The 144,179-nt window shown below is 41.7% G+C and overlaps 6 protein-coding genes across 8 annotated transcripts in view; 2 read left to right on the forward strand and 4 right to left on the reverse strand.

Annotated features, from left to right (window-relative positions):
* Nucleotides 1-2,577: 2,577 nt before the first annotated feature.
* On the reverse strand, nucleotides 2,578-13,403 carry LOC311500470 (phosphatidylinositol 3,4,5-trisphosphate 3-phosphatase and dual-specificity protein phosphatase PTEN-like). 2 transcript variants are annotated; one of them, XM_084561890.1, is made up of 10 exons: nucleotides 12,269-13,402; nucleotides 8,419-8,503; nucleotides 8,285-8,329; nucleotides 8,148-8,191; nucleotides 7,714-7,952; nucleotides 7,342-7,483; nucleotides 5,764-5,832; nucleotides 5,052-5,218; nucleotides 4,104-4,541; nucleotides 2,578-3,988 (listed from the first exon to the last, which is right to left on the reverse strand). In XM_084561890.1, exons 1-10 carry the CDS (start codon nucleotides 12,345-12,347, stop codon nucleotides 3,806-3,808), a joined length of 1,491 nt encoding a protein of 496 aa, XP_084418016.1. In that variant the 5' UTR covers nucleotides 12,348-13,402; the 3' UTR covers nucleotides 2,578-3,805. The 2 variants fall into 2 exon arrangements, with proteins under 2 accessions (XP_084418016.1, XP_084418017.1); XM_084561891.1 differs by lacking the exon at nucleotides 5,764-5,832 and having other exon boundaries at nucleotides 12,269-13,403.
* A 1,580-nt stretch (nucleotides 13,404-14,983) lies between these two features.
* Nucleotides 14,984-26,057, reverse strand: LOC311500104 (bifunctional 3'-phosphoadenosine 5'-phosphosulfate synthase 2-like). The gene is made up of 12 exons (XM_084561290.1): nucleotides 25,523-26,057; nucleotides 23,054-23,168; nucleotides 22,716-22,951; nucleotides 22,473-22,611; nucleotides 22,132-22,250; nucleotides 20,106-20,219; nucleotides 19,464-19,575; nucleotides 18,680-18,885; nucleotides 18,332-18,467; nucleotides 16,479-16,747; nucleotides 16,144-16,373; nucleotides 14,984-15,883 (listed from the first exon to the last, which is right to left on the reverse strand). Exons 1-12 carry the CDS (start codon nucleotides 25,547-25,549, stop codon nucleotides 15,742-15,744), a joined length of 1,845 nt encoding a protein of 614 aa, XP_084417416.1. The 5' UTR covers nucleotides 25,550-26,057; the 3' UTR covers nucleotides 14,984-15,741.
* A 690-nt stretch (nucleotides 26,058-26,747) lies between these two features.
* Nucleotides 26,748-32,659, reverse strand: minpp1a (multiple inositol-polyphosphate phosphatase 1a). The gene is made up of 5 exons (XM_084562471.1): nucleotides 31,963-32,659; nucleotides 31,677-31,871; nucleotides 30,245-30,342; nucleotides 29,389-29,519; nucleotides 26,748-27,707 (listed from the first exon to the last, which is right to left on the reverse strand). The coding sequence occupies exons 1-5, from the start codon at nucleotides 32,543-32,545 to the stop codon at nucleotides 27,323-27,325; spliced, it is 1,392 nt and encodes a 463-aa protein (XP_084418597.1). The 5' UTR covers nucleotides 32,546-32,659; the 3' UTR covers nucleotides 26,748-27,322.
* Nucleotides 32,660-36,298: 3,639 nt separating this feature from the next.
* On the reverse strand, nucleotides 36,299-40,476 carry LOC311500130 (multiple inositol polyphosphate phosphatase 1-like; the record flags this gene model as incomplete). The annotated part of the gene is made up of 5 exons (XM_084561346.1): nucleotides 39,610-40,476; nucleotides 39,322-39,516; nucleotides 38,742-38,839; nucleotides 37,012-37,142; nucleotides 36,299-36,683 (listed from the first exon to the last, which is right to left on the reverse strand). Exons 1-5 carry the CDS (start codon nucleotides 40,160-40,162, stop codon nucleotides 36,299-36,301), a joined length of 1,362 nt encoding a protein of 453 aa, XP_084417472.1. The 5' UTR covers nucleotides 40,163-40,476.
* A 1,617-nt stretch (nucleotides 40,477-42,093) lies between these two features.
* On the forward strand, nucleotides 42,094-63,622 carry sgms1a (sphingomyelin synthase 1a). Its single transcript, XM_084562161.1, has 6 exons — nucleotides 42,094-42,590; nucleotides 56,527-57,397; nucleotides 57,489-57,606; nucleotides 58,895-59,048; nucleotides 60,100-60,266; nucleotides 61,009-63,622. Exons 2-6 carry the CDS (start codon nucleotides 56,784-56,786, stop codon nucleotides 61,183-61,185), a joined length of 1,230 nt encoding a protein of 409 aa, XP_084418287.1. The 5' UTR covers nucleotides 42,094-42,590; nucleotides 56,527-56,783; the 3' UTR covers nucleotides 61,186-63,622.
* Nucleotides 63,623-82,391: 18,769 nt separating this feature from the next.
* Nucleotides 82,392-144,179, forward strand: part of LOC311500817 (cGMP-dependent protein kinase 1) — a gene marked incomplete at its 5' end in the record, with an annotated part of 81,110 nt that continues 19,322 nt past the window's right edge. The window contains 6 exons of one of the 2 annotated variants that reach the window (XM_084562420.1): nucleotides 82,392-82,651; nucleotides 90,693-90,859; nucleotides 112,850-112,963; nucleotides 135,755-135,860; nucleotides 140,364-140,427; nucleotides 143,132-143,209. In XM_084562420.1, coding sequence (XP_084418546.1) covers nucleotides 82,392-82,651; nucleotides 90,693-90,859; nucleotides 112,850-112,963; nucleotides 135,755-135,860; nucleotides 140,364-140,427; nucleotides 143,132-143,209 — 789 coding nt within the window. Of the gene's footprint in view, nucleotides 82,652-85,789; nucleotides 86,227-90,692; nucleotides 90,860-112,849; nucleotides 112,964-135,754; nucleotides 135,861-140,363; nucleotides 140,428-143,131; nucleotides 143,210-144,179 lie in introns of those variants that run through there. The other variant, XM_084562419.1, reaches the window with a different exon arrangement.

A 144,179-nucleotide genomic window follows, 5' to 3' on the forward strand; every position in this document is an offset into this window, starting at 1 on the left:
ATAAAGAGTTTGCTAATAGTATCCATCACATCCGTCATAGAACAAAAAGGATCATGAAAATAAAACAGCCTTTAATGTCATTGTACAGTCACTTGTACAACAAAACTGTGATAGCTACAACTGAAGTTGCATTTTGCTAATGAGCACATATAGTTTGGATTGTTATATCGTTATTATTATTATCGTCTAATTATTTGAGATACTGAGGTTTTTAAAATACGTATTTAAGAGTCTTAATAGAAAAATATAAAACTACTCACCCTTGTTTACATTTAGAGGTGTCCTGTGAAAGGAAAATTATGTTTGGGGTTAAAAATATTTTTTATTGCAATACCAAGATTGACCACTAGTTCAAGTGCTAACATCTGAGGTAGGTTGTGAGAACAAGTTTGCACAGTTGGTATCTAGACAGTTATCTATTACAGTCATCAATCAGGTAACTCAATGTAGGACATTTAAAGGCAACGATTTGGCGGTTGGATAAGACCGCCGGAAATATCATAATTTTCCTCAAACATATTTTAAAATTACATGGAAAACTCTAAACAACCAAATATATTACCATTCACTTCCACCACTTCAGAAAACGTTAGCGACTCAGAACTCAGGAGGATACCACAAGATGGCGCCGTTCATATGGACTTTGCTCATGAACACGGTAAACCTTTCGAAGCAGCATCAAACGCACCATCCAAGCTATTTTCTTTCTTTTTACGTCAATTAGAATTAATTCAAATATAGTGAATTAATTCAACATCCGACCCCGCCATTTCTGAAAAAGACACCAAAGACGTCACAACCTGAGAACTTTACGAGATAGTGAATACCAAAAGATGTTTCATAGAAAACACGTGCCCGCCTGAAGGCATCATAAGAGAACCAGAATTAATAGCTCGTTAGCTTAGCTTGGCCGCTAATAGGACAATATAGTCACAAAGGTGATTCAAACATGTGTTGGGTGGAAGACAACTAAATTTTGAGGTCTTTCCCCATTCAGAGATTCAAATAACAACAAACATGACATTCATACACTTTAACCCTGGGAGGAAATCCATTAAACGTCAGAGTATGACAAGGCCTAAGCTAATTGATAACTTTGAAGTTATCTTATAACTGTCTCACAACATTAATTTAAGTGTTTAAATTTTCTTTCTTAATGGACTAACATGAGGTAGAAAGAGAAGTAGAAGTAGCTTCTCTTTCTGTCATATCCTGAAACGGTGCATTGCATTGCATCACTGTTTGATGTATAATATATCACCCTCATATTGGAGGTAAATCTATATTCAAACACACAAAGCAAACGTTCCTCCAAATCGCCCGCTTCTCTGTCTTCGGCTCATCCCTCAAGAGGTGGCGATGCAGACAAACCAAACATCTCTGAGAGGAGGCAGAGCTCAGAACATACAAATGAAGCTATACATTGATTTAGATTAATATTTCAGGTGCAGCTTTCAGATGTGGAGTTAGTGCGGGCGGAGAGGGGCTGCAATCAAAAGCAGAGACGTGGACTCTAGTGAAGTCGGGGCCCTTCCTTCTCTTCAGTCTGCCTGTGGAGAGCTGAAGCATCTCTCTCTGGTCTCTCTCAACCCAGCGCACCACATCCATTATTAATCTGCCCGAGTCTCTCCCTCCTTCTCGGCTCAGCCAATTACAGCCGGGCCCCTGCGAATGCTGCCTGTCTCATTTGACGCTGCACTGGTTGGCTTTGATGTCTCTATCAACACCAAAGAGTCTTAATAGAGCAGAGGGGGATTATGTGACAGCCAGCCTCTGGGGGTGGAACATTTTCTTTTTTTTTTTAAATATATATGTTTAATTCATACTTTATTTTTATTATCGGGAGACTCTGGGCTACGCTTTAGCCAGGGTCCTGCCACTTTTTGCTCCGCTATCACAGCGACATGGTTGTTAATCCTGTTACTCTTTCATTTGGGGAGTCACACAAGCCTGCGAGCGGGGCAGGCTTGTCTGCTCGAGGCCTCGCACTCCTCCCTCCTGGGCTGGTAGCCTTTCCTTCCTCTGCTCATTTCATGTGGAGAACGCCTTGATTAAGCAGCAGCAGCCACTCTGCATGCAACACTGCTGGTTTGGTATGTGAGGCAGCTCTTGGCTCACGAAAGGCTTATGTCTTTAATCAAGGTTCAGAGGTCAGTCTGCTTTGAAATCAGAATCACAATGGAAATGTACTATTACTTGGCACAAATATCATAAAAGACTGGTTACATGAAGTTCAATTACCAGTCAAGTGTGAACAAAAGCAAATTGTCGCCTCTCCAAATGATAACATTTTTCTACTCTTTTCCCTCCCTCAGACTGCCATTAGCTTGTTTTTTGCTTGAAGTGGGCACTCAGCCCTCAGGTGAACTTTTTATAACAATCTTTCCATCACTTCCCTACCTCAGGTTCCATCCGCTATTTGCAGCGCTGACCTTTAAAGCAGGAAGTTACTGTTAACGCGGCGCCAACAGCTGCAACGACAACCTGCTTTACAGCATTTTTCTCACAAAGCGTGGCCGCCGTGCACATTTCGCTCCGCGACTCGCCGCGCACACGCTCCACTTCACACATGCCAAAATTCAGACTGCAGGGTCTGGGCGCTGTCACTTAAAATCGTGGAGTTCGGCTAGAAAGCGGCGGCGTCAGGTTAAAGACTGCCGCCGACCTAGCTGCCCGGTGACAAGTGCATATTACAGAATTCATTTTCACTCTGCATGATTTTCATTAGCTGGGGGAGGAGAAAAAAAAAAAACGGAAGGGAGAGCATTACATAAACCTCTGATGTAATTTTATGGGCATGACTCAAAGCACTGGGGAACCCCACGCAGAAGACACATCTCAGAGCTGGTTTCTTTAAGAAAAGACAACATTGCATACATTTATTAGGGATGGACGCCAATTCCAATACATGCAAATCACCATTGTCCTTTAAATGTAGTGTCGACATTATTGCAAACACTTGTCTCCCTGCTGTTTTGTGTATTATATTTTTATTATCTTAGGATAAAAAAAACATTAACAATTACATGGGATGCCTTGTTCTGCATAATTTAAAACATGTACACAGTGGGAACAGGAATGGCAATGCTTTAGACATCATCACAGCCTCTTCATAACCCCGCCCACCCCCTAACCCACTGCCCGCATGCAGTTTGCACTGCACAAAGGCCAAAAGTCACGTGAGACAGCCTGCAAAGAGCACAAGAAGCATTCACAGTAAAGGAATATAGGAAGGAGGATAGGATGGAGAGTGGGGGGGAGAGTAAAAGATGAGAGGAGAAGGGGGGAGGAGTAGGAGGAGGAGAAGAGAGAGAGTGAAACAAAGTGACTGCAGCACTGGCCTTGGTTTAGACAGGAGAAGGAGCAGCATAGTCCTAGTATATCATTCTAACTTCTCCCACACTTCAACTCCCGTCTCCTGATTGTGGTACTCTTTCCATTGTCTTTGACACAAAAAAGTTTGTTTATATATGCATGTATATATGTATATACATACGCGCATGTATATATATATAAACACAATTTTATAGCTACAGCACCTTTTCCCATGGGGCAACAGTGTCAATACCTCGCACATGGTACATGGCCGTGCCAAAGAAAAAAAAGAAAAATAAAAAAAACAATATATTGGTCAGGATATTTATCTTTTTTTCCCTAAAATTGGCATTTGACATGATGATATTCTATTGCCGTTCTGGGGGAGGGAAGGGACAAAGGTTCTTCTTTTGAGTTTATATTCAAGTTTTCTCCTTTTTTTTTTTTTTCAGGTGTATAATTTCTTCTTTTTTCCTGTTTTAAAAAGAGTTCACACTTTTGTGATTTGCGTGTGCTGCTCTTCATCAAAAGGTTCATTTTCCGGATCAGAGTCAGTGGTGTCAGAGTATCGATAATGGTCTGGCTCATTGTCGCTAACGTCCGGGGTGACGGATGTCGAAGTGCTACCCTCAGAGTTCGGCTCCTCCACGGTTTTCGTAAAATACAACTTCACCTGGAAATTAGGACAATGGACTTTAGTATGTGCAATGAGATAATCATGAAACAAGTCTCATCATATTTATTTCCATAGTTCAACTCTAAAAACAACAGCGTGTGTCATTACTTACCTTGAAGTTTGGCGAGAAGTAGCGGTTAGCTTTGTCTTTGTTGGCCTTGTCCAAGTCATTCTTGGTGAGCGTCAGGATGAGGTAGTCCCTGTCGCTTTCCCTGTCGCTTTCTTTGACACTGTCCCTGCCAATGCCCCTGCCGATGGGCCTGCTCATGTCCCTGCAAATGTCCCTGCAGCTGTCCCTACCGACGGGCCTGCCAAACTCCCTGCTGGCATCCTTGGGCTCGTTCTGACTCGCGTTCTGCGACTTGCCCTGGCCTGGTCCCGGTTCCGACCTCGTCCCCGGTTCCAGTCCTGGTCCCGGTTCCGACCTCGGCGGCAGTCCCCCCTGCTGCTGGCTCTCTGAATTGTTCACCGCCCCGTTCTCGATCTTGTCCAGACTCTCCTCTGGTCCGGGAATAAAGAATGTGTTCACCCAAAAATGAAACATCTTGTCCTGGAGGGGAAAAGGAACAGAAAAATAAAGTGGGTGAAAAAAAAAAAAGGAATAAAAATCCTTCATATGCTCAAACTTTTGTCTGTTTGTCAAAAAATCCTGTTAAAAACCAAAACCAATCCGCCCAGTGCACATTTGTTTCTAATGAAGATGGTAATATTTACAAGCTACTCACAAAAATAGCTTCACTTTTTAAAAAAAGCTCAGTTACGCCCAGTTATTTTAGGAAAAACTGAGCCTTTTACCCACATAACTTTTACCAAACAGGACTAAATAGTCTATTTTAAGCCATGGATTAATACACATTCGTGTATTTACGGCAGCAGGACAATGAATGAGGGATGAACTCATGCTCTTTCAGTTCAGTTAAGATATATTCATAAGACATTTTTAGTTTTGGTTTATTCGAGGAAGTAAAAAAAATGCTTAGTCTAATTTTGAACTAGCAGTCACATAATGACATGCAACAAGTGAAGCTACGACGACACGCCACAAACGAACACGACGAACCTTCTTCATCATTTTATTCTGTTTATGGAAGAACTCCACTTTGATGTCTCCACAGACCGGCAGCGGCTGGGGGAACTCGAAGAACATGTGCTTGTCCTCGCGCCTCGTGTGACCTGGGTTCGACGTGTGGATCTTCACTTTCAGCTGGTAGACCACAAACTGGGGATCTGCAAAACGGCGTCGCAGAGGGATGAGGTGTGAGATTTTGTGAAGGGGGAGGGGTGGTGGGGGGCAAAAACCAGAAGATGAAGGAGGAGGAGGAGGAGGAGGAGGACAGTGAGTGACAGAGGAGCAGAGGGTGAAATCAGGACACAGGATACCGGTGTTATCACATTAGTTTGACAAAAGCACACCACAAACTCCCCCCGCTGAATAAGTGCAAGTGACAAAAATATTATAATAAAAATTAAGGAGGTGAAAGGAAGTAGACACCCATAGAGACCCAGAACCAGAGACACAGGACCCTATTCTGATAGACAGTCACGGTTTGGTCTTGGACCAGCGCAACACGTTGCATTTAGAGGTTTTTAACCCTTTCTTCTTCCTGCCAGGACGGGGAGGGTGGTGTTGGAGATAACTTCATATGCCTTTAAGCTTTTCCCACCCTGCTACGCAACATGTCTACCCCCAGTCTGCTCCCGCCTGCTGGATCTCTGGGGCCTTATAAAAGCAAATGAGTGAAATAATAATAATGGATGAAAGGCTCATTTACCCCAATGCCAATTCCCTTTCTTGAAGCCCTGAGGGGTCGGCTCGCTCCTGTTTTTAACGGTACTGTCCCCTTAGAGAGAAAGAAGGAGATTATCACAAACAGGGCCCGGCTGACCTGACAGCACAGCAGGCACAAACACAGATATTTACATCTACATAGCTCTTCTTAAAAAAAGAAAACCAAAAAAGAAAAAAGAAAACATACAGTACGAGGCCATAAAGCGAAGGCGCGCGTCTTTTGTCGTGGCACTTAGTGCATGTGTTGTGAGATACACAAAGGGGAAGGAACAAAGGGGGAACTTGAGATTGCTGAAAATCAAACGAGAACAGAGTTTGCTTTTTTTTTTTTTTTTAAGAAGAAGTGTGTGATGTGGATGTATTTGTATCAAACTCCAATTTGCAATCATGTGGCGAGCTAAAAACTAAGGGGGGGGGAAAAAAAGAAATAAAACAGTGCATGAAGACGTCAAACTCAGAATAGGGCCTTTTTCTTTCAAAAGGAAGAGTTAGCAGGAAGGAGAAGGATCGATACAGTTGAGGCTGCGCAGCACACAATGAGGTGTTAGGGCGAGAAAGCCACAGACACGGAGGAAGAAGAGGCGCTTTTTCTGAGCGACAGCTAAAAATGGACAAATTCAGACACAAGGAGACGTGCTCTCCTTGTGTCTGAATTTGTCCATTTTTAGCTGTCAGTGTGACTCAGACACATTTGAGCAGATAAGCAGAATTATTTCACTTTTTTTTTTCTCTTCTTTCTTTCTTTCTTTCCTCTCTTCCCTGAGGTTGTAACAGAGCAAAATAAACAGAATTAACCTAAAAATACACACAGTGAAAAAATGTGATTAGCTGAAATTCGGAGAGATAATTAAGAGTGTAACGTATGCCGAGCGGAGGAGCTGCTCTGCGCCTGTGTCACTGCAGCCACCGAAACGGGAGGGGACAACGTGTGCAAATGTTTGCGTGCACACCATTTGACAACAGTCAAACCACTCGAGCTCCGAGCAAACATGCAGTGATATGTAAATACTCATGATTGAGCGACTGAAACTGTGACTTATTAACACTTGAGTGTGTATGTGTAAAAAATAAATCACTGAGCAGTATATGTAATTTCTCTATTTCTTATTAGTTACTTCCTTGTTAAGTAAAGCGTATAAAACTCTTATTATGGCTTCTACTGTACTCTCTAAAGCACCGCCCCATTTAAAAAGGTGCACTTTGTAACTCATCTTAACGAAAAGGAATAATAAAAGGGTTTTCATGTGCCAAAGAAGCCAAAAACTACTTTACATCATCTTGATGTCATTTCCATTTCTATTAAAACACCTGATTCAGTACTTTCTCTTAAGTGGGGCAGAGAATATGTTAGCTTCTTGCACGAAGAAGTACACAAATTAAAACCCTGGCGCAGGTCAACCCCGCTCTACCGCGGATGACGACCTGCTCTGTTCTACGGGCGCTAAACCGTAGCGTGGGTGAGCCCTACAGTGCGCCGACGCATCCAGGGCCCTCGCTCCGTTCGGAAAAAAGCACCGAAGCCTACGCCCTAGTTTGGAGCTGGAACTTGAACATGACTCACTGCAGGTGCCCCCGCTGAACATGGGGAGAGTCTCGAACACCATTTTGTGGAAGAGGAGCGCCACCGGCTTGTACTCGAGCTGGTTCTTCAGTAGGTAGCTGTAGTAGTAGACGTAGCGGCGCTGGCTCGGGATCGTTACTCCCTGCGACACAGAGAGCGAAGATTACAGATCTGGGGGCGTTGTCCGATGAAATTAGCAGCGTAAGATCATCTTCTAAACATAGCAGTTACATGTGTTAAAACAAGACGCTGGCACCGTTTATAATCTGCTTGACACAGACGGTTTTGTGACATCACCCCCCAAAACACCCGTATAAACATCCTCTTTTCTGTGAAACGGCTGAAAAGGTTTAATTCAATTTCTGTCCTCACCTTCTTGTCCCTTGTCCTGACTTCTCCGTAAAAGTCGAGTGCTTCTTGGGCCTCCAAGAACTTGCCGCGGTGGAGGAGATAAGCGCAGATCATGACCCCGGTGCGGCCCTTCCCGGCCTTACAGTGGATGGCCGCCACGTGATTGTCGTTCTCGCTGAGCCACTGGTCCAGGTCTTCGCAAAAGGGCTTAATGAGCTCCAGCTGAGGAGGGTTGTGGTCTTCAAAGGGGTACTGTGCAACTGATGGCGTGACGGGACGGAGACCCACGCGAAGTTGTAATCAGAGGAGGAGGAGGAGGAGGAGGAGGAGGAGGAGGTTGGGGAAAAGAAAACGTGGACAGGAACAGAAACCGGTCAGCAAAGACAAAACGGGGAGGGGGACGGCGCATGGTGAGCATTTTGTGAAGCGTTTATAGAAGATGTAAAGCAGCCTACCTCTGCAGTTAAATTTGGCAGCGTCGTAGTGTCTTTCTGCGCAGCTGAAATGAGAAGAACAAACTCCAGTTAGCGATCGCGCAGAGGAAGTTGCTAAGTAAACAAAGACCAGTTCAGATACAAACAGTTACACTTACAGGTTGTAGATTTTGTAATGGTTTTTATGCTTTGAATCCAAAAACCTGTTTGCAGGAGATAGAGAATGTGATTAGGAATAAACAAATAATAAAAAGAACCCTCTGGTAGTGAAAATAAAAGAAGCATAACTCACCGTACTACATCGTCTATATTGTTTCTGTACACGCCTTCGAGTCTCTCTGCTGGAAAGCCCATAGCGATGATGTTTGGGTAGATATCTGTTCAAGCAAGGGGGTCAAGGAAATGTACAAGCGTTTGCAGAAACTAAAGCATGAAGGCACCACGTCTTAGAGACCCAGAAGAAGTAATGTGTTTCAAAGGGAGTAAATATGTCTATAAGAGCACAGTTGCACGGACGCGGAGACGGCATCAACCAACGCGAGTGTGTTGTTGTAGTTACAGATACGTCGGCGCACAGAGGAGGGGCGCTGGTCCGTGTGTTGTGACAGATGGCCTTGACAGTGAGAAGCAGGCAGAGAGAGGACAGGAGTAACAGCACTACCCGCTTCAGCCAGGCCCACATGTGGGTGGCACGGGGAGGAGAGTCGCCGCTCCCTGACCTGCCGTTTATTTTTAGATCCCAAAGTTATATTGGGACGATCGCAAATGTTCGGCTTATCTCTCTTTTGAGCTCCACCGGGCCCGATTTGAATATCTGGGACATTTAATGTAGGCACCATGAAGTCACACGGGTTTAAAAAAAAAAAAAAAAGAAAAAAAAAAAAAGTTTTATCAAACAAGAATGCATTGTGTTGCAGGTGAAAGGGGAGTTTTTACGAACCACACAGAGCAGATTCCACTACAAGTTTAAATTCTGGTTGCACTACTTCTTCTTCTTCTTCTTCTGCGCAGTGCCTTTGTGGTCTAAAGTTGTCGAACTAGGCTCCGCGATTCAGCACGGGACCGTGATGGAAAATTCCAATTACATGGTGACATACATACGGTCTTGAAGGCACACATCAGCGATACGTCGCTGCAGAAAGAATAATTCAGCTGGCATGCATGTCATCAAGGCTTCGGCTGCAACGCCTACCTGTAACTGAAGTCTGCTCGTCGCCATAAGCCGTGGGATTTCACACTTTAACCGCTGACTAAAGGGCAACCTTTTCTTGCACTTCCTGCGCTAAGGTGTCAGAAATAGAAAAAAACGAATATTTGTAATTGGATGCGTCTTGTTTTAGTCTGAGAAAACCCTTATTTATTTATTTAGTTGTTTCTTTTTTTTTTTTTTTACCCCACGAGTGTCAAATCACTTTTTCAACGGTCAGAAAAATTAGACACACACACACACAACTGACTCGTATCGGTGAGAAAGCGCGGCCGGCAGCCTTCCGCGCCACCATCGCCCGACTTTGCCTTTACCTGCATATGCAAAAAAGACGCACAAGGACATCTCTCTTTTCATGGCACACTTGACAAACGCACACTCATTGTACCATCGCTTCAGAAAAAATGTTGGAATCCCTAACGAGTGGCCGAGGCCAACTGTATGACGACGGAAGCTGCGTAGAAAAACTATGATGGGACACCAAACTGTGCGAAAAACAAGCTCTTTCAACAAATTCTTCTAAGAGCGATAGAATAACGCAACTTTTATGCCCAACACAGGCCTTGATGCATGAATTTAACAAGCCCGATAGCAAATCTATGCTATTATTTGCATACTGGCGAGCGGCTTCCATGACGCTTAACACAGTAGACACACTGTGCTATAATCCTGTCCATTAATGCCTCAAAGACCTAATAAGGAGACAAATACTGGTTTTCTATGTTATCTAATGGTGTGCTCCAACCCTAAGACCTACAGGCAAAGTGATCCCGCTATTTTAAGTGTTTTTAAAAAGCTCCACAGCTCCCAGGAGAGCCTCAGCCCAGGGCATGGGGGGGCTTGGTCTCTGCAGCTGGGAGGAAACGCATATGCAGGACCCCTGACGGAAGCTCCAAGTGGAAGGGGGGAAAAAAAAAAAAAAGAAGTAAAATCTGCCGTTTCAGGCACGCCTTTCTTTAAAGCCAGCCCTGCCTCGGCTCTTTGCATACGCCAAATCCACAACTAAGAGAGTGGGGAGAAAAAGGGAGAGTGGGAACCGGCAAAGAGCTAAGTGAGGAGGAGGAGGAGGAGGAGGAGGAGGAGGAGGAGGTGGGGAGGACAGGAAAGGAGGAGAGCAGAGGAAAGGGGGCAAGCAGAGGGAGGGAGAATTACAGTGGGAGTAGTGGAGAAAAAGAGCAAAGGAGAGGTGGTGGGTTGAGAGGGTAAGAGAGGGAGAGAGCACTCAGACAGCAACGCTGATACAAGATCACTGGCAACTCTATTTTAAGGGCAATTCCCAGAACTGTGATACTGCATTACATAACTGCAGAGAGCCCATATTGTTTTTAGACACCGTGCCAAAAATGATAAAAGAGAGAGTTCGAAAAAGGGCCCACATCTGAACGAGTAGAAGAGGCTTCAAGCTGAGGAGAGATGCCACTTTTTTTTTTTTTTTAGCGGTGTGCCCCCTTCAACACCTGCACAAAGCTGCAGAGGCACACCACACCGTCCTGCCACCGGCTGACACGACATTAAAAACTTCACCACATTATACAACCAGGTGAAAGACATCTGATCAAATACTGTGATGCTCACGTTTCAGCATCTGCAGTCGCACATACATCACAGCTGACAGCACTCCGTGAAATCACTTCAGCACGTTTCTATCTTTAGTGTCAATCAAGGTAGCTAGCACTCAGCCTTTGGATTTCCATTCTTTTAAGAAGGGAAACTCAGCAAGTTAATAACGGCGCTGATAATAACGAGAGCAAAGTATGTCTATAAATATTAAGGCCTTTTACATCCAACCAGAAACCAAAGCGGGATGTGTCTTACAATGACTTTCATTATAGATTTATGTGCAAAACATTTTTTCGGGGTTATCTTCAGATGAATAATTTCAGTTTCAGAATAATAATTAGTCCTATAATAATATCCCAAAGCTCAAGCTGACATCCGCAAAAAACAAAACCTATTTAATTTACTCTCAACACACGAACCAGGACAAAGGGATTTTTTTTTTACATGTATAAAAATCGAGCTGTCACTGAATATCAAACTCAGGACTCAAAGAGTCAGGTGCACAGCCATCCTCCTGACCCACTCTCCACCGTCACAGATTACATTTTGTATTTAGCCGGCCACAGTCAACCACATCAGCTGCTAATATAGTTTATCACTGAGCGCCAACCTCAGCACCAGTAAACCAGGTCAAACACTTTCCGTGGCATGAGATCAGCCCTGCACCGAGAGACCTAAAATGGCCATTTTTAAATATGGAAATGAACACATCGCCGTGAAACATGACAAAAAAAAAAAAAAAACGTTCACTCAACTTCTCAAAGCTGTGTTGAAATCCAGCAATTGATACTCACCCATGCAGGAAACAGGTGAGTGAGGTAAGGCTGAGGGGGTTAGCCAACAACAGGGATGTGAGTCTTTTCAGCTATTTTGCACATTTGTCATAATAGATCCACCTGATAAAACTACACACCACCCATGTAGATCTATGAGCATACGAGCATAAACCACAAAGGTGGTAGATTAAAAATTGACACCGTGACACTAGCACCAAATTATGATGAAATAAACTGACTACAATCTGACAACCTCAAGCCAGTCACACAGCTAGGCAACACAAGTTAAATGGCCTTTTTTTTTTAAGTCACACATAGCTGTGTCCAGCAGAGCGGGGCTTTCCAGCTCTAACATGACTGTGACATTTATGCGTGCCGCTTTGACAGATCCACCATCTTTCAAACATGCTGGGTGACAGCAGAGCTGCGCTGTCTGACCAACTAGCCAGCTAGCTAACTCAAGTAGCAGGGGAGCTAACTACCTCACGTTACTCCGCTGACATTTCTGGCTCCAGTGCGACTAATCAATACAATTATCACACAGTTACTGACAGACGCTGCGGAAGCTGTGAAAATAAAAGGCACACGGATAAGGATACATGTTAAGTCCAGGTCGAAACCATCCTCTTGGTATCTCCTTTTGTTCCGGCTGACCATTTCTTTTATAATCGCAGCCATTGTAGCAGGTGATAGGAGTCTATGTGGGGTAAATGTTGATATCAGGTTTATCTGGTATTGACTGTCTCCTCCTGTGTGTCGCAGTCAGTGGGGTCTGCTCTCGGACGCTGGCTCCTGAATTTTGCAGGTCCTCGTAGAGACGTGCTAGCCAGCACAGCTAGCCGTGGCCGTCGGTAGGATTAGAAAGGCTTCCTCTGGATCATAAAGACGGGCCTCGCTCTGCTCCTCCGTGCAGGCCCGACTTTCCCAATCCTGCGATTCGTCTTGCAAACACCCCCGATTAAAATACATGCAGTTGTCCTCGGAAAAGCCTGTAGATGTCAGACGCAGTCCAAGCTGATGGCTCAATGGCAGCTGCCGCGATTGACAGCAGAGAATAGAGAACTCACCGGTTCTCAAAACCCGTATCCAGTCACTAAGACGTAGCTAGCTCGCTAGCTAACTAGCTAGCTAGCACAGCTAGCTAGCAACAATAGCTAATGCTACCTCCTTCTCGATCCAAAAGCCTCCTTAACGATTCAACATTGTCATCGACTGATTGCCATGAACACATCCGAAAAAAGTGACAGGCTCCACCTTATATGTATATAGACTATACAAAGATCAGAAATGTGAACAGGCTGGTTTGACAGTTCCGTCCCGGGGAATCATCTTTTCTCTCTCCTCTCGCTCCAGCTGAACTCTCAGGCTCCCATCATGGCCTCCACCGAAGGAAAAAAAGAAGATAGCGCAGGCTGGGATTTTAGAACAGATATCCCGCCGCCTTCGCTGTATAGTTCCGCAGCTTTAATTAACGCCTGCAAACGCAGAGGCACCTAATGTTGCTTCGGAAAATTAATATCCGCCACCGATAACCGAACACACACGCGCGGAGTTGATTTAACCATACAACGCGCGATAGTGGAGTTATTTCGTGTAACGGGCGGAAGGATAAAGTGTGTCCGCGTGTGACGTTCCCTTCTGTCAAAGTGATCACGTGTGTCTGTAATTAGGGAAGTTTCCAACATAATGTCACTTTTCGCTGTTTAAACTGTCAGACTGTGGCAAGTGTGTCACTGTAACCTAACGATCATGGGACATGTCTCATGTGTACTTTAATTTTTTAGTTTAGCTGCTGCTTCCTTAATACAATCTCAGTCAAATCAGTCCTTTTTTTTAAAAACAGTGTCATTATTTACAATTATGAACACCATCAGTGGGAGAATCGTTCACAACATGTATAATAAAACTAAAAGATATATTTTTTTCGTTTATTTATAATAACTTGTAACGTGTGTTTTTGCTTTCAGTCCACACTAAAATAACCACAAAGGTATTTTGATAGTTAACTGTCAATGATTTTTCTTCTGTTGAATGTCAAACATTCATGTGAATTCATTCATTCATTCATTTCCCCCATTTTGTGACCGAGAATGAAATCAGATGATTAAGCAGGAACAAAAACATCCATCAGCTGCAGTTCTACTTTTGATGCATTTCACCACAGCAGCAGAAGGCTCTGCGGAATGAAACACCCATTTGTAATGCAAAATCACCTCCTAACGAATGTCTAGAAATCCAAAACGTAAACCCAAGTTCCATGCAAATCATTCCATATCAAGTCTGTGATTGCTGACATTCAAATGAGCGACCACCTTCATGCCAGAGCTGAACACCTGAGTAGAAATGTGCCTGTTGTGCTCCTGTGGGAGGTAGATCACGGTTTGAAGTGTTAAATCAGGTTTAACCCATATTCACAGACATGTAGGCCTCTAGGAGGCAGGAGATTTACATCAGCAGACGCCCTGGTCGTTTCGCGGTGACATGACATTTTGGATGTACATTAGTTGGAGATTTTGTAAAGTACTGAGGATGCAGTTCAGCAGATTTAAATGGGGTTACCTAGAACATTGCAGATTAAATGATCTGATCCCACGTAAGGTTAATAAGGAATCTGCTTCTTACAGGGGAGACTGGGGAGACTCTTATAGAGGAACACTCATAGAAATGTGAGTCCTTACAGCAAAATTAATCAGTCCTTCAAATTCCCCATTCGCTAAGTGTAATTTGAAAAAGTATCAGGATCTCTGTAATCTGTAATAAAAGATCTAGCTGGCAAAGCTAATTCAAAGCCAACCCAGTATTTTCCACTGCAAATGTGCAATAAGAATTTTTAAAGCTCATTACCACAGTTGGCTGTGTCTGCTGCCAGTCCAGATTCATTCTCCATTTAACAGAAAGCTTAACCGCTCCAACAAGCAGCTGTACACGGCCATCTCTGGCTGTGTTTCAGTCAGTAAAAGTTATCACGATGAGTGCAGTTATTGTGTTTACCTCCTCTGAGAAATCCCAAAGTGACTGTGCCATTTTATGTAAACAGACAGGTAGTAACTATTTTTTTTTTCTGTCCTGCACCAGTATCTGCCAGCAGATGGCAGCATCGTACTTCTTGCTTCGCCCATCACGCCACGGCATCTAGCCAACCTTTAACCTTTTATGGAATACTCACCCTGAGCAAACAAAATATAAAAGGAGATATAGTGTATAACATGCAGCACAGAAACTAAAAAAAGTGGTGCAAAGATCTCACAGAGAGCATTTAAATCCATTACACGCAATATCTTAGTATCACACAGTCTCCAGTGATTCATAATAGTAAATATTTTTCTTTATTACTGTATTGTACATACTCTGTTTCCCCAAAACTGCAGGTCTTCATTTCATGAATACACATGCCCACTTTATAACATCACACATATCTCAAGAGACATTGTAGGTGACAAGAATGCTGATAAGAAACAGGAAGTTCAGTTTTATAATGTTGGCATTTGAGAGAAAGGCACTTTCACATTTTATAAAAATCTTTGTAGTGTTTCACAATAACGTGAAAACATTAACATGATGAATTAATCAACATCCACACATCTAAACACATAGGAACTCCATGTGGTTATACGACAACAGTGTAATGTTCATTCAAGGACATTCAAATAAATTGTCAGACAATGATTTAATTACCGTGTTGTAAATCTTTAAAAGGTGAAACCTATAAGCTTTATTGCCCGGTGTCCTTCAGATGTCACACATACATATCAAGAATAATTTCCCCGTCTTGGAATGTGCTCCTAAACTCATAATGTAGAAATAGAAAATAATCTCAAGTTATCTTTAATTTATTAAAATACATTAAGTTAATATGCATATAAACACATAACATATTCATAAATCACATAGATTTATAGGAATGTGAAAATGTAATGCTTTTAATTTGGTAAGGACAAAACACCCACTCCTATCAGAAACATTATTTTTAACAAGTCTTCTTACCTAAAATAACCTGTATGTTTTCCCCCCTTATTAGAACCAACTGTACCCTCTTTTATAGTGTGCTTTTGACCGGTGAGCTAAGCGTTGATTACTTGTTCTTCTGAAGAGAGGTGTAGTACTCCACCAGCACCTTCCAGGCCTTGGGGGCCATGAAACCATCTGGAGGGTTGTCTCCGCTCCGAGCCAAGTTCCTCATCTTGGTTCCAGAGATGAACTCAAACTCAGCATGACTAAGGAAATGAAAGAATTGTGAATGACAGGAATATTCACACATTATATAACGATGAAATAATTAGAATTTGAGGAGTTGGTTCACATATTTATAGTCGGGCTTAAAGATTTGTGTCCAGTAAGACGTCATGCAACATATTCTGAAATAAAATTACAGCTAAACTACAGTAGAAGCATTTAGGTGGAGCTGTTTGATATAATTTATCTTATATTACCTAAATGTTGACTGTAGTTTGCAAGAAAAACCTTCTTCACTCACCGCTCTTTGTCATAAAAGTCCATTGCCTTCTTAGCCTTGTTGTAGGCAGCCACCCTGAAGGGGATGATCTCTACAGAGGTGAGGCCAGGGGCCATGGTGAGGACCTTGCTGCCATGGGTGGGCTCATACAGATCCTTCTTAGTCTGCGGGTGAGGCATGCCTGCAGGGTCCCGGCCGACAATGTAAAAGTTTGCTCCGGCGATCATTCTGGCTCTGCAGTGCCACTGAACCTAGAAGACATTCAGGTTGATGCTGAATCACCTACACATATGAATGACGAAGAACTAGACTGATCGTTAAGTCTGACTGAACCGTAAGCCACAACTGCTCCTCACCTCTGTGGGTCCAGCATACATCATGGGTGAAGGAAAGATGGCAACAATGGTGCTGGCTGGGTCCAGGATGCCCTCCTCCAGGACAGCAGCATGTTGCTTCATCCTCCACTCCAGAGGCACGTCGTCATCTTTGGTCCAGCCACCGAGTGGGTGAAGTAAGAGGACTGGATTTTTGTATCCTCGCTCCAGCAGGCGGCGCTTGGTGTCCTGCATAAGCAGGGCGTGACCATTATGTACCGGGTTACGCAGCTGGAATGCAAACACCGCATCTAAGGAGGAAAACATGGAGGAGTATAAAAAAAAAGTTCACATAAAAACTATATGAGTAATAATATCACAGTAGCAGAGGATTGTAAAAGCTTGTGCATTGTAAAAGCTGCCACAGCAAACATGCTCTCCATGCCTTTAACCCGGATGATAAATTTGGCATCAAAACTGAGTGTTGGTTTGTGTCAAAGGATAGATCTGCTGATACTGATATGTTTTTCTTATTGTCAACAAATCCTCTGAAAACGCAAAAATGAGCAGTGATTTGGTCCTACTGTGTCTGTCGCAATAACCTGACCTAATCAAAATCATTTTAGACATATTTTTCAAAAAGTTTAGCTCTTCAGTGGCAACAGAGAGATTGGCGTCTGACAGTTTGTGCAAATTGGAAAATTACCATATGGACTTGGTTTAGGTTTTATTTTCATTAGGGGGCACTTAACAGTAACAAAATATGAAACAAAAGATTACTGTCCAATTATTACAAACAATCACATGCTTGCACTGGAAATAAAACTCCACTTTGGAAAGCAAAAAAAAAACACACAATGTATAGAGAGCCGAAGTCCCGCCCCCTCTACTTCCGGGCCATGGGACCTATCTTTCGAAAAAATATGAACGGCAGTCTATGGCGAAAGATAAATTATTTTCTGGTCCCGATCGATTTGTGCCTTGGATTATACATGTGTTGTTTTTCAGAATAAAAAATGATTTTACATGTCAAAAATGTCACAGTTTGTCGCAAGATAGTTCAGTAAAACGCTATGGAAAATACGTAATTAAACGAACTACAAGTCCCGCATGCTGGCGCGTACAGAACCGACCAAAACTCCCTTCGTGTAACTACAGCTCTCGACATGAACCGATTTATAATGATTTTCACCTCGTTTGATGCTTCTGCCTTCGTCCTGGAAGAAGACGGTAAAGCTCAACAAGGAGACAGCCATAGTTCTCTAGTTACGTACATTGTTCGAGACGAGAGATGTAGTTCACTAAGCGATCTCATACAAAACCTAATGTTGTTCAGCTTATTTACGTCAAATAATTTATCTCTTGACGTGAAAAATTATCTTTTAAATTCACACACATCATATGTGAAATTCATGCCACAATTCGAACGGGACCAAAAAATAATTATGATCTCTCCATAGACTGCTGTTCATATTTTTTCGAAAGATAGGTCCCATGACCCGGAAGTAGAGGGGCGGGACTTCGGCTCTATTGTGGTGTAGATGAATGAATGAAGCATTCCTGAGTGCAACATTTGTGTCAAAGTGAGTGCAAGAAAGTCAAAACAGGTGGTAACATTTGATAAGTCGTTACTTTTCGTTACTTATACAGCATGTATCGATCACAGGACACATGACAAGGAATCCCATGCAGCTTTAAAGTTACCATTTTACTTTTTCATCTGGTCCTTTGTCAAGTTCTTCTGAAAGAAAAAGGGTGCATAGCTACAACACTTTGCTTATTTTTGCTCCAGCTCCAATTTCATACTCCATTATGGAACTGTAAATTAAGTGTCACACCAGCAGCTACTCATTCCCTGGGTTATTAGTACAGCTAAATATTTTAAATTTTCTAACCTGCTTTCATATCTTTAAACTTCTGCTTGAGCTCCTTCGGAGTGAGGCGGTACTGATCGAGTCCATCGTTCCATGTGATTCGCTCCAGAACCTCCAGGTCACCGCCCACCAGCCAATCACCTCCCTCCATCACCATCTGCTCAAGATGAAACATGACATGACATGACAATACTGCTGTTTGTACTCTGAACAAAATGAATCAGATATAACTGAAATTAAATAATAAATGAACATAATATTATTCTTGGGATGAAACAAAAACACTGACAGTTTGAATAAACACTGAAGTCATGCGTTGAACACTAAAATTAAATGTGCATTAAAGACATTTGATGAATGTGAGTTTACCTTAATGTAAGGGTGCTCTGGACAATTGGTGCCCCACTGTCTGGCACAACGTTCCTCCTTGCGGTGTTCGTAAAACTCAGGGTTCCTGAGTATAGCCACACGTGTACCCTGGTACTCCAGAGCTATAGCAGCACAGCCGTCCATCTCCTGCTTGTTTTCAGCGCTGACAGGCAGGACGATGGGGACAGACAAGTTGATGGTCCCATCTGAGACAGAAGAGGTTGCAGTGATCTTGAGCAGGAATCTTTTTACACAATGCCCCCTGCCCCTGAACTGTAACACACCCATTTACACAAGGACTTTGCCTCAGCTGTTTTAAAGGCTCAAACACTCGCCGTCTCTACTGTCCATGCACTTCAATAAGCTGAACCCTGTCCACTATTGACACCTACACTGCTTATTTTAAGTTGAGAGAGAAACGCTTTTCTGATACTTCTGTATGATCTGAAAATATAGAGAATTGATAATAAAAATCTTTGAATCTTTGTGGCTCCTCATTACACACCACCCACAGATTTAGTTTCCTGGCCGAGGCACAGAGAAGCAAACACTGAGGCAAACAAAATTGCAAACCCAGAAGTAGGCCTGGTCATTCAGCCCCTGCTCACCTTAACCACAGCCCTGCACCTGTTAACTGGTAGTTTATTCAGGTAATATCTAGATATGGGCCACGGCTGCAGTTACAGCACTTTGTGGCAGTTGGTTGTATGGTGGTGTTGTTATGTTTACAGCGCAACAACGTAACCTGTGTCATATATTCTTATATAACATGGTCGTCTCTTACCATCTAGCAGGCTGCCAAAGTGCAACACCTGGAGGAACTCTCTTTCTCTCATGAAGCCCTTCAGAGGACTAGCCCAGCCCTCAGCCAAAACCTGCACCCACTGTAGATCCAGCTGTGTGGAAAATACAATACAATACAGACTAAGTTTTGTCTCTACTTCAGGAAAGCCAGGGGTATAACGGCACACTTTGGTGTGTGTGTGTAAGAATGCTGATGGCAGACACAGCTAATCACCTGCTTTATTTTAAACTCGCATATTGGCTTTAGCCTCCTTTACTGAAACAAATTCATTGTTTTCATATAAAAGCTTCTTTGTGCTGCATGTGGAAAAGACAATGCTGCTGCCGTATTTGAGATCAGTACAGTATATTAACCTCCTCACTGCCACCACAAGCCATTATGAGAAAACATGTTGGGCTCACAGACTTGGAGGAATAATACTTATGAAATGAAGGTGATCACATTTTTACACTGTTAGTGGATATTTATACTTTTCATTCAACACAATTTACAGGGTAATAAGTATATACGCACACAAGCTTCAAGCATTAGGGAACGCCGTCACAAGCAGCTCTCCGCCATGTCTGATATTAACCCGTGTTTATATGTTGTGTGACAAAAAGTACTGGTCCAGCGGTTTACCTTGTTGATGGTGATGGTGGGCAAAGTGCTTGCATCGGCCACAGCAAGATTCAGCTTGTTCTCCTGAACAAAGAGTTCATTCACCTCCTCCATGATCCCACTCGGTACGATATTCTACATGCACCCAGAAAGAGATTAATCCTTTTCTAATCGGACAAGGCCTGCTAGTGTAGGTTTCATCTGTCATTCATCTCATTTAATTTCGTCCTTAAAGACAGCGTCAGTACAGCAGGTATACCAAAAACGTGGTTTGGAGAGCTAACTTCCAGTTTTGCAGCTTTCCCTTGTTAGTTCACTTTGAAGCAGAAATTAATATAACCTGTTCTGCAGGTTTTGATGCGTAATTGCATATTTCTTTGCATTGTACCATTGTGCTCAAAGCATAAAAACATCCTCAGTGATCATGACTGCGCCATCGCGTTGTTTCTCTCACAGTGAAACGCGCACAACAATTGCCCAGGTAATTAAGCAAATCAGCTCACGTTGCCTGAGGGACATGACAAAATGTTTGTCATGCGTGTTATCCAACTTCATGGAACTTCGTGCGAGGCAATCGGATTGAGCTGGCGTCTGGTCTTTATAAAGCAGTGTTAACACAATGCAAACGTTGTATGTATGTCGTATGTGATTTGCATATTTGTAATTCTATCTATTCCAAGTCAAAACATTGGTTGCGTGTCAACAATTTTAACACACTGTATTTTATTTAATTGCCAACTGATATTTTATCGTGTGTTTTCACGTGATTATTTTGGCTTTTGGCTGCAATCATAATTCCGAACTGTTTTTTGTCTGTGTAATCCTACAGGACAGTGAATCCCAAGTGAAATGTGTAATACTGCATCTTATATTCCAGGAGCAACCGTGTTGACACGTCATTTTTAATTGCAGGGCTACAGGGCTGTAAAAAGCTGACGTGTTTTATCCATTTACATTATCAGCAACACATTCTTCAGCAAAGATGGGCCCTTGGGCAGCTGAAGCAGTGTACATATTTGTATTGCATGTTGTGGGTCTAATAATGTTTAATGTTGAGGGTTACACTTAGTGCAAAAAAATTAAATTTTATTGTAACACACTTTGCTCGCCGAAAGATTAATATTATTAGGAAAGAAGAGCAAGACTGTGATATACAATATGATGCTCCTTGTCTACTACTTTTAGAAGTGACAATCGTTTATTTTTGAAATTGTGAACATCTTCATGTTAATGGCTCTTCCTTGACTATACTGAACTTCCTTTGTGGCATAAGCTGCTTGTTTACATGGGGACTTATTACTCTGTGAAAAGACAGATTAATGAGTATTAGCATTTGATGTTTACATCGCTAACATAGGACCTTGGTCACAACACAGATGAGAACTTACAAGTAAACGTCCTGTGTGAAGAGCAAAGTAGGTGGAATGAAGTCGTTGTGACCTTTTAAACTGATAACTGAATGTGACTGTCTGGTCTCTCCAACTCCAGTCTTTCTTCTCAAGTTATTAATCAGACTGTTATCAGTGACCAGCAAACAGAACAGGCAGTTCTGAGATATCTGCTGGAAGCCCCGACACATTGGCCATTGCCCAAATCATTGTGAAATATTTTTGTTTCCAACTTCTTAAAAGTGAATTTTTGCTACTTTCGTTGGTGTTGGGCTGTTGGTTGGACATAACAGCATATTTTAATCCGTACATTAGGCCCCCCAGGTTTCATTATTGCATGTACATTTGCCTCAAGTGGAGAAATTTCAGAGTACCTGATTATGATCTGTTGTGATTTCCCGAGAAAGAGGATGCAGGCTGAACTGAAGAGGAAGAATTACATAAGGTCTTTCCAGATTGTTAGTGAAAAGAGTTTCAAGCATATTAATTTGAGAAAAAAAAAAAAAAAAAGCAATTTAAAGTGCATTGGCTGCAGAAAGCAAAAGCAATAAAAGGAAAAAGCAAGATCAAGTGAACAAAGCATAGAAAATAATGATTCAAATAATTAATATAAAGTAAAGTTACCTTTTTTACAAAAGATTTGTGTTCGTAAGACCTACCTGCTCCTTGAGGAGCTCCAACACTTGGTTGAGACATTCGTCCACTGAGAGCTCTCCAGTTTTCAGAACAAGCTCTGGTGCTTCAGGACGCTCGTAGTCTGAATCGATACCAGTGAATCCTGGTGACAAATGCAAAACCATTAAAAGAAACGTCATTAGCGAATGAATTAATTAATTTACTGTCGTTAATTGATATTCCATATTAAGACACTGTACGATTACAATATGTGAACAAAAGTGAACTAACCCATAGTTGTAAAAAGGACCTGAAACTTGTGTAATTCAAGAGTGGTAACATGAAACACTCTGGGATAAAGTTTAATGACCACTGTCACACAGACCTTTGATTTCTCCAGCGCGAGCCTTTTTGTAAAGTCCTTTTACATCCCTGCTCTCGCACACTTCAAGAGACGCATGGATGAACACTTCAAAAAATGGTAGACCAGCACTCGCGTGGATCTTCCTCGCCTCATCACGATCCTGCGGAAGAAAACAGTAAATAATATTTAACAACGTTTTTCATCAAACCATTTAAATCCTCGAGATATCTTGCATCATTATATGTTAGACTAGAGTTTACTAACCTTGGCAAAAGGGGAGATAAAACTGGTGACGCAAACAAGGCCAGCATCAGCAAACAGCCTGGCCACCTCAGCAATACGCCGGATGTTCTCCTCGCGGTCTTTGGCAGAGAAGCCTAGGTTCTTGTTCAGGCCATGGCGAATGTTGTCTCCATCCAAAGAGTAGCAAGGGATAGCGTGGGACACAAGAAACTCCTCTAAGGCAAAACTGATGGTAGTCTTTCCAGCTCCAGACAACCCTAGTAAGAGAAAGCACAGTGGGAATAGTGAACAGCCTTATTAGATTAAACGTTGTCCAGTTTATGGTCACCAGAGAATTATGTCAGACTATAGAGATTTACCAGTGAGCCAGATGGTACAGCCCCTGAAACCCCCCCGAGTGCCCAGGACCTGCCCCCTCTTGTTTCGGCTAACATGGTGGGCCTGATATACCACATTGGTCGACCTGTTGAGATCCTGAAACAGAAGAACAGAGGCTCAGACAAGGCAATCTTACTCACGACCTCGATAGTTTGATACACAAGCAGGACAAAATGTTGTCTTACTATAGTACACCTCAGATCGTGTTAACTGTTAGCAGACACAGACATCCCATGTCTACCGTGTCGGTTCAGACTGGTCTCTTTCAAGTCTCTTAACACATATAGACAAATTTATTGTATGCACAAGGATGTAGCTTGGAACTGGATCCTGTTTGACTTTTGACTTAATAAGGCACAGTATTTGGTGGCTGTGTTGTGCAAACTGACACGTCACGGTACTTTACATAATGCTCTAAACTGAGTTCAGCACAGCAAGAAACGGTTACGCTAAAGTCACTCTGTCTGGCAGGCTGTGGATAAATAGGGCTGTATTAACTTCTGGAGGGGAGGGGTAAAGAAGGACGGCATCGAAGGGATGGAGGGAGGGAGAGGACTGACTGGACAATGTGTCCAGTGTGCTGCCAGCAGCCCAGCGATGATGTGGCACTGCTCATGCCCACACATTCGCCCTCTACACCCTCTATCCTTTCTTCCCTGCATCCTTATGCCTATAACCTGTCCACCCAGTTTAACATATTAGATCTGCGTTATGCCCTGACAAACCGTGGCCATAAACGCTTTTGACATACAAAGACAGCCTTGATCCTCAAAATGTAATATTCTGTCGAGGCGCACGTTAACATGTGTTTCAATCAAGAGTGTGGGAAGGCCGCGGCATTAAGTTATGACTAAATGCTCCATGTCACGGTGAGCGCTTGCCATCCAACTAGCCACGTCAGGTGCGAGGAGGGAGCACGAGCCGAGCGACGACATCTACAAGACGAGTGTTTAACAAGCAGCCAGTTCACATTCCGTTAACAGTTTTTCTTCAAGGTGTTTGCTTGACAAACGGGGTGTGTTTATTTCGCTTGCCCGGGGGTGTATGACAGAGGCGTTCAGCTCCTTTTGAGTACACACGTAACAAATGCGACAGATTCAATATTCAAATGCGGATCTTCTTTTCGTGGAGATTAGGCAAACAGCATTATTCAGCATTATTCTCTCAGACGTGACACGTCTACTTCCATCGCGCGGCTTCTCATCCTCCCTTCCTCCTCCTCAAAACCATTCATCATTGTGCAGTCATACTTAAAAAAAAATATTTTGTCTCAGAATCAGTAACTTGACTTACTGTATTCAGTTTGAATCATTTGCTTGCCCTTTGTTCAATTTCTTTTGCGCTTTCCTTTAAATGTCTTGTCGAGAAGCAAAGTGGAATGCTTTCCTGTCAAAAAATGTACTTTAAACTCTTCACATTATGTCACTCTTTCTCTTGGTTTTCTCAGGAAATCAATGGTTTATGGTAATCAAATGCTTTCACGGCAGCAAAGCTAGCATTCAAGATGAACCTCTGCCATTGGGGAAACTAAACCCGTAACCCTGTGGTTAGTGAACCTGCTCCACTACCTGAAATTACTCAATATAAGACGTGTCCCACCAATAATGGAAGAGGGCTGTCTTTTTCTTTCAAGGACAAACGAACCAGTTCATACGTGTAGTTTGTTATTCTAACCAATAACCCAACACTCAAAAAAAATAAAAAAAGCAGTCACACATTACACAATTTTACCCCGAAATGACTCGGTAATCAAAACAGTTGGCGAATAAGCTCTCTGCATGAGTTCTTGTGGTGGAGTCATATTGACAAAATACAGCTTAATGGAGGCAGCATGAGCTCACAGTTCCTGTTATTTCCACATTTCTCATTCTTAAAAAGACTCATACATATATATATATATATATATTTAGTTTTCTTTCCAAAGTCAGCAGCATTCCTGTGCGGCATCAGCCTGTCCTTTCACAGTGACTTATTTCTTCCCCTAACAAGACGCCCTGTGTTATGAATGGGGCGAACTGAGGTGGATACGTTACTACAACAACCGGCCTATTCAGAGTCAAGGCAAGTATATGACCATCACACCTGGCAGTACAGTAGGAGTGAACATGGCGTTGCAGAAAATTAACTTTAAAGCAACAGTCCAGGATCACTTAATAGGCAAAAATAGACATTACTAAAAGATTCCCCACCTTAATGCCTTTTTTTTTTTTTTTTTTTGTGACCTCAAAAGTAAGTGTACAAAGAGCACACTTGGCGTTTAAGTGTTATGCCTGTGTACTTAAGAGAAAGTCTCTTGCCACACACTTCAAAATGAGGTTTTCATATCGAGAACAGGCGTCTCTTACACAAACTCACTAAGCTGCACTGACAAAGTTTTTGAAGTTAATCTGATGACAGCTTGAGCTCCTTTTGTTTCCCCCTCCCTTGTTATTATTACCGCCTCTACTCACCGTACGAAGTTTTTTCACGCCGGACATTTCGCTGTAGCCGTGAGACCGCTGTGGGGCTGCAGAACACCGGGCTCGGACCGCTTCGCTCGCAGGGGCCTGGGTGGATGGATGGATGGTGGAGCCGACTGCCGCTCGTTGCTTCGAAGTCGTAGCCACCAAACTTTAGGCTTCGGCAAACCTAGAAGGCGAATGGGGGTTTAAAGGGAACTCTCAAGACACGTAGCATTCCGCTAGCCCGGCCCCCGGACATTTCATCCCTCCTCCTTCGACGTCCAGTAATCTACATAATTTGCCGTATACTACCCTCAAGCGTAACGACAAGAAGAGGGCCGGCACCGAAACCGGCGGAGCTGTTCCGGACCTTGAATGTGGTCTTCTTCTTGCAGTGTCGCCAAGCTGGAAACGCGTTCATTACAAATTCAAGTGTCGAGTAGAAGTCGCGTCTGCTGCTCATATCTTTCCCTTTAAATCACTTCCCGCACGGCTGCAATAAAATCACAGACGCGATAAAAGTTCAAGCTAACGAGTAAACGTTTAAAGCTAGCGAACGTCAAGCTAGTCGGTTAATTGTAGTATGCCCTAACTAAACGGTATAGAAGAAAGTCGCATACACGTTGGTGTTTGGCTGTAAAAGGTGGCAATAGATTAAAGTTAACCCGTCTTCCGTACAAAATGAAGCAACTGTCAAACTCAATGACGGTTAATAAACGTGCGAAATAAAGTACTGGATGTTCCACTAAAGCAGCCCGTCGTTGCCATGGTGCTTTTTATACAGACAACGGTTAAAATTCAAACCGTTCGCCTAATAATTAAACAGTATACAGTTTAATGTAATAATTTAATAATTTAGTTATAGCTATCATATATCATACTATATATTTGGAAATTAGGTCTCAAATGCGATTGCTCGCCGTCGCCTGCATTTTATTGACAGATTAAAAAACACCTGCAGTGTTGGTTTATGTCAAGTGTTATTTAGTTTGCGTAATCCCTTAGAATAGATCCACCTACCATTTCTTTGAGGGGATTATTAACAAGGGAGTGCCATTTTCTAATAAATAACTATAAATGGCTTTATAAGAAAGGTATTAAGTAGATGTTACCAGCCATTTATTGGAAACTTGGTATGTATAGATAATATGTCACACTTACCTACTTAAATCATACATTTTTAAATGGTTTCCCCACTTTTTAATGATCGATAACCAAGAGCTAATCATTAATGCAGTGTTTTAAACCCTCTAGTCTACCACGGTAAATGTTACTAAATGAACTTTGGACAACCAGAAAAACCTTTGCTTTTTAATAACTCTGATCACTGATCTCTCAAGAAAATTCACAAGAGATTCATGAATGATATGTTAAAAAAAAACTGGTGAACAGTCCCATTTAGGTTGAAGCAGTCACAAATAGCAGCACTCTTTACTCAAGAAATGTTCAGGAAGCAGCAAATATAAAATATGTACTGTACACCGCAAAAATAGATTTAATACTGTTGTGAAGAAATGCAAAAGCTTGTAAAAGAACACGTAGAATAAGCAACAGCATAGCAGGAATAATACTGTAATGGTATAGGAACTAGGCTGTAGGATCACAGGGCATTTCTGGGATTTAAAATTTAAAAAGTGTAAGGCAAAATGTTTAAAAATACCTCTCTGTTGCTCCATTCAGATAAAACGTCAGGTTAAACATTGGGAAGTTCATGGTTTGCATTGGAAAGCATTCAGACAAAACCATTACCATTATAAAAACTTCACTTTGCAAATAAAGCTGAATAAAACCAGAATCTACCCTGTCTGCCTAAACTCCAGCAGGCTTCTTGAACAGCTGACATTCAGTCTCAAAGTCACAACCGTCGAGCAGGTCCTTGTAATGCTCTCTAACGCTTTGATAGGACGCCATGGAGGCCCGCTGATCGGTCAAACCGGGGAAAGACACAGGCTTCTCGTTGAGCAGTGGCTGCAGTCTAAGGTCGCCTCCCCCACAGTCGTACAGCACCAAGAGTAAGTTAGCTGCATAGGGCAACATGCGGCTGCTGCGGAAGGCGCGCTCGGTCTGATTGGCGTAGTTGGTCGATTTCAGGGCAACGCTGTCCTTGAAGAAGCCCAGCAGGGTGAGCAGTGGCAGGAGGGTCTCTGCGTGGCCGATCTGGACTGTGACAGCTTCAGTCACCTGCTGGCCTGACCTGGTACATACAGCACAGTTAAGGTGTAACACAGAGTGGGCTTTGTTTAATACATTTAAATTACAAAGTCACTTCAGCAAATTTCTCCCAAACCTCATGGACATATGCCGACTTAAGTCTCATTTAGGGTACTGCAAGACATAGACGCCGTAATAAACGCACGTAGTCATTCATACTTGTGCGCTCGTCAGTCTGGCTCGCTCTGTAAAAACACCCACACGCTAATCTGCACTTTTCTCTTTTTTTTTCAATTCCTAACTGAAGACCTTTATTATGCAAGACATGTTTCAAGCACCAGGTTTTCAGACTTTTTGTCATCATTGGTAATTACACATTTGTGTCCAGCAAAGGGGCATTTGAAGATATCTGAAGATTTCTGGCTTTTAACTATTTTTGATTAAGGTAGATAATATCTGAAGGACTTTCAGAATAGGTTTTAAATTAATAAACAGATAAATAAAGGGACACATTACCATTAAAATTCTCACAAAAGTCTCTAAAGAGTATCTATAAGAGAGCCAAATGTTGCTGACTAAATTCTGGGATGGTTCTGCAGGTGGAAAACAGGCTGAAGGTCAAAAGTGTTTAAATACGTTTATGCAATCAGGCAACAGTCGATTGTTGTCACACTGTGTATTTGTGTAGACAAATTCTGAACCGGTTCTTGCTGATGATAAATCAACACTGTAATCAGGAATACAAAAATGTGGACTCGTCCGCACTGGTACACAACTTGTGCCAAGTAATGTCTGAGACGTTTAACTTTTTATAACAATATTTGTGGATACAATTAATTTCCCCGCACTAGTGTCTGAAGAATGTCTTGTCTATCCTGTCTAACCAGGATTAATAAAATCTGATTGTTTAAAGGCTACTGAGGATTTCGAACAGAAACAACAATGCTTCTGCCAAGCGCATCAGCAAATCATAGCAGAATAAATATTGACAAGTTTCGCTCCGCTCAAGGATTTGAAAACCTCAAAGAGTGTGCAAGTTAATATGAAACCAACATAAACCCAAAGGCTAGTCTAGTTTTTATGCTCAGTTTCTAAAGCCAAAGCTTTCAGTTACTTTTCTCACTCATTTTTCTCAATGCCCAGGGGACAACATGGGGCCTCGCCTTCATTTTACTTTCCCCAGTAGCCCAACAAGTATCCGTTTTTGCCAGAAGTGTTGGACGTAAATGTGCATGTGATGGTTTAAAAAAACACATGTGAGTGATTATTTTCTGTCAATAGCTTTCTTTATACATTGTTCAGCCTGTAAAATGTGAGGCAACAGTAAAGAAGTATCTGTCTGTATGAGTTCCCAGAGTTGGTTTTTATCCAAGTCAACGATTTTCACTGATTATGTGTATCGGTTAGCAGACTCATTGTTTCAGCTGTAACAGAGTGGACCCAAAGCCTGATCAAAACTAAACTAAACTATACATAGATCCGCAAGTAATGTATCTTTAAATAAATGTTAGACATCAGGGAGCCCTGGTTCCTTTATTACAGTTTATTTTGGGTCTCCATCTTCTCTTTGACCTTTCTCTCTGTTAGATAGCCTCTACCTTATGTCTAAAAAGAAAACAAACAAATCCCCAGAACGTTTGTGTGAAGAGTAGAAATGAATTCAGTTTCAGAGCTGAGATGGGGCGTTGTTTTTTTATAAGTCTAGGTCGGTCCAATGCACTCACTTGTTCTCATTGGCTGCTTTGTCAAGACGACTGAACACATCGTGGAAGAGAATGCAGCTCGACTTGCTGTTAATATCATAACCGTAGCCTCTTTTCCAGAAGTGCTTCAGGTCGTTTGCATACTCGATAACCTGTGAAACCAGATAGTAGATCACTGCAAGTCTGGGGGAGAAATGTGCTCTGTGACTAAAAAAAGAAGACTAAAGAAAGCAACGTGTACATCTTCCATTGTGTGAGGTAACATTTCAGACTACCTCGGGTGTTAGTTGTAACACAAGACACAGAACGCCCTTTGTGACACAAATAATGCCACCAGTTTTGGTGCAAAGTACTGACATAAGATTTAAGGTGGAAGAAACTACAGTAGCAAATGAGAGGAAACATTCAATGAGATCTTTCTCTAACTCATCCCTCGAAAGTTTCTACCCTTTTTATTTAATGTATTCATATATTAAACAGAGAAGTAAAAAAAGTTAGTTAAAGTAAGCGAAATGAACTGCCTTTTAAATTCTAGTTTAAAAGATATACAAACATATAAAACATTGCCAGACTTAAGGTCTTTGCAGACATTGCCCCTCACATGATTTGAATGATGAGGGTGTTTCTGGCCATTTTAAATAAATGAGTTTTAGGCTTTAGTAAGGTTTTAGCTGGCCGTGTGAACTTACTGTGTTTACTTAATGTGTAAAAGAGGCCTTTATATAAACTGACACACCCAAAAAGTAAAAGTAAAAGTAAAGATACTGATATAAAGATACTGTCCCACTGTGAAATGAAAAACGTTATGCAAACAGGCCGTTCAGGTTAAATGCTAATTCGATCTGCGTGAACAGACATTTAATGACAAGATGCATACCTGTGCATCGACCTCATCGAAGAACCTGCACCACGGGGAGTTCACAGTCTTGATGGCAAGCTCGTAAGCGCACAAGTAAAACGCAGCTTCGGCCATATCTGAAGGAGACAGATCGTAATAAGTAATGATTGATGAAAATCCCACTCAGCTAATACTAATCACAGTAATGTACTTAATGTAGCAAAGGTAAAAGTAGGTTTCTAAGCTGTTGGGAAGTTTACTAAAGTGATTCCAGGTCTGGAGATCTGGGGATTAAGCCCCTCTAAAAGTAGTATAAATAGTAATGCTAGAATGAAAAAAAAAAAAAAAAAAAAAAAAAAAAAAAAAAAAAATATATATATATATATATATATATATATATATATATATATATATGGATATATATATGGATATATAGATATATATATATATGGATATATATATGGATATATAGATATATATATATATGGATATATATATGGATATATAGATATATATACAAATTTAAGATGAAGAATTCAAAAGTAACATTATTAATGTATAAAAGCATGACTATTATGCAAATACTCAAAGTACAAGTTCCTAAATATTGCATGTGGGTAAAAGAATTGAGTTGCTTTCCACCACTACTGGACAGTTTGGGGGTCTCTGACACTAAGAAGTCAAGGCCACAAATATCTGAGTGAACATTAAATCTCAGAGTTATTGACAAGATGAAGGAGATTTGAAACAGCGCCACTTACTGTGCAAACTCTGCAATCTAGACAATGAAACAACCTGCATATTATTTATACTTTAGACATATTGCGTTTAAATGATCGTAGGATGCATTTAAATTGGTGTCTAATGAAGGAATTATGATTTTCTACTATTTACTGTATTTTACTTCACAACATTAAGTATATGTTGCAGCTTTGGTACTTTGAAGATCAAGATTTGATGCAACACTAACTGTAAAAGGAAGTGCTATTAACACAACAAAGCATTAGCAATAATAATCCGATAATACCCTGTATTGTGACAGCCAGGCTGGATTACCAACCAGGCAGAGCGAGCTACTCAATCATAGGTGTCGTTCTGAATTTAATTTAAAATGTATTACTGATCATTGTGGCATGATCGTGTAACCCTCGTGCTACCCTTGGGGTCTCTGGGACCCCAAGCGAATGGACAGACACAGAGAGATTATGCAGGAGGGTAGCACGAGGGGTAAATATGTGTCGACATCTTGGTCTTTTATTATTATGATTTATTTCAGTTTGCACTGATCTCATATTATGCACTTTCCTGCATAAAGTTGTGAAGCAATTTCAACGCATGGAGGAAGTAGTATGCCTGCGAACCATAACGTAATAAAGCAGCCATCTATATTGTACGGGGTTGGAGCTTGATGGTACCCCACTCTAACACTCCTCATTTGAAAAACAATTTAAATACTTCCTCCTCCACTGACCGGCCGTGATGAGACTGTATGAGACTCCGAGGCGGTCTGCGATCTTCTCCTGGACCCTGGTCATCTCCGGCCCCTGCTTGAACTTGTCCAGCTCTGTCAAAGCTGACGGGTTTTCGTCAACTTCCTCCAAAAACCTGGTGCACTTGTCAAAAAACCTCATGAGAGCGTCATTCACTGAATGCTCAAACTCCACGTCTGCACAGAGGAAAAAGCGACTAGTTACAGTTAAAATGAGTGTAAAACAGCATCAGTGTCTTCATCATCATCATCATCATCATTATTATACCTTCAATAGACCACAGCTCTGTCAGTCCTGCCTTGAAGGACAGTGTGCTGTTGACACATCTGTGCTTCGAGCTGGTTATGAATTTGATGAGTCCACCTCGAAGCTGCTCCTCAGAGATCAGTGAAGGGAACAGCTTTGACAGCCTGACGGCCAGATGCTTGAGATCGTTGACACCTTTCTGGACGAGCCGTCCGTCCATGTCCTCAGTGTACCACATGGTCCACTGGGTCTGGAGCTCACGCAGCCAGCTCTCTTTGGCAGGACGGCTGCTCTGCACCACGTTGTAAAGCGCCCGCATCTTCTTGACGTTTTTAGTCGTCGGGTATCTTGTGCCGTGTCTTATGATTGCAGTCAGATGGATTTCTCGACATTGCGGGGACGGGGGCTGCAAAATGGATCTGTTTACAGCTAGAATGTCATTTATCAGATACGGATTCACTTCCTCGTACCTCCCCTTCGTGCTGAAGTATTTGGCGATGACTGGTATGTCCGGGTTGTCCTCTGGAGCCACATCGTTAAGGAAACAAAAGGAAAAGCCAGTTATGGTGGTGAAATGAATGATTTTCCATAAGATAACCATCATATATCGTGGTGACGGCCGTGCGCGGACCCAACAAACAACAGAGTGACGTCGTCCATGTGGGACAGTCCAGCCAATCCAGCAGGACGCGGAAATATGATGCTTTTCATATTATTCATATTATTAGTAAAGTACTATCAATGCATGTCCGTCAAAAATATTAACGTTAAAAGCTATTTCTGATCTTAAGGATATTTTTTATATACCCTATAGTGACATTCAAAAAAGCCTGAAGCTTGTATTTTTGTTACTTTTATTTTTTTATTTCATTTTTATTGAAAATACTTGACACTTGACATTTACAGCCTGAAGCGTTTATTTAACTATTAAAATAATCACTTAAGTACTAGAGGTTATCTATTTTTAATGCAAGTTAAAGTTGGGAAAATAACAATAACTATAATTATAATGTAATATTATAATGTTTCTATGCTACACCATGGGAGACAGTGTAAATCCTACGTGTTTAGAGACTATTCTTATTTCATTCATGGTGACACTTTTCTATCCAAACCAGCGCTCTCTTGTTTTCCTGTCACAAACGAACACTGTCATTGCATAATTCAATTTTATTTATTTAAGGCACTGAACAAACAGCTTTTGCCCTCAAGAGAAGCTGTCTGTAGGCATTCTGCCTTACTCTGAATCAGTTGACCTTGTACAGTTTTCACTGCTGTCAACACAAATGACATGCAGTTTTTAAAGTTTAGCAATAACATTTTGATTAACAATAAACGGTGTTCTCTTTTTTTGTTCCTACATAAAACCATCTAACTTGTTATTTGTAATAGTTATTAACTGCTGAACTAATAGTTTACCTGGTTTACTTTTAAATTACTGGTCCTTTCAGTTAATGTTTGTTGACCTTCATTGATCAGCCACAATATCATGACCACTGACAGTAGAAGTGACTTTGTGTGGATGTTACTTAGACATGTAGCACCCACCAAGACCAGACCAGGCACCCCCACCCCATAGCAATGACACTCCTTGATGACAGCAGCCATCCCCAGCAGGATGCAGCCTGACACAGGACACACACAAAAACGGTTTAGGAACAACTGAAAAAACATGAAGAACAGCACAAGGTGTTGGCTTGACCTCCAAATTCACTAGATCCCAAACTGATCAAGTATCTGTGGGATGATCCACAGAGGCCCCTCCCCTCAACCCATAGGACCCAAAGGTCCCCCCTAACAACATTCTGTTGCCAGATACCACAGGACACCCTCAGAAGGTCCATGTCCATTGACAACTGTTTTGGAGGCACAAGGGAGACCTACACAATATTAGGCAGATGGTCATAATGTTATGCCTGATCAGTGTATTTTATAATACCTTTGAGGTTCGCTATAGTTATTAATTTCCATAGATAGAGTTTAAGCCAGATGATGAGCAGTCCCTGCTGTTGAACAAAAATACTGGAGTACTGCCATAAATATTTCCTTTTGAAATTAGGGAATCTTTTTCCTCATGCTCTCGTTGCCTCATATTCAGTTTGGCAAACTCCATGGCATGCTGTTATGTGCTGCTCTACAATAAAGGCCCGACTGATGAAGTGGTGCTGAGGCAGTTTTGCTTTTGGCAGGTTCTCTGATCTCTGCAGAGGATTTCTGAATTTCTGTAAGAGGCACCTTTGGGATCTCGGTCACCTCCCTAACCAAGATGCCTTTTGTTCTTATTCTAGTCTATAATCACTGAGGCTACTCTTCTTCTGGGAACACTCAAACTTTGGAAAAAGGGCCTTGAATAGCCAGACAAACTTTTTGCTCAAGTACAATAAAAGCAAAAGCAGGTATTATCAGCTAAGTGCTATCACCAGATACCATGTACTTGTTTCCAGCAGCGAACCAAGCCTGTCCTATACCCACTGAGATTGCGTGGACGTTGGCCACTGACTCCTTTTAATCACAATTTAAGTTGAAAAGTTATTGTTGTAGCCCTTCCTGTCGCCAAGTATGACTACACTAGATTATGGTGGTTTTATTGTAGCAGTGTTCAGTGATTAAAGATCCCAAAATAAGATCAAAGTAACAACCCACCCAGTCCATCAATGGCACTATTGTCATTGTTCCCCGGTAGCGGAAGAATTACTCTTGTTTGACTTAGTACCGGTACCAAATTTAAACTTATTAAATGACTACACAATAAGACCAACATTGGACCGACTCCAAGATGGTCTCAGGCAGATCTCACGCCACAGGCACTCCTTGAAGTGGAAGGCACAGAGTTGCTAGACGAGTCTGAAAAAAGTGGCACGTGGCTTAAAACAAAAAGATTCATATTATTATTAGACCAGGTAACATTCAAGTGTTATTTTAAATATGTATAATGTGAAAATTCAAAATTCACTTTGAAAATGTGTATTGGTTGGCTTATGCTGCCTGGTGCTGACGGGATATTTCCTGGTGAGGAAAGTCACTGTCAAGTGTAATGTCAGACTGCACACCTAACAGAGAAACCCAGAATGACGGCTCCGGTGCACTCAACCATGCCTATTGTTTTGACAGTTTTTTGGCTCAATCCAGTGACTGTAACTGTGTCCCTGGCAGATATGGCTGAGGCTGGCGAGTTTTTTTTTTGTTTTGTTTTTTTGGTCTTAGATTTTCAGATCAACTTTTTATTTTATTTTTTTTCCTAGAGTGTTTATTTGCTATCTGCTAAGTCCTTGGCACATGCATCCTATTCAGATCAAATTCATCAGTATACACAGGAGGGTGAGAATACATTTCATTGTCAGCACATGTTTCATGATGTCTCACATAGGATTTTTAAATTTTTGTCTCATGCAACAACTTAAGAAAAATAAGACATCATTCCGGCTCGAGTCCCAGTATTGCTACTATAAGGTGCTTAGATGGTGAATGAAACTCGAAAGTCCCACTTATATTTCTCTGACACATGAAGCAGTCATACAACCAGCAGCAACTTGTTCCTCAGCACAAACATGACCTCTGTCTCTTATTCCTTCAGCCTCCTTCTGGAAAAATTCAGTATTACATGTCTGCACATATCTGAAAATCTACTGACATGCCATGAAAGCAGTTGCGTTTACTGACTATGTTCATGACGAAAGGAGCACACATGGACTAAATACTCAAGGGGAGGTAATAGGAACCGGTGGGAACCGTCGGGGCACGGACACAGGAAACAAACACAGGAAACAAAGCAAACTAGTGAGGAAAGTGATACTTCCAGAAAAAAACAAGAAATAAACAGCAACAATGTCCAAAACACCAGCAATGTGTCGTATAACGCATACAATTAGAATATGACAGAAAACCAGAAGAAGTTCAGCAAAAGTCCAATCTGTACAAAAGCTCTGAATGTATATAAACAAATACACATCAGAGTTTGCCATTTGTTGTTGTGTAAATATAACAGGGTGTAATTTAGTACCATAACTAAATCATATTCTTCTTAACGTACAGTGATAAACTCATTTTATTTTAATCTCGTTGCTGTTGTTGTTATGAGGTGCTGCTTATTTCATGCAAAACAGAATGGCAATAAGGAATTTAATTAACCTGGCAATTTGATTCGTCTTTTGTTGTAAAGAAAAGAGGACAGCACATTTAGTCATCTCAATTTTAATAAGAAACTTAGGAAAACTGTGCAGTGCTTCCTTAAAGTGTTAATTATTATAGCAGCAGTATTTAAATTTAAGGGGGAAAATGCTTGAATCCAACCAACTACTGTTTCATTGCTTGTCTTGTTTTGCAAATATAAGAAAATATAGTCACTGTAACCATCTGCCTAAACTCCAGCAGGCTTCTTGAACAGCTGACATTCAGTCTCAAAGTCACAGCCATGGAGCAGGTCACTGTAATGCTCTCTAACGTTCTGATAGGACGCCATGGAGGCCCGCTGATCGGTCAAACCGGGGAAAGACACAGGTTTCTCGTTGAGCAGTGGCTGCAGTCTAAGGTCGCCTCCCCCACAGTCGTACAGCACCAAGAGCAAGTTAGCTGCATAGGGCAACATGCGGCTGGTGCGGAAGGAGCGCTCGGCCTGTGTGGCGTAGTTGTCGGATGTCAGGGTGTCGTTGTCCTTGAAGAAGCCCAGCAGGGTGAGCAGTGGCAGGAGGGTGTCTGCGTGGCCGACCTGGACTGTGACAGCTTCAGTCACCTGCTGGCCTGACCTGGTACACGGAGGACAAAGAGGGTTCAGAATTGAACATAGCCTCTGCTGTAACATGAAAAGTGTGTCTGAGGTAGACAAAACACAAAAAAAGGACAGAGCATTTCCTGCAAAGACAAATCTGTGGCAACATATTAAAGCATTTTAAACTCATCTATTAGTTCTACAAAAAGATAAGTTTGACAAAAGCAGATGCAAAACAACAAAGATGGAGGAAAACATAGATAAAAGCAGCAGTATCAGCAGTTATTTCATTTGCTTCCGGTTTCCATCCAGGGCTTCAGCAATCTACATTTGTGGGCACTACAGGAGATTAAAAGCTCACTTACTTGTTCTCGCTGGCTGCCTTTTCCAGCCGGTTAAACACATCATGAAAGAGAATGCAGCTCGACTTGCTGTTAATATCGTAACCATAGCCTCTTTTCCAGAATTCCCTTAGGTCACTTGCATACTCCATAACCTGTTGGGCGAGATTATTCAAATCTGGCTTCGTATATGTCCCACGTACACAACGTGTTAGTTTGGCATTATGGGAGGTAACTTATCAGGTCATCTGAGATTTAGGTCAGCTTGTTCTACACAACACAAAACACTCTTTCTTATAAGAATAATGGAGCTTCTCAGTGAATGAATAGCGTGATATATATATAGCAGAGGGGTTAGTGGTGGTTAGTGGTCACTGTATACATACTTTCCTCATACCTCCCTTAGGAACATGCATTGAGATATCAAGACTATTTTTCCAGGGTTTTTGAGGGTGTCGAGAACCCCAGAGCTAGATTTGACAGAGATGTTTGTTTAGGTCGGCATGCTTGTGGATTTAACAGCTGGTTTAGTATCTGACTTTCATTTGTGCCTGGTCGACAGCAGAGGAACCATGCATGCATGAATAGGGCTCCATTATCAGGATTTTATGGAAGATTGCCTCTGTGGAGAAATGGACAATGGACACCTTGTAGGTCATTAAACCGGTTAGGCCATGCTCACTTTCCGAAGAAAAAGAGATAGGACTATGAATTTATATTTTAACATGTGTTTTTAACATCTGTTTCACCAGTAATAGCTAAAGAGTTGACTAATACCTGGGAAAGTCATTAGATCCCATGGATTTCCAATGCACTGCAAACATCGTTAAGTACAAGGCCTTTTGGATAAGCTACGAGCCAAAGACTAATATCATGCGAGCACGATTCAAAACCAGTAGCAACAACAAACAAACTGTAAACAGAATATGACAATAGAACTATTGAGCAGATATATTGTCATTGTCCACAGATCAATCAAGATTTCCACAAACGACCGATGAGACGAACTCGCAAGAGACGAGTTCAAATGGATGGGGTGGCCTACATCTCGAGGCTCGTGTGCTACAGTTTCCATCCCCAGGTGTTCAGAAGTTGAGGAACCGAAGGACGACACTTGTAGAGTTGTAAATAAAACACTTATTTTTTTATTCCTGCTGGTGAGGCTGATACCAGTCCAGCAGAGGTTTGTAGTCCAAAATAGAAATGATGCTAAAGATGTCAGTTTGTCAGCGTGGTGCTTTAATATGTGAATGGATTTAACAGCTTCCAGTTGCAATGGTTACCCACTTGAGCTATAGGCAGAGCCGGTGACAAATTCACTGTCAATACTAAGCTATATTATATTTTTCTTCCTGTACCATTTTAAATTATTGGACACTCTGCAGCCAGTCAGAATCAAGTATTCATCAGGACAATGTTATACACCCTCACGCCAGTTAGAACATGTAATCTAATCTAATAATGGTGCTGATATAAACATTTTTACTTGTCTGCCTTGTCATAGCCAGAAATGCATAGGTATAATAATAAATAAGTGTTTTCCACTGTGATGATCCAGCTGCAGTTAATAGAACTGAGCAAAATGGAACTCACTGTCACTGTATCTTACCGAAACACTTAAAAAGACCAGTTCTGTCCATTTGTTGTCCAACTCGATAAATAAATGAAACTGAGATTTCTAAACCACAATTATCTCTTGATTCCTGTAACCAGCAATCATAGCTGAAATGACGTGAATGTGCAGACACTCTTACCTTTGCGTCGTCCTCATCTAAGAGCTGACACCAGGGGGAGTTCACTGCCTTGATTGCGAATTCATAAGCACACAAGTAAAACGCAGCCTCGGCCATGACTGCAGGTGAAATGTTTAGTCAAACAGATTGGTCAAACATTGATTTGTACAGGAAAAAAAAAAAGCAAATAAACAGATAAGTGCCATGTTCACAAAATAAACATGAAAGCACTTGGAGCACACACACTTCTTCTTAACCAAAAGCCATTCCACGATCTGGTAACATTACAGTTGCTCAGAAAGTATTTTTTATACTGTTAAAACTGAACCTACTAAGTGGATATAGCTTACTTATTTAACTTATAGTCTAATGCTGAGGCTTCAGTACTAGCAAAACAAAGAAACAGCTCCACCTAATGTGAAATATCATCAATGAGATGCTCAGCTCTCCCAAACACATTTTCAAGAGTTAAACCTGGCACTCATGTTTAACACTCATTTAAGAAAACCAGGGTTTGGGAGAGCATAGGTTCTTGGGAGTTTTGATAAAGGCTAAATGCACACAACACTCTCAACAAGTCTCTCGTCTCTGCAGATACGACCTTGTGTGATGAGATTGTTTGAGACTCCGAGGCGGCCTGCGATCTTCTCCTGGACCCTGGTCATCTCCGGCCCCTGCTTGAACTTGTCCAGCTCTGTCACAGCTGAAGAGTTTTTGTCAACTTCCTCCAAAAACCTGGTGCACTGGTCAAAAAACCTCATGAGAGCATCATTCACTGAATGCTCAAACTCCACGTCTGCACAGAGGAAAAAGCAACAGGTTACAGTTAAAATGCACTAAGTGTAAAACAACATCAGTGTCTTCATCATCATCATCATTATTATTATACCTTTAATAGACCACAGCTCTGTCAGTCCTGCCTTAAATGACAGCGTGCTGTTGACACATCTGTGCTTCGAGCTGGTTATGAATTTGATGAGTCCACCTCGAAGCTGCTCCTCAGAGATCAGCGAGGGGAACAGCTTTGACAGCCTGACGGCCAGATGCTTGAGATCGTTGACACCTTTCTGGACGAGCCGTCCGTCCATGTCCTCAGTGTACCACATGGTCCACTGGGTCTGGAGCTCACGCAGCCAGCTCTGCTCACCTGAGGCGTTGTGCCGGACGATGCTGTAGAGCTGCTGCATCTCCTTGATGTTTTTAGTCGTCGGGTATCTTGTGCCATGCCTTATAATTCCAGTCAGGTGGATTGCTTTACATTGTGCAGATGGCAAAGTAAATCTGTTCACAGCGAGTATATCCTCTCTGAGATACGGATTCACTTCTTCGTACCTCCCTTTTGTGTTGAAATATCTGGCGATGGCTGGCACGTCTGGAACATCTTCGAGCAACACGTAATTAAGCAAACAACATGAGATGATAAAGGCATACAATATGGTCATTTTAAAAAGAAAAGTCAGCACGGAGCAGCTGTGAGGAGACTCGAAACAGTATATTTGGTGCTATCAAAAGTGGGATGTGCAGAGTCCAGAGCATTTCTGTTTACCTAAATTGCCACACAGCATATCCCGAAACCTAGACATGTTTTGTGTAATGCAACCACTGGATGCCAAGTTAAAAAACAAAACAGTGTGAACGGAAAATGAAACGGCTTACAGATGTCAGATTATCATTCATCTTGTGCGACATGTTCAAACTCCTTCTGATTGTTTATATGCTTTGGTAAAAAACCCCAAAACAGCCTGCTCTCACACACAAACATGTGGTTGCGGATGTTGCCCTGTTTTGGTGTCGCCGTCACTATTTTTTCGTTGTATGGAGACGGTGTTGCCTGGGAAACCCTTTGTTTCTTGTTTTGATGAGAAAATGTTCTCCAGAAATTTCACTTCAAGTGAGAACATAGCAGCGCAATTCATGGCAGGCAAACTCAACTTTATTTTGATGGTTGCTTCTGTTCATTTCACACTTTCTCCTGGCTTAACGCTGAATGTGTTTCATACGGTTTTAGTGCAAGGACCTTATCAGAAGTCAACACGTGTATGAACAAGCATTTGGTTTTTAGATGTTGCTAAATGTTAAGATGACAAAGAACTTTTATGGGCGCTCAAACCATATGCATATTTCGACATCATGTATGACTAACTTCTTCTTCTCAGTTACTGAAACTTTTAACTAGGATTTCACATTGCATACTTACTAACCTACCATCCATTGTTCAGTTTATGTTGAAACCATATCAGAAAGGTGGTTATTCAGCTGTATGTCCATTTTGGAGGATGTAGTTCGTGTTGCTGTTAAACTGTACCAAAATTAAACAAATGAGTGATGCTGATATTTAGCCCACTGACCAAAACTGGGTTGTCAAAATAAATAGCCAAACAATTCGGCCGTAATACAAACCACAGCCTGCACAATAATAACACAGTTGAGTCAACAGCTCTCAGTTATTTTAAGCAAATGTTAGCTAGCATAACCTTCACGAAGTGGAGATTTGTTGCAGGACTTAGTGTGCATACAATATATTAACACATGTAGTGTGAGATGAATTGATATTTTCTTTAACTGACCGCCTTACCAGCGTCTTGTGCAGTTCTATTATTAATTAGTTGATTACAGCTTTATTATGCATCCAGCTTTCAGTTTTGGCTTGTTTTAATCTCTAGTTTTCTGCACAAGAAGTGATCAGTGTGAATTCAAAGATATTTGCTGTATGACAGTTATGAAAGGATTGGCAACTTGTTTTTCACAAGGCAACGTAAGACTTCCGGAGAAGGGTGTTACGATCAAAGTCGTAGCCTGGGATTTGTTTTAAAGATCTGTATGACTAGTCAGGGCCCAGAGTGAAAATCTGTCACATTAGTTGTAGAAAATTCTCAGCGATGCAGTCGTGCTTTACACTGAAAGAGGCTATTACACTTTAAACAGATTACGTGGTAAGAGACAAGTGAAACAGACCCATTGTTGAGTCACATATCAGTTAAAGCTGATAAGGATGTAAATACATGGGGACAATGAATGTTCTGAAAGGCAAATTAGAGGAAAATCTACTCAAATGGTATTTAAGATATGCCGGCCCAATTGTCCTGTCTCATCCAGAAGTGTTTAAGCTGATCAGCGATATCATAAACAGCGTGCCTGAAAAGCAGAATGAACTCAAGAATGCATCGAAATGTCAGTGACGCTTGTGAAGGTCAAAGCGTCATTTCAAGTCAAAAATGTCTTATTGCGTTAACTCTGGGATTCACGAACTAAATTAAGTAAGTTCCTATTTCACCAGTGTGTTTACCACATCTGTAAAGATGGTTTTATCATACATACATTTCGGAGCATGAATTACTTACAAATGTACTTAAAACATGTGGAGGGAGTTCAATTTTAAAATAATTGTCGTTTTCAAATGATCACCAGCAGAAGGTGAGTCAGTGGACTTGGCTTTTTCCTGTCCAACGCAACATTTCCATGTAGTCAGTGGTGACGGATTCACATGCTCCTCCCGTGCCTCCATATCTAGATATCAGAAATGTAAAAAACGTAATTTTGTCAAAAGAATTAATAATTGTGATATGCAGTTCGGTTTGCTGTTATATTTTACTGATGTGTGAATAGATTTTTTTTTTCTATCTCTACAAATCGCAGCCTTTTTTTTTCTCTCTCTCTCTCTACTCGTATGAATACTGGGGTATCGTCGATTTCTCCGACACTTTTTTATGGTACGTGAAGGCATCACGGTGACGGTATGAAGGGGGGACTCCTCGCTTCTCCAGTCACAAGCCGCCTGCCCATGAAAACACCGGACATACTGGGTAGGGGTCCGCTCCGTTCCACGGTGAATTATAAAGAAAACGAGGTTTTCAACGTTTCGACGGCAAGGTAAATACCCGTGCTACGTTTTTCTTTTTTTTTTTTTAACGTTAGTAACCGTTAGCAGCCTTGGCTATTGGCGGAGCCCGGTCAGTTCAGTGTGACTAGTTAACGTTGAGGCTTCAAGTCGTGCCTCGGTAGCTGTTAGTTAACGTTAACTGCGCTGTAGCACAAACTCTGAGGTAAACACCGCTGTATTGCGGGCTAACCTGCTAGTCTGTGCGCTGTAACCACTTCTAAACATTATATATTTATTAACCAAAACGTAGCGTTAGCTTACTGTTGCTGCTCACTGGCCTTGTGTTGGAACATTTTTATCAGCCCGTTATCCTTAATCCAACGTGATTGACTGGGAAGCTAACTTCCTAAAAAAAAATAATAAAATAAAATGGAAACCTGATGAATTTGTAGGGTTAAATTGTAAACATATGTGTGCGGTTTTAGCCACTGCAGTCCACAGTTATGGCGCTAACGTGAGGTCCAAATCCAGGGGTCTCTGTTTTAGCTAACGGGCTAGCTAGCATACAACTGAAGACGCCAGCTTGCTTATCTATTTTTAGCCAAACTATAAGCTTTTAAGCCACTCTGAACAACGAATGCCAAGGCCCTGATGTGGATGAAAGCAGTGTTTTTTAGCATGCTAAGCCACCTGTGTCTGACATGATACCGGTCTAACGCTGTCTCACAGGTGTGCCCACTAATGTTACAGTCAACCTGTGAATGTATATTGAGCCGATTTGTTCCTCTGTAAATGTTAAACCAGTGTATTAAAGGTTGACAGTAAATTTGTTTTGCCCTGCACGCCTCGGCTGGATAACACTTGCCTCCCTCTGAAGGAAAGGGTGGACCTGATGTGGCACTATTTTTCCACTTTTCGTCTATAAGATGTAACCATTGCTCTGTTACATCTGTACCCGGTTACAGATGTGCTTAAATAATTGTGCAATTGTGCGTGTCCCTGCCAAGATCCGCTAAAAGAAATCCCCCGAAAGCCTGTTGACGGTTAGATCAGCCACCAGAGAGTGATCAGAGTGAACAGGGAGATGTCTGTGTGGAGGGAACTGGTGAGAAGGCAACTCTTCACAGACGTTAACAGTGTGACTGCAGTCGGTGTCAAGAGGCTAAAACGTTAAATGAAGTTTATTGTTGCCACTGTATCCAGCGAGGAAAGCCTTGCTGCTTTGCCAAAGCAAAACATGTCAGACTCTTAACGACCAAACGGCTGCATTTGACAAGCAAAGCAGAGAGGGCAGTGTTGTTGTTTTTTTTTTTGGTCTCTTAGTGGAAACAATGAGTTTTCTGTGGGGACAGCTATGATTCAGCCTTGGAATACTGCCTCAGCTGACCGCCAGCGTACCGACCAGCAGCACCTCAGATCCACATCTTCCCCTGGCCTGGAAATAGCGTTGTCATGTTGTCCTTACAGGGTTCTCAAAGACGTACCTGTCTCTTAATATATTGATCGGTCCAAGTCCTGTTACAATCTTAAATAAACAACATTTCCTCCCCTTGGTATTCATAAAGGCTTATCTTATCTTACTTGTATTTTTCTAGAGCACATGTGCTCCCTGCGACTATTTTAACTATTTCAATATATAGGGCCGTTAAAGTAAATGTAGTCTCAAGAGGGTAGCTGGTACCTTTGCTCCAGAAAACCTCTTTCGCCTTGACGCAGTCTGGAGGAAGCTTTGCTCTTTTATTAAACGCTCAGTATTTGAATTTGTTGTTGTTGTTTTGGTGCAGCATTTGCCTGATGTACTCGATGTAGTGTTTTTTTTTTTGTAGGTGGTTGTATTGAATGGTCTCTTACTACCACCTTGTCAAACATCCTCATTGCACAGTTTACAAACTGCCGCCTCACTGACCTCTTAGACGTCTTTAGTCACATGACATTGGTTCCTCTTCTTCAGTTTTCTACCCTGACCGAACACCATTAAAACAAAAGACGTTTTGACGCTAGATAGGTGAGGTTGTAACAGTCTAAATATCTCGTGAAGGCAAATTCACTGATGGTGAAGAAGATATCTTGACGCCTGAGTCATTGACCACTTCACCTGTAGTAATGCATCGTAGACAACGTAAAAGTACACGTTTCTGTTCTGATACGCTATTGTTTGACTATCTAAACACTTGTGCTTAGGTGGCGGTCAAATTTATACACATCACTCCTCGGGCGAAATTTGCATCACCTACCAACATTTACTGGCTTGACCAGGAAGGTCGTTGTGCAACCATTGCTCTGTTAAATTTGTTGCTACGGTTTGCAGATCCCTTTAAAATCACCCCGTTGAGTTTGTTCTTAAACAGACTTTGACATCCTAAAACTAAAACGCATCTGATGAGCTTCCGCAGCGTATTTTAGGCCCAAGAAGTCAAACATGCAGCTTTGGTGTTACGGTGTTGCTTTAAATGACCGATTTGATCATCCTTCAATGGCGTTTGACTGTTTTGATCTGTGTTTTTCCTCTGGGGGAAACAATATGCAGTGGCTTCAGTGCTGTTGCTGCCATAATTAGAAACACATGAAGTTTTGCCGCCACTCACATGATGTCCCAGTTTCCTGTGGCCTGCAACAGCTTTTTGAGATCTAGGCTAGTAGCAATTTGATGTATTTAAGAAAAAAATAAATAAAAATGATGTCAAAATATGAACTTTATTGGCACCGAAACAGAAGAGCAGTGTATAAGTAGTGCAATGTCATACAGCTGGTATTTATTTTAGTTATTTTATTTTAATAACTTTAATAGCAACACATGGATTTGGCACAGATTGACTTGAACTGATGTGAATGTAAGTTTAGACCAGATGATGCAGGAACGTGACACGTGGTGATGAGTAACGGGTGGGACTATTAGAAAGGAATTTTAAGTAATACAAGCTGCTTCTTTGAAGGACAGATACTCACTCACTCACTCACTCACTCACTCACTCACTCACTGTTTTGTAGTATTGTGCCTACGTACACCTGAGCTCGGTATTTCCTTGTCCTGACTTGTTTTGGGTTTTTTTGCATTCCATTCAAGTGTCCGTTGCGTTTGGTTTACACGCCACTAAAACCATGTCGCAATCCTGTTAAACTTACTGCTGTAAGTCCACTTTTTTAGTATTTTATAGATTTTGCCCTATTTTTTTGAATTTTCAGAATTCCACATGATGCTGTATTGATGATTGATGGTTTTTGCCAAGGACAGACATTTTTTTGCAATAAATAAATAAAAATTGATGCAGGTGAACTGTGGAAGAGACACGATCTACTAAAGTAATGCCAGAAGGTCCACAGCAAATGTCTGTATTGAAAAGATTTTAAATTAATTGTCTGTAATAATAAATAGGTCTGTAAATTGTCTAGAAAACTGCAAAAAAATGACACTGTTCCCAGCCTGCATGGAAGTAGGCTTTATGTTTGTACATGATTGTACGACTTTGATAACTTTCTCTGTGGTTTTGGGTGTAGCCCTGGCTCTGCTTGGCTAACCCTAGATGAATTGAAGGTGAATGAGTGTGCACAGTCAAGAAAACATAACTAAGACAAAAGCAAATGGAAATTTTGACAGCACATCCAATTTCTCTTTGTAAGTTCACAGTTTTGAAGTGTTTCATTCATCTTATTATCCTTGTTAGAAATTATGATTGTTTTTATAAGTCCTTTGAGTTTTAAGGTCATTAAAACAATATGTTAATTGAATCATATGATGACTATGCAGGTCAGGGAAACTGAGACAGCGAGAAGCGAACCCTAACACAATGTACTGTGAGAGTTAATGCTTAAATGGTTCACTTTTTACCTCGCAAAACAGCTGGATTCTCACTAGATTCATCAGAGATCACACAGTAGTCCATCTTCCCTAACTTCGCGATATGTGCTTGTGGCAGCTCCACAGTGGTGCTATCCACTCACCAGCCTGTGAAGAACTACAGGCAGCGATGGGCTGAAGAGAATCTTTTATACCCAGACTGTCTTTATAAATACAGCAAGAATGATCTACCAACACGCAAACTACACAGCCAGCTACACTGACTGTATGCTAGCTTTCATGCTGCAGCAGGTTGTTAACCTTTTGGCATCTTGCTATTACATCATAAGGTTTATTATAAATTACATTATTTATTAATCTTCCTGCAACCGTTCACAAGACAAGCAGTTACAGAGGATGAATGAATATATTAATCTTAGCCCGTAATAGAAGGGTAGTTTATCCAATCAAGAGTCGTCTACCGGCATGCTAGCTACGTTGCTAGCTACACTGAGTGCTTGCTAGTGTTCAGGCTGCAGCTTGTTTCCCTTTTGGGGCCTTCCTGCTATGACATAAGGTTTATTATTAAATGGATTAATAAATAATCTATTGTATTTTATCCTGTGAGAGAGGAAAAGCCAATCCACTGGGGGAGTCGTCGTTTTTTTTTTTTTAATGTCTGTTAAGCAAAACATCTGGTGGGTTGGGTTAATTTCACAACCACACTTACTGGATTTCAGTTAACTGATATATGAAAGAGGAATTTATAGCTTTACCAATGTTATCAGTGTTACAACAGCTTTATATGTAAGCAATTTCTGTCCAAACATGCAAAGTCATTGCAGTTCTGTTAAGCTGTCGGGCTTGTTTCTGCAAACATTTGTAGTTCAGATTGTTGATGAAGGAAAAGCTGGGCTAAATACTGAGTTGTACACTAATTGCTCCCTGGTGACAAGTCCTCCTGTGTGCTATCCTAGATATAATTTCTGATGTGTCTACACTGCACGCAGCTGAACAGAGAGCCTGGGCAATTTGTGTGTTGGTCCTCTGGGGCTGTAAGGGTCTGACATCCTCATCAGTGACTCATAAAGCCACAGGTGGTTTTCTCATTAGCAGATAGCACCTACCAGTGAGGTGGTTGTCGTGTCATTTAGCTCCCCAGAGACATCCACGAGAGCCATGCATGTGTTATGGTCCGTCTCAGCTTTACTCTTGGACAAACACCGTTGCTCTGTTCATCACCAGACTGTTTAGACTCTGTGTTGTTCTGTGATGGCAGGAGTGCTGTGATAAAAGTACATTTGGTTCATTTGACGTTGCAGACCTCAGCTCATTTCCTCACAACAATGTGGAGACGGATCACTACAGAGGTTTTGCAAGATGCAAGGAAGATGCAAAGTCCTTTAACGTTTCATCATCCTGAAACTGCTTCTGTTGTCAGCCATTATGACTTGAAGATTGATTATTTCCTGACAACCTCGCTGTCAGTCAGTCAGTCAAGGCTGTCACCAGACTCCTGTGTTAAAAAGACAGTTCTCATTGCTTATCCATTGTGACACCTTTTATATGTCATGTCATTTCTGTCCATTTCTGTTTCTTGTGAATGGAATTAATTGAATGAAATAGGCGTTTAGGTATGAGGTGTGGCTATCACACACTTATTGAAGATCAACCAGCGTTCATCTCGTTATTTAATTGCCATTCTTTGAATGCTATCTCGGCATTGCTTCCTGGAACTGGAACCGTTTGTTGTGTTTTCGTCAACGTACAAGATGCATCAACCAGTTGCTTTGGGTTTTTTATTTCCTGAGGTAATGAGTGATATTTTTCTAAAGGAAGTGGCAGAGTAAGTACACAAGGCAGCTTATTAACCAGTATCTCTTGATAAAAGGAAATCAAAACCTTGAAACAAAACATCAAATGTGTTGGCTTCTTCAATCTGTACTTGCAGAATGATTGAATTCTGCAAGTACAGATTGAATTTTCGTAATGATCAACCAGGTCTGATCCGACTGACAGAGTTTGGGAACAGCCCTACAGCTTGGTGACTTTCAGTTTCTTAGAAATAGCTGGAGTGGCCACAGCTCCACACATCATAAAGTTCTTTGACAATATATTAACTTGTTCTAACATTGGCCGTCAACTAGAATGCTGTCCGCAGGAACACACGCGGTTAATCAATAACCATATTATCTTTCACTTCTACCAGTTATGCAAATATTGGCCTTCACATTGTCCACTCACGTGGGTGTTTGTATATCAGATGTAAAGGGATACAGGTGAGAGCGTGTCGTTCGGCCATTGTTAGTCTGTCTCGCGTGATTTAAAAGAAGAAAAAGAAAACGCTGTAAAGAGATACTATTTAAAAAAGGAAAAAGGTTCACAAAAGGAAAAGACAACACCCTTTATTACACAAGGCAGGAAGAAAGCAGACAATGCATTCTTTTTTAAAAACTGTTTATTGTGGGGGAATATCGTATTTGTATGTCGTGTCCGTTTTATCTGACACATATCCAGGTTAAATGTCAAATATGAGAATTATCAGTGAAGCAATGTACACTGTTGATATGCAGTGTACATTGCTTTTAAACCTTTTTAAAAGTTGACACAAACAAAAGATAATTGTCCATTTTACGTTGAGCTAGAACTGACATTAAATATTTTAGTCCATGAATTGTAACAAAAAAAAAAAAAAGTCTTACATTTGAAATATACACTTGCTTGCCAGTTCATTAGGTAAACTAGTGCAAACAAATGCAATCAAATATACAGTCTTGCACTAAATCTGACTGTTATAATGTTCGGTTTACACTGAACCAGTGTGAGAAATATGGTAATTTATCTGTACGATCATTTGAGGATGTAGTTTGTGGTGCTGTCAAACCATTTTATATTAAGTGTTTCTGTTATTACCCTAGCCCACTGACTAAAATAGGGTTGTCAAAATAAACGTGTCGGTACAACACAATACAGTTTAATAGTACGACAAATCACAGCCTCCAAAATGGAACCACAGTTAAATCAACAGCTCTATCAGTTATCTTAAACGAATGCTGAATACCATAACGTTCATGAAACTAAGATTTAATGCAGGACTGTTAAATCTAGGACATTAGTCATCAATCCATTTTTGCCTCTGCTGGAGATTTTTACCCATCAATGTCTGTCCCTCCCGGAAACTTATCACGTCACCTAGTGTTTACCCTACACGGGGCCAGTGTGCTCAGAAAGAATGTATTTATTCTACCCTGAGAAAAACCATTGGATCAAGTGATTACGTGGTTGTTAGGAGCTAATATTCAACGGATTATCGATGGGTTGCACCACCCCGCCTCAATCTGTTTAAAAATTCCTTGAGATTCGCCCGGATCAGGCCAGTCCGCTCAGATTTAGGTGTTTACATGAGGCATTTTAGTTCTGATTCTGATTATTAGGGGAATACTGTTGTCAGTATAAACATAGCCACACGAGGTCGGTTTGGAAGACGAGAGTCATCAGCATTGTTTTCATGCTGTTGCTGTTTTTTTTCACTTGAATTGATGCTCTTTTCTGGTTACAAGGTTCCCCTTTCTTGTTGCCACTCCTCTATTTTGGCAGGATTGCATAGATTAATTAGCTCGGAAACCAGTCCGAAGTTCTCCCACCCACACATTTTATGTTGGGGGGGAAGTTGGTCTGAAACGCCTCCGGTGGGAGACGATTATGCCCTGGATCTGCTGGGCCAGCCACGCACAATGAAGTCTTACACGTCATCCGGGTGCCGTGGAGTTGAATTTACTTTGACCAATAGGAGCCATTTTGTTCTATCTGGACTATCCAGTTGCGCGTTGAAGTTTTCTTTTCTCTGTGTCAGTCAGATCACACGCCATAATGAAATCCAAATGGCGTATTACTAGGGATGCACCAAATATTCGGGCACCGAAATCACGGAAACAACACAGCCGAAACAGGATGTCGTGATGACGCAAGCAAAAACCGCAGCCAGCTTGTCTGGAATGGCCAACATGTCTGCGGTGTGGACGTATTTCAATATATAAAGTATTGTATAAAGACCCACGGATAGCGATTTGCAAAATATGTAATGCTGAAATTTCAAGAGGGGTTTAATTTATCACCTGAAATCCAAACATCCAAGCAAAGAAGTTTCCCAGCGATGGTGCCAAGGCAAAAGGCGCAGGGGTGTACAATACGTCGACCGTGATCGACCCTTGGATTGCGAAGGCAGTGCGGGTAGATCGCGTGCCACTGGGAAGAAAAATGTTTTAGATGTTTGTCTAATCATTTATCTGCTGCACCTCCAAAACAAACAGCAAGAAACAGCAAGACAAACGTTCCTCTTTTTGTTTTGCTTTTTTTTTTCACTTTTTATTGCGACGTGGCCGTTCAGCCATGCACAACTTCAGTTAAGACTACGGTCTTTCTTAAAGGGACAGCGCTATTTTTCTAAAGGTGCAGTGCACCAATTTTTCTTAATAAAAATAAAAACAAATATGCTAAGTTTAACCGCGCAGTGGATCGATGCCGATTTCCAGCTGCAAAAGCTTCTGCTCCATTATTATTTAATGTACACATGAGTGGGGCCAAGTTAAACATTTTATATTGAATTTTATTTAATGTTGTGCATTGTTGGAATGTGCTAAATAAATATTTTCATAGTTTTGTAATTGATTTATTCTTTGAAATATTAATTTATGCAATTGCAATGCCTTGATTTTAGTGAGGTTAGTACACACAGTCATAGTCATAAATGCAATAAAGTCATAAATGTTTCGGTTTTAGCCAAGAATTTTTATTTCGGTGCATCCCTATGTTTTACCAGACTCATAGTCTGGTAAAAATTTATTGTGGATATAGATTTGTGTAATGAGACTTTCTAGTTTGCACCTGACTAACTTTCAATTTCCCTGAGTAATCATTTTGTCCATAAAATATCAGAAAATTGTGAAATTATCCTAGTAACAATCATTCATTCATTCATTCGTTTTCTGTAACCGCTTGTCCTCTGGAGGGTCGCGGGGTGCTGGAGCCTATCCCAGCTGTCATTGGGCTAGAGGCAGGCTACACACTGGATAGGCTAACGCAGAGAGACAGACTATTAACAATCATTGACTTGGTAATAGGTCAGTTTATTGACTAAACGTTGTGGCTCCAGTTGAATATTTTCCATCTTGTCATATCAGGCTCCTACTTGCCTATACAGAAACAAAAGAAGATTGTTCTTACGCTGATCGATATGACTCTTGATCGTAGCTGTGTAGGAGTCATACAGTGTTCCTCATGAATTGGCTACATATTTCATCTGACGTAATAAAACTAGTAAAGCCAGCTCAGGTGCACTTATGTGAATATTTGTACTCATCTTATTCAAATATGTACTACTCCCTTTGCCAAAGGCCTTTCCTTTGTCAGATTTCCTCATTTCCTCAAATTTCACAAGAGTTCTTTCAGTCTCACAGGATGCGGGGTCTTATTTTTCAAGAGTTAGACAGCAGGAAACAAATGTGCAGTGAATAAGATCAAGTGTAATCAATAGATGTTGGCTCCCGACTGTGCAAATGCGGCGGGGGGGGGGGGGGGGGGTCATGAAGGGGGAAGTGGAAACTGAAAGAAGGAAGGTCAGTAGACGGGTCAGAGAAACTACTTTCCTCTCCTCTGTGGCCGGTGTGGTGGAGCTGAAATGAGTGATGGAGATTCAGAAACACATAACTGTGAGTAAGTGATTGTATAACAGAGATGCCACTTGAAGCTCGTATTCAGGTCGAGTATTTTAAAAAGAATAAAAATGGCAGCTCATTGGAGGGGAGGTGTGTGTGTGGGGGGGGTTAATAATATCATAATATCATGAGTGCATTTAGTCTATTTACTCTGATAAATTAGTGCACATCTAGATGACACTTGTAGCAGAGCCACGTTATTGTACCCAGTCTGCATTGACTCCACGTCTCTGAAAGGCTGGTCATTGTAGATGAGTCACTTGGTCCCTTCTCTTGGCTGCCAGGAACGGTGTGTTTATATTTGTGTCAGTTTGACATATTGTTGCTCCTGTGTGGGATCTTTTTCTGGTGATGTCACATGTACTGCCTTGTGCTAAACCACTAAAGCTCCCCCCTTTGCCCCCGTGCCAGCCCCACCAAACTTGTTTGTGGGTTACCATATGAAGTAGAAGAGCAGCGTTTGATGCAGTCCCACTTCGCCCTTTTGCTTCTGCTTTAGCTTGTAAAAATAATTCTATTTTGTTTATTCATTTTTAAACCCGTAGTTTAATTTCCATGTAATTCCGCCGAGGCTAGAAGAAGAAAGCAGCGCGTAATCGGCTTCATCTAGCTCATGGTTTATGTTTTTTTTTTTTTTTAGTTTGGGCATGCCAGTGCTTTGTACATCAAGGTGAACTCCAAGCAGGAAAACAGACTTTCTTTGTAGCTGCGTCCCACGACGGCAAAAGGCCTGGTAGTTTTTTTGTGCTCTCGTTTGAGCAGTACACACCAGAAAGATTCTTATGATGTGTTGATACCTGGTCTGCAAGGCCACACACCTCTGATAAAGACTGGTTTAAATATAAAAACACTTTCAGACAGCGTGTCTCAGTGTTATTTGCAGTAGCCGTATCAAGAATGGAACAGAGAGCTAGTTCACACCCTGTCTTCTTTCTCACTTCAGTTGCTATGTGGAGGGGTTAAGAGTGTTGTTTTGCTGAGAAGCTACAAAACATGTAAGAAACTGTGCAGAAAAAGACACGTCGCTCCATAATCTGGTGACAGGAAGGTGCTGAGGTGGGGATTTCTGAAGCTATTAACCATCTAATTTGCAAAGCTGAAGACGCAGCTGTGCATAAAAGGACAATGCTTTTATCACAATTATCATTTTAAGAAAGAAAAGTTAAAATAATTGTAATCCAGTTAACGGTTGTCTTTTGATGGCTGTAAACTATTTGACTATCCACTCTATCAGAGACTAAATGCAGGCCTTGTAAAATAAAATCCTGGCACGTGCTGTTTCGATACAGGGGAACGTGATTTAAAGCGTTTATGAGCGCTATTAAGATTTTAAAGTTCAGCCTAGGTCACAAACCTTCAGACGTCTAGCGGTGTCATCTTGCACTGCCAAACGTGCTGCTTGTGTTGTTCTGTGGTCGGGTACAAAAAAAGGTCACTTCCTTAAATGCCTCCAACATCCGCAGCTAAACGACAAGAAGTTGTCTCAGTAAGGAGGAGCCAGCATCCATTAAGTAAATATATGACAATAGAGCTCAGTTCAGCTCAGTAAACACACACCTTGACATTGAAAATAAAAGCTCTTTGTGCTTCAGCTGTGCTGCAAATAACAATGCTTACCTTCCTGAGTTTCTTCCTCTCGTGTTTTCCTATTCACTCAAGTTCTGAGGGGAAAATAAAAGCTTTCAAGGTTTCTTTGTTTAGAGGGGAGCTCCGATGACTTATCTTTATCTCATTTCAAAGTTACCCACATCATAAGGCCAAAATATCCTGAGGCCTTCTTTCGTTTCGGTCGTTCTTTGCCCTAGAACGACATTATCACGGGGGCATGCTTAGTTTTTAATTTCTGTTTTGATACAGAAAATGTTGTTAAGGCCTGCGACTTGGTCATCAGGTGATGGAACAATTTGACAGTGTGAAATGTGAATTATTTCCATTTTTGGTGCAGTCTCAACAGAGTCAAGTTACAGCCAATAAGAAGTGATATACTGCGTCTGTACGCTCACTTGCCAGATCAAAATGTACACTAGTGAACACAAATGCTTTCTAATAGAACAGTCCTGCGCAAGATCCTAATTTCATGAGCGTTACAATGTTCAGTTAATGTTGAAACGTAAGACATCTATCTAATAATGCAAGGAGCGTCTGTCTGTGTGTCTGTTTGTCTGTGGCACGCATATCTCGCGAACCGTTGGCCCGATTGATTTGAAACTGGGCAGGTGTCTCGCTACGGGCACGAAGATGTGCACTGCTAAGTTTGACGTTGTTTGGATAAGAAATGTAAAATATATCGGTAAAATAGGTTTTCTCCGCTCTAATATTTCCACTAATCCTCATACACCTGTAGGCTCCCACTATAGGAATACATACTTCCGACGGGCACTGCACTAGTGTTTATTAATCCCACGTATGGGAAATGTCCTTGTCACAGTAGCACGGAAGTTGGCAAAAAAAATATATATACAGAAAAACAGTGACGACGAAAACACAAATACAACATTTTTTTGAAAAATATATACAAAAAATAACAATACTCTGAAAAAACTAGAAATATAAAGACATTCTGTATATACAGTGTGGTGGTGGAATAAACTTTACAAATAAATAGTTGCTTAAACTTAAAATAGTTTGAAAAAACTATGAGTTGAAACGGCGTCAGAAATGTGGTCAACTGTATGATCATTCTGGACGGGGTTTGTGGTGCATTTAAACACAAGTGTTTCTGTTATTTAATCTAGCCCGCTGACTAATATGGGGTAGCCAAAATAATAGAAACATGTGTACAACACTTTTGAAAGCAATACAGTTCAATCGTACAACAAGCCACAGCCCCCAAAATTAATACACAGTTGTGTTAACTAATGCTGAATGCCGTAACCTTCATGAATATTTAGTGCAAGGCTTTTATCAAAGAAAGAATTTTATTTTACTAGTGTACATGCACACACTAGCCAGTTGTTTACCATCATAATGTGTTTGCTTACTCTCATACAATTTTAGAAAACCAGTTACAAACTACAGCAACTTCCAAAATCGATTTTATCCAAATATTTTTACACATGTAAATAGAGGCTACAGTATTGGTTTCAGAATTTCACGTTTTACCCTTTCCCTGTTCAGTTGAGTGAGATTATTTCTGATAGAGCACTAAGCTGATTCCTTGACCAAAGGTCCTCAGCATACAGCTGACTTGGTGACAACTAATCTCTGATCACCCTCTGTTGTAAACTATTAACAGATTGATAAACGTGCCTCTGTTTCTCTTTATCTCCACGAAACGCTGTTCTCCTTTGCTCCCTGCACAATATGTTAAGGTACACAGCTGGGTTGTCACGTAGATGGTGCAATAAAGAGTCTCACGCTGTGAAGCTGGTACGCTAGTCATACGTTTTATTTTTTTACACTGAGGTAAAAGGTCAAATTATGCGGCGGAGCTCAGCAGGAATAAATCTGACGTGTTGTTGGAGTTGCAGACGTCCCAGCTCGCAGCTTATTTATCTGGCCCTGTTTGGCTGACCTAAATGAACAGGCCTGTGAGCAGAGCCGAGGTGAGATGAGGTACTGATGTGCAGTTTGTTGTCCTGCCAACCACCCAGCCTGCCAGTGTATTTAGCTGCCGACGGCCTGAGCTGAGCTAGCTGTGCTGAGGCTTTACTGCTGGCTGACTGCCCTCTTGACAGGGGAGGGACTGACTCGATGATCAGCTCTGACCTTCACTCTTGATTTATGAGTTCCTCCGTGCAGTCTGTTCCACTCCCATCCATCCTCTTTGTACGTTTGATCAGAGCGCGTCTCCAGCTGTACATCGCACTCCTCCAAACACAAGCAAGGCCACCCTGTGTCCACCACCGACATCGCTGTCTATAAACAAACGAATGATATGAAGCAGATGTGTGAGTTTTGGCGGCTGCTTGAAGCTTGGACGTGAAGTGAACTCTAACTTAACTTTGTTTTCCATAAAGTTCAAAAGAAAGATATACGAGAACTGGTAGGACGGTATTTTCTTACAGTGTACGAGCTGCTTTCTCAGATTTACTTTTTGTCTTGAGCAATAAATTAAGTAACCTGAATTACTTGGCCCGTTCATGCAATAAAGAGCTCATGTGAAAAAGGTTGTCCCTGCAGCAGGGCTCAAAGAGGAGAAAGCTACAGATTGATTGAGTCCTCGTGCTGTTGGTGTTATTATTGTAAAAGCTTTAGAAGGACTTGAATTATTCATTTGATGTGTCACGTCTGCAAAATTGAGTTTAAGTAGTTTCATCTGTAATTTTCAGCAGTTCAGAGTGGCCACCTGTGCCTCATGCTGCTTTGTTACTCAGTCAGTGTACAATGGGATTCCTGGTCTAGTCAGGCATCCGGTTTGGGACTACACCCGATCACAGAGCGGTGATTGTCCTCACTAGAATTATGAATCATACACTTTATTTGTTTTAATGTCAAAACGGATATGATTGTCATCAGTGCATTTGGATTCAAACTATTTTAATTTTCCTTTAACAGGGGTGCAGTGTGGGTGGAAAACAATAAGCTACTAAGGTGAAGAGAGACGCTGTGGTCCACCGATAACCTGTTGCCTCTGCCGCCATCTTTGTCTTCATCACTTCAAGGGGAGGCTGCGCTTGCCTCTAGGAGCAAGACACACCATGTGCCAAAACTGGAGAGGACCTGCCACTGCCCCGTAGACAACTACACGTTTTGTGAACCTTACCCTCTAGTCTGAGGACCCCCCTAATCCTCCACGTTGCCCACTGGCCAAGATGAAGAAGGTGGTGACATGGTCAGTGGAAGATGTCTCTAACTGGCTGAGCAAAGGGGGCATGCCAGAGTACATAGATCCCCTCCAACAGATGGACGGTCCTGCTCTGCTCAAGCTCACAAAGGCAGATTTCCTGAAGCCTCCTCTGTCGCTGGTGTCGTCTGATGGCGGACAGCAACTGTTAGAGCGACTGGAGACGCTGCGGATAGAAACCCACATCGAGGCTCACAAAAACGGCCATGCAAACGGGCACATTGGCAGGCTACCAAACGGAACTAGCAAACCCCTGAGGAACGGCACGCTGGGGATGACAGACTTCAGAACGGAGATGGTCCACATCCCCATCCCCACAGCGGAAGCTACGCGCTCCTCCTTCCCCGCTGAGTGGGGGAAGACGGGCATAGCGTTCATCTACGCGGTGGTGTGCTTTGTCACCACCACGGTTGTCATTTCAGTGGTCCACGAGAGAGTACCGCCAAAGGAGCACACTCCACCACTGCCCGACAAGTTCTTCGACCTGTTTGACAGGGTGGAGTGGGCCTTCTCCATCTGTGAGATTAACGGCATGCTGCTGGTGGGAGTCTGGCTGATACAGTGGATTCTACTCAAGTACAGGTACACGCGTCGTCTCGTGGAGTTTATTCAGCCAAGATGTACATTTCAGTTAAAGAAAGTTGTGTAATTTGTGTTCCTTTGTCCTCCCCAGGTCAATTATAGGCAGGCGATTCTTCTTCATTGTTGGCACACTCTATCTCTACCGCTGCATTACAATGTACATCACTACTCTACCTGTTCCTGGGATGCACTTTCAATGCTCTCCAAAGGTAAATTATATGCACACTGTCATTTTTGAAGTGCTGAATGGGCATATTAAGCAAGAAAGAACTTAATCTCTTATAAACTGAAGTGTTTCCACCGACCACTGGGTGTAAGATACATGTAAGAGGAGTTTCAAGTGGTTGCTTGAGCTTTTTTTATGGTTTCCGTTACGTCGTGTTGCACCTGCTTTGTTTAAAAGTAGTTTCACAGTCTTTTATTTTAAGCCTCCGCGTTCGGAAGCAGTATTGACAATACAATCTTCTTCCATTTATAGAGAAACTCTGGGGAAAAATTTGCATGACATCTCTCTCCATCTTTTAGCTCGCCTAACATTTCCATTGTAACTCTTGGGTTTACTTCCTGTGTGAGTTGCTGGAACAGTGAACATGAGTTATATGAAAACACTGCTCTGAATCCCCAACAGTTAGAAAAACCACTGAAGTGAATCAATAGGGAAATTCACTAGAAATGATGAACGTTCAGCTAAAGGTCCATCAGTCCCCACTCACTGGTATTTTCACACCTTCATGAATCTGTAAACACAGATAAACATTAGGTTTGGGGAAGTGTGATGGCATAGTTACCAAAACAAACAAAAGGAGTGTGGGTGACGGTTTTAACAACCTCCTTCACCCACACCTTTATTTTTTTGTGGTTCTGTAAGAATGCTTCACCTCTTCCTTCTTGGTAGACTTAAACAATAACAGGTTGTTAAAGTCTGGCAAGATCAATTTAAGAGCTTACACATATAAACTCTCACTAAAATAGATTTTTATAAATTTGACACGCTCAAAGCATCCATTCTGCATACGGTAAATTAGATTTTGCTTTTGACACCTCAGCTCCGTTTCAGTCTGAATACATGCTTGTTTCACTGAAGCATGACTTGTAATCGGGTATTTTAAACTGCCTAAATCATATGACTTCCGTTAAGTGCAGTGTAAACCATCAGGACACTTGTTATCACTGCAGATGGAATAACAAGGATAACAAATCTAGATTGCCCTGCAGCTTATATAGAACAAGTAAGACTGTTTGAAAATAGAAAACCAGCACATGCACCATATTTATGAAAAAGTAATTTTGAGGTGCAAAGTAGGACAGTAGGCGGATGAATCCAGATTCATCAAAAGATAACATGATGGCTGCTTTTATGGGGGAAGAATTGAAGAACTACCTTTTATATTTACTTAGCAGGCACCACTAATATTTTCAGTCATTATTATATTATATTATATTATATTATATCCATACTTTTAAACATGACGTAATGTGTAACTGTGTTTCTTTCAGCTTCTCGGGAACTGGGAGGCACAGATGAGGAGAGTCATGAAAATGATTGCCGGCGGCGGCCTGTCCATCACAGGTTCCCACACCATGTGTGGAGATTATCTGTACAGCGGCCACACCGTCATGTTGACGCTAACGTACCTCTTCATCAAAGAGTGTAAGTCCCGCCCCTGTCTATCTCTTGCTAAGAACGTGTAGGAAGGCGTTGCCACTAAGCCACGTGTCAACTCAGTTTCCCTTCTCCAATTCAAGATGTGAACATTTCATAATCTCGTTCACACCCAAAAGGACAAGTTCCTGTTGAAAGCAAGGAGTGTACTGGTTGTCACTGGTTTATGATGTTTGACAAGCCATTAAAGTGTTCTTCGCACAGTTCACGGTCGGCTTTATAACCATCTTTGGGTTCAGTATCGAAATTATATGGCTCGACTTGGCTTTTGCAGCACTTCTCTGAGCTCGCAGGAAATGCAGACACAAAGAAAATATAGAGGAAGTGTTGCTCCAGCCACACTTTAGTTTTTCACCGTAGCTCCCTTATGTAATCGTTCCTCGGCAGGCATTTCCGTTATCTAACGTATTTTGATGTGTCCGCCCACCTGGTTTACCACTCAGCTGGTAGTGTGTGTGTGTGTGTGTGTGGGTGAAATGTTGTTGCATTTTAACAACAGATCATTACCTCTCATGACAACGTGAAGTTGAGTAGTCAGTTCTTCTACCACATCACATGGCACAGTGGCTTTCCAACCACCATGTGTTTGCAATTTAATTGATACAGTAGTGACATCTAGTGGTGAAAGAGAGGAATTGTTTGAGTAACATTCCTGGTCATTCACTGCTTTTTGTATCAGTGCATTAGCTCTAATAGTTCATTCATCCATTCATTCATCCATTCATTCATTTTCTGTAACTGCTTGTCCTGTAAAGGGTTACGGGGCGGCTGGAGCCAATCCCAGCTGTCAGTGGGTCAGAGGCGGGGTACACTCGGGACAGGTCGCCAGTCGTAACACAGTGCTAACACAGAGAGACAGACAACCATTCACCCTCACACCTCTGGCCAATTTAGAATCAAGTTATGCACAATCAATAACAGCTGATAAACATACAAGCTGGGATTATCTTCTTCTCTAGAGTTAATATGTTTGAGGTGGGTTTGATCTGTGTCTCTGTTATATTGACTCGGTTTCTTTCTTTCTTTCGTTGATCGGCAGACTCTCCCAGGCGGTTCTGGTGGTATCACTGGGTTTGCTGGACCTTGAGTGCAGTGGGAATTTTCTGCATCCTTCTGGCCCATGATCACTACACTGTGGATGTGGTCGTGGCTTACTTTATCACTACACGTCTCTTCTGGTGGTACCACACTATGGCCAACCAGCAGGTGAGTGCACGTGTTGTTACTCTTCAGGATTTTTGAACTAAAGTAGAAGTGAGTACATAGACCAGGTGTTTAATGGTTGGTGGGTTGATGGGTGGAAATATACTGCCCTTAAAAGATTCTGGTAGGCAGATATTAGGTGCACCCTGGATAGGTTGCCAGGCTATCACAGGGATAACACAGAAAGACAAACAACCATTCATGCACACATGCACGGCCAATTTAGAAACACCACTTAACCTAACAAGCATGTCTTTGGACTGTGGAAGGAAAACTGACGCAGGTGCAGGGAGATCACGCAAACTCTGCACAGAAAGGCCCCAGCTGGCCGGCGGGTTCAAACCCCAGAGCAAATTGATGTGCTCTTGTTTAAACAACTTGTTGTTCTTCTACCGCCATGTTTCTGTCTCCCCCAAAAACCCACAAAACGACTGGGACGAGCGTTTGAGCCCATCTTTTCAGGACGAGGTGGTGGTTTTAGTTCTGACTGGGCGATTTTCTGATAAAAAACAAAATGCAAGTCACCATTTAAGGTTGGCTTTTGTGCTTTTCACTTAGTGATCATTTTGACATCATTGTGAAGAGATATGTTGAATTTTCAGATATTTATTGGATTATTTTAGCTGTAAGTTATTTCTCAGCCACAGGATTTGAAGTTGTATATTTTGTAGACTTCAGCAGCAGACAGCATGACCTACATAATGTGACCTAATGTGAGGGTATTTGTGTCTTTTTGTCGTTTCAGTCGCTGAAGGAGACGTCACAGAGTAACCCGTTTTCGCGGGTATGGTGGTATAAACTGTTCCAATACTTTGAAGAGAACGTGAACGGCACGGTCCCTCGGAATTATCAGCTGCCGTTGTCGTGGCGAGCGCTGCAGTGGTGCCGCGGCGTGAAGTACAGCAGGCTGGACATGCAGTGACCCCCCGGTCACGTTCAAAGCAGGCGAGGACTGTGACTTCCATAAGTGCTGTTTTTAATCCACGGAAGATGGCACTGTTCAATGTAGCGCTGTCCTTTCACCTCCAGTAACAGACACATCCCTGTCCAAATGGGTAACACTGTGACCCACTAAGTATTTTTTTTTTTTTTTTTTTTTTTTTTTTTAAATGTTTTTCTCTCTTCTCCTCTGTTATCAGAGCACTAATTTATTTCTGTTGGTTCTTCATGGGCCATATACGTTTCTGCTTTTGTAGCAGATCTATGAAGCATTTCAACAAACTTTTCAAACTTTTTCCCTCGCAGCACAAAAACCGTAAAGTCTCCATGTTCTTAGATTTTTAGTGCAAATAGATTAATCAGATGCTTTTTTTTGAGAACCAAAATGCCATAAGCATTTCGTTTTCTTTTCTTTTTTTTTTATAGCAACTTACGTTTTGTAAACAGTCCTTGCTAAAATGAGTCAAAGGTGCAAAAAAAAAAAAAAAATACTTTTTCTAAATATTTCAAACTTTATTTTTCAAACGCAAATGATGTCCAACAGAAGATCTTTAGATTTTTATCTTTTTCAAGATGGATAACTGAGAGCATAAGAATCTAATGTGGTATAAACATTATTCCAGTGCCTTTCTTAGCTTGATTGTAAAACGGTTAAGTACTACATGTCTTGTGTGTCTCCGCCGCGGTGCCAGCTCGTGCCGCGGCGGGGTCACATTCTCGTTCCCATGAATGTATACAACAACTAACGCCAGCCTTACCAGAAGATTGGTCTTCCCAAAATTAAGTGCAGTGAGTGAAATGTCCCGTTTGTTTATCGACGCTTTATGATGTCAGTTTGTGCTTAGCTGGTTAATGCTGTTCTGACAAAAGAAAATGACTGTTAATTGTATTTTTATGTCTGTAACATTTCATTTTTATTATTTTTACCAGTCAGTTTTTAACCAATACCAGCCGTGTTCAAAGCCCGATGCACCGCAGCGTCTGCTTGTTTTTACTTTCCACCACAACATCATCTGCAAACATCACTGCCTAATTGGACATTGGACGAGAGACATCTCCAGTTTGCGGAGTTAGTTATTCTGGACTTGGACATGTCTTGTGCATCATTGCAGCATCTCTAGCTCAGGAGATAATGAGCCCCTTTCTTGTTCCCCACATGGAGTACCAGTTAAAAAATCAGAATCAACCTCATTAGTTGTCTTGTAGCCTTGTTGGTGATGAGATGTAGATTGAAATAATCGTTGTGACCCTTGTGTCAAGCTTAGGAAATATTAAAAGTTGTGGTAACAGAACCTTTAAGCAAAGTTTCTGAACATGTCAGTAACAAACCTTTGAAATATTGTAATAATCAAGCTGCTACAGTTTGAAGACCGTGTATCTTCTGCATCATTAAGTGCAACGCCAAAACAATCATACTTGTAGTAGTAGCAAATGCACAGTGGGGAACTTAATTGAGGGGAACAGGCTGAAGTGTGATGCACGGAGCTGGTGATATATTTGGCCATAAGTGTGCAAACTTCCATGAATGTGAAAACGCGTCCGTACTCATCCTAATAATTTTCATTTTTGTTTTGTTTGTGTAACTATGACTGAACTATAAAGAGTATTACGCGAGATCATGTATAGGGAAAGATCTTTCTCATTGTATGAAACTTTCATTTCAAATTAAACGGTAGCACCTACAAAGTAAAACTGCACTAATCTTTCGCTCGCACAGAGTCCAAATAAATAATGAAGTGATTTTAAAAGTCAAAGGGCGAGTGAGTTTGCCAACAGGGGTCGGTAATGTTTGAGACACACGTCAGTTCTCGTTATCAAATCATTTCACTTCTATGAAGAACTGGTTCTCAGTTTTCAAGAGCACAGCGGGTTCTTCCTCTTCTTCTTCTTCACACATGGCCATATTTCTGATTTGAGATAAAACTCGGTCCAAACACGACTCTCTGATATATGAGGGCTTCGATAAGGGTGAAGAAATGAATGAAGGGATGAAGGTTGAACTTAATGTTTGTCCTCTAGTTTGCCAATCAGGTCTTTTTTTTGTTGTTGTTGTTCTCATTTTATTTTATTTTTTTGTTCGTTTTGTCTCTAAGACATTAAAGTCATCATATGTTTCTCTGCAAACTCACCCACTTCGTCCCTTTTTGTGCGTATATCAGATGTTTGTAAGATATGATAAAGGATTCTACTTGGGATGTTTTTGAATAAAACCTTTTACTATAACGTATTTGAGGCACGGCCTGTCTCCTTCTTCGTGATAACCTCATTGTTTTAGTCTCGCAGCAGATTAAACGCTCCTTGTGCTAAAAGATGACATCATGGCAGATCCGCTGAGAGCCAGCAGGTGGACACGTTGAGCTGCATAAATTAGAGCGGTGCAATGAATGCACAAAATATGTCCTCTAGTATACATTTGTGCACTTCATTTGCTTGTTCTTGGCCTCGCTAAGCTTTCAAACATGTCTGAAGCTTGAGTCTTCCTGTAAGCTCTTCTCTTTTCTCTTTTTTTTATTTTAGTCAGTATACTGAGCTCTTTGAATAAACACGCATCACCTACACACATTTAGTTAAACTTTTGGGCAGTAGCTACCACTGTTCAACAGATGAACTATAAATGCCGGGTATTGAGAGTGCATTTTGTGTTTTTTTTTTACGTTGAAATGTTTTCCTACGCCACTGAAAAGGAAGGAGTGTTCAGTTAATTGCAATCTGCAGCCTCACCACTAGATGCCACTAAATCCCACACAGCGGCCTTTTAAAGTAACGGAAAACATGGCTTGGTCAAACAAACATCTTTGGCTAAATATACTGCACCGGTATTACGTGGGTGTATTTTGATCACGTAAGATAAACAGTGGTTTGTCAACATAAGCCAGCGAGCACACATCGCATTTGAAAAGTTGCTTCATCTTATGAAGACCCCCTCCAAGTCACACACACACACACACACAGGAATCCACAGAAACTAAAGCCTTTAAAAGCCTAATTGGTGCTTACAAATACGTGACGTGGCCTTGTTCTGATTATTTCCCAACCAGCATAAACAACATTAAACAAATGAATCTGAACTTTGTCAGAAAAGTCAGTTCCGGCTGGACATCGTTTATCACAGTTTCAGGCTCACAGAGGAGGTCCTGTAGGTTTTCTGGGGCTTCAACAGAGCCAAGAGTAAAGTTAGCTTCACTTTCACCCACTTTCACTCAAGGAATGAAGAACGTTTTCCCCTAAAGCTGTAAATAAACACATCCAAAAATGTCACCTTACAGATAATCAAAGGAGTGATCTGGGGTCTGATCGCTGCAGATTCTGACCGTAACGGCATCTGGGGAAACGCGAGGGCCAAATAAAACAAACTGGACGACGACCTGGACTGCTGATAAACTGTCAGAGGGGTTTGAGGTCCACCTAATTCCTTGGTTGAAAAGGGGCACATATTTATTTTTGAGCTGGCTGGAGCCCACTGGAGGCTTTGCTGGCACCCTAGAGAGACTGGGGTTGACCAGCCAAGCCAAACTCCCACACACTACTACTGCACACGGTCAGACGACAGAGAGGGGGTTAGAAGGAGGAGGACGAGGAGGAGGAGGAGGAGGAGGCCTCCAAACATCTCCCAGTTTTTATCAAAACAGGCCAGGGTGATGTTCTCAAGATGGTTTGATGGTTTTAAAATGGTCGTCTGAACATAATTGTGCAGGTGTCCAGTCTTTCTCCGCGGCGTTTTTCTGTCACCTTGCGTTTGTTCGGAGTCTTAAAATGCCTCGTGTGTGGCTCTGCCTCTGCTTTTTTTGACTCACGCAGTTTAAGGAGTCATGCATTATACAGATCGTACCCGGTGCGTGATTTTAGAACATGAACGGCATGTTAGCTCTGGCATCCACACCGCAGCAGCCTGTTTACCAGCCTGGCCACTCTCTACGCTCCATCCATTACAGCCCTAAAGAAAAGGAAATTGTGCACAATTTTTTATTTTTACAGTCACAAGTCTGCGTCACAATATACTACTACTTTACAGTAACCTACCCTCCCTCGAGGCCACGTAGCCAAGAGAAACAAAGGTCTGATTCATGGGTTCACCGGCAAATTGGACTCTATTCTCAGCAGTGCTGCGGCCTTTCACCGTAATACCATACTTAGTCTGTTAAGATAACGTCGCTGCAGCGCAAATGGAGTTTTGTCTATTAATGGAAGGTTCGGGAAAAGTGGGTGGTATGAGAAAGAAGGATTTGGGTAATAAAACTGCCACGGTGTACACAACAATGTTCTGGTCTGTAGTCCTCAATCCGTCACGTTTAAACTAATGGAGAGGGAGATTATACACACATTTACATGCAAGGAATCCACTGATCATTAGACGCGAAGATTAATAGGGTTGAGCGTAAAATATTCCGCGCATCTCTCGGGGTGCAAACATTTCTCCAGTGCATTTTTTATGATGTACCACAGAAGAAATCTTCGAGGCACTCCAGGTCTAGAATAAACGCTGCGCCTGTAATGGCAGTAGTTATTTTCATCAGGAATATCAGTGCTAGGGAGATGTAACCGCCACCCCCTCCACCGTCAGGCCTCCACAGACAAGTCAAGAGGCCATGAAATGACCACAGCTTAAAGAGGTGACCATGTCAACCTCCCCCTCCTTGCTCCTCTAACCAGTGGAGTTTATCCTCGCTTCAGAGCTCGCTCATCTCGCCACCCCGTGTCAGTTGTGCCACCAGTCCCTGAAGCCTCTGACCATGTGAAATTGCATTGCAGCTTAAGTCAATCTATCACCGCAGAGGTGACTCAGTAACTGGCAGTCATTACATTTAATATGACATAGAAGTGGTTTCCAGCGGTGGAGGGCACCGCGAGGCCCCGTCACGCTCAGAAAAAGGGTCTGAGGCTGGAAGTAGGAATCCAGCTAGTCTCTGCCTTAAGATGAGATCTGCTGTGTGTCTTTGCTTCTCCTACCTTCTGTAAGTTTGTACTGGATCTCCAGGCTGAGCTGGAATTGTCTCAGAGAACGACATGCTGCGTGATGTAACGAGTCAAAAGTCAGCTCACGCCAACGGAGGGGACAGTCTTGCGAGCGATGGAAATGGTTTCTGTGCCATCTGTCGACAGTCCCCGCCACCAGCGCCGGCGCGGCAGATTGAACAAATACATGCATCCTCAGTCTACCTGGAAGGACGATTTCTGAGCACCGTTCCTTGAACAGACGCTTTGATCTCTGAGGCTGCTGGGTAGTTTATTTTTATTGAGGGATTTATTTTGGAAGCAGGACACGTTCGGATGAGCAGATGGCAGACTGACTTCTGTCAGGTCCTAGTCAAGGTGTCATTTAGACCACACCGATGCTAAACAGTGATTCCACAGGCATCTATTAATTACGGCGTGGTAGATTTAGTTGTCTTCATCTTTCACTGGATGGTACTAATCTGTGTCTAACTTTAAACCTGTTTTTTGTTTGGCCTCTTATTACCCCATACAGTTAAATGGAAAGTTAGCAATTTAACCTATTTTAACCCCAAAGCATTATCATTTATTTGAAGTTGTGTGTCTACAGCGTCCAATATTTATTCTCCTTTAGATCCCATTTTAGTCTCTAAACCCCCCAGGAATATGTCTGCAGGGAACAACAACAGGGCTGAAAATGGAGTAAACACAAAAGTACCAAAAAAAGAAAAGTAATATCCTTAAATGACCACTTGAAGCTGGCTCCAAAAAGATCTCGATGTTAAAATGACCGACTTTACAGCGGAAATAAAACCTGGTACCAAAGCCAGCAAAGCTTGTAACAGTTGCATGTGGATGAAATGTTCACTGATCTGGCACAACATTATGACCACCTTCCTAATATTGTGTAGGTCTCCCTTGTGCCTATAAAACAGTTGTGACTCATCGGAGAATGGACATGGGCCTTCTGAGGGTGTCCTGTGGTGTCTGGCAACAGAATGTTGTTAGTGGGGGACTTTGGGTCCTATGGGTCGAGGGGAGGGGCCTCTGTGGATCACCCTATAGATAGTTGATCAGCTTGGGATCTAGTGAATTTGGAGGCCAGGTCAACACCTTGTGCTGTTCTTCATGTTTTTTGAGTTGTTCCTAAATCGTTTTCTGTGTGTGTGTCTGTGTCAGGCTGCATCCTGCTGGGGATAGCTGCTGCCATCAAGGAGTGTCATTGCTATGGGATGGGGGTGTCTGGTCTGGTTAAAGTGGGTGCCACATGTCTAAGTAACATCCACATGAATGCCAGGTCCAAAAGTTTCCCAGCAGAACACTGTATTGTCACAAGATGGTCAGTGTTATTGTCAGTGGTTTTAATGATGTGGCTGATCGGTGTAACTCACACTTTCAAATTGTATTAAATCTTAAAGTTGAGAATAATTAAAGGTGTGGGCTCTCTTGAGTGACAAGCGGGTGCTTTCATAGGTTACCTAGGTGCCACCCACCTGGCCCGCAGAAGTCACAGCGGATGTATCCATCTTCATGCAGAGTCATTTTCAGTCGCACTATGCTTACTAGCAGGTCACTAGTGGGCAGTGTACATGTTATTAATCTGCTGTGTCCACAGCAAAATGCCTCAGTAGGAACCCTCTCACATTACACAGTTATGTTACACAGTAATGATCCGATGGTTAATGTAAAAAAAAAGTGATTAGAGCTGATTGAGTAGCTCTACATTTAAAAAAAAAAGAAAATACACTTGTGTCTTTGCCTACAGACTAGTGAACATCCTTTACTACCCCTATGGGACATTGGTGTTATGTGTAACTACTCTCAGCCTGTTTACTTTCTATTTACTGGACAAATTCACAACATCTTCTAAAGGCTTACGACAAAAAGTCCCTGTATGTGTGTACAATCATCAAATGTATACGTTGACCAGGCCCTGAACGGTCCATCAGCAGGGAATCAATCAATACAGAAAGATTTTGAGATGTAGCAGCCAACTGCAACGTCAACTGAACGCAGGCCTCCGTTGATGACTCCCAGTGGCCTAGGGAGTAGCTTTTGAGATGGTTCTTGGCAACCGCCGCGTTGCGATGCTTTGTATCAAGCCCAGCTGTCCGACTGACTGACTGCTACACGTGGATCGTTTTCAAACACCGAAAGCACACAAAAAAGCCACAGACGCAGGCAGAGAGGCAGAGAGCGCCGCCTTTGATGTGAGATGACGTTGTGACTTTTCGGCTTCGGGTTTGGCCTTTTGGACATTTTAACTGAGGGAACAAAGCTCCGGTCGGCGGACGTGGAAATGCCAACGATAACTAAAGACGAGCTCTTATGTAACACCGTATGTGACTGTCGTGTTAGTTCAGGGGAGTTGCGACAGCACCAGAGACAAACAGTGACCATATATAGAGATGGCTGGGGCTGTTAATGCGAGAGCGCGTCCAGCCTGAATGTAGGGTCCTCGAGCAAGACGATTGGATCACTTCCAGCTCCACGGGATGTGCCTCTGTCTGTTCAGAAGAGCAACAAAGCACATGAAGAGGTCTCAACCCATCGAACAATCTTCAAGTTGTTGTCTTGGGTTGAATTAATAATCTCTGATGTTCAAAGGAGACTCTAGGTTTTGATGTTCAGATTGGCTCGATTTATTTATTTTTTTTTAAACAAAAAGCCTTTAAAATCCTGTTCAGGCACATCTTTATTGTATTTCTTAAAAGCAGATTTATGTACCCTATCCTCCCAAGTCCATTGTGTTGAGCTTTTTTTGGGCCGTGGGACTTTTACCTCTTGCGCAGCTATAAAAAATAAAGTAGAGGTTCAGGAAACAATGGTCGAAATCAGAGGAAGGCAGCAGACATCTGCGTCCTCTATCCTGGACGATTGGTGGGTTCACTGAGTGATGAGATGTTTGCCGTGATGAGCGTGATGGGGGTCAAAGGGTTGTCATAATGGAGACCTGCACGGCTGATTTACTGCAGCACGCGCAAATTAAGAGCGATCACGCCTGGAACATGAAGACTCGGGCTGTTTCCCAGCAGCCGTGCTGGACTTTCAAGCACACATCTCAGAGCGTTCCTTCAACCTGAGTCATCCACCGGTTTGTTTTTGTTTTGTTTTTTTCTCTCGTCACACTGGTTAACAGTGAAACGTTCACAAGAGAAAAACACGGTTAGTTTGCGCAGAATTCGTGAAGTCATGGGGGTTCCTCAGCTCGGCGGTTACGTAATTTCCAGTCGGCACCGATTCATCCAAGCATCTATAAAAATGCCCTTCTGTTTCTGTTAATATCTCTCACACTCGCACACATCCAAGGGAGATGGCCACTCAGCAAGTACATATTACATTAGTGAGCCTCGGGAAGCCTGTCCAGTTATTCTTGGTGAGCTCCTCTGGCGCCATGTGATGTCGATTGGAACTGAAGAGGGCATCGCTGGCTACTAGGCAACTGCGCCGCGCCGCGCATCGGCCACAAACTCAAGAGGAGCCGCAGATAAGATCTATCAGTCACGTCTTTCTCATGCAAATACAGAAATTACATTTGCACGTAATGAGCAGTGAGGCAGCTCCTTCGCGCTGAAGGATGGTTTCTTAAACGAGACATCAAAGCGGATCTGTGCATTCAGCCGCCAAGGTAAATTAATGACGCTTTTCTTTAATCAGTCACTCAGCCTTTTCAACGAGGGCAACTTGGGAAAACACTCGAGGCCCTAACGGCCGCGCGCCGACTCACAGCGATCTGAACGAGGCGACGACGGGGTCGAGACAAAGCGGCCGGGAGAGAGAGAGAGACAAAAGATGTTCCTTTGTTGTTTTATAAATTTGGAGGAGCGATCGCAGCATGTGGATGCGACTGAGAGGCAGAGTGTGGGCAGTTTTCTCACATTTTCCCCACCACAGGCTCAGAAGTGACAGCTGAGACAAGACACCACGTCCGTCCTCCCCCCACTGTTAGCACATACAGCCATGGGCAAATGTCAGTCAAACACATCTGCCTGTTGTTTGGAGCTTTAACTTAGCATCTCTGAATCCTTGGTCTCCTTATCATGGTTTTATAATCTCATTCATTTGCGTTTTCTGTAGCTGTATGAAATACACACACTAATTTTTCTTGTTCATTTTTTTCTGTATCGCTGTTTCTATTTTTTTTTTAGTGCAGCATTCACTGACAGGTCCTGTAAGTATTTTCTGACGCTATTTTTACTGCATCTTCCAGTAGGAGTGACGGTAAATGGTTTCACGGTGAGGGAGGGTTGGGAGGGGGGGTTGTTAAACCTGTGCCGTCTGTTGACATGCTGCAGGTGGTGGCCTGTTGAATGTCCAGCTGAGCCAGGAATGTGGAGGCCCTTTGGCCGCAAAGCTGCCGGGGTCGCCCGTGAAGCCAGGACGGGGTTCTCCTAAAAAGCTAACTCTAACGCTGCTCCTTTCTTAGAACGTCAAAGCAACTGTGAGCGGCCTCAGAGGACGGCAAACCATCACACGGCCAGGCCTTTGGGTCGCGGCAAACAACACGAGAGGGGGTTTAGCTCAGTGGCAGGAGGATCAACGTAATGGCAGCAGGCTAAGTCGCAACCATCTGAGGACCCTTTCTTGTCCGGCCCCGGGGATCTCCTACTGTTTTACTGCTTGTCCATCCGACCGCCCGCGTCTATCTTTAGCCGCGTGGACTTTTATGAGCATGCAGGAGCGAGCTGAGGCACTGTTGTCAGAGCTGGCTCCAGACACTGCAACCAGCCTCCACCATGACTTCACGTTATCTCCATCTGTAGTTTGTCTAACGCTCGCTTGGTTCGCTGGGAACCCTGTAGAGACAGGAATGTGCCCGAGGAATTCAGGGGACCAGTAGATGAGGTTTCAGGACACTGTGCTACCCAGTTGTGGATTTACTTAAGTGCTGTACCTGCTTATAAATTTGAATAATTTAGCTCCAAACCAAAGGGAACTATTGCATGTCTACATTTCATTGAAAGTTATAGTTAATTTGGCTCACACATAAAGACACTTATCAAATATGATGCATGATTATATACTAAACGACCTGACAGAGTTTGAAATGGATAAAATTTAGAGCTAGAATGAATACTTAATAAACAGATAATAATAAATTTTTTTTATTTTAAGTACTCCAACTACTTATTTATTTGATTTCTGATTTAATGTGTAGTTGTTAAAACGTCACGGCTACAGCTCATCACATTCAGAATTTGTTGTTTTTGGCTGTCTTTAACATCGGGAAATGGACGAATTTTATGGTTCGGAATTTTGTTTTTTATGGCGATCTAAATTGTCTCAAGACACTTCGCTGAACCCGGAGTCTGAACCCCTCAGAGAAAGCCTTAAGGTGAAGGTGGGGAGGAAAGACTCTGAGCGAGTCCCGGCTCATAATGGTGGGACGCATCTGCTTAAAGCTGCCCGAGTAAAGTGACAGTAATTAGGCGGGCAGAAGCAGCAGAAGTGAGCGCATAAAGTCATACATTTGTGCATGATACATTACTGTAGAGCGTCTTGCATATACAACCGATCAGCCGCAACATTAAAACCACTGACAGGAGAAGCAAATAACGTTGACAGTCCAATGTTCTGCTGAGAAACGTTTGGATCTGCCATTCATGTGGATGTTACTTAGACATGTAGCACCCACCTAGACCAGACCAGGTACCCCCACCCCACAGCAATGACACTCCTTGATGGTAGCACCCATCCCCAGCAGGATGCAGCCTGACACAGACACACACACAAAAACAGTTTAGGAACAACTAAAAAAAACCTGGAAAAAAAACAAGGTGTTGACCTGGCCTCCAAATTCAGTAGGTCCCAAATTGATCAAGTGTCTGTGGGATGATCCACAAAGGCCCCTCCCGTTAACCCAAAGGACCCAAAGGCCCCCACTAACAACATTCTGGTGCCAGACACCACAGGACACCCTCAGAAGACCCATGTCCATTCTCTGATGAATCACAACTGTTTTGGAGGCACAAGGGAGACCTACACAATATTAGGTCATAATGTTATGCCTGATCGGTGTATGAGAACATATAGCGTGTTCATAAAGATACTGTTATAAGAATGAAAAAGAGTGCAGAGGCAGAAAAAGAAAAATGACGATGAGACGATAGTAGGCTGAAAGAATGTATGAATACATGAGGTATCATATCACTTGTCACAATTTAATGACATATAAAACAATTAATTGGTAGATTCCCCAAAATGAATCAATCAAAATTTAGTTTCAGGGACTTTTTCTTATAATTGATCACTGCTAGTCTTACTTTACTCCACCGCAGCTTCCTATAACTCCTCCACATCCTAAACTGAACATAATACAAGTTATTAACCAGATGACGCAATGCTCCTGTAACCAGAGCAGAGGTTTGCTCTTAAACTCCAGGTCAGGTCAAGCTGCATGAATAAATATTCTAAGAGAGCGCTCACACTGTTCAGAGAGCTTTGAAGTAAACCAGGCGCATTTTCAGCTCAGCGTGGATCTATATGAGCAGACAAAACCTTTTAGCTCGCTGACGACATGTCATGCTTTCTCTCCGACGTCACCGTCCGCCAGAATCTCTGCTCGCCTCCGGTTCATTCATAATGCACGCAGAGCAATGGAGGATAGTTTAACCTGTGTGTATGTAAAAATGAATTTTCTTTTAATATTTCTACCCTGCAGTTCTCTCCAGCCTCACACACGAGAAGGTTTGAGAGAGATCAATCAATTTCTGCAGGGTAAATTTAGAACAACATAATAAAATCAGACAGCTCATTCAAACAATGAACTCATTCATTTAAAACTGCATTTCCCAAAAGTCAGTTGCTTTAAGACTGGTACTTTGTAAATTTGTTAGATATATTTTAATAAAGTTTATTATGTCCTGTCTCAGCTTCTAGCAACTTTTTTTTTTCTCCAAATCAAACTTCATCAAAGCTACGTAAAACATACAATTTCTATAATTTTATCAACTGACCACACACTTTTAATGTCTGAGTTTGCAAACAGAGCTATCAGTTTATAGTAAAAGTAGAATTTAATTAATTAACTCTTTATTAGGAGCAATATGTTAACATGAAAGGAAAAAAAAGCGTTTAACATAAATATCACATATTAACAAAGTAGAAACCTCAGTAATAATCATATAAAATGATAAAACAAAGCCAGATAATGTGAAGTTCTAACTTCATTTATGTGATTTTCTGCTGTTAGTGTTAGCTTTTATGAATCATCACTATTGTGTTAGGGACCAAACTAATGTAATAATATAAAAATGAATTTAATAAATGAATTACAAATTTACTACACTGGCAGCAGTAAGTCAGTGAGAACTGCATCAGAGTTTATAGGCGTTACAGTTCACAGTGATCCTATCTCATCTAACTGTTACGTATAATTCTCCAATCTGCTCATGGCACCTTATATATATACTCATGGATTGTCTCAGCATACTTACCTGTAATATAACTGCTATCATCACTGATTTCTGCCTCGTTGCTCTTATTCATTCTTATCACAGTGACTTTATGAGCAGACTGCATACCCACTAAGACGTTCCATAATTAATAGTTTGCCGTGTGTCCATCATTTTTATTCCGTGCTTCATACACCACCTACTATCATGTGCTCCTGTTTGTATCATGTACGTAAGTTATGTGTATGCTGGAGCCTGATGCATGTTAATTTATTTGCTCACCTCCTACCTCCCTCTTAACCAGCCTCAGGTCAGATGGGACCCCCCACCGGTGAGCTGGGTTCTGCTCAAGGTTTCTTTCTGTTAGAACGAAGCTGTTCTTTGCCTTGTTCACCTCTCAGGCTCTAGGTTCTATAAAGAGAAAGAGTCTTCACATAATTTTGATCGTTATTCAAGCTATAGAAATTAATTGATTTAATTCAAATCCGTTCATTATCCCTGTGTCTGCGTGGGTTCTTTCCAGATACTCCGGCTGCCTCCCACCATCCAAAGGCAGGTGTGCATATAAGTGTGAATGGTTGTCTGTCTCTCTGTGTTAGCCCTGTGACAGACTGGTGACATGTCCAGGATGTCTTGTCCAGTGACAGCTGGGATAGGCTCCAGCCCCACCATGGCCCTTCACAGGACAAGTTACAGAAGATGAATGAATAAATGTTTATTAAAAAGTTTATTATCTATAGCCGCTTATCCTCTAGAGCAGTGTCAAACTCATTTTAGTTTGGGGGCCAAATACTGCCCAATTTGATCTCAAGTAGCATAATAGCATAACAATCTGTAAATAAACTCCAAATGCTTCCCTTTGCTTTAATGCAAAGAAGTGCAATTTTAGTGCATTGCTGTCATCTGCTGTTTAGTTGTGTGTCATGGCCGCAGCTCAACCCGACCCTTAGTGGAAAAATTAAGAATAGGTGCCAATTTTGATAAAACATTGCAGTTAATGTCTTCTATGTAATTTACGCACTTTGCACATTCCTCCGGCGGGCCAGATTGGACCCTCTGGCGGGCAGCTTTCGGCCCGTGCGCCGTATGTTTGCTCTAGAAGGTCGCAGGAGGGTGGAACTTATCAACACTGTCAGTTTTGATAAGTCTATCACATAGCTGACATGAGAAGACAGTCAACCTAACAAACATGTCTTTGGACTATGGGAGTAAGCCAGAGCACCCTTAGAAAACCAAGGCAACAGGAGAAAATGCAGGACCGTCCTAGTGCGAGGCATCACTACTAACCACTACACCAAGGTGGCGCCTAATTTAAATATATTTTAAATATAAAATGCCATAATTTCTCTTCTGTTAACGCTCTTAAGCCGAATACAAAGAGTTCTGTTACAAACTTCCTGTTATAGGGGATTAGTCACCTTAGGTAAAGTGCACCTCATTTTTCCTTATGCTATCACCGCTCCAGTGTCCTACTCCAGTGAGTAGAATCAGCTCATTGTTAGCATTGTTAACATTGTGCACACTCCCCCATATTTCTCCCCAGACCCTCACAGAAGAAGACTGAGATGCTTTGGCCTCAAGCCTGACATATATCTTACATATGGTATGGTTTACACACTGGGAAAAACGTGCTCTCGCTCTCTGTCTGTCTCTCTCCCTCAAACCACTTTCCATTAAACACATTCCTTGGAAACAGCCTGATAACAGCACGCTAGAGGGTCCTGGCTCTCCAGCGATGTGACTAATCACTCAGGTGTGTTTGGTGCACATCACACAAGAAAGAAGAGGCTGCTCCGGAGGCAAGCCGCCACGTTTTGTTGCACGTGTTCTGTTGTTTCTCCAAGAAAAAGTCACAGCAACTCATCCTCCTCGTTACTCACCTCCCATGTGTCGCAGGTGACGACCTTTTCGAGCACACGCTTCCACCAACACCCCGGAAGACAGGCAGGGATGGAGAGAGCGAGACGTTGTTCATGAACGCGAGCTAAGCTAGGGATGTCGGCAGGGTTGCTTCATTTCGCACAGAACCATCAGTTACATCTCACCTCTATTGTTATATTGGTTTGTTGCTGTAGTGCAGCGGCTGCACAGCCAACTGGAGAGGAAAGAGGGACATTTGTTGTCTTACAGCCTGAGATATGAGAGGGACTCTCCACAGCTTACGTAACATGTCTCTTTTCAGTTACCACTGGCGAAGCTGCGTCTTTTACTCTGGATATGTGTTGATAATGTGATGAGTTTTGGGATTCAGACCTTTTTTTTGTTGACAGATGTGACGCCAGATACCAGAGGACAATGATGTAAACAACTTGATGGCCCAAATGAAGTGACGAAAATGAGTAAATAGCTTTATTTGCGACACAAGTTAGACCTCTGTGTCTGCTCTCTGAAACCAACACATGCCTCGGTGAGGCTAAAAGAAACACATGCAGGAAACTCAAACATAAACAGTCAATTTTTCTGTAATGACAACATCACTGTTAGTGATGGGGCCGTCGGACAGCTCGGGACAGGCGTGAAGCGACGCCTCAGTTGCACCCGAGAATTCTTGGAGGAGAAGAAAATAATCCTGTTTCGAGCGAGTGAGCAGAGTGACACCGCCTCCATTTCCTCCAGAAAAAAAGGAGCTGACAGCGGAGTGATCTCGAGTGGGTTTGGTGGGATGACGGGCACAGGAGTAAGGACTCGTGACGGCAGCTGTCTGTCTTCTTCTGTTAGCATGTGTCCACTCTGTTCGCCCATGAAGCTGTGAGAAACGTACATCCAGGAGGCTGAAAGGTTTCAGCGCAATGTTTGCTAATGCCACTTCATTTTACATCTCCAAAACAAAGGGCCTCTGATGAGTCACTTGATCATAGACATCGATATGAAATATCAATTGTGTCTGGGAAAAATTAATATTTCATTCATACGTAAATTGTTATTTTCAGTTGACATTTTACTGACAATGGAGGGACTCGAAGACAAAGCTCCTCTTTCAATAGATTAAAGATCCCATCAGAGTATGCTGGCCCCGGGCACTCGACAGAGTAAATAAAGCAAATTTTTAAGAATGCGTCTCCAATCTGACAACACATGAGAGGGAAAGAGAAGCATAGAGGCATATCGACAGGACAATGAAACTGAAACAGTGTTGAAAATGTCTCAGGGGAGGTTAAAAACAAGTTCAGATTTGGAAAAGATCCTGCTTTGTGGGACCTTAATGATGGTTACAATAGTAAATCAATAGTAACTTTAAAAAAGCTTTAAAAACAAGTTTGTTTGGAAAAAAAAAGCCAATAATTTGTTGACCCGTCCATCCACCCAGACCTCCCTGTGCTGTCGCTCTGTAATAACGTCTCACTGTTTCTGAGCGAGAGATTAGCACGGGGTAACGGTACAATCACAGGACCCCTGTGTTAGGAAACAGGGCAGGTAATCTGGGGTGTGATTTTCACTTTTCAAATTACGGATTTGGTTGATTCGCTCTGGATTAAGATTAAAGATGACCTCCGAAATTATTACAAATTACAAGAGGTCCCAAGGTAAAAATAGTCAAATGCGACTCCCCACAAATGTAACAGCATATTTTCATTGCAAGACCAGAACCAGAATTAAAAGTCCATCTTAGTTAACTGTATTTCGTCAATTAATGTGTGTGGAAGCTAGTACAGCTAAAGCTAGCAATGATATTTGATATTTTTAATCTCAAAACAAAGGCAAACTAAGACTGTAGTTTTCTGTATTTGCTGCATTTTGTCATGCTGTACACGCGAGTGTGTTTCTCTGCGGTGCATATGTGTGTGTGTTTGTTTTTTAAAACGCTGTTTATTGCCGTGTTAAGCTGGAAATGACGTGGATTTCGTTTGTTTGTTTGCAGCAGTGCTTTGAGCTCTCGGGGCCGGCGTACGTGCGACAGAGGTCATTAACACCCGGCGCACCTGGAAGGCAGCATTCCAACTGGTGACCCCCCGACCTCCCGTTCAGCTCGCAGACACATTTCTTCTCTCTCTGTATCACCAGACCCAGCACCTTCGTATTCTCACGCTCGCTGTCAGGTTGTCTTCACAGCACGGTACAGTCTTCTCTTTTCACGGTACAGTTTTTTTTTTTTCTTTCAGTCACACCTTAACACTGGAGCTGCACTCGGAGCCTGAAAATAAGTACATTTATATGGTAGAATATGCAGCATTATTTAGTTTGAGATTGGCTGTTTAAGTAAATTATGAAGCAAAATGTGAACATTTGAAGATGTAAGCCGAGCTCCTTTGATGACTGTGATGAGTGTGAAATAGCAGTAAAGTCTTTGTTGCACACAAAAAGCAAATGGTGTCATTGATCCATTTACCTCTGCCCTAATGTCAGGTATTTTAGAGAAACTAAGATTGTAACTCAAACCCAGGAAGGATCCATACGCACAGTAATGTCAATGCTGCAAGCTGTTGGCTGAGAGACTGAGAAGTGGCGAATTGTCTGATAATAAAATGTGAATTAATTAAATAAAGGAAATACAACAGCTTAACTCCATATGGCAATCCTGCTTACATCGACACAAGCGAATACGTGTTTTTACGACGTAATCACACATTGTATGTTCATATTACGTTCATATAAATGGATTTATTCTTAGTTTAGTTAGTTACCAGCAAGAAGGACCAAAGTTAATAAAAAAACTCTCCCTACTGTTGAACAGACAACACTTATGGTGCAGTGCGTCATCAAGAATGGCGCCCGTATGTTTCCTCGTGCATGTTGCAAGTCATCTTTCTGTTTATTTTTTTTTCTTTTTAAAGCAAGATGTGAGATGTTAGCGCGAAATAAATCAGACGCAAAACATACTGCCGGAGGAAGGCAGCTGAGCAGGCGGGCCTCCAGCTTGGCCCACTGCGTTCACACCGCAGAAAGGATGCGGTCATACGAGGCCCAGACCACCTCTGAATGTGGTCTGGGCATTTGGATCTCAATACGTCACGGGTCCGTTAACACCTTTGCTATAGCTGTTCACTTGCGACTGGATCACCCAAGACGAATCCAAGTGCTTACTTCTGTGTGGATTCAAGACATACAAGTATTGACTCTTGCTGCTTTAAAGATGATCAGCCTCTTCTTCGGTTGCTAACCTTGCAGTGTTACAAAAAGTAAACGCAAACTACACCTTCTTCTCACCTATCTGATTTTGCCAGAACTAATGCAGGAAGGCAGGAAGGAAGTATCATTACCGTGTTTGCTAAGTCAATTTCCTGAGCTCTGCTTCTATCCATCTCCAGTGTGAGCGGGGCGATCCATCTGAAGCCCTGAACGTGATATCATGTTACCACGTGAGGCTGCATCAATGCAACGTGAAGCTGCCGTATGATGCTGCGGCTGTGAAGTGCAGGCTTTTGCCGTAGCATTTTACGAGACTGGAGAGGCTCAGGAACGTTGCTCTGGGCCTGAAGCATCCCTCCCATCCTCGCCACATGATGTCTCTCTGTCTTTCACCGTCTCCCAGGGCTCAATCACTCCTCTCTTGTGCGTCGGAAGGCCCAGGCACTTGACCAGCTGGTGGTGTCTCACTGGGACCGGGGGTAGGGGGTGGAGATTCTCCAGAAATGTACAACAACATACTGCTCCTATCATTACACTTACTATAATCCCTTCTAAGACTTCCATAAAGACTGCTGGCATGATCGCCCTTTGTGTGCCTGCGGGGATTTTAGCCTTGTGAATGGTTGCATAAATCTTTGCAAGAGAGCTTGTGTGGGGGTGATAATGATGTGCAAGCATATGTCTGGGTATACCCAAGCTAACTCTCTCTCTTTCTTCTGTGTGCAACTACTTGTGTGTGTGTGTGTGTGTGTGTGTGTGTGTGTGTTTATTACAGGAAAGCAGTGACTAATGTCTGCCCTCTTCGCTTCCGTAAGCTGATCTGTCCCAGAGGCGAACAAGAGGGCACTGGACTTTCTCTGCCCGGAGACGCTTCAGGAAGGCTGTGAAGGCGGCAACATGAACTCCACGGCGCTCAGCAATCATGGACTCAGTGACGCCCGTGAGCGACCGCTTCAGTGTGCAGTCCGAGCATCTATCTCTGGGTGCCGTGATGTCAACTTGACATCCATTACCTAACCCGCAGCATGCAAGGGAGGTGACCCGTGCAGTGCTCAACAAAAACTGAAACTGGTAATTCAGCATTACTTGCTCAGAGCAAATACGGGGGTAGTCCGGCGTGGAGGCAGCTGAGACACACACTTCAGGTCATTGACGCTGATATAGTCATCGTGACCATGTAAGGAGCCCATATAGGCACTGATAGCGGGTCGTGTGTAGGATCAAAGACATTTTAATGAAAACCTGATTGATTATATTCTGCGTCTTTTTGTCCGTACGCATGAAAGCCCCTTTTTCTTGAATAGGACGTGAGTGGCGCTCTTTCGGTGCAGACACATTCTCCGCTGATATGGACAGGGTCACGGAAGGTGACACTTAATTTACCACTGTCATAATGGACACAGTGTCTGCTGCATACATAATTAATCAATGACTGTTTCCCACACTGATAACAGCACAACCCTGGCGCTCACCTTGCCTTTGAGCGCTGGTTGCATTCAGTTTGCTGCTCGCAAATCGCTCCGAAAACATGTGACGCCCTCACAGAGACTCGGAAACGGCGCGAATCACGTGGGTCTCTTGGTGAGAACCACAGCAACCTACGCCTGATAACTCTCTCATTAGCGAGCCAGGTGGGACTGAACCGAGTTTAACACAAGTCTCACAAGGGAGCGTTTACAATCAGCCATCGTGTTAATGTTCGTGATTGGTGCATTAGGAGAGCAGCAGGTTTACAGAGGGAATAAAATGTCAAATAATGTGCAACAAAACTCTATCTGCAAAGCTTTTCCAGCCACAAGCACTGGTTGGAATAATCAGAAGGCAAGCAGTAGACAAGGGTGAGACATGCTGAACTACACCAGGAAAGTGAATATCTGTTCTCTCTATTTTTAACTCAGAATCTTAATGAAACATCCCCCTAGCGCCCGTGAGCTCCCCCTTCTCCCCTCTCTCTCTCTCTCAATGAATTCATTCAGTCGAAACAGATTTGGGCAGCAAAATGAAAAATGGCGCTCCAGAAATGACTGGCTGGGCCCAGTGATTAATATTATGGGGAGAGAAGAGACGGCATATTAACCGGAGAGCTCTTCAGTCCGCGGCACATCGAGGGTGAAAGTGATGAGCACTGTTACTGCTGTGTGCAATAACTGATTACTCTAATCAGGAAGATAACACACTCTTATTAACTTTCAGTTTGCAAACAATAACGGCCTCTTTATTTATCTCCGTCGACAATTAATATTTAGGAGGAAAATCTAGAATTTTTGCAAATATTTTGAGATTAAAGGGGAACTACTGTTTTTTACAACCTGGACCTTATTTTACAACCTCGCATAAAATACGATCATTTACTCACCCATATAACTTTTATGTAATTTGTAGTCAGTTTGGAGATAATTAGATCAGCGTATATCCATATAGTGGGAGTGACTGGGGCACCGAAACGTATCCTCTAAATAACACATTATCTGCTGCGAAACTCGTTCATTTCAACAATATTTTGTTATCGTACGCTAGTGATATTCCCCGTTGAGTTCGGAGTTACCTGTTATCTTCTTCTGACCTGGATGATGTCATCTCTGAGCGCGACAGTCGGCTTGCTTACCTGTAATTTGTTACTACTATGGTTCGTCCACAACCTCAGAATCGGAAAAATATTCAGCCATGTTGCAAAAAACTAGAAGTAGCAAATTACAGGCAAACAAGCTGACCGCTCAGAGATGACATCATCCAGGGTCTGTAGGTCAATCTACAGACCCTGGATGATGATAACAGGTGACTCCGGCTGCATTTCGGTGCCCCAGTCTATATGGATATACGCAGATCTAAATATCTCCCAAACGACTGAAAATTACACAAAAGTTATATGGGTGAGTAAACGACCGTATTTTATGCCAGAAATAAGGTCCAGGTTGTAAAAAACAGTAGTTCCCCTTTAACTTCTTGTAACCAAACTTTTTTTTTTATCATTTAGGATTATGTAACATATCAGTCCTGCTTTAAACTTGACAAAAATGCAAAAAAACTAAAACAAAACAAGAATATAAACCAAGTAAATGTCCACAATAATGCTCAAGTGCACAATTAAGTCATGTGAAAGGAATACAAAGGGCCACTTAGCCTTATAGGGGAGTTGTTTTCATTATGGTGTGGGCTTACTCCATATGCAAAATGTGATCAATGCAAACGAGCACTAGTCCAGTGTACTGTCCCATGAAGCGAGCACTGGACAATTGATTCTTTTTCAATAGCATAGGTCGGGGGGGTGATGTGTGCGCACTGGGGGCCTGTGCACATAGATGGTAAACAAATATTTGACAGCAGCAGCAGCAGCGGCGGCGGCGGCAGCAGCAGCAGCAGCAGAAGAGGGCTTCCTCTGGTTTGTTCGCAGCGAGAGAGGCGGTGAACTACAGGAGTTGTCTCGGCTCTTCAGTGTCCAGTCTGACGGCCCGCCTGCGCCCTCTGAGAGGAAGAGCTGCTGTAATTGGTTTCTCAATGAAGGATCATCAGCTGCTCCCCGGAGGCTTGGCGGACAGTAGAGTATAGCGCTGCTCCGTCGCCGGCTCTAAACGCCTCTCGGTTTGCTCCTTCTTTTCTCCTTCTTCTGAAATAAGCAAGTGGGCAGTGAAGGGGACTCTGGGAGCATCATCGCCCTGTCTGCGCGTATTTAGGAGGGGGGACATCTGCGTTTTTTTCTTTCTTTTTTCTTTTTTCTTTTTTGTTACGTGCCGGGAGTTAAACGCTTAATCGCCGCCGGAGAGGACCGACAGCTTGAAAGTTGAACGCAGATTTCAACATGAGTGACCTGGAGGACGACTTCGCCAAGATCCTGCTGCTAAAGGAGGAGAGGATACGGGACTTGGAGAGGCGGCTTGCGGACCGAGAGGACGAGATTCAAGAGCTGAAGAGGAAATTGCACAAATGTCAGTCCGTTCTGCCCAGCGCTCAACTTATCGGACCCAGGACCCGCAACAGGGCGCAGGGCATCTCCGCGGAACCTCAAACGCACCAGGACCTGTCAAGGCAGGCGTTTCGGAAATACGCCAAGTCCGACTGGTAAGACAGTTTCATCAGGCGGTGGTACTTTGCGGCTGTGTTACGCCCATGTGTCCCGTCTTTAAAAGCGTGTTTGTTTCTTTTTTCACTGACAGGAACAAAATGTTTCCCGTGAAAGCTCTGAGTCGATCATTTGGAAGCGCAGACACTCTTTCAGGAGGAATGTGAAAATGAATGTGTTGATCCAAACTCTGCACTCACACACGTGTTATGATGGCTCTTCAGTGCCTCGTCTTCACCATTTTCTACCTCTTTTCTGTCTCTTTCATATGTTTTTTCCCCCCCCTAAATGAAAGATTGAGAGGTTTGGCATGAATGGACGAGCACTTTCATTCTTGGAGCCGATGACGCAGCTTCTGAAAGAGCTCCTAATTGATCAGATCCATCACGGCGGTCCCACAGGACACAGACAAGAGGAAGTGCGATGCATTATTGGCTTTTAGTAGCTGGGCGCTGAGGACCCGAAGTGCATGTCTGAGGATATTTAATACTCCATTAGAAAACGCTTTGTTTGACCATATGCTTCCTTCATCACCTTTAGGCTTTCAGTTTTGGGGTTGTTCTCTATTTTCAGGGTTTCACGAGGCCTGTAGTTGCCAGAAAAGTTTGACAAACTCTCAGAATTTCTCTTTAATTCGGCCTCATTTCCTCTTATCATCAGGAGCTCATGGGGATAAATGAGCCTATTGATGGGAGGCACAAATATGCACACATCCTCCTCACAGCGGGGTTAATTTGATTATGATGGCTAGACAATTTCCAGTCTTCATTTGCTTTAATAAACTGCACAAAGGGGAAAGTCCTCATTTGCACTCATTAGCTGATGCTCAGTGTTCCTTCAAGTGTCCACAGTAAGAGTTCATAGGGGAAAACTTTTGAATGAGGTGTGGATGTCATGAATGATCTGGGTTCATTGAGAAATAATGACCGGGGAGTTACACTGAAGCTGTTGTTTCTATAGATCCGGGGTTTATTCGGTCTCTTCTGATGAGTCTGTATAAAGGTATTAATGAGGCCTCAGTGGACAACTAGGCTAATTGCATGTGACCACACTCTGTGCAGTTAAACGGAAGTGAACCTGGTTTTGCATTCGTGCAAATCACCACTGCCGCGGTTGCTCCCCGTGTCTGGAGGAGAGCTTCCACCTGAGCCGGCGAGCCCGCTGGGCCGCCACGGGGTCGGAGACGCTGTGACCCCCATTAGAGCCAGGACGTGGCACCAGGCGGCGGCCCGCCCCGCTCTGCTGCTCGGATTACCGCAGCATGGAGCAACGGATCCTGTTTCTATTGATCTGCAAGGGGAAAGGGCTGAGCTGGATGGCTAGAGAGGTGAAATTTAAAGCTCAGAGGTGCTTTGAAGGGCAGTAGGAGGGCCTTTTGATGGTGAGAGGATGCAGGGATGCAGGGATGCAACGCTGGGCCGGAGAGAGAGACTGAAACCTCCAGACACCTGCAGTTTCCTGATATGAAGTGAACTTTGCTGCTGCTCATTGGCACCACTCACTTTACAGAAATGAAAGATAATGTAGTTTAGAGAAGAAAGGCTGAACTGGCTTCATTGGCGTTTGTGTTTAGAGGAGGAGTTAGAAAACAACATAAGAAGCATTTATTTGAATGACTTGAACAATTAGGCGCTGTGTTTTCTGAACAGATGTCCCCCTCGGTTGTACTGGCTGATTTAAAGTTTCACAAAAAGCTCAAATGTACGCTGGCTGCCTTCTGTGTTGAATGGAAGCAGGTTTGGTGCTGTCTATGTGCGTTGGTGCATTTGTCCTTTTGAATGTTGCCCTCCAGATTCCTCTCATCTGCAGTAATACGACTAACTATAACTCTTGCAGTTGCGCACACCCCCCAGCTGACTTTTAAACACCACTGCATTCTAATGTGTTAGTCGTGTTTACATTTCGGTGGAGCCCAAGCATGCCACCTCCTTGAGCTGATCCCCAAACCCGCCACAAGAGGGCAGCTTTGTTCTTTCATTGAGCCACTTGGGTCCATCCGCGGTTATTTACGTTTTTTTTTTTTTTTTGGTAAGGAAAAAGATGCTTCTCACAGCCACAACAAAAACTCCTCTACACCCAATCAAAGAAATTCTGCCCTCCCTTTCAGATCGTGACACCCCTGCCTCCCTCTCAGAAAAGTAATTGCTGTTTTATCCTCGGTAACTCCTCCATCCTATCAGATTGTCTTTGGCAGTTTATCCTCCTCTGAATTTGTCCAGAGCGCATGAGAGCTCAGGAGGCCAGATGACTCATTGGGACAGACACCAGCGGCGCTTGGAGTGCACACCACACTAGATTAGATAGGAATGTGGAGCTGCCGTGAGGACTCGTGAGCCTCAGTAGCTGTGGCATTTTCATGTCTGCCGCCGCCGCCGCTGCTGCTACCGTCTGACACCCTGAGGTTACAGCGTTTTACCTTTAGCACCTCTGCTTAATTTGCTCCACTTTATAGATTCTGCCACAGCATTAATAGTTGACGCACAGAGATTTGGGAAAAGCTGAAATATTAGTTTCCATCAAAACGCACTGAAGCATCAGTTGGGTTCAATAGCCTCTAGGAGAGGAGAGGTTATTTTCATATTATCAATGTACACAAAACAAAAGTATTCCAACGCACCACAATCAGAAGAGTCTCTTTTCCATCACTGAAAAACGCGTTGTTTATTTTTAACAGGTTCGTTAAGTTTTCCATCACCTTCAACTTCCATTAAGGCTCCCGTGCTCATCTATTTGTAGCTCGCCAGCCTCGGGCGAGTTACTGAGGTACGATGACATGCTTCTCCGCGCACTGGCTTCCTCGCTGACTCCATTATTCATGTGAGACGAGCGCTGCGCTCTCTGGAGTGGCAGACTGCACCGTGCCACAGATTCCTGTAGGCGCCCTTCTCGCCATGCGCTCTCTCCGGGTCGCAGCCTGACGCACTCGGGGAGGACGGTCCTCCGCTGACTGTCACATCGCCGAGGGAGGGAGGGAGAGAGCGAGAGAAAGACAGACACTTGAAACTTTGCGTGGTTGTAACGGAGACGCTTTACAGGCTCACCTTGGCAATCGCGGAAACCGCCGAACATACCTCCTCTCAAAACCCAACACCCGTCTGAGACCGAAAAGCGGCGAAGAAGCCCCCTCAAGAGAGACGCGAGCTGCATCCTCCGACGCTGTTCATGCCGGATAAAGTTTGTGAGCGCCGTGGCAGAGGAGAGAGGATAAAGACTCGAGTGCATACCTTTCGATAAACTTACTCGGAAGTCGCTCGTCGCCTGCGATCGAAATGGGCACCTTGCGCGACCTCCAGTACGCGCTCCAGGAAAAGATCGAGGAGCTGCGCCAGAGGGACGCGCTCATCGACGAACTGGAACTGGAGCTCGACCAGAAGGACGAGCTCATACAGAGATTGCAGAACGAGCTGGACAAATACCGCTCCGTCATCAAACCGGCAACCCAGCAGGTCCACAAGCAGAGTGAGCTGCAAGAGCAGCAGAGGACCAAGAGGCAGGCAATTTCGGCCGAACCCACCGCCTTCGACATCCAGGATCTCAGCCATGTCACGCTTCCTTTCTACCACAAAAGCCCACAGTAGGTTTTTGAATCCTATCATATTCACTTTTTAAAAAACAAAAAAAAACAAAAAAAAACATCAGACTAATATTTTCCACTGCGCTCCAGTGTGAGCTAGTCACCCCCTTTTTGATTCCCGTGCGTAATGTTGCGTGTGGCGCAGCAGGTACTTCACCTGTAGCGCACACATGGATGAGTTGGTGCTCTCCACACGCGCGCAGGCTGAATATCAATGAGCTTTGTCACAGGTCAACCTGAGAGAAATTAAATGCCATCCAGTGACGGGGAATTATAGGTTTGAGCCGGCGGTGACAGCTTTGTGTACTGTACCAGTGCCTATTTTATACAAGCTGTGATTCCGTGACAGGCGGTCTTAACAGGCTCTCTGCGCATGTTTACCTTATGATTCATACACACATCATCTTTCTTTTTTTCGTTTGCAAACTCTCAAGCAAACATCTCTCCCTGCTGCTCGGCGCGGTCTGCAACAGGTCTAGACCTCAAACTGTGAACTATACATTATGCCTCAGTTGTGAAGTAATCTAGCTGCGTGTTGGGTTTTAACCTAAAGGATGGGTGGTTAGGAATCAACACACCTACCCCCCTGGTGGACAGGAAATATATCTACTGGTGGACACGAAAACATCCTGAACCTGAATACGAATAGCAGGACACTCCAGTCACTTAACATGAGAAAAGGCTAGTATGATTTTGAAAAAGTAACATCAATACAGGGATCGTTTCTATTCATATGCTGGTATTTGAAGTTAAAAATACACCCTTCAGGTTTTTGAAATCAGATATGATTGTTATTATTCGGCTGACATGCAAACCAATGAAGCTCCAACGATTTCATCACAACAGATTCAAAAATGAAGGGGGGTTATTTATTCGAGCAGCAAAAAGCCATTAGTCTTTGTTATATCTGTCAGCTTTTTGTGCATTGGAGAAAACACAACACAGAAAGCAGATTACTTGTGTTTTTTCCCCCCCCTTGTTTGTTTGGTTGCACAAATAAATGTGACATCCCACTGCACTGACTTCGAGTGGCAGATGTGGAGAAAGCACCAGAGTGACCATTTCATTATGGTAATTATCCTCATCTGGAGCCTTTTTGTTTTATGTCCCCATTTCCATTTAAGAGATTTCCCAGAAACTCTCAGTGGGACCTTGACTGGAAGATATTAGAGCATATGAAATATCAGCCCTCATCCTGCAGTGGAGCATTTTCTGTAAGAGTTTGAAGACAGAGGTGATTTATAAAGTGGGAAACGCAGTTTGAGATTTGAAAAGATGACGAGAAGCAGACGTTCTGACGGATTTCTGAGGATGATCTCGAAACCAAAAGGTACTGCGGATGAACTTCTTCTTAGCAAGAGCTTGCTTGAACTTCCATTGAACCTTTCAGTTTTCTGCTGAGCGTCTGGGACACCTTTCCACCCTATTTTGACATGTTGTCTCTCTCTCCCTCATAATAGGTGCATACATGAAAGTATGATTAAAAACCCAACAGACTGATGAATGAAAAATGTTTGGGCACCGTTTTCCCATTAGTTCTCATTAGTTCAGCGCTATTGTCATAAATCAGTTTGTTTGGACATTTTCACTCAAGCAATCTAGTTTTTACCTAGATGAATTAAATTTAAATCATTAATTTTGCTTTTTAATGCCAGTCGTCACTGATTTTGTTACTCCTCGACGGAAAGTAAAATACTTTTGCGTTTTTTCATTCATTTTCTTTTTTATAAAAGCGTCCTCCAGGGCCGCAGCAACTCTTTTCATTGTGTTTTAGTTATTGGAGCGTAGCCTAGTGAATACGGCTAAATGTTTATATTTTTCTTTCATTCTCGGCCACTTTATCATCTTTACAAGGCCCGTGGAGTATTTTATACACATATTGTATCCATCCCTCTCCGTCTGTCTGCCTCTTTAGTCTGGTTGCCGCTCCCACTTTTCTGCCACCCCTCTTCTTTTTTCCTCCTAAAAGAGCATATTTTCTCCTTTTAAGGAAGGCCGAACATGCTCAGTCCAAACTTCACCAGCGGATGAAAGCAAATATGTCATCCTCACAAAGGAGAGGGAGGCAGATGTTTTTATAAGGGTCTGGGTGGAAGATGTTGCTCAACGATGGTCGCGTTCGGGACTGAGAAGCATAATAAATCTCCTGGGTGTAAATGTAACAGAAAGGGGGTCAATGAGGTACATTTCCCGAACGCTGGAGGTCTGCTTTGGAAAAAATAACATATTTCATGCTTGTTCTTCATAGTTCAACCAATTATGCGTAGAGTCTGAAAGCCATGCGTAAAATTAAGAAGATTTTGAAGCGCGGAGTAAGGATCAGTAAGGATCAACCCAGACTAAAAAAAAACAGCACCGTTATTAAGGTTTGCTTTCTAAAAACATGTGAGAGCTATCAAATCGAAATCCCAATGATCTTCTCCTCGTGCGGAAAAAGGAACAAGGTTGCGGAAGTACATCTGAGCGCAGAATGCAAACAGGAATGTAAAACAGGTGAAAATAGCTAAGTTTAAAAATTTCAAATCTCTACCAGCAGCAGCAGCAGCAGCAGCAAGTTTTGACCCTAACATTCATTCATTCATTCATCTTCTATAACCGCTTGTCCTGAGAAGGGTCGTGGGTGGTGCTGGAGCCTATCCCAGCTGTCATCGGGCGAGAGGCAGGGTACACCCTGGGCCACGCAGGGCCAGTTTTGACTCTCACATAAAAAAGAAAATATCAAACTTTTTTTGAGAAAGTCCTGAGAATTTGGACGCTTATTGCCACACAGTCTCTTTTTACACTTCTCTAAACTGTAAATTGGAAAATGAATGAGAAGATGTGAGACGAAGGGAAGGGGGGGAAAAAAGAAGAGAAACTCGATTATTGTTCCGCTTGTGTGTTCTCATTAAATCAACTTTGGTTTATTTTCCAATAAAAACCATCTAATGTTGGTCTTTAGTGTCAAGGTTTTACATGCAAGTAGCTGTTTGCCCTGAGAGCCTAATTGGAAATTCACAACTGCTTAGAGCAAAGCAGAAACGATAAGCAGTCATTGATAACATGGCAGGGCTAATAATTCGGCTGATAGCAGGAAAAATGATGCACTTGCTGCTGAGATGCTGCTGAAGGCTGGAATTTGAATTTACGTTCCTGATGTGGTATCTGCTTCTCAGCGGAGGTTGGCATCTCTCATCCTGCGGTCTCGGCATCTGTTTCTGTTTCGTGTGTCATGATTTATCCGAGAAGCATTCGTTTGACCTTAAAAGATCAGTGTGACCATAAAGCATTACCTCACATACGCACGGGCGTGCGGAGGAGTTTGTAGTGCTGGCTGCTTTTAAAACCAGAGCTGGTGCTCGGCGGATATCTTGAAGTTTTGTGGAGGACTTTGCTGCTGGCTGGCTGGCTGGCTGGCTGTGTGTAGTGGCAGCGCTGTGATATAAATGCCCTGCAGCTTATTTGCCCTTTTAGCTATAAGCTCTTCAGGTGATCAGCGTCAACAATGCGCCAAGAAATCAGTTTCTGAAAAGGGCACTGAGCATAAAAGCCAAGAGGCACTCACCAGCACTTTTGAATCGTACTAGCAGCGGGAAGCAGGGAGCTTTCTGTGTTTTTATGAATTAAGGTATAACGGCTTCCCTTCTCACCGGGGGAAAGGGGATAATAATACACATTATTAACTTTATTGAGTTGACATTCTTGCCAAAACCACGCAGCACTCAGTGGAGCAGCTCAGACTGTGGTGATGAAATTCATCAATGAATGAGTGATCCTGTCTCAGTGTTGTGGATCTGGTCCGCCTCAGACTTCTCTCCCTCCTCTTTACACTTCTTTTTATTCGAGGACCAAAGTGACGTATCAGCTCTGACACGCTTCAACACATGGACACCCTTTTATGAAAAACCGTCTCTCATCTGACGATGGGCCCCCCCGCTGCACCTAAGGCTTGATTTTACAGATAATTTGACAAATCTCTGTTCTTAAGGTTACGCCCCTGTCAATTTGCCCCACTTTTCCTTTTAGCCCGCCTCGCAAACCACTCTTGCACCCCAGCGCCTGCACATTAGCCTTACAGTTAATTGCATGTTCCCCCTTTCTTGAATGGGCACTGGGAAAAAATACTTACCTGTGGAATGCCCTAATGGCTCTGCAGTCCGAAGGTCGAATTAGCTTCAGAAATGCACACCTGAATGGAAACAATCTGCTTCCATTAGGCATGGATTTTGCTATTTATTGGCCGGCATTTGGAGGGAATAAAAAGGTTTCCCCTTGAGGTCTTTGAAACAAGGATTTTTTTAAAAGCTTGACAGGCAGCATACTGAACTTGTAAGAATCCTTCACTGGTTCTTAGAGAACATTTTGATCCCGCACAAGGTTCTTATTTTAGGTGTGTGTGTGTGATTTCGTCTTTAATGCAAGAATTTGTTGTTCTCACAAGTCAGCGCTTTCAATGACGGCCTCGTTTCGTTTCACCTTGCCTCCAGGTCCAAGGATCTGATCAAAGAGGCCATCTTGGACAATGACTTCATGAAGAACCTGGAGCTGTCGCAGATCCAAGAGATCGTGGACTGCATGTATCCTGTGGAGTATGGAAAGGACAGCTGTATCATTAAGGAGGGCGACGTGGGCTCGCTGGTCTACGTCATGGAAGGTAAAAAAGAAAAATCTAAGTAGAGAAGTGCATAGCTTTTCAAAGAGATTTTGTTGGATTTTTGGGGAGGTATCTGCATTTAAATCTCATTCTGGTAATTATGGGAAAGAAACGAATCGGCAACACTGATGGGTTCCTGCAGAGAGATGAGCTAAAACTCAAAACACTTTGTGAGCCTGTATGATTCACTCCTCTCACATTGATTTTACTTGGTATGATGCCGGGTTCCCGCAGACTCTTTTATGGTTTTTTAGTGTTATTGTTTCAGCATGTAGTTTATTTAAAAAAAATAATAATAAAATATGAGAATGTGAACGCTCTGATAACAGGAACATCAGCACATCGTCCACCCTGGCGCTGATGGGATTTGCGAAAAGGGCCTTTTCTGCTGCGTGATTTGTGATAAGCGGTACTGCAATAAAATGTTCAGAGAGCCATCATGCTCGACAAGAGATCTGACCTAAGGGAAAATGCTTCTGTGACATAACTGATCATTATGTAGAGGTGAACTTGGACATTCCCAGACATAAAACAGATTAAATATAGGCTATAAATTATTATTAGTGCTCGACTGTGCTGAAACTTTTATAGCTTGCTCTTGACTCTGGCGTGGAGTTGTGTTACAACTAAGCTGGAATAACTCTTTCATCTAAACAACAAACTAAACGGCATGGCTCCTCAAAGAGACTCAAAGAACAAACTGAGAGGCAGTGACATTTAAAGGGTAATATTTTACCAGGAAGCCTGAATCGAGAAAATTGATTGTTGCCCGTATTCCCGGCCACCCTTTCATTATTGGGTTGGTAATGCATTTCCCTGATGCCCCCATTCAGCCGAACATCGTTAAGAATAAATTTGAGGCGCAGTAAGATTGTCACAACCCGACTCAAGGTTGGGCAAAAGGGGGAAGACGACACGTGTTTAAATAAAGTTTACTGCACGGAGCTAAAAGGGAAATTAGCCAAAGAACAAACGGAACATGAAAAATCAAGGTGGAGGCCAGGTGAGAGCGGTTGGCCGACTGCCACCACCTTCAGGGACGCAGACACATGGATTGTGCGAAAAGAGAGAGAGAGAAGTAGGGAATGTTTGGCGAAAAAAGCTAGAATACTGATTAATGGCTCATTTATTTAAAGTGCTTTTTAAAAGGTTCATTCACATCTATTAATTGCATCAAAAACTATTTTCTTGTTAAAACAGTCCACTCTGTGTTGTCATGTTTGCATGCCTGACAGCGTGCCTGCTACCATAATTTCTTTTGTGTAATTTACACATGCTGTTTTCTGACAGTGGGAATGTGGCATCAATCTTGAACCCGACCTTCAGCTGTTTCATAAGAAGTCCACAACTTACTTCAGATCCTCTTAATATTAAAATAATTGCAGTTTAAGACTTTAGCACAACATTATAAGGTCTCACGGTAATGCTAATTGTCCACTTCTTGTAAAATGTGCACCTCTTGACTGAGGCAATTACCGACATAATCAACTGGTACACAAAGATATACGACGCTCAGAGTTCCCCAAACGGTCACGGCACAGACAGAATCACTGGTTCTTGCCATCGTCTTTGATCTCGGATCCTCGACATTTGGGGTTAGAAATATACAACAGGGTTACCAAGGCAACCGGAGCATGAAACGTCCGCGAGCGACCAACTGTCTCTAGAAATTCACTCTGTCCCTTTGTCTGTGGACAGAACTCCAGTCTGTTCAGCGGACTTTTCTGTTCATTTGCATAAAGTAAAATCAACTTAAGCTTTCCTCGACGTACAGCAACTAAACGAACAGGATCCAAAAAGAACGTGTTTTTTTTTTTTGCATTTGTGCACCTTTGGTAAGCTCAATCTGCTATTTGTACCAAAGTATGCATGATTAAGTTGTGGCTGGTTTCCAATTTAGTGTAACCACTGTTCCTATGGTGACAAGTTCACATAGATTAATGAACTATAACTGAGGACATGATCAAATGCTGGACTGACTTTACAAATAGCTTTATAGAACGGATCAATACTACCATCCTAAAGCGACTTTTCTTTTATAATCTACCACAAAGGTACAATTTCATAAAAACACATTTTGCACTTTTCAAACTGAGGCAGAAAAACTGCCTTGTCATACTGGAAAGTGACACATTGATGAACAGACATCCCACAACCTCAACTGCACTTTGCATTTCCTTCTTAGCACTAACATACATGTTCCCAGGACCATATAATATACTGTAATATTCTATATTATAGTGAAAGGCGTAATTTTTCTGCAGATGTAAGTACATTCTCCAAATAATACCTGTATACTCAGGAAGTATACTCAGGTCTTCACACCTGTGTAGTATTTCTTCTACATTTCTTGTGCTGCTGGTGTTTTTTTCAGCTAAGCAAAAGACCTGTTGCTGTTATCTGCAGGCTGCAGGGAGAAGTCAGATATGTAAAGAGTTTAACTGGCATTATGGAAATCAAATGCAAAACACAGCCAGTAACTGGAGATGATGTGTTGCCGTTTAGGGAACTGTTGTGCGCTGTAATAAAATCAGGGATTGTATTTTTCATTGAAGTAACAACCAATATTAGAAATTAGAAACTATATTTTAAATTATAAAAATCCTTTTTACTGAACACATGTCAACCACCAGGCGTTAGATTTAGATTTCTACCTGCGACGAAGGCTTTGAGAAGATGATGCTGGGTCACAACTGAGCAAGTGTCACACTGACATGATGAATCGGTTCCTCCTGAGCGCAACAGAAAGAGAGAAAGGAAAGATACAAATCTGTAAGAGAAATAATTGTTGAGGGGCTTTGTGGTTTCCTCTCTGACAGTGATAGAGGAAAGAACTGCGACGTAATTGGAAATAGGGCCTCAATTTAACAGTGGTCATGTGCCACTAATATCAAATGTTTGGTTAATTATTTTCCATTTTCAAACCCTCAGGGAGAGCTTAACACACTTATCTTCAATGAACATTATCATCTCTCTCTAAATCATTTCTGTTTCTCTCTCTCTCTCTCTCTCTGCGTCTCCTTTTTGTTCGTCTCTCTCTCTCTTATGTCCCAACAAGTCCTTTGCCTGCAGTTTTTACTGTCCCTGGCCGTGACTTGTTTTGCATTAAAACAAATGTTAAAAGCATTATCCCAAGGGGGACGACTTTGTGCCAAGGTCTGTGGAAGCCCATCACAGCCAGTGACTTTTTAATCCACGCTGACAGGATGTCAGAGTGTGCTACGCTGTGTCGAACACACAGCTGCGTCAACTCAACATTGTGCATCATTTTCCTAGCAAATGAAGTGTCCCACTGCTCAGGCAGTTGTGTCATTTATTACTGTGACTTGGCAGCCTTCTTGTTAATGCCTCGCCGTGGGACTGACGTAGTTTATTCTGCATCGTGTGGCCAGGTGATTCACAAGAAAACCACACAAACACTGACGGCAATAATGATAATAATGCTAACGTGAGCGACGCATTAAATTGTCCTCTCACTTCGAAACTGTTTTTAAATAAGAAAGCGCTTAGCTGATTTCCCCCTCGCGGGAGACGGGATTGATGTCTGGTGTGACAGCGTCCCTGATTGAACAACCTCAGGATAGTCATGTTTTGTTGCAGATGCACCTGATAATTGGAGATCAGACAAAACACGAGCTGCACAGACTGGAATGGATCCTGGCATTAGCTTGCTGCTATGATGAGGCTGCCTGCTTGGCCACGGCTGCCGTAATGAATGTTTGTTGTGTTTTGGACGCATCCACCGAGCTGTAACTGGGACCGGTCCTCTTTAAAAAAAAAAAGAAATAAAATATTGCAAATACGGATTGCAAATGAGACAAAAGCTCACGTTTCCATGGAGATGGGATGGGTTTTTGATTGGCTGTGTCATCTGCAGAGACCTGTGCAGGTGGCTAATGATGATAATAGCCAGTGTAATCACATCCAATTACTTTCAAATAATTCCTTGACAGTAAACCCCTACAATTTCTTTCACAGTCGTCATTCAGCTTAATCTGATGAAACTGCGTTTTGCGAATACAAACAGGTAGCGCTTGCTTTTCTGGTTGTCCAGGAACATGTTAGAGGAGGAGACTTTGTTAAGAGTAAGCTTTTTAGCAGTGTAACGGAGTTGGCTTTAAGAACAGAGATTAGTTTAAAAATAGTTATGATTTGGGCTGCAAATAAGGAGGTAATTCTTCCCCTTTCTTGACTGATCTGTCGGCTCTTCTCTTCTCATTTAACCCGTTGCCATTCCATCTGCTATTTTCCCGATTAACTGGGGATTAATTCAGCCCCCAGTCTATGTGCCAACACATGTTATACACCACTGGAAAGCTTAATTTCTTGAGATCAGACTGATGCACACCATTTCAGGATTCAATCATAACTGCAGGCTCAGTTAACACTTGTGTCAGGCCAGTCGCAAACACAAAAACAAAAACTCCAAGCAGATAAAACTCTGGCCCTGTAACGTTGCCAAGGGTCCAGTAAATGCCCTCCAGTAAACTAGTTAGTGCACACCAAGCCTTCGATCTATAAAGGCACAATGTCCTCTGCAGCAAAGCGCATATTTTCCATGAATTCTCGATCGTAACTTCAGTTAGCTTGCATGTATTAGTCAAACTGTGATACCAAAACAACTCTGAGCTTTTGACTGACACCTCACCTCAACCAATAGACGACTGTTTACCATGTCTCACACTTTCGGCATGCCTGGTGTTATCCTCAGAAAAAAATGTGTAAAATACTAATTTGCTGTAGTATTATTGTCAGATTTCTTCAAGCTATGATGCCATTGTCCTAACATGTAACTTTCATTCAAACTCCTATTGCCTCTGTGTCAGTAGCAGAAAGAAGTCCCTACAGTAGCAGAGTGTTATCTTTCAAAAGAGGCCAAAACCATGGTTGTACTCCAGCTGGTTCAAGAACAGCTTTAAACTGACTTTGGGTATGCTTTGTTTTTTAGGAGTTTCAGGTTAAATGACAGGAATTTTAACAGGTGAATCAGTACGGTCATTTGGTCTACAAAAGATAAGGAAACAGTGAACAATATCGACCACAGCTAGACCCCAAAAGATAATAATAAAGTTATGTTCTTTGAAGACTAAGAAACCAACAAAAAATCCCATTTGAAAAGCTAAAACGTGAGAATTTGAATGTTTCTACAAGACAAATACTTAAATGATCCATTAGTTAGAAAAATGGATGCAGGCTACTTCTTTTTGGTTAACTTGTCGATTGCTTGACTACTATTCTAGTCATGTTCTGATATATAAGTCTCGACATAGTAAAGTTAAAAGAGTTTGGTGAAAATTGCGGTTGCATATCTGTGCCTGTCATATGTCATATGCTTCTTTTACGTCAGCTTTTAAATAATCATATTAACGTCTGAAGGCGTCAACCAAGCCATTTCAGTCATTGTATGGACACGTTCTTGCAAAACAGTCCAGCCCAGTGTTATTATATGTATCTAATATACGCCCGCATACAAATAACCACCATTATGTCACTGCACAATAGGCAGATAACCAGTGTCATATCAACCAAACAAAGGCGTCCTGCTGTGTTCTTTGTTGCTGTGGATGTTCGTACAGGATGAATGAAGCTTCTGTTCATGTTCTGGCTCAAACATGTATGAATGGATTTCAGAAGTTGCCATTTTCAATAAAGAACGACAAAGAAAGTTATTTAGTGGGATTCTGAACCTCCCCACTGGAAAGAGCTTGAGTCAGTGCTCACAAGTATGGACTTCCCCAAAGTATTACCTGTTTTCAGGCCGAGGCTGAGCCGAGGGGCTGCACAACAGGCAGCATGAGATATATAAGTGAATTATGTAAAGAGACTCCAGTCGAGAGTCCCTGAATAAGAACGTAAATCTGATGATAACAGGTTTCACCGTACTAGATTTCCTGATGCCTGCTTTACATTTGAATACTGCTTAAGATTCCTACTTTGTCTTGTACCTTTCACCCTGTATGACAAGGGCATCCAAAGAAACAAAAAAAATAAAAAATATTTTGGCAGGAAGATGCAAGCATACGTGATATCGATTCTGAATTATGTATTTTTTTTTCTGTCTTACCTTTTTGGCAGAACTAACTCACTGTCCTCTATGTGTGTGAGATTATTACTTCTACTAACAAAGGGCAGTCAGAGAGGTGAGGAAAGTGAGGAGAGAGGCAACAGTACAGTATTACTCAACCTGAAACCCCAAGTGCTCACAGTACATTGACAGCTTCTTTGACAGGCTACCATATTCAATGCAACCACTGATGCACTGTGGAGCGTTTTGTTCAGGTGAAGGTGTTCTGGGGATTTAAGAGCATGCTCAGGATTTGACATTTTCTTTGCACAAATTGGGGTCCCAATTATTTTAGTTGACCCGCTGTTAGGCAAGGCTAACACAATATTCTGACAGATGGCTTCGAGAAAGAAATGCCTGAAGCTTAAGTGAGGTTTAAATGGCATTCTTTAATGTCCCTATAACACAGGATCACGAAGTGCTGTTCTGAGGCTTATGCTGAATCACTCCTGACAGTCATTTTCCTTTCCTGCTGCTTTTACTGAGACATACCTCTGAATAACAATGAACCAAAATGTTTACCCACTGTGTCTTGATACTAGTTTCTATCAATAAGTTAAGTGTTTTCATGGTTTTTAACTCCTTATGGCGTGACACTGGAGATGCCCGGTAATTGTGCGTGCAGGCATCAAACATGCACCTGTTAGCGCATATCACTAATCAAATATGAACACCACCGGGGAATGAAGGGGCACAGGTGCGTGTTTACGTTTCATTTCATGGCATATTTTATCCCGAGATAATCCCCTTCAGCTCATACAAGCCCCTTACCACCTCTCTGTCACCTTGTAGCTGACCTCACAGGCTGCATTATTAAAACATGAAAACATATCTCCATTCAGCATTGTAGTTGTTCTTCAACCTAAAGCCCCATCCGCATGAAAAGATTCACTTGTCGCTTCACTTTTGCTTTAAAGCTACAGTTGCTAGTGCTACTTGCTAGTCACTACTGAGCACTCCAGGCTCTGATAGCCTACATAATCCCCTTGTACATTTCCCAAATGTTTTAGGGCGAAGCAAGCAGAACATAAAATTATTGCTACAGTTAGACTCTTCTCACCGCTTCCTTTTTAAAAAGAAAACACCGAAAGATGCCGCCACTCCATCTGGATTCACCCAGCACTCCAAGCCCGCTATCGGCACGGTGATTAATCAACCGATTAAGTCGCTCCTGTTCATTGTTGCCGCACTAGTGGGGCCTTAAAGGTGAGATTAGCTCAGCTAGGTACTCGCTTACTTTGCATCTTCGAGGGATTTTTCACCTGTTATCAGAACAACTTGCTGCATTTCATTAAAATTCCTCAGTCTTATGTCGCCACATTGCTGCTAGTCTCTTCTTGTGCGCACGCCCCTCCACAGACCATCTTAACGAACTTGCCACCAGCCAAAACCAAGTGTCGAAGTTGGTGAATTTCCCAAAGAATCTGTGAAATACGAAGTTAATTTGTGCCTCAGTCTGAGGTTCTGACTGACGCTACGGTTTAAAGGACTCGTCCCCTCTATGTGCTATCGATTGGGGTCTTCAGAGAGGCTCTCGGTGCTCGCTGGCAAATGAGGCAGAGTAAAGAAAGATGAGCTCCTTTCTAATGTTAAGCGGAGCTAGAGATGTAATCACCAGGGGCACCTGAGTGTGACTCAGAGTCATAGGTGTGAAAGGACACAATATGTAAAGCAAATTGGAAGCAATGTGCAGTATTACCTCTGTGTCTCTGTTACTACTTCCACACGTACCTTCGGCTACAACTACAGAAGCTACTGCTGTGAAACTATCAGCTGGTCGTAATTATTGTGATATATTCGCATATTAATGAGCTTATGTGAAAACAGAGAATGCGTTGGGTTACAGAAACGTGAGCGCACAAATCCACTGCACCGCTTTGTTGCCTGGCAACTTAACTAATGCAGATTTCAAACTGTTGCTGCTGTAGCTGTCAAAGTAGCATCTTGGGAAAAAGGCTCAGCTAAGTAAAACGTTAAGGCTCACAGATTTTGGTTTGATTGGGCCCCGAGAAAACAGCGTGCAGCCAAAATTCGATACAACAACCGCTCCACTGTATAGCAGCCAATACGAGGTTAATAATGAACCTCGACTCGCTGCAGAGGCTCAGACTCAACCAGTCTGAAGAAAAGGCGACTCAATTTCAAATGCGTGGGACAAAAACAGAATTTAACATCGAGTTTGGGTCGTTGTGTGTGTGCATATGTATGCTTACTTTAGTAACGTTGTATGCAGTACCACCACCGATATGTAGATGGTTCTCTTCAAAGCTATCGGCTCATGATACTTTTAATGAGGCTCTCAGTGGAGGGGTGTGTGTGTCGTCTAGGGAAAAGGTGAGGCATAATTGCATCGAGGCAGAAAAAGAACCATCAGGATCAGATGGTATCCCTGCATCTATCTACTTAAATGTGGTCGCCACAGAAATCCCCCCAACTCAGTAACAAAATAAAAGCAGAGAAGCTAGTCGCGCCTTTTTTTCTAATCATATGTTTATAATGACATTTTCATATACTTCTTCCTTACATGTCACACAGATTTATTGTTTATTATTAATTTATTTTTACCTTTATAAAGTTAGTGTTATTCCTTGTATTTACTTGACTGATGGCACTGTTGATGCAATATTGAGGCAAGAAAACTCAAGATACGGTGAAAGAGCCTGCAGAACATATTTTTACTGCCTGATATGAGCGATTTGACTTTAAAATTTAAAGCTGATGTGACAAAAGTGAAATACTCCGATAGGTTTATCATGAATGCAAGTATTTTATTTATGACAAATAGTGAAAATAGAAGAACGTGCGTCCAGGCATTCCCCAACGTACAACCTAATGATCTGAAATGCCTCTATCAAGAACAATATAACTTCATCTAATGTGTCATTTATGTGCGTGCGTGCGTGTGTTGCGGACCAGTAAGCTCACCTGCGCCGAACACCCAAGTGAAAATACTCTTTCTCCGGCGAGTGTCTTTTCTCATTTGCCCTCTCCGCCTCTAAGTAGTTCCCTTTGTCACTTCCTTTCTCTTTCATTTTCTCACTTTCTCGCAGACACAGTGCTACAAGTTCTTGATTCAAAACGCCTAAGCATGAAACCGGAGACACATTTCCCCTCTATCACTCCTCCTCCTCACATTTTCCCAACTTTGACCCCAATCTGTCCTCTTGTCAGTATCTTCCTCCACTTGCTCATTGCTTCTTTTCCTTCACTGTCTTACACCTTTTTGTTCCTGTCCACCCATCTCCTTTTCTATTGTGCATCTCTCTTTACATTCTCTGTTTATTTTACTTTGAGTGTGGCTTCCTTCGCTCTGATTAGTGAGTGATGTCCTTTGTTTTCTTCTCTCCAAGACCTGGAATAAGAATCGATCCCCATTTTCAGGCCAATGAATCCACCTTCCAGCAAGAATTAATGAGCAATTTGTGAATGATTCCTCAGCCTTTATCGCCTTTGTGGCTAACCCCCTCTATTGAGAGCTCCTCATCTGGAAAGACAATGAAAACAGTGTGTGTGTGACATAAGATGAGCAGAGGAGGAGGAGGAGGAGGAGGAGGAGGAGGATGAAGGGAAGGCGGACACTGTAAAAAAAAAAAAATGGAAAAAAAAAAGAGAGAGCTTCGAAGTATCATATGATCTGATTATTATGCAAATGTTTGAAACTCCATTCTTTGCGTCGAGCAAGCTAGGCGCTGCCGTGAGTATAATTGCGTATGTGAATGTGTGCGAGTGTTCTCTGAGGTTGTGGTCACAGACTGGGAGCAATGCTGACAGTCTGCTGTTACTGGATAAGCTGTGTTTGCTGAGGTTTAGACGGCGGATACAAGATGAGGCACAAGTAATCTGCTCCGCCACAGTGACAGACAAATCCTTCCCTTTTCCACAAGACTAGCACCTCCACATCACACTCGCGCACGTATATCACACATATATATCTATAAATGTGCAATAGCGGCAGAAATTGTTGCACACACTGGCTCTAAACAACACCGCTACCTGAGGACGGTTGATGAAACATGCGCTTGTTTTTTTATTGCTACATGAAGCCTGAATTCAATGAGTCTGAAAAGGCCAGTTTCACCAATCATTGTCAGTGGACTCAAGGTTTACAGGACTCTGAGATAAGGGTTTATTTTAAATGTCTCTTCTCTCACTGTGGACTTTTTTCATTCAGTCTCCTGAGTTAAAATTCATCTCTTTGATCTCTGTTTGAACTTTGATTGCTTCCACCGCGTACTCTCCCCACCACCATGAGACTTCTTCTTTATAACAATCACTATAATAAAGCGTCGGTATGCATGCTGTGCGTCTAGTTATGATGTAGTTAACAGTTGGGATCATATCACTATTGTATCTGTTCAACTTTTACAAACCTAAGAAAAACACGTCTCAAGTCATCCAGGTCCTCGTGTAGTATATCAAAAAAAAAACAAGCTGAGCTGCAGATGGACTTGTAACGTTTCACCACTCAACCAAGTGGCTTCTTCAGTTCTTAAAGACAGGTGGGGAGCTGTGGTTAAAATAGGAACATCTGTGTATGTTACTCATCAGAAACTCGCATGACTAGTGTCTGTCTATCAGAAAATTGATGGTTTGAAAGAGGAGTTAAGGTCTATGTTGTATTGGAAAACCCTTCTATGAGCAGGGACGTGGGAGTGTCACCACTTTGCAACACAGTCTTGAGATTGGTCCTCAAGTCCCCTATTCAGACACTGAGACTGGAGTCTTTGGCCGATAATGGGTTGTTAAATTCATTCAATAAAGAAAGAAAACAGGATCAAACATTTTCCTGTTTAAACCACACCTCTCCACCAGTCTTTTAGAACTGAAGAAGCTACTTGGATGATGGTGAGATGTCTTCAGGAAACTCTACATGTCCAGTCACCCTCGTTTCATCTTGTCTAAGCAGCCTCGACAAGCTGCAGCCTCATTTTGACAAACCATTTTTAGACATTATCCAGAGAATTTTGAAATTATTTCATGAGCCAAGTACATTATTTCTCAGCTCATCAAACAGCATGCAATCTTTGAACAAATGTTACGCGGTTTTCATCCAACAATGAAAGAATAGAACATGGCCCTGTGGATGGTAGCATCTGTCTGTTGGTCCATTGCCTTGGACCAGACTGAAATCTCTCAACAACTATTTGGCAGATTGTATTGAAATTTGGTTACAGACGTCCAAGGTCCCCAGAGGATCAGCACTAATCACTATGATCCCTTTAGTTCTGCAAGTAGACCAAATGTTCACTTGTCTGGTGTTCACAAACGATAAAGACATAAAGCATATTGATCACAAACAAACATTATATGGATCATGCTGAAATTTGATATAAACATTCATGTTGTCATTCATGTTATAACGTTGTGAGACATTTGAATTTGTTCGTCAAAAATACCTGCAAAGCTAATCAGCACCATCAGCCTCAACTGAAATGTGTCTAGTGTAAGCCTTAACATGCAAAGACACAAGAATCATTTAATAAGCGTTTGTTGAGTCACAATCTCATGACAAATGAGTTAACACAATAGTGACTGAGACCGTGGGCGTATATATTTTCAGTTGTTACAAAACTACATGTTTGTGGGAGCATTTCCCAAAAGGTGCAGATATTGGGATATGACAAATGTGTCATGGGGCAAATCGAGACAATGTCTGACACTGAATCGGTTTGAAGGGGAGTAATGGAACAAGAGCGAGCTGCCACAGCGAGCTGCTTAAGCTGCCCTGCTGAAGGGCTGCAGGTGACTGGCAGTGCCACCTCAGCGATGCAGCAAATTCCTTTCACAGTGCTTGGCTTGGCTGTTCAAAGTCTCATAGTGTGTACGGTGTAGAATCACAAAATTGCCCAAAGCCTGATGGAGAAAGGCTAATTATCGCCTGACTTCTTTATTCAGAGAACACTACTTAAGCTATTAACCTGGATTTTCTGCTGCCATCAGTAACTACGGGCGTCACAAAATCAACAAGGATTTAAATGTTAAAGATTTCCCCTTTAATGTCAGCACGGTAACATTTAGCTTAAAGTGCTATTGTGGGAGTAGCCTCTTGGACTTTGTGCACGGTATTTGTGAGTTAGTGCATGTAAATACTGTATATGTATGTTTGAGTAATTAGAGTGTTGATAGTAAATACATATTCCCCTGTAAATGCCTTGAAGCTACTGTAGCAGAGCAGGCTGCGGAAATGAAACGTCCATTGTTGCCCTACTTTAGTTGCCACATTAATATGCATTCTGATGTTGAAGCTGTCTAATTAAGTCTGTCTGCGTGAAATAAATACTACAGTATGTGCACGTGTGTACGCTAAGGGCTAATTACAAAGCTGCGATTTGGAGTGTGAACGCTCTTTTTCACTGCCCCCTGCTCGGGCTATCAATCAGCTTGTCAACACAGCGGCCGTAATCAGAGTATTTGATGAGTAGTAGAGCAGCATGGATGGAAGTAGGCTTATTGTAATGACAGAGATAGAAGAGGGGCCCCAGACTAGTGGATTTAACTGTCATATCTCACCTTGCATGTCCGATTACTCCCACTGAATGATTGTGAGACTTAGAGGCTCTGGAAGTAGACATATGGCACTACAGTCGGCTCTTGCCAAATCTCTGTCTCTGAGGTAAAATGATGTAAAAAGGATGAAACTGGTTGGCCTTTGCTGTTTAGTGTCTTTATGTCTCTCAGACCACTTGTACAAACCTGCAGTGTAATTTTCCACCATACCGTTGGCAGGGAGCCATGCGCGAGTGTGCCTCAGTTAAGCCGAAACAAAAAAAAAAGAAAAAAAAGGAGGATGTGAAGTGCTCTCATCTCAAACGATATGATGTTCAGCAGTACTCACCTACACCACAGCATCAGGTGTCCCTCCTTGTCTCCCTGCGTCTTCCTCCCCTGCCGTCCCCCTGTTTCCCTCATCCTCTCTCTTCTTCGTCTGCCTACTTAAATTTCTCACCTCACTCCTCTCGCATTCTCCTTGCTTTTTTTCCCCCCGCTTTCATTGTGTTTTTCCAGAGCAAAAATGCTGTGCGTTTAAGAAGACAGCTTGACGTCAGCTGGCTCGCCCTCAGATCCGATCCACGGAGCAGTGCATACACAAAACTGTCTGCTCTTGTCAATTTAAAAGGAATGGTGGCAGCTGTGCTTCTTGACAAGACATAGAAACAAAGAAAAATGATGGTGAACTGAGTTGCACTCTGGCTACAACTGCTGAAAGTTGGTCTACACTAGTTAGTCAACACATGCTTGACTCATATTTGAGTCTATTTATTCATTCATTCATTCATCCTCTGTATCCGCTTGTCCTGTGAAGGGTCACGGGGGGTCTGGAGCCTATACCAGCTATCCTTGAGTCTATTCCTGTGCAGAATATACAAGTCTTAAGGTAAAACGCACACCCACCGCAACTACCCATGCCATTTCCAAAATCGTCCTGAAGGTTTGGTACCAATTCTACCGGATTCTGCTGCAGGGTTAAAGGAATTCCTACCTCCTATCTCCAACTCTTAGGATTCCCGAAGCTGCAGAAGGAGGCTGCTGCACGAGTTTGTTGCCAGGGAGCTGATAACATTCGACAAGGATAATTTTTTTGAGACGATGCAGACTTCCGTAGAACGCTGTTGGAGGATTCAGTGGAAGCTTTTTAAGTAAACATGACAGCTGGTGGCAGCGGCAAAGAGAGACATGGCAGCCACTGTTGTGAAAGCACTATTTGCAGCTTCTGCCTGAGTCTTTTTTTTTTTTACTTTACTGCACAGCGTGGGGCCACACCTAGGATAACAATGCAGACAGTAATTTAAGTCATAGCTGAGCACACGCATTGGGTAAAGTAAAACTGATGTGTTCATAGTCTTATGCTGCTCAATATCTTGAGCTACACCCTGCTTTATTTAGCTATATGCTGATCTGATTAGAGAAGGTGGATAGCAGGAGAGGAGCTGAGCGTACCCAATCGGCAACGACCGCGCAAGTGCAATACCACTGATGGTTGTTGGGAGCTGGCTCTGAAAATGAAATCAAATGAAATACTAAATCAGTCTTTTATTTTCTGCAACCATACAAGTCACTCCTTCCGAGGAGTGCGCTAATGATCATTTTGAAAATGGTATGATATTAGGGCTCAATAAAAAGGTGTGTGCCTCGTTCGGTTGACACGTCTGGGCTGATATGATTGACAAGCCTTTGGACGAGGCAGGCCTAGAGGGTCATTCACCGGTGAATTCAAAGGGACATTGTTTGGATACGGTTGAGATGTAGAGCACTTTACATGCAATTTATTTATTTTTTTTGCATCAAGTAGAATGTGAATTGTGCCCATTAGCTCACATACTGTTGATGCCGTATGCTGCTTCACATTTCAGGAAGGTTCCGGGCTCTAACTTCAGTGTGGCGTCATTGCTAACCAATGGGTGACATCGTTGCTAGCTACGTCTAGCCTCATATATAGTCTGTGGCTGCACTTTGCTCACGCCTATTCAAAACACGGCACTGAAAATATCTTAACATTTGCATTCCAAATTCATCTTTTTATCAAATTGTACATCACCATGAACGTCACCCTCTATGCACTCATCATTGTACTGCTTGAATTCTGTCATCCAGGATTATAGGGATGTTTGTTATTTCCAGTACCAACGCTTTAAACCTAATACAAGACCCTTACCCATTCGGAGACATCCTCTCTGATTAATAACAGCGCTCTTGCTCTCTTTCTCGCCGCCTGTCTCTTTGTGTTTGTTCTTGCTGGTGGCTTCAGCTCTTACATCCGTATTTTCTTAAACTCTGGAGTTTATTTTGTTTTTGATTGGAGAGACTTGACGCGACTGCAAAAAAACAACATGGCCTAACTTTTGAACAAAGTCACAGTTCTGTGATCAGGAGGAATTAGTAATTATTATTATTAAGGACTTGATTATTCCAACAAGGTCAAACATTAATTAGCCCTAAACCCATACACAAAACCCTTGGCTTATAAGTCTTTTTTTTTATCACTTGAATGTGAAGTGCGCTGCTCCCATCTTGACAACTATTCATTTTATTTTGCATTTTCAGGTTGCACAGCTATAATTTTCTTTTGCTGAAGGCGCTTTGGGTTTTTCAGAGGTTTCATTGCATTTTTGGAAAAACAAGGTGAAAACACAAATAGCTGCTTGGAGCTGATGTACTATCAGAGGCTACTATTTCAGACCCTTTCGGTGAACTGCAATTTATGCACCCTTTTTTTTTTTTTTTTTTGTTCAAATAAAGAGCAGATGGTGAATTTTTGAACCCTGGAATTTTCTGAACCCCATTCGCTCCCTCTTGAATACATCCCACGGTCGGCCGAAAGAGCTTCAAGGTTCAGTCTCGTCTCTCCCATGGTTGTTCCTCCTCCAAAACATTCAAACTGCCTGACAGAACGTGGCTGCTTTTTGCACACACATATCATTGCTGACCCTAAATCGAAGTATCAGTTTGAGCATTGTACCACCTTCAACCTGAGTGGTAATGACACCAATTTTTTTGGGTGGTGTGACTGAGTGAAACAGCGCTTGACTGAGTGTCAGCATTCCTCCATTGCTCTAATGGATAGGGACAGCGTTGGGTAATATGACCCCCGAGCAGTGCCGGAAGAACAAGGCCCACCAGGATGGGATGGTGGTTGTATGTTATCCTCTATGGGATTTGAACTCCCCCACATCCTGTTTCTTTATGTCCACTTAGTGCTGCTTGAAAACTATCAATGGAGGAAGAGGAGGGAAAATCAAACAGTATCCTGTGCTGACCCCTGAAACTCAGCTTTATTTATAGCCACAGTCGAATGGCCTCTGTGTGAAAGACTCCACGTGGAAATTAACAGATGCTCTTTACTCCACATTTACTTCAGGGGCAATAAAGAGCCTTGTTCTTTTTTTTTTTTTAACTTTTTATTTATCTACATGAACATAGAACATGAGATCATCATGGATGGTACAGTTAAAATCAAAATATTCAATTACACATACATATATACATACATACGCATACATCATAGTCAAATGTCACACTATTCAAGGTGCATATTCAATCCATTTTTCCCAGCGTTCCATACACTTCTCCAACTGAAGCCTTAAAACAAAAGTAAGTCTCTCCATACAGTAAATTTCGTGAATAATCCCGTGCCACTGGATCAATGTTGGAGGATCTAGTTGCAACCACTTTCTGGTTATGGCTTTCCTACAACTGGCCAGAAGAATCTTCAACAAGTACCTGTCCTTACGCAAGACTGTTTTTGGAATTTTACCGAGATATAAAATAACAAAAGAAAAATCTAAATCCACCCCTATTATTTTATTTATCTCGGTTGACACCTCCTTCCAAAATAACTGGATTTTCGGACAGGCCCAAAAAACATGAACATGGTTAGCCATAGGGGTTCCACATTGTCTCCAACAAAAGCCTCGACTCTGTGTGCCTGTTCGTAGTGCTGTTAATTTAGGAGTTATGAAAAATCTCACTACATTCTTCCAGCCGAACTCTCTTAGAGATCTCGAATTTGCAGTGGTCGCTTGTGTCTCACATATTTCTATCCAGGTCTCTTCTGATATTTTTGTTTCTGACTCCCTCTCCCATTTTTGTTTAATGGATAACGTAGAGTGATTCTTAGAAGCTTGTATACTTCCGTATATTCTTGAGACCAACTTTTTATTATCTTTCTTTTTATATGCCTCATGAAATATAGAAATTAAATTGTATTCCTTCTCCTCCTTGATTTGTAATTTTTTATTGTAGTAGTCTCTGACTTGCAGGTATCTATGAAAGTCCTGCTTCTCCAGTCCAAATGTGGCTGAAATTGACTCATAACAAAGAGCCTTGTTCTGCACGTTTCCTGCAAATATACAAACAAGCTGACTAATAACAAAACATACTAACATCAGTTTTTGTCTAAAAGAGAGACTTATTAGTATAAATGGTTGTTAATCGGTCATTATCCTCAGTGATCCTTGCAGTCCAGAGGACAGTTTAAATCATTCTTGTCTGAGGGTTAGCAGGAGCACATTTACATTGCTTTTTATCTGCAAGGTCTTCAGTGCCCAAGTGAGATAAAGTCAGCCCAAAAGACGGCAGGCTTTTAATTTGGAATGCAGCCAGACTCACATCTGATCTCGAGCCAGGGGGAAGTCTGCTCCGAGGCCTGTCCTGCTGCCCTGCTATGTGGAGCGCACGACTGTGTGCATTCAAATGATCAGCCATTATCACAGCTACACACCCTCAGGGGAAGAAGACTTTCTTTGATATTATAACAGTAGCAGTTAACATTATACATTTACTTATGACATTTTGTATTTGCTTTCCAACAGTAAAACGCACGTACCGTTGTTAAAGGTCTCAGTAAATGTACTGTACTTTAATATCAAATTGTCTGCATCATAAGAGACTGTCTATGAGCACACGGCGTTATTTGAATAAGATTTGAATAGCACTTACATATGAAAGGGGGAAATTCAAGTGAATCCGGACCTAGCGGAACAAAGCAGCTTTATAAAGCAGGTCTTATTAGACACCAAAACAGGAAATGAGCTGGACGATGTGTTTATGTGCGCGCATCTGGGGGGATGCGTGTGAACTTCTGAGTAACAGTTTCTCAAAACAGATCTTTTGTGGAATTCCAATAAATGAGTAATCTAATTACTTAATTTCCCGGCAATTCCATCACAGCTTGCAGTCGGCGAGCGGCCCACAACAAACGCTGCGCTCCCCTGCTCGTCTGTCTCAGAAATTAATTACACGGTTCTCCACAGGAAATTATTAGCTTTGTCCATAGTGAAGTTCTTGCTACCTGACGTGTGCTCGTCTTTGTCCTCACATGAACCCATCCACAAAACTCCTAACGCAGGCTGCCACTCCTTGCACTTAATGAAAGTCTTGCGTTCTTTCATCTAAGCCTCAACTACTTGTAATGACACTGACGTGTATTGAATCTACTTCTATCTACACACCTTGGCAGGCTTGTTCTTTTGTTCACATTCCAGCACAGTTTCTCCCCAATGAGTCCTTGTAGCTGCTCTGTGGCTGATGAATCAAAGCCTCCCAAAAGCAACAGGCACTTGCCTTTCTTATTGTGATGCGTCAACATAAACACTTTCTACACCTGATTAGATAAAGGCTGCAAACACACTCTTTTGTCTTTGCTTACAAGCTCCCCAGTGGCGGAAGCTGATGAGAAATCGCTGGCAATTTTCTTCCAAACTACTCATCATCCATTCTCTTATCTATGACGCCAATAGTTTGTAAAAATGATTTAGGAGTTCTGAGAGGTGACGGGTCACATCATAATCTCGTCACAGTTCACCGACTGGTTTGGCACATTTTCTTTGAGCTCAATTGATTTTCAGTGGCTTTCCTCCACAAATAAATTTCGCACTGAAGTGAGCACACTAACTACAGAGACAGAGATTTTATTTCAGCTTTACACAGTTACAGCTGTTGTAAACAAGCACCAGGAGGTTCCTTTTCCCCTGGTGAAATCCTGCCGTGCACAGGTTATTTTCTTCTTATGAGATAAACATCGGCTTGTTTGGAAGGATCAAAAAAGTAGAATAATGTGTAACCACATGGTGCAATGAGTGTTTATTTTATTTTTTCTGTATGCATTGAGAATCAAAGTTCACAAGTTTCAAGGTGCTTGTCACCGCCAAGACAAGCAATATAACTGAACGTTTTAATATGTTTTCCAGAGATTGTTACATAGGAAAAAGTAATTTAATTGCCTAGATAATGATAATGTTTTTAATTTTTCAGATCAGCCAGGCTGTAGCTGAAACATGCATCTTGTAAAAATTCTGACTTGTCGTGCAACAAGCAGTCCAGTGTTTACTTTGTGCAGATGCTGAAGTTGGCAACAAGAGTCTAAGGAATTTTAATGAAATTCAGCAAGCTGCCACAACAATTGGGCGGGTACCAAATTCCACTGCTATCACAAGCGAGGCAGTGCCAATCATACAGTAAATCGACACATGATGACGCAAACACAGATTTCCCCAGATGTTTACCGTAGGGAGACACGGTCCACGACTTCACCGCCAAATTCAATTGCTCCCTTCTCGCTCAGGAATATTTGGGGTGGGTGGGAAATGTACAAAATGGTTACCAGGGCAACCGGAGCCCGGAACATCCACTAGCTATGAAGTGTCAGCTACAAAGTGACGGGCGCCGAGAGAATTGCTTTTATATCAATATTAATGAAAGAACAAGCGCCCGGTTAAAATCTAAATGCACCTTTTTTTAAAAGAAAAAAAAAATAGAAAATCAGCTGTTTTTATTTTTGATTTCCAATTACTGGTGCTTTAGTGACTGGAAAGCTCTGACATAAATATGGCTTGTTAAACAGGGACAGTGAAAGTTGCACGGGAGCACACAGTGAGACGGTGACACACGCTGAGAGCTAAAGACTTCTTTCTCTGAATATAGGGTCATGCTGGGTGTTAATGGATAAAGGCATTGTTGGCCACAGCTGAAAATGTGCACTACGGGTTCCAGTAAGGCGGAAATAACTACAAAGTGGAAGAATGAGAAAAAAAAAGAATGAGTCCAGGAATAAGAGTTTTTCTGGAGGCTTTTTGTCACCAGGGGTCAAGACGCTCTAACAAGATAATGTGTCAAACTGTTTTCTTGGTGGATGACTCACCTACTCTCATCGTATTGCCATATTTCATCAATTGCCGAGAGCAAACTTGAACTGTTTTCTTTGGGTTTTTGTTGCTCTATGAATCAGAGTTATGGTCCTGCTGGAATGCTTAGTTTCCAGGAAAGCATACATCCTTGATGAAGTGTGTCTAAACACAGTGTTACACTCTGCTCTACAGGGGGAGTCACAGGGACAAACAGCCTCTTACAGTGTGAAATAAAAATATGAATTTATTTGCTTAAAGCTGGAGCCACGCTTCTCCAAACTGCACATGGGTGTCTGTACACAGGTACTGTCTAGACACATACGTGTGTGGTTCTTTTATGCAAGTAAGTAGTAACGGCAGTAGAAATCCATCAGTCACTGTGTCTCAAAGGCCCCAAAGGTTAGGTCAGTTCAATACTGTTAAAGACATGAGGTTCCGCTTATCAGTGGATTTCAGTTTGATGCCGGTTCATTATTAAAAAAATCATTAGTTTTGTAAAGGTCAGCTCATTAAACATCCATTTTGACAGCAGAGCCAAGCGTCTTTACTATTGTAGGATGCTGAGTGGAGGTTATGACCCTTGAGCATACATGAAGACGGACACACCCTGTGTGAAGTCCTCCATAGATTTGGAATAGTTTTGAAACTTAATGTAGATGGCACAGGCTGTTCCCATCTTGGCAGCGCCACGCTTGTTCAAAATGGAAAAATAGGTAGCTTTTAAGTGGAGTTAAAGTGGATGTGTGACGAATAGGAAGACAGCTAGGAACCTGTGGCTGCATCCACCTGTCACTCAAAACAACCTTATTTATGCATAACTTCAAGCCTTGATATAATTTAAACAACATCTGCACAGGGGGTCATTTAAACATCACCCCCTGCACAGTTGTCATGACAGGTAAAATAAGCTATAAAGACTGAGGCTGTTTTTTCAACCAGGCTGTAAAAATGATTATTTCTGGTGTAACGTTGAGTTTTATCAGGACTGACTCACGTTACAAGTGAGCCTCAAGTGGTCATTGGAGGAACTGCAGGTTTTGGCACATCCGTGTTGGCTTCATTTTTTGGCCCTGGTAGATGTCGTTTGGCTGAGCCGTGGTGTTAATGGTTAAGTGTGGACAACAGAGAAAGTGTCCAACTTAGATCAAGTCAAAAAATGTAAACACCACTAATACGCTGTCAGCAAAAGTCAGCTGGCTGCCTGCTTGGCAGCAGTTGAATGATCTAAATTATGAATGTGTTATTGCACTTTTATTCTCCATAATACACCCATAACCTTCAGGCCAGCACAGTTCAAACAGGAAGTCAACGCTTTTATATTATAATTATTCAAGGAAAATATCATAAAATTTTAATATAAATACTTAATCTTTATATAATGAAGCAAACCAACCAATGTAAAGAAATAGGAATGTCAGAAAATCATATTCACCTTCATGTCAATGTTAACAAACCACTGCATCTGTGAAACACACTTGAATGAATCCAGATCTATCAACGTCAGGGACTGAGACAGTAATGGGGTGTGCAGCAATATTAAGTTTCTGGATGGGGAAATTTGCTGCGCTCTGCTAGAAGATCACTTGTAGCAGGCACTAAGTTAAAATTTATGCTCAAACTCTGATAATGAGGAAAAAGTTTGTGCTGTGTGGCTCCCCTGTGGCCTATATTTACTTATAACACCCTCATCTGCGTGGGTTTGTAGAGACCATTCTGTGCCCCGCTGCAGCAGCTTAATTCCAACTTAGTTGATTTGTTCTAGCATGTGTTTCTGAGAGAGAAAAAAAGGACTATGACAGATTAAAAGCAGCTAAAATGACAGAAATGGTAGGAAATGTTTTTGTAGCACAAAAATAATGTATATTGACTTTGGAAGCAGATTTACTTGATGACTGTGTGACTTAATCTTGCTTTGATAATAAAACTGTACAGCATTCTGTGTGAATGAATGTGTCCTGTCAATGTACACATACTTTCACATACAGCATATTGATACAATTTTTTTTTTGGTGCTCATACCTCATTAGGAGGCCAGTAACCCTTAGAGGCTCCACACTGCAAAGTAATCTTATAGTTTTTCTTAGCCACTGACTTCAGATCACTCCGGCTGGGTGACTCCCAAAATGAACCAAAAGCCCTCAGACACCTATCATCCACTCCATTTCACAACTGAAACTTTTGTTTGCTGCAAATAATGAACAAAGACGTGGACTCGCACAGCTGGCTAATGAGGCAGAAAAATAACAGTGAAATTTGAATAGCATTACAGCTAATGGCTTTCCTGTATTTCTGTGCTTGTTTCAGATGGGAAGGTGGAGGTGACAAAGGAGAGCTTGAAGCTCTGCACCATGGGGCCAGGGAAGGTGTTTGGAGAGCTGGCTATTCTCTACAACTGCACCAGGACGGCAACTGTCAAGAGTGAGTCTACACAGACACCTGGAAAAACATTCAAAGTGCTGACATGAGTCTGTGTTGAATGTCCACATTTTGTCCAGGTGACAGATAATGTCCCCTATTCACACACACATCCACTGAAACTGGCTGGCTTTGGTGGAGGATTAGAGCTCTTTCTCCTTGTAAGTTATCGGTTCTACGTCGAAACGGAGAGAGGGATCACACTGTATGAATGGATGCGTGGAACACTGTGATAGCATTGTTCCTCATTCATGGTGAAATACGACCCATCACCAGTCCACGATTTCACAACACTCCAGTTTAAGTGTTTTTCAAGACCCCCAGTGAGCTGAATGTCAGGGTTTACTGCCTCTGCTCTTTCATGTGTCAAAGCTCCGGGTATGAAGGATGCACGGTGGGTGAGTAGGTGGTCTATCAGACTGGCAATTTGAATAGTCGGCCTAATGGAGAGAGAGGAGGCCGGGAAAGCACAGGACAGACGGTGAAGTATTCATTTGAGAACTAGTGTGTTGCAAGATAGTGTGTCAAGATGAAAAATGCGTGTTTAGGTGAGGCAGGAAATGGGAAATGGCTTGAAATGTGTGTTTGGGTAAAATAATAAATAGACAAAAGGTGAGATGAGAGGATGCGTGGTCTGGTGGGTGAAAGAGTTTACGTGAGCATGAAGGCAGTTCAAACTAAAATAAATGAATGCCACTCAGTGTGTGACTAAGTTCTTCAGTTGGTGCTCAAGAACATAAATCAATATGATCGCTGTTGACTTACTCAGTAAGTCCATACATTGTGAGCTGCTTGTTGTTTTACTGCTTGAGGTGAAAATCAATGTATGACCCAGGTATGAATGAATGCATGAAAGGCAGGGGTTCCCTCTGGCTCGAGTCGAGGGTGAGCTGAAGTGAGGAGGGAACAGGATTGGCGATGGTGACTGCAAGGCTGCACACCCTGTGCTGACCTCTTTCATGTCCCATGATCCCCTATCACCAACCAGCCAACCTGACGGAACTCCTAGCACCTGTTGCTATGGCAACAAGTGCCCACAGGGTGATGAGCCAAGTCTTCTGGGATAAAATATTCCCCTTCCCACTGGCGACGAAGAGTCTGCCTTTTTTTCCCTGTATATTCTTTTGCTCGCCACCAGCCCAGCGGCTCGTACTTCCTGTCACAACCTGCAGACGTGTACGTCAGTGCTGCTTATTAAAATCTCATGCGGGGAACAAATGATGTAATTGTCTACATGGGCAGAAGTGTGTTTAGAGACTAACAGGGTCACTGACACTGTCCCAGAAGATAGCCGTCTTTGTTTTAATACGTGTCGCTACCCATAAATGTACAGAGGAATTCAGCTGCCACGTTGTCTGTTAGAGGGGACGCTCTCCTTCGGTGATCAACCAACTTCTTGTGTGCATGCGGGGTTCAGCTTCCAATCAACCAGATTAATTTGATCTGTGCATGGAACCCTGTAGGAGGATATGTGAACAGAGTAATTTTCATTTACGTTGCACAGCCTCCTAAATCATGTGCATGAATAATTACTGCTTGCAGGAATTTAGATGATGAACCCGTTAATGCATGCTCAGGGGAGCTCATCCGCAAACTGTATACGATAGCCCTTCGACTGGAAAGGTAACTCGCTATATAATGATACCACTGCCGACTGTGATAATAGGGAGATTACTACAGTCTGTCACCTATTAAGGAAACTCAGAAACAATTAAGAGCCGTTGTGTGCAGTGACTCAGTTACAGAGAATGTGTGCAGCCACGACTGTGCTTCCACCAGAGTCACACTACTCAAGAACAACCCCAGGCTCTCCCACCAGTGCTTAGTTGGCTGGCATAATGATGAAAGTAGTCTTTTTGTCTTTCATTGTGGTGCTGTTTGCTATTTTATGTTACTTTGCAGTAAAACCAACAATGGTTTAAGATTTTATAAAAATGGATGAAATGTTTAACAGTTTTTATTTCTGCCTTCTGTTGTTACATTACTTACTCAAGCCATTTCCTTTAATTTGTGTCGACTTTAAGTTAGTGCCAAACATTTCCTAAGCCTTCAGCAGGCATCATTTGGTTTCTATTCATTCCAGCCCATTATGAAAATCTCACACTTGAAACAGGCTTGATTTTGGAGGCGCATCACAGTCAACATTATGCCCGCTAGCCTTCCACATCAATCTGCGCTTACATATTTCTCATAATAATGTGAGTGTGACGACAATAAAAACATACACAATGTCAAACGCACACCGAGTTTCAAACCTTTGCAGGTTGTCTGTCAAAGAGCACGAAAAATAATGGAACGAGTGGGCAGCTGGAAAAAAGGAAAAACACAATCTGGAAAATAAATGGCAGTAAGGGAATGAGCACGGCCTATGATTTATTGTAAGACGTTTGAAATGTGCTAAATCACTGCTTTAGTCACATTAAAAGCCCAGTCACCTACAATAAGTAATATATGATACAATAATAAATAAAGCAATCATACAGGTTTCATTCCTGATTTCAACTACACTGGACCATTTTATGAGGGAATGTATGTTCACTGGCAAAATGCGCAACCATTACGTGGATGTCTGCAGGGGTTAGACAAATCTGGAAACCGAATAAAATAAGGGTAGGCTGAAAATGTATATATTCTTGCATTAGCATGATTGGCAATTCCTGGAGGACGAGACTGACGATATATACTCCCAATTATAATATTTCTATCAATTCATCCTTCCATGTCTGAGCACTTGCTTGCACTCTATGAAAAGAAATGGATCCAGTAAAGGAAGAATTTTTACTTACTCCTAGGCTGCACCAATCAATACATTATGCTCAGTTTCAGGTTGCAGACACTTAGCTTTGGAGCAATGGCCACATTTGGGGGTTGTATCTGTAAGTATTGGGAAATAAGACGGGGTCTTACATGTAGTCTCAGAGAATCTTGCCGGGGACTGGGAAAAAGTCTCCTCGCTATCAAATCCATATCACATAATTTTCACATGATAACAATCAGGAAGGCGCCGGCCAAAGAGGAGAAAGGAAGAAAAAGGTAGGAGTGAGAGACGAAATAGAGAGGTGACAAATACAGGACAGCAGTGAAGGCAAAATGAGGGAGCCACCTCACAGGAATTGACTCAAAATTGGCATTTTTTTGTCTCAAGACAAGAGAAAGGCAGAGCGGCCTTCGGCTTAAAAAGATTCTTTTATACCATCAAAATGTCACTGTTTCATGAAGGTTTAGAACAGGATACAATTCAGCACTGAGCAGAATAAAGCTGGTGCAGAAATTGACATTTCACTGCACCACACGATAATGAGGGAAACTTATTTACAAACAATATTGTCGTTGACTACATCTGTTTAATTAAATGTCTACGTAATCAATGGAAATTAAGCATACAAATAGAAAACTTCACAATCACGGTGAAAGGTTAGATCAATAATAGGACTACAACTAACAATTATGTTCAGGATTGATTCATCTGTCAGTCAGACGTTTCTACATCCCGCCGTGTCTGTCTGTTTCTGGCCTGCAGTTTAACACACAAATGTATTCAGCTTACAATTGGACTGCAATTGTTTCTTAATTTTTATTTTTTTTATAGATTAGTCAATTATTTTTTCAACTAATCTATTAATTGACTCTTTGTTTGCCTTTTGACTGGTCTCAGACCATGAAACCAGAGGGCTCATATCCTTTGTCCCACCTTTCTTTGTTACTGTTGATAGGGTAGACAAACAATAGCCATGTGGGGGTCCATTCCCACAGAAAAACATTGAAAACCTGTAATGTTAATTAGCACTGAAACTGAAAAGAAATGTGTAGAGTGGGAAAAAAATAACCTTACATAAAAACTTTAAACTGGTTCCTACGTCTGCCACGGTTAGCATGGTTGCTAACGTTAACTGTCTCGTCTGTTGCATCTAGACTATCATTACGTTGATGCTAACTTTGGCAGATAAATGCAGATAAATACAATGTAATTTTTTTTTTTTCAGTTTTTATGTATGGTTAATTCTTCCACTGTACCCAGTTTTTTTACGTTTCAATTAACGTTTTTAGTATTTTTCTCTGGGAATGGACCCCAGCATTGGTACTGTCTATCCTATCCATGTTGACATAGGTAGTTGGGACTTGACAAGGGGAAGGAGCCCTCTGGATGGTGGTGCACAGACCAATCACAAGGCTAACAATGGGTCAATTCATTTCTAAGTAGTCAATTAATCCTTTAGTTAAGTTACAATTGTAATTCCCACCATTAATCCATTAATTCATTTTGACATGAAATCTATGAATGAAGAAAGGTTTATACATTGTATACCTAATTAAGTAATGTTTTGTTCACTATGCACACATTTGAAACTAAATTTGGCTCATGCCAATACCGACTTAGGGCGTAATGTTCACTGAAATCTATGTGATCAAGTTTTATAGGTTTATATGTGGATAAACCACACTTGCAAGTGTGTTGCTATATTAGCCATTAGCATCTGCTGGAGAGACTGTGTCGTGTCAGATGAGGACACAGTGATAACTTCATGGCAGAGTACCAACCAAGAGCCAGACCAAACTTACTGTAAAAGTCCAGATACTTGTGCTGCCGTCTCGTCCTTTCGAGGCACTTGTGCACATTGTTTCTGCTGGCCGTTTCATATTTACAATGTGTCTGTTTTATTCAGCCTCTGTTTAAAGTTCAGGTCCAGGCTTTTTCAGATAAAATCTCATTTTCGGCATGCCTGGCAGTGGGAGCTCCCATAACTGAGGACGAATGTAAACACTGTGACGCAAATTAACGCGTCATTGCAACACTCGATTACAGCGAACGAAACAGCAAATACTCACCCTGGAGAAGTTGTGACTCAATGCCGTCAAGCATTTTAATTTGCACTTACTTGAAAATCAGTGTTTGAGTAGTTAATGGTTTAGATGCTAAACAAATTAAGATCTGTTTAGTTAATATGTTTGTCAAGTCGAGAGTGCATTTTTGGATCTAACAAATCTGATGGCACTCACACAACAGAAAACACTGTTAAGTCACACTGGCTCTAAACGACTGTCGGGAACCCTGGAATTGTTTTGGACCAGTCATCTCTAAGAGGGTGAGGTCACTGGCAGTCACTAGTAACATAATCACTGAGACTGATTATCTGTGCGCTCCATCTTAATGATAGTGGTAGAAAAAGCCGTCTCAGACGTCACAGCAGAAACCCGGCCGTGCTAGGATCATATCTAACGCACATGAATGTTTAATGCATAACACTAGATCATAATACTAACGGCGTAATTCACTTCGAGACGAACGAAGTTGCACAGAACATGTAAAGGGAGACCCTGGTGAGGTGTGGAGCAGTGGCAGAGTTTGAAAGGAGCCGTCAAGCATAGTGGTGGGTTTTAGCCAGCAGCAGACACACATGCACTAACACACGCACATATCTGTCATTCTGCGTCACTCTCTCACTCACTCACTCACTCACTCACTGACTGCTTTGTACTGTGCATTCGCGTTTGGAAAGCATTTAGTCTCATAATGATCAATGTCAAACATGGGGTGGCCATTTTTTACACTGGCACGCCCTGCCTTTCACGCTTCCATGCACATGTGAAAATTACGTTTAATCTGTTTAAGAGGAGTCTGCAGTTACTGGGGCATAGAGGGATGGTTAAGAAAAATAAGTACTGAATTGGATGTAAATTAAACTGGAGATCAAAAACAGACAGTATGGAAAGTTGAAGATACTTTTATGTATCTTTGGTTGATCCAATGAAGGTCAGAGCTAAGAGCTTCATTTGCATTTCACTCATTTGAATAAAGATGATCCTATTTTCTTGAATGTACTGCGGTGATCACTAGCAGCTGCCAGAGGGTACTTGGAAAGACCTCTGAGAAGCTCATTTATTTTCCACTTATTATTTACAAAGAGACACATTCAGAATTTTGTGCATAAAGGGAAAATAATCACAGAAATGGGATTTCAAATTGGACTGATCTTGAGTGTTTCTATCCAGAATAACCAATGATCTACCAGCTATGGCAGGCCATCTAAGTTGTGGCAACATAACAACACGTGAAGGACTTGAGAATGTGACACCGATCAGCCACAACATTAAAACCACAGACAGGAGAAGTGAATAACATTGACCGTCTTGTGACAATGCAATGTTCTGCTAAGAAACGTTTGGATCTGGTATTCATGTGGATGTTTCCTCAAATGGGCTCCTCTAACAGGGCTGTGGGAATATATCAGAGTAAGGATTAAGAGGTGCACCATATGTAGCTGCACATCCATGGAACATCCAATAATAATCTATGTATACATTACATCAGATAATCATATCAAACTGACATTTCCTTTCCCTGTAATGATTTCGATTATTTGACATTTATATTCCGTCGCCCACAAGTGACGTGGACACAAGATAACAATGAAAAAGGATCCCAATTAATATGATGGAAGACTTTCATCTCCCTGAAACAGCAGCCAACAAAGCCATGACTGAAACTGTCCTCTAAGATTAAGGGCTCAATTTTCACAAGTAGTCATGTAGGCTTATGAGACGTTGCACCATGCACGACTGACTCGTGAATGTCAAACTCTAAATACCTGCCAGGAGTTTAAGGCCTTGCCCTTGTAACTATATACTTATAGACAGCACGGACACGAATAGTGGTCTTTCCCCTCTATGTTGCACAGATGAAACGCAGAAGACAGCTAACGATTATGCCCGAGTATCACTTTTCATACACAAAATTCTAAAAACAGCTCATCATTTGGCATCACAGAAGCAATACTAAGCAACAGCATTGTTCAAGAGACGCCTGAGAACGTAATAGAGTGATAGCTTAGCTGTATAACAACCCTTCCTTCCGCTGGGAGCGAGCAAACAGTTGTCCCTCTAATCAGTCTGAGGGAGGAAAATGTGCATGTGAGTGTGTGTAAATGTGTGAGAGTGTGTGTAGTGGGCTACGTCTGCACAGTGTCAGGAATCACCCTGTCTGCAGCGAGCGAATCTTGTTTTGGCAGAGAGAGATAAGTTACAGGTCTGAACCAGGCACCAAGTTAAACATTACGGCTGGTGCGGAAGGCAGAAAATGACGACTTTTTTTTCTGTTTAAATAATAAAGCATGTTGCTTGTTGAACTGTCCTGTTGGGCCCGCTGTGTAAGTTTCTGATCTCTCCCATATTATTTCCCTGATTGTCCATCTAGTGTCTACACTTTGTCGGCTTCATCTTCCCAGAGAAATAATAGAGTATTATTATAAAATCCTTGCTGAATTCTAACATTTTTCACGGATGACTTAATAACCAGCGAGTTCACACCCAGCCTTCCTTCGACTTATCAGTGAGTTTCCACAATATCAGTCTACAGCTGGCACAGAATACCAAGCACCAGCTATTTGCCCTGCAAAGACAACAGCATCTCATGCGATGTGTTTTCATTGTGATTACGCTCAAGCGAATGTAGAATTTAAAAGCAGCCTCCCAATAAAACTCATTACTTGTGTGACTTTTTGAAAACCAGCGTGAGCACTTTCAATTTGCACTTCAAATATTACAGTTTACTATAAATTTAGCTGAATTTTAAACAGACACGGCTCTGTTCAGTAATTGCATACAAATGTAGAAAACGTGTGAGCGCAACTGTCGAACACAGATGAGCAGCAGCTATTAAGATCTATGGTAGCTACGCTGAGCATCCTGGTTAATGTAAGCTTTGTCTTGCTATCTGGTGATATAACACGAGTACGAGCATTCGTTTACAGAAACACTTAAGAGCTGACTGCTCCTCACTTGTTCCCCTTTCTTGAGAATGTTTATAAGCCGGACATAAGTGCTGCAGACCAGCAGAACGAACTGCAAATGCCGTCAGCTGTTAAGATGTTTTAGTACAATAGGCCAGGGGACAGCTCCATTTTAGTTACCAGTATCTATGACTAACCTGCTAGGTTATGGCTAGGTCTGTGGTGCTGGATAAAGATAAATGAGTACAAAACAGGAGACAACATATGTTTGGTCCACGTGTTGTCAATGGCTACATTTACATGGACAGTATTCAGCGGTCTTCAGCTCTATTGAGATAATTCTGATAAGAGATTCCTACTGTTTAAAAGGACGATAAATAAAATTATGTGGTGAGACATGCCACGGAAAATTAATCAGAATATATATATATATATATATATATATATATATATATATATATATATATATATATATATATTTTATTTTTTTCACGTGGAAAGTGGAAACGTACTGTAATAGAAGAAGATTTCCCAACTTGATAAGATTGAATTCACTGAATAGAGGTTCAACCTCAACGTTTCTGTCCCTCCCAGGAACCCACCTGATGTTTACCACATGTGGTAGCCCCCCATGCACAGAAAGAACGCATTTATACCACCCAGAGAAAATTGATTGGATAAAGCATTTACACGGTTATCGGGCGCTAACATATTCCCGTTCACCAGATGATCTAAAGTTCATCTGACGGAACATTTCTTCCGATCGTGCCGGATTGTTCCAAATGAGGTGGTTACACGGGGCGCTTGTGTTTCGATTGGGCTATTATTCTGATTATGAGCATAAGCAAGGGTCCATGTAAACACAGCAATTGTTTTAAATTTGAAGTGTCATGGTCATTTACAATTTTACAAGCCTGTCCCAAAAAATACTTAATTTGAAGAAAACACATTTGGAAAACCACACAAGGTCTTGTTTCAGTTTAGTTGACCTATGTTGGTGTTATTTTGCCTCATTTTACAAGTTGTATATAAAGCACTTTTTGAATCTTGCTCATTTATTTTCACTGTTGATTTCTAGATGGAAAACAAATCAATTACAGATTAAAGAAAATTAAAAAGATAAGGAATTTAAAATAGGGTGCAGGCACAATTGCAAGATACTTCAGTATTTGAAATTGGAAAATGAGAGCAGAGACACATTAGCTGAAGAGGGTACACTTTGTACCAAGTACAGAGAGGGCAGAAATTTAGACATAAGCAGGCCTGTCTAAAAATATGTTTACATGCCCGATGTTGAGATTTGAAACCACTCCAGCTATTAAGAGAGACATCCAGTTTTATTTCATTTTTGTGAACCAGTTTGTGTGGACCCCAGTGTGTGGACCCAAGTAGCATCATCAGGCAGTGGCGGGGTGTGAAGAGTTGGTGATTAGGGCCCTTAGAATCAGGAAAGCAAGTGAGTGTGCCCTTGACGGCGAACACAAATGCATCTATTGTGCTACTGTGTCTTAGGCTGCTGACAATAATCAGACATGCAATGAGGTGCAAGGAAATGAAAGACTGACGAGGAAGACAGACAAATGTATCAAAAGATAATCATAGAAACTGAGAAATGGCAAACGGGCTGGTGTGGGCAGGCAAACAAGCAATTAGACAAGCGGAGAAACAACACAATTAACTGAAATTGGACCTCAGAAAGCACTGGGAATTACTAATGATTGTTAGAATAAACAAATTGGCATCTCTTTTGAAATGACTGACATTTTCATTATGATGTCCAGAAATATTGCTTCAAAAGTCGAGGTACTGTCAGTCACGTTCCGTCTTCTCGAGGATGGCGTGTACGGAGGTTAAGGAGACGGAGTAAAGGGCTTCAACAGATAAATGAAGGAAAGGGGACGGAAAGAAGAAGACAGACAGAAAGAATGTCTTTGGTAGATAGAATTCCAGTGGGACCAAGTGGGGAAAAATCTTCTCTGTTTCCAAGGCTGCCATGGTAACACTGTTGCCAGAGTGCAGCAAGAAACGTGGTGGTAAAACAGTGAGGGTAGCAGGGTAGCCCTCGCCCAGCTGTTGTCGGCATCCGCAACTTGACAATGTGAATTATTTTAGCTATTTTTCGTTGGCTGGTTGAGGCATCTGAATTTTAAGGTGCTCCTGTGTAAGTACGCGCGTTAATTGTCATCCCTGATTGTGTGTTTGTGTATGCATGGACTGAGGGCCCCTGCTGCTGCTGTTGTCCTCATTCTCTGTAGGAGCGCAGGTGTGAGCCCGGAGCTAGATGCTCTTCTGAGGCTTTAGACGGCTTGAAAGGTTAAAACACCCGGAGAGGCAACGTCAGGCAGCTGCAGCTTTAAACAGACGCTTTTCTTGGACATGTTTTATGCTTATAGTCTCGTGTGATAATATGGCTGGGCTAATAATATTAACATGCATAGGGCAAGTCACGATGGCTCTGTGTGTTTTGCATTATCTAGAGGACATTTGCATTGCTCCCCCCTCCCCCCCCCCCTTTTTTTTTTTTTTTTTTTTTTTTTAATAATACAAAGGAAACACTTTACAGCAAAAACAGTCATTTGCTGTAAGCTGTAGCTGAACATCTGTGAGAAAATATGTCTCAGCACAATACTGAAACTTTAATTCAAGACAACAACAGATGCTGAAAAGGTGTCTCCATCCACCCGACAAGTGCAGCTGACAGTAAGCAGTACACTGTGGAAGTAACATCTGCAGGAGCTGTCGCTTATCACTGAGGCTTTTAAAGTTTAACAGCATTCAGTCACTGAGAGCTGTTCGTCACTGCAAGGCAGCCAGCATGTTGTGACTGAGTACGGTCTTTGTGGGTGTGAGATAGTTGTTTGTCTTTAGGAACATTACCACCCCCGTCGAAGATACGTAATGTATATACATGTTTCATTCCGATACGAACCATCGATCACTACCACTTGTGGCTTGCAATGAATATAAAAGCTAATCCTCCTCAGAATAAACTGGAGTGTATGACTCACACCCTTGACTATTTTATGGATTGATCGCTGTGAACTTGATCTAGATGTGGTAAAGGAGTTTTGTAACTGAGCTACCTCTCACACGGACTGAAAAGCAGCAGCCTTCAATATCAAATGTGGTGTTACAGCACTGAATGCTGAAAAGTAGCAGTCATAGTAAAAAAAAAAAAAAAAAAGTTAGTTACATGTAGTCCCGGCAGTCTTGAAGGCACAGCATGGAGCCATTAGGCAAACTGCTACGCTCTCTAATGCTGAGCCAACGGTAGAGAGACGGTGGAACAGATCTTTCATCCATGACACAGACCGATTGTTGTTTTGTTAAATGGTTGGTGAAAAAAAAAAAAAAAGCAAGCAGCTGGAAAAAAGGACAATGCAGTCTGTGACTAATTTGTGTGCTGCTAAAATAAACTAACCAGGTTACACTTGCGATCTTGCCCACGACATTTATTGCCAAACTGGGCCTTGGCCGCAGCGTTGAAGTAAAGTCTTGTCTTGCCAAATACTGCTTAGGACAGCATGAGACATTAAAGAGGCCCTGATGTTAACATAAAATCTAATTTGCTGACTTCCACCCTCTCAAAACCAACCTTAATTACATGCCCTGTGAGAAATGGATAATAGTGAATATAATGTGGTATTTATCATTTGTATCCTTTCATTCTTCTTAATATGTGCCTCCAATAAAGGTCGGAGACAGGACCTTCACCATCCACCGTTTATGTCTAATTACATAAATGTATGCACTATATAATGGCCTCAGAAGCTCCTGCTATTTATTTTCTGCTAACAACAAAACTAATAGAACAACCAACAAAAGAAAACACAATAAAATGAATGTGCAGGAAGAGAAAAAAATAGTCCAGCTAATACTTTGTTTAGTCTTCACTGGCTTACTGATCACCTCTGCTATATGCAAATACACAACAAAAATAGTAAATTAAATGTGTTACATTTTTTAAAACCAACATTAAAGCCTCTAGTTGTTCAGTGGAAGTTTGTGAAGTGAGGCTGGATCTGAGAGTTAGTTCTAAGCGAAGACTTAAAATGATATGGAATATTTCCACCCTTCTACTGAAATCTAGATATAAATGACCATATTTGGAAAAAAACATAAAATAAAATGTTTCTATCATCAATTAGAAGAAGCTTAGTTTATAAAACTGAGGAGCAGATGGTTAATAAAGAGACAGAATAGAGTTTTGGGAAATGTACCTGCCAGAATATACTTGATCACAAACAGCAGGGATATATTTAAAAGTGTATGAAAAAATATTTTTCTCTGCAAATTACCTTGATTTCCTAATTATGCCATTGGAATTGGCTATTTATTTTAAATGACATAATCAACATGTTTTCTCCAGCTGTAGTACTCAACAGTTATTACTCTAAGGAATATGGTTTTTGTGCTCAAGGCTTATTATCATTCTTCAGTGAGATCGTCACTCAAGTAATCAACACTCCTTAGGCCTCCTTAGAAAGTAAAACCCTGACACTCACTGCCTCAAATATGGTTCATCATAAATTGCATTGTTTGTCATACGCCACAGTATCTAAAAAACGCTAATCATACAACATTAGTTGGAGTATTTAATAATAATCTTTATTTTTTTGTTGTCAAAACAGAGTAAATTATACTTTTTAACAATAATATCAATGTAAGATCCCAATGGTTTCTTGGCCAGAGTTAACAAAGACTAAAATAGAACAGTTTCTTGTTGTGTTGCATTCATGTTTCTAGTCGGAGTAATTAATTTACCTCATTTTACAACACTTATATAACGGATAATAGATGCCTGTCAATATTTGCGTAATCTGAGAGTTGCAAAACAATAGATGTATCAATGTCTGTTAAAGTGTCACGGATGTTTCTGTAGTGGTTGCTATTAGCAACACAATGAATGTGAAATTAATCGCCGCTGGTTGAATGGTAATACTGCATCAGAATTGACCAGAAGGTTGCAGGTGGGAGAGCGAATGGAGTGTGGAAAGGATCGAGACAAGTATTAAGGAATATATATTGTCATTTGGAGGCAAGAACCATTAGAACTGTTTATCCCACACAGGATTTCAGGGACACTCAATTGGTTTGGCTAATGTCTGTATGATTCTTCTCTTCCTCCTATAATGAACGGTTTCTTCACAGATTTCTCAGAAAATGAGATGAATGTAGTACCCCTGCAGAGTTAAGAGGCTTCTTGTCTGAATAATTGCAATTTCATCAAAAAAAGAATAAAACGGCACTGACGCATACACAATGATGACTGCGCTCACACTCTCCTGCATTCAGGCAATCACTCACACACACAGATGCAAACATGTATTCATCACATTGTGGCAAAGCAGTAGGGGGAATCATCACTCCAGCTTCGCTTGTTATTTTTGGGCGCAGAGATTTGATGTTTTGCCTCAGCGGGATGCAAAACATCTGCCTTGACTGACAGAAGGCCTTATGAATTTCAGCAAAGGCACACCAACTAGTTCCTTGTTGTCGTCAGATATGGATAAAATGACACCCTTTCGTTAGTGGTAATTTTAGTGTAGATACTAAAGTGGTAAAAGCAGTCAGTGGGACATAATTCAAAAAATAAAATGATAGAAATAGGACTGACAATGTGGGAACCATGGGATTACATTGCGCCTGAGCAAGTCAGTATTTCTACATATTTCAGTGTAGAGTTTGAGCAGTCTCTTTCTATATAGAGAAAAGTGCCACCTGGCCTGGACCTGGGCCTAAAAATAACCAACTAGCTGATGAATAGCAAACACACTTCATTTCCTCCGTTTGATTTTCCGGCTGTGGAAGGGAGTGAAATTTATCAGGTTATTCAAACTGATTTCCTCTGTTGCAAATAGTTTCATGGCTGATTGGCTATGATGACAAGGATGACAAACAATTAAAATTCATTTCACCAACCAACAAGAAAGCCGTTTAAAGGGAAAAGGTGATTTGTATTAGTGTTCAGATGCTGCGTCAAGCAGGAAGCTGAGATGTCTTTCCTCGTCCCACCTACGTAGCAACAGTCGTCCTGAGCCTACAGCCCAGGCGGCAGTGCTTCCATGATGCCACCATTTCTTTTAATTAATAATATTCTGAACAAAAGAGTGCAGTCCAAATTGCACTGGGACAATTAAAGGCTTTCAAAAAAAGAACAGTGGTAAGGTCGCTCTTTTATTTTTCCTTCTTTCATGTATGCTTTTTTAATAATCCTCTCAACCACCCCCAACTTTTGCACAGCTTAAACTGAAATGCCTCATCATTGAAGAAACGAAAGAATTTCTACATTTAATCAAGACTTTAGTGTTAAAATTCACCACCCTATTATAAATAATCCATCACTGTTACTGGAGTTGCAGTGGTACATTTAAGAACCTGCATTAAGAGACATTAAAGAAGAACACGCGCCACCATTATCATTTCCACTAATTTATCCCCACAAGTAAAATACTCGCCAGCAAGTAATGTCTATAGGGTTCGTCCAGTTATCCCATTCATTGGCGTTTGTGGATCCTTTCCCATGCACACCCTCCATTAGTGATGTTTTTCAGCACAACATAAGTATAGTGATAATGGCTCACAACACTATTCGAATGCCATTAATTGGTACCGCTGTTGCACTGTACCATTCATTGAAAATGTGGATTTTAGTTCTTATATAGTTCCTGAGAAGAAACTACCTGTTTACATACATCTGCCATCCTGTTGATCTTGTGTTTTTTCTAGCAGCATGGCTTTAGAAATGTAAAACAGTAATGTAATACAGTGTTGGTCTTTCAGGCGTTTGCCAAGTTAGGGCAACGGTTGGTCCACCACTTGGTCTAGCCTAAAATATCACAACACCAATTAGAATGACTATTATATCGTCTGAAGACATTCATGTTTCCCCGAGAATGAAACCTATGATGAACTACTGACTTTTTATCTTGAAGCACCACGATGGCTTCGGCATTTGCACAGATATATCTTGACATCTATTACATAGATCGCCATAAAATGTATTAAAGGGATTCAGAATCCACTGAGGATCAATTCTAATGACTTTGGTGATCCTCTGACATTTCCTCAACATAAGGTCAGGAGATTTTACTTATCTGGTAATTGGAAATATTGGCACAAAATTCTTGTACAAATATTCCCAGTGCCTAAACCTGACATGCCAGAATGTTTGTTACGTCCACCCTCTGAGAAACTCTTTGCAAAAGGGGAGGTGCTTTTAAAAAAATACAGCAGTTGATTGGACGAACCATCTTCCTATTAGAGTCTATCACAACATAACTTCAACCAATGAGATCAACCCACTCCTACAGCATCAAAGAGGAAACACCAAAAACCAAAGTCCAAGGGTGCCTTGACACCTAGCAAGCAGCCAGAATAGTGTGCTAAACAGTTTTTGATGCTTCTTCGTCTTTGGGAAAAAAAAAATAATGTGCGCATAAGTCACTTCTTGCTGTCGTCACATCTAAAAAATGCCACACTGAGCACATGATAAAGATTATTCCTACTATATGTCAGCATGACAGTATCAATATTATGAAGCATATTAGCATACTGTTGTGAGCATTTAGCTCAAGTAACTATAGAGCTGCTAAAATGGCAGGAGATTTTGGTTTTCCTCTGCTTTATTTAAACTCAGTGTGGACCCAAAAATTTAAAGCTAACTGATGGTTTTTAAAGCAAATGTAATTTAACTTAGGTGTGACTGAAATGACAAGGTCCACTTTTGAGAGTGCAATTGGACGTCTCCAGGCTCCCTGCTCAAGTCTTGACCTGGAAATAGGCAATGCTTTGCTTCAGGAATGAATAACATCAAGTCTGTAATAACAGTGCTAACTTTAGATGGACCACTCTCCTTTCAGGATAATGGAGTACTTATTTAAACCGACCACAGCCCAGTCTTGTGCATGTTTATGATGGACTTCCAAACAAGATCAGCAGTAATTGATGAATAAAGGTCAGAGAGGAGGTTTGTTAACGTTACGGAGATGAGTGGTAAATGACGTTGTAATCTTGGGACTCTGAGACAGAGAAAGTTAAAAGCAGGCTTTTAGAAATACTCCTATTCAATCGGTCACTGACAGGAAGTTTCACATTGGAATGTAACAATAGTATCCCGTTGAGAGTTACGAATTTAAATATTATGACTCATGTACATTTAGGCGTTGGGTTTATTTTTATGTCAGAGCTGAAATGCACCTAATCACCCAATATAACTGCAGTTCATTCTGTTATTCGGTAAAAAGATGGGCTATCCTCTGTGTTCTACACAGCATAGGGAGCGTGAGCGTTGTGGCTGGATGGCAGGTGGGATGATTCACTCAGTCGTTCATTCATTTTCCATAACCGCTTGTTCTCTAGACTCTAGAGGGTCGCAGGGAGGCTGGAGCCTATTCCAGCTGTCAGTGGGCGAGAGGAGGGGTACATGCTGGACAGGTGACCAGTCTATCACAGGGAGGTGAGATGATGTTCAGCTCAATATTTCTCAAGCAGCTGCTGCTCCGAGGCCTTGGAGTCCCACATGAAAGGGCTACTGGCAGCTGGATAGCTGTTCTGTTTAAGCCAGCTTGTTTCACTGAGATGTAGAGCACTTGTTGCCATCCAGCATTACAGACGTGCTATTCTCCACTTTATAATAAATTGTCCAAATCAAGGCTTGTTTTTCTTTGGCATAGGAATTTCAGAATGTTTTTACACATTTTAGCTATAGCAAAACACGGTACACTGTTAAGCCTCCGTGATAATTGTTATTGTTTGAGAGATAATTATAAAGAGAATTCCTCCCAAGTTTCCTTTTTCTTTAGACTCTCTGGCATAAATGACCTGTCCTGCTTTCTCACGCTCTAAAGACCTCATCTAGATGTAATCAGACTTGGCTGATGTTATTAATGACTTAGGGGGAAAGGAGATTACACTCCTCCACCCTGCAGCCCTGATAGCATTACTCTCCTAGGGCTTTCCAAAACGAGACATGAAGGAAGCCTTAAAGGAGTACAGTTCACCTCACTCTGTGATTTTGTGTGTATGTGGTTGTATCTGTGCCAGAGTGAGTAAGAACAAAATGGTTCATAATCGCATTTTCTTGGATGCAAATAAGAGGAAGTCAAGGAAAAAAATGTTAATAACATGAATGAAGTTGCGGGAGTAGTCAAGCCACAGATTCAACAGTGGGGAAAGTTTTTAGGGAGATGGTGAAAATCAATTTGAATGCCCTGAAACCAAAACATTACAGCAGTTATTCCAGGATGAAAATTTTTATGGTAGGTGCCTTCACTAATGATTTTGAAAGACAGCACACCTTCTCTTACAGACGTATAACCCTAGGTTAATCAATTACAAGTACCGAAATTACAATTCACATTCAAGCATGTCCTAATATCCTACACAGTTCCAAAACCGTGTTGATAAGATTTCTCTATCTTTAGATGCATTTCCTTTGCTACATGATGATCATTAGATTACTGGAATGGTAACATTGCAAACGCTGAAGAGGGAGGTGCACAGAAATCTGCATATGAGCATAAACTAATTTTCTGAATAATGTACAGTACAGTATCAAAATACTAGGGCTGCTACAAACGATCCATAAATTATTTTTGATGAATCTATCAATTATCAATTAAACAATTGTTCATTGTATTCTGTGATTAATTGGTGTAGATAGCATCCCATATAATATGACTTCAATGTCTTGTGATTGATTGTAATTGGAAATGCACATGAATTATTTATTTGCAAAATGGTTGCTTACACCTGTTCAGAGCACAGCATTAATGGAAATCTTCATCGATTAGTTTTATAGGTCTATAAGTGCAAAAACAAACTGCTCACAACAGTGCAGGTGCACTAGAGAGCTTACAAGCCATTAGCATCTGCTCTAGGAAGTCTGAGTCCTTTTCTGAAAAACAGCAGATGGGGATGCAACGGAGACTCCCAGGCACTGAAACCAAGAATTTGACACAACTTAATGTAGTTGTTTTGAAAGACGAATGTGTATAGGGAGAGTTAAAGATTATTTTAGCTTTTATTATATGTCAAATGCTATATACATAGGGATGTACGATAAGCAGAGCTTTACACTAACATATTTCTTGTCATCACAGTGCACAAGGCTCCTTGCACACTTCACTGCTGGAGACTCTGTCTAATCTTTAAGTGCCACTCTTATGTAGCCCTGCAGTGCTTTTGGACAGAAATGTGAATTTTCTGCAGTGTACTGTAAATGACAGATGTTTCATACCTCAGCTGACTCACCATGGGGCAGGCATAGACTGTTTTGAGTCATTTTAAGTCCAATTAAAATGTGCGACGCTCACAACAGAAATCACGATTCACACTGACATAGAAAATTTTTGACGTTTCCAAACCCCAGACTCTGGATGTAACTCGTCGTGACAAGAGTGCAGAGGAAAAAAAAATCTTCTCATCTTATGTTTATGTAACTTAATGAACAAAAATTAGATTGCAAGTACAAGCACATGTGGAGCATTTACATAATGCCCCAGGCAGAAATTCAGTTACAATGAATTATGACTGAGCCTAATGAATGTACGTTCACTGCATGCGTGCCTTGTTGTGCATGCTGTCTTGTCGTAGGTCCTCTATTTTGGGGCCTGCCACGGCAAGAGAGCTAATGGTCAACTTTTGGGAATCAAACTATTGATCCATTATTACAAATAACTGAAAGGTGCGGGACTAGAAAAGCTGTATCAAGGCTGAAGGAAAGAATGGAAAAACATGACCAAATAATGACATGTTTGGATGTGTGCACCGTAGCCAAGAACAGCCCTCCTTTATTCTGAGGTGGGATCACAATCAGTTCAGAGGAGCTTTAATGGCCAAAGAGAAATAGGTGTTAAACAGTAGACAGCAGAGTGTAATACTGTGGTTAGCCTGGGTTTAAATTAAAACAATATAATGCGACAACAATGTAACACAATGTGAAGTAAGTGGCAATCATTATGTGAACGACAAATTTTCCCAAAGGCATTGCTTATTGTTAGGTCCCTTACTGGACTGAATTACATTGCCTTTGCCATTACATTTGGTTGCCTACACTAGGTTTCATGTTGCATGCTTTTTATAGTGTACCGCTGTTATGATTAGTGAGCAGTGGGACAACAGAAGCCCAATTCCTCAAGAATTTTCACAGAAAACATTCTTGGATGTTTCTAGCACAGCCTGGGGTGCTGCGTGCATCCAGGAAGCTGTGAAGCTAATGGTCGGCAACCCATGAGCATTAAGACATTCATCTGTGCCCCCAGTACAGGATAACTAGCTCCCAGAGTCTCACTGCAATTTAGCCAAGCCTCCGAATAATACGTTTACCTACTGTGGTGCACTGCAGGCTCCCTACATATCTTATTTCCCAGTGCCCTGTACTCCGACTTCCTGCCAAAACACTCCATTGCGCACTGAATAGTAGGCAATCATGTCTAACTTCCCACTCTGGTTGCTTTTTACTCTAATAATTTCTCTTTAGACCTTTTGGGTCTTCAGTCTAGGGCCAATTTGTCCCAACCATTTGGTCACGTCACCCCTAGAGAAGTAAACTTTTTGATAAGATGAGACATAATTAGACTTGTATATTGTTTTTCAAAACAACTCTTCTGTAAAGCTTACAAGGATGAAGGTCAATTAAACACTGTGGACAATCTACAGTATGTTTGGATTCTGTTCTTAGCTTTATTATCCATGGCGTAAGTAATATTTCACAGTCTGTGTGAAAGTTGGATTGTTACCTGCGCGTGCTGATATATACAGATACAGATCTCAGTTTAAACCAACTCTGTCGGTATACATTTGTATGTCATGCTGTGTGTTTTGGGGATTCTGCTCCAAGAAAGTGTGGCTAAGTAAAAACAGTGCCGGGCTCTGTAATGAGGGCATCCCTCCTGTGGTTTGGCCCGATTTTAAAGTACTGCCAAATGCTTGGTCTACAGAGACAAAGATATGTGATGTCTATGAGGGCAAATGTGTGTGTGTACACATATATGCAATTCAGACATTCACTATATGACGACCAAGAGAGAACCAGTTTGGTTCTCACAGAGCCCCAGTTCGTGAACGTGCAATATTTGAAATCTGGTCAGATAATGACTTCTGTGCAGAAAAGTATACTCACTCGACAACAAAACCTGGTGCTGCTGCGTGAGCATGTGATCGAGAGTGTGTCATATTTATTAAGTGCAACAGTATCAGTGATACACTGATGCCCCGTCAGATGCTGAGGTGCTTTTCTGTAGCGTATGGCCTGGTGACTTCACTGTTAAGGAAAGCAAAGAAAGAAAGCAAAAAATATATATCTTCTATAAGCTCTAGCAACAGACATACACACTCAGACAAAATACCAAGCAGACCGTTATCTGATTTCTTTTCTAATATTACTACATATTCTCATGGCCAGAGACCTCCCTGACAATTTCCAGTATTTTTGGTTGGGTCTGATTTTAGATTTCCTTCACTTTAATCCTCAGTCTACCGCACGACTGAAGCTGTAATAAGAGCCTTTCTTGATGAAGATAATGATGCTTGCAATAGAGGGAAACACAACTTGTTGTGAAATGATTATTATGAACTGCTATTAACAAAATAAAGCACTGAATTCATAGAATCATTGTACAATGTGCCTTAGATGAAAAATGCAGTTTTGATATCTTTTGTTATTAAGTTTCTGCCCCAACAATCCAATGTCTTCTGTGAAATGGGTTAGAATGAGAAAACATAATAACATTCAGCTGTGGGTTAGAGGTCCATTGCTCTGATGAAAACTCACATGGCCTGGTTTTCAAAAGAGTCTCCTCTTTAGCCCAGAGATCTGTTGAGGTGAAATATATTCTGATCAAAAATGACGACATACGACTCCAGAGAAATAGATGTTGAGGTTAAAAATGGTAGAAAAAGGGAACTTTGAAAGACCCAGGCCTCTATCCATCGACATCCAGGAATAAGAGTGGAAAAATAGGATTAAATTTAGCACAAAGATTGCTATAAAAACCTGTACACTGTTTAAGGATATGTCAAATATGCTTTGCAGAAGAGACCTACACAGATGGCATGTCGTGCATGGCCTAGACAGTTAGCTGTAAGAAAACCACCAAACAAGAATTTGTCTATGGCCAGATCCAGCAAAAGAAACCTCTGCTCACAGATAAAGCTTTTCAACTAATATTTCTCTCAGATCACTTGGACCCTCAGTACAACAAATCTATATGGACAAATGAGACATAATGCAGCATTTAAATGGAAAAAAATGTCTTCATCTGCTCAAAGTCTAGAGTGTACTGTGGTTTAGAGTCAGTGCCTCAGGGCAAGCACAGATTGCAATCATTGGGGGAACAACTAATTCTACATTGTTCCAGGAAATGGTACAGAAGAATACCAGGGTAGCGGTTTGCATTTTAAAACTTCACATAACTTTGATCACATAGTTTGATAATTGCGCTAAACACAAAGAGCAATCAGTAACTCAAGGGTTTAAACTAATAAAACAAATGGCATAGTCAAGTCAAATCACTGACCTTAAACCAATTAAAATGCTGTAGCATGACTTGAAGCAAGCCATCCATGCAAGGTATTCCAAAAATACCAATTAACTCTCAACTGTTGAGTAAAGAGTAATTGTCCAGAATGGCTCTGCAGGCGAGGTCAGAGGAAAGAGAAAACATTTCAGTGAAGATTATTTCCACTAAGAGTAACTAAACCTGAACGTACACAGATTCATCCTCTCCGTGCAATGATTTCAGTAGGGTTTCACAGACATATGCTCATGATTCTTTCAAATTCGAAAGCCTATGATCTTCAATACATTATTATTGTGCATGCATAAATCATAGCATTGCACAGCATGTATTATGCATGTATTGTATGTCCTGCTTTGTTATTCTAGTTAAGCATGGACAATTTATCTTTTGGTATGATATTTTTTCTCTCAGTGACAGCAATTGGGAAAACAAAACAAGCAGTCATTGGATTTTCTTTTTAAAAAGCGTAATTAAAATTGAAATGCAAATTCTTTCTGCAGTAGAAAAGGGAAGGCTTTTTTTTATTTATTTTTTTTTAAAAAGGTAAAATTCTCAACTATTTCAGTAGCAAAAAATAAAATCACAGGAACATTGAAATGAAAAGGTCCTGTTTTTTTTTTTTTTTATATATATATCAACAGGGCTGGATGTGGTCATTTAAAATGAAAGACCACCACAGAGTATTGCGCTGTGTAGAAAATGAAACGAGAGGTATGGCAGCAGTATTCTGTGATCAAGACGTCATTTGTAATTTCATGGTCAAGCCAAACCCTGTGTTTCCTGTTGATGGAAATTGATCTAACATTTATGGGGATAGCAAAACGGCTCATTGGAGATTTTAGAAGTGACTTTTTAAATATGGTCTCACAAGTATGGCACATTACTTCAGGTTGAATGAATGAATGAATCAATGAATGAATGAACGAACACTGAATCAATAGGCAGTTTCATATATAGAGTATAACAGTAAACTGCCAATCCCACCAAAGCACATTCCCAGATTTCAAATTGATAGATGGGATTACATTGCCATTACTTGTGATTAAGAAACACAACAATCGTTGCTAATTAAACATAGGAAAGTCGACTGATAGACTCCCCCATTTCAATGCCAATAGCCAATTAAGTAGTAGGTAGTGCATGAGCCTAATATTTCTGGAATTAGACTGCAATGTTCTACTCAATGTAAATTCATCACGGTTGATGTTCTGACAGTTGGACGGACAACGTCCTAACTGGCTCACTTACCTTGTTAATTTACCGCATCCAGTTTCAAAATATAAAAACACAGACCTTTTATTGCTTCCATTTTCTTGTGATTTTTATCTTTTTGTTATTCTGAATAGAAAATGAAAATCCAACCATTTTTAAAATGTTGCTCATCGCTTTTTGACCATGAAAATGAATACTTGTATTTCAATTTCGAATAAAAATAGATTCCTTCCTATTTCTTTTCTGAAAGGACAATTGAGAAACCAAAAAATACACACAACGGGATAAAACCTCTCTTTTATGCCATTTCTCCTGTCTATTCTTCTTTCCAGCTCTAACAAATGTGAAGCTGTGGGCCATTGACCGACAATGTTTTCAGACGATCATGATGAGGACGGGTCTCATCAAGCACACAGAGTACATGGAGTTTCTGAAAAGGTAAGGAAACAAGGCCAATTCTCCCTTCAGACAAATAGCCTGAATAGGACTTTGATCTGAAATGCAATGAATGAATTAACAAAATGAATTCAGATGAATGTATGTCAGCTTCTTCACAGAAGACCCCTTGCTCTGTCTTTCTGCCAATAAATGATGTAACTTCACATGCATTTCTGCTGCGTCACCCAAGGTGTCATTCAGCCAACGGGGAAAATACTTTGCACCTGTATCATCGCTCTTTAATATCCTGTATTAGAGAGCCCAACACAGGGCGTACTTCTCTATAGACAAGCCTATTATCACTTAAAAGGCCTGCAGATTCTTTTTTTAGGGCTTGCATGAAGTATAGGATAAAAGAAAGACGCATCAAAAGACAGAGGGAGAGCAGAGAGTGTTGATCAAAATGTATGAGATGCAGTTACAGTAAAAATCACTCACACCCACTTCCTCTGTTCAACTTTGCCATTTTACTGCCATTCGCTTTGGTCGTCAAGCCAATTATTAAAGTTATATCATATCTTCCCAATCTTACACTCACCACTTTCTCATGACTTTGCGGCATGGTCAGAATTAGAAGCTGATGAAGTCCTCTTACTAAGGCTCTTCGCCACATTTATGTCTTTAAATTTTCCACATCACAGGAGCACATATCCTGCTCATAGGATCATTTATCATGAACAAAACCTCATGAATCACTTTGATCAAGATCAGGTGCTGTCACTGTTTGATGGAGCAGTTTAAAGGCAGGCAGATTACCAGAGTGCAAAGGAAGCCAAACAATTTCAAACGTTTCAGATTTTGCATGGACACACTTTCAATAAGGAGGTCGGAAATGACGAGAATACAAATGCCTTGTGTAGCCACCTCAATCATGTGTAAACTTGATAATCAGTGCAATAAGAAAATATTTGCACCTGATAGCCATGTAAACTCTAGATCCAGTAATTTTTCTCTGGTTGGGCTTCGTGTCCACATCATGTCCAGTGACAAATATATATTATTTATATTTCTGGGAGGGACAGAATCCTTGTGATAGCAAAATATTAAGGTTGTGGGTTCGTCTTGGTCGTCTGAATGAGAAGAATGTTTTCTGTAAAGTTAATGGGAAAATACCTTTTTCTCCTGACATCTTTCCACCGTAGGCAGACCCACTTTGCACATGCCAAACTCCTCTACTCTGATATGTGTTTCGGGGCCTGACACATAAATCTTACTGGATGATTACATTTGATAAATTAAAAACTCTTATCAGAATTGTTACAATTGGGTTGAAGGAATGCTGCGTAAATATAGTCAGCGTCAAAGCATGTTACACATCAGTACCTTCTAACACAGTCCACTTGAGCCCTATGGCTGTTTTGGTGTGCAACACTCACAGTAAATGTGCCGTTCAGAACCGTCTTTTTCAGCAGTATTACGTCACCCTGCTTTTGCCCTTCGCCCTTTGTTACTGAGGGAGGACTATTGCTCATACAGTAACAACATAATGCTATCCAGCAAAGCATACACAAGGCTGTTTTAAGCTTTTGAACAAAAAAAAAAAGTCTGTTTTTCTGGTGAGGAAATTCAAACCTCCCTTCTGTCAGAATAAAACCACCCAGTCCTTGGTATTGCCACAGAACCCATTCACTATGAAGCAAGCCTTCAAGACAAAACACTACAAGAGAGAAAAAACTCTTTCCAGATAAAAACATTATTAATCTTTAATGTCTAAGACATAACGTATTTTGGTGATATCTTTGGCTCCAAGCATTTGTAGTCTCTTTACAGAGTGTTTGAGCATTAAACTGTATGGCAGCTTTTGCCTCTTGGTCCACCTGATCAGTAAATATTTAATAGAAGAGCATATTACTTGTCTTGGGCTCACTTGGTGTGTTTGAGTTATACAGAGGCGTCTAGGGGGGATATCAGAGACTTATAGGAGCATTTGTTAATTCCCAGTACATAAATATCTATAAGCTGATTCTGTTTCGTAGGAGCAGATCTAATAAAAGAGCTGTGGTTTAAGCATAGGAACAAACTCACACTGTTCCCTGTGAATCTTTCCCTTTAACTGCTGTGAAATTATGTATTTGCCCGTGTGGAGGAGGAACGCTGATGAAAAACAGACAGTGAAATCCCACATTGTATTACTTACGGGTAGTGAGTGTGCCCGTGAAGACTGTTTTATTATCTCTTCCTTGCATGTATTTTGAATTCACTCAAACACATTGCTCCAGAAAAAAAAAAAAATAACTGCAAGGGTAGTGTCTAACTGACAAACAAGACTAGCTTTACAAACTGCAAACCTTCTGCTGCTCTGCTCTAAAAAAAAAAAAAAAAAGTCTAGTAATAAGATATATACTAAAGCAGGCAGACATTTTCACACTGCTCTGCAAATAGGCTTGGGTATCACCATAGAGAATTATTGTAGAAAATTATCATGTGTGTTGTAACAGCACAGTGCCACAAGTGTAATGATGTTGGGATGTTTAAAATAATCTCACACGGATTAATGGAGCCACACTTCCCCTCTCGGCCTTGTAGAATTAATAACTGTAACACAATTAAGCCGTTGTATTAGAAATTAACTTCAACAGAAGCTTTTTGTTTGTGTCAACAGATTCACAGCTCGAATGACTGAAACTCTGTGGGTTTCATGTAAAGTAGGGTCATTTGTTCACTGTCTAGCTAGTTAACCAGTGCCTCTGCAGAGGAAGCAACACCACAAGGATCTGTACACTGTCCAGGGCCTGGGCTGGAGGCCGAGACAAGATGGTTCAGATTACTGTAATAAAGCATGGAAAATGAGGGGGGAGAGAGAGATGGAGAAACAGACAGAGAAAGAGAAAGAGAGATGATAAGAGGAGATAACCCCTTTGTTCACAAGCACGGGTTATTTTCTCTCCTCCTTGATAAACATTAGGCCAGTTTTATTTTAGGCTTGATGACAGGCAGATAGCATTCATTCAGGCTGCCGGGAAGCACCGGAACAAACATTACAGCCTCATACTGGTGTGTTCAAACTCAGGACCTGATGCCCTGCTGTGCAACTACATATGTTGCTTAGTTTACACTGAAATATTTCAATAGACATACTGTAATACAGTATACAGGGCAACCCGGTAGATACTTATCAGATGTTTGTGTTCCTGCTTTCTGTATGTATGTTGTTCACTTCAGATCACAGGTCTGCCTTGATATTGTTTTTATATCCAGTGCATTGTGTGAAAATGTATGTCTCATCATGGAAGTTGTTGGCTTTTTTTTTGACACACTTGTACAAATAACCATTTTGAGACGGTGCTTTTTTTGATTCTTTATTTGAACAAAAATGTCATCAAATATCAAATTATTCTGTTGAAAAAGCAAGTTCACCTCTGGCCTCAGAGGCTAGTACTTCCCCCCCTTTAGCAGGACTAAGTTCTTGTAGGCGTTTTGCATGATCGTCCACTGATACGACATCTCTGACAGGGTTGCTGAATTTTCTTTCCCACTCTTTATGCAAAATACCTTCTGCCGCAAGATGTTTGAGAGTTTTCCTGCATTCACCGCCCATTTCAAACCCGCCCCACAACATTTCAATGCAATTCTAATCTACGTTTAACAAAACCGTTCCATAACCCTCCATTTCTTTTTAGCCATTCCTTAGTTTGTTTTCTACTGTGCTTTGGATCCCTAGCCTGTGGAAAGGTCCACTTCTGTGTGACAGATGGTCTCATATTACTTTCAAGCGTTCACTGATGTTAAAACAATGGTTGGGGCTTCTCGGGCACTGTTCATTAAACATTCTGCTCTGCTGAACTGGCTAGGCAGTAAGTACCGTACACACTGGCAGTCATTTGAAATCTGCGTTACTTGTTGATTTTCCTGCCCCATAGCAAGGAATTCTATTATATCATGCAGATGTGTATAAATATAATGCCTTTCGAGGTTTTTGTGTGTCATTGTATGGTAGCAAATGACAGGCAAGGTAGTTAGGGTTAGGGCTAAGGACATGAATATGTAGTCCTTCTTCAAGATTACACAATCCGGCAAAACCACAATATCCATATTGAAAGCATGCAACATGATTTGGTGTGTTACTTGTATGCCGTTGGATGACACCACCCAGCAAGGCACCAGACCTTACATATCAGAAGTTTAATAAGACAGGTTCCTCCTCCCTCTGGAGGATCTTATCATTGCCACCAAATCTGTAATCTCTGATTCAAATGGATTTTATGATACGACAAACGTAGGGCTACTCTTCAAGAATACAAAGTCTCAATGACATATGTCATTTGTTTGAGTCTGTAGGTTGTATTGGTTTTCACTGATGTTAAGTGCTTGCTCAAATGAGTTGAATAAGTCTGCAATTTACATGAGCCATACTTATTTTATATCACACAATTGTCTACTATGCTTCCAGCCATGCTGCTTTCTATGTCTTTTTTTTATCTAACAAACACAAAAGACTTAATCAGCAACAGTGTCATTATGTATTCTTCAGTCTAAAAGCCTTTTCTTTTCCCTCTCCTGCAGTGTTCCCACATTCCACGGCCTACAGGAAGATATTCTGAGCAAGCTTGCTGATGTCCTTGAGGAGGTAACTGCCTGGTTGTGACATCTGCAGCATAAAGCTGCAGATGTCACAAGCCTTACTCCACACGTCTTATAGATTTACATATATTTACTTTCTTTATTGCAGTTGAGAAAGGAAGCAGAAGGGGAATTAATGCATATTCCAGAGAATGTGCAGTGGGTGAATGCAGTTGGAGATTATTTTGGGGTTTCAGTGTGGCAACTCTGGCACAATTGGTTTTCAGAGCAATTGTTGTATGTGCTCAGGGTGATGATGTAGAACTAAATGGATCACCTACTAAGGACAGTTAACGTCACCAACCTCTTCAGGAATTCAGTGTACTGCTGTCAGAAGCCATTTCAGCTTTCAATGGGGCAAATAATCTAAGCATGCAGAGGCGCATCGTAATGCATTTTATGTCATTTGTAGGATTTGACATTAATGTTAGTATTTTAACCTTAATCAGCACTTTCTCTTCTTAGAAGACAACAAAAACAAAATTGTACTTGTCTATTTAAATTTATAGCATATATTGCTCTCATCTGTTCATTCACACAGATAAGTGGAAAATAAGCACACTCATTTGATTGGGTTGTATTTTCCATAAAAATGAACTAAATATTCTGTTATTGCTTATGTGATTTGAAAGTCTGTACTGCATTATCTGATGACTAAAATGCATCTTTAACAAAAATTAATGTAGACTCAGTGTTGACCGGATGGATTAAAACACTTGGTTCAAGAGTCTGCTAATTGATCGTCAGTTCATATGTAAATAAATGAAAAACAATGGCTGCCTCACAGGCAGAAACATATTTTCAAAAGCCTAAAACAGTACGGAAATGGACGGAAGTTATTATGTTGAAAGTGCTATGACAGGGCTAGAACATGCAAAATCACCACGGATGCCCTGATTATTTTCTTTGAATTTAAAATCCGCCCCAATATCACTTTTTCTACCCATCTGCACGCGGCTTCGTTTGATGTTTTCTCAGCATAATTTAGTTATGCAAACACTTCTCCATTTACTCGTTTGATGCTGCTAAAACTGAGACTCGCATTCAAATACTGACTTTACATGCTTTTTAAGTTGTTTAATATCTGATTGAACACATTGTTTCTAGCTGTATAACAAATTACACATTTGCTTTAACTAGTTACATGAATTAGTTCCTCAGAATGAACATGAATAAAGTGGCACGCAAGCCTTCATGCAGTTTGGTGACCAGTAATTAGGTACTTCCAAACACTGAAAGAGAACAAATATGGCATCACATTGAGGGTGCCATCTGTTGTTGTGAAAATGTTATTGACTGCCAGGTAATATACGATGAATTTATGACACATACAAGGGCTACCCATTACATAAAAGCACCATAACGTTAATCACCCGCTTTACTAGATCATGTATTTACATACAATTTATTAAGGGACTGGATTAGACTTTCTACATCTGACAGCTGGGATAGGCTCCAGCCCTATGCGCGTTTACAGAAGATAAATGAATGAATAAGTTACTTTTTCAAATGTAATTTTAGTTATTATTTGTATGTGCAGAGGTTCTGTAAGTAGGCAGCACTGGGTCACATAACGGTTAAATCATCATGACACTTTATTTCTTGACCTCAGCTTTAATAGATCATTGTAGTCTGTAACTTATCAGTTACATATAGCTATTTTCTCTGTCAAAAAACAAAACATAAATCAAATACCTCAACTGCAATGTACTGTGAACTAGAAACTGTGCATCTGAATGAGGAACAGGAGATAAGATTTTCCCTGCTTAGTGCCTTATGTAATGAACCTTCCCTGGGTGAAATTATGCGAGTATAAAAGTCTGGCAAATGGCAGCTGCTGTAAGGAATATCCTTAAGATATTTTTGGCTTAAGGTCTTTTGTCTAAACTTGTGATCTGAGGTGCTGCATTTTGCATGGTTTGCTTTGAATGCAAAAACTGATGCATAATAGCATGTGGTCGTCATGAAAGTCAGTCAGTGACTGCTTGGTGTTTCTTGTGCGTTAGTTTACTAGATCTTGTTAAGTGGATATCCAGTTTTCTCCGTGATGCAAGGTGTTTTTCACATTATATTAGGTTATGTCACATCTTACATATTACTTCACTCTACCCTACAATAAACTGTCCTTGGAGCAAATGCATTTCCAAACCAGCACTGACGGTTATCGCTGAAGGTTATTCTGAAGACAGGGCATGAATGCGAGCGCGAGAGCCTTTTCCTCCCTGTATGTGTGTCAGCCTTGTGTTAGACTGATGACCAGTCAGTGGAAGCACAGCCTGCTCAGTGAATGTTGGGATATGATCCAGCACCCTCAACCCTGAACAGGATTACTGGGTATAGAAAATGGATTGATGGATGAACAACTTGTATTAATTCTGCTCTTGATGAGGAGCTGTGATTTGCCTACACATTCATTTATTCATTAATTTTCTTTACCTGCTCATTCATATTCAAGGTCACAGAGCATATCCAAGCAAGCAGTGGGCGGAAGGCAGCAAAACACCCTGGAGAGCTTGGCAGCGTGCGATTTTAAGAAGCAAAATAAATGTCTAATCGTGATTTATCTCACTGTACCCAATTCAGCGTTACTTCCTCTGATGAGTGTTTTTTGTCTCTGGTAATGATGTTTCACTCCAAATATGAGAAAGAGACAAAACAGTTACAACAAGTGCAAATAACGCTTCTCTTCTCTGGTCTTCTTCTTCTGACAGACACATTACGAAGATGGAGAGTACATCATCAGACAGGGGGCCAGAGGAGACACGTTCTTCATCATCAGTAAGGGAAAGGTGAGGATAGTGCCTCCAGCCTGCCGCCAAAATAATCATCGCTGACACCACAGTGAAGAGCATCATGGCACACACAGCTAAAGACACCTATCTTTGAATCGAAGGGGTGGTATTTTTGGGTGGGATGTTGGCTGTCATCAATCATCAAGAGATAGAGGAAAGACGGACAGAAGCGCAACCCCTTTCATCATCTCTTGCCGCGGCAATGGGAGTATCTAGAAAGGAGAATGGTGTCACTTTGATTTCACCTTTCAGTAATCAACACTGGCTTTGACGCTGAGCGCGGTCCTGTCTGTCTCCAACACTGTTAGTGGTCTTTCACACACTTGTATTATGAACTTGTTTTGATGCATGCTACACTTCCTCCTCATTTTCTCCCTCCTAGTTATATTTGTACTTATCATCCTTTCCCTGTATTCCTTGTAAACCCCTACCTTCACCTGTTGATGTTTGTTCTACACCCCACCTTAACCCTCTTGATCTGCCATCATTATTATGTACATAACTCTCACTGTTAACGGTTTGTTGAACACGCAAAAGAAAGATGTTAAAAATAATATTAAAGCCGTCAAAAGTGAGAAATATGAAAATAAGAACGAGATAATGACAAAGTGTAGCGAACAGAAAACTCTCCCTGAAACCCAAGAGATTGAGACACAGTCACAGCATCTTCCGACAGATCACACATCTAAGATCGAAGTGTCATTGTAAAAGATGAGGCTACATGATGCTTCCCATTGTGTTCTACTCTCCTTTGACCTCGAACTGATGCAGCCCACTTCACAAGGTCAGCGCGGCTACAGTTCACAGCAGCGCTCCCATGGACACGTGGGCGCCGGCATGAACGCACGCGCACACGTACTCTCCAGGCCTTATTGATGCTTGTTATTTCCACATCTCTCACTTTGTCCTCCATCTAGACCACAGACGGCGCGCTTTGTCTAGAGGACATTCCACCAGATTTGGGTGC

This window comes from Chelon labrosus (assembly GCF_963514085.1).
Source record: "Chelon labrosus genome assembly, chromosome: 15".
Taxonomy (NCBI): domain Eukaryota; kingdom Metazoa; phylum Chordata; class Actinopteri; order Mugiliformes; family Mugilidae; genus Chelon; species Chelon labrosus.

Bases quoted from the DNA above. Each gene is read 5' to 3' on its own strand.
- LOC311500470 (XM_084561890.1), bottom strand. From the start codon at position 12,347: ATGGCTGCGATTATAAAAGAAATGGTCAGCCGGAACAAAAGGAGATAC. The intron at 8,504-12,268 runs GTATCCTTATCC...TTGCTTGAACAG, and splicing joins TTTCGACCTGGACTTAACAT to ATATCTACCCAAACATCATC. The intron at 7,484-7,713 runs GTGAGGACAGAA...TCTGTGTCGCAG, and splicing joins TCAGGACAAGGGACAAGAAG to GGAGTAACGATCCCGAGCCA.
- LOC311500104 (XM_084561290.1), bottom strand. From the start codon at position 25,549: ATGTCCGGCGTGAAAAAACTTCGTACG. The intron at 23,169-25,522 runs GTGAGTAGAGGC...CTTCTGTTTCAG, and splicing joins GCGTGAAAAAACTTCGTACG to GATCTCAACAGGTCGACCAA. The intron at 22,612-22,715 runs GTTAGTAAACTC...TTTCTTCCGCAG, and splicing joins TTATCTCCCCTTTTGCCAAG to GATCGTGATGAGGCGAGGAA.
- minpp1a (XM_084562471.1), bottom strand. From the start codon at position 32,545: ATGATGGTTATCTTATGGAAAATCATTCATTTCACCACCATAACTGGC. The intron at 31,872-31,962 runs GTATAATAATGA...TCCTCTGTGCAG, and splicing joins AGAGCTGTGGTCTATTGAAG to ACGTGGAGTTTGAGCATTCA. The intron at 27,708-29,388 runs GTGAGTGCATTG...TGTATGTACCAG, and splicing joins AAAGCAGCCAATGAGAACAA to GTCAGGCCAGCAGGTGACTG.
- sgms1a (XM_084562161.1), top strand. From the start codon at position 56,784: ATGAAGAAGGTGGTGACATGGTCAGTGGAAGATGTCTCTAACTGGCTG. The intron at 59,049-60,099 runs GTAAGTCCCGCC...GTTGATCGGCAG, and splicing joins GTACCTCTTCATCAAAGAGT to ACTCTCCCAGGCGGTTCTGG. The intron at 60,267-61,008 runs GTGAGTGCACGT...TTGTCGTTTCAG, and splicing joins ACACTATGGCCAACCAGCAG to TCGCTGAAGGAGACGTCACA.